Genomic DNA, 144,179 nt, shown 5'->3' with positions numbered 1-144,179 from the left:
AGCATCATCTTTTAGGACTTTGAATAGCTCAACTGGGATACCTTCATCTCCACTCGCTTTGTTATTAGTAATGCTTTCTAAGCCCATTTGACTTCACACTCCAGAATGTCTGGCTCAAGGTCAGCGATTTCACTGTCATCGAGATCCTTCTTGTATAATTCTTCTGTGTATTCTTGCCATCTCTTCCTGATCTCTTCTGCTTCTGTTAGGTCCCTACCATTTTTGTCCTTTATCATGGTCATATTTGCACAAAATATTCCCTTAATTTCTCCAATTTTCTTGAAGAGATCTCTTGTCCTACCCATTCTGTTATTTTCCTCTGTTGCTCTGCATTGTTCCTTCAGGAAGGACTCCTTATCTCTCCTTGCTGTTCTCTGAAAATCTGCATTCAGTTGGGTGAATTTTTCCTTTTCACCTTTGCATTTCGCTTTCCTTCTTTTCATCAGCTATTTGTAAAGCCTCATCAGACAGCCACTTTGCTTTCTTGCATTTCTTGCTGATTGCTGCCTTCTGTACAATGTCATGAACCTCTGTCCATAGTTCTTCAGGCACTCCGTCTATCAACTCTAGTTCCTTAAACCTATTCGTCACCTCCACTGTATATTCATAAGGGATGTGATCAAGGTCAAACTTGAATGGCCTAATGGTTTCCCCAGTTTTCTTCAGTTTAAGCCTGAATTTTGCCTGAATTTTACAATGAGTAGCTCATGATCTGAGCCACAGTCAGATCCAGGTCTTGTTTTTGCTGACTGTAAGGAGCTTCTCCATCTTTGATGCAGAGTATATAATCAATCTGATTTCTGTGTTGCCCATCAGGTGATGTCCATGTGTAGAGTCGCCTTTTAGGCTGTTGGAAGAGGGTGTTCGCTATGATCAGCTTGTTCTCTTGACAAAACTCCCTTTGCCCAGCTTCATTTTGTTCTCCAAGGCCAAATTTGCCAGTTGTTCCAGTTACCTTTTGACTTCCCATTTTGGCATTCCAGTCCCCTATGATGAGAAGGACATCTTTTTTTTGGTGTTAATTCTAGAAGGTGTTGTAGATCTTTATAGAACTGGTCCATTTCAGCGTCTTCTGCATCAGTGGTTGGGGCATAGACTTGGATTACTGTGATATTGAATGGTTTGCCTTGGATACGGACCGAGATCATTCTGTCATTTTTGAGATTGTATTCCATTACTGCCTTCTTCCTTCTCTTGTTAACTATAACTGGTTACCCAGTTCTTGTTCCTTTATTCCAGGCTATCACTCACAAAAGGGATTTCAGGTTTTCCTCACAGCACAGTAACCACTCTCTTGTTAACTATAAAGGCCACAGAACGTTGACACTAAGCAGGGTTAGTACTTGGGAGGGAGACCACCAAGTATTGCTCTGCAGTCAACGGCAGAAATGAAATGGAGAGGAGAAATGGAAGGGGGGATGGAAAAAGGGGAAGAATGAAGGAGGAGAAATGGAATGGGGGGTGAGAAAGAACAAAGAAGGAAAGAAATGGAACGAGAGGGGTGAAATGAAATGGGGGGGGGAAGAACGAAGGGGGAAAGAAATGGAACCAGGGGGAAGAAAGAACGAAGGGGTGAAGAAATGGAATGAGGAGGGGAAAGTAATGGAAGGAGGAGAGGAAATAAATGGAACAAAGGGGAAAGAAATAGAAAGAAAGGGGGAGAAAGGGGGAGAAATGAAATGGGGGGAGAAAGAACAAAGGAAAGATGAAGAAATGGAACAAGGGAAAAGAAAGAATGAAGGAAGAAGAAATGGAACAAAGGGGAAAGAGATTGAAAGGTGGGGGAAGAAAGGGGGAAAAGAAAGAAAAAGAAACTCTATTACTTACCACCACATGCTGTTACACAACACCTGAAGGACTCTGCATGAGGTAGCTTGGCCCCCCAACCGCAGCAGGTGACTTGGACGCCCAGATGCTGCTGCTGGAGCACAGCTGAGCCCCCTGAACATGGCAGGCAACCTGGGCGTCAGGAGGCTGCAGCTCGAGCATGCTTGGACCCCTCGCCCCTGACAGGTGAGCCGGGTGCTGGGAGACTGCAGCTTAAGCATGGCTGGGCCCCCTGACTGCAACAGGTGACTCAGGTGCCAGGAGGCCGCTGGTGGAGCATGGCTAGGCCCCCTGATCCTGACAGGTGACCCGGGCTCTGGGAGACTGCTGCTGGAGTGCAGCTGGGACCCCCGACTCTGACAGGCAACCCAGGTGCTGAGAGGCTGCTGCTAAAGTGCAGCTGGGACTCCCAACTTCAATAGGCGACCCAGGTGCCAGGAGGCTGCTGCTAGAGCGCAGCTGGGACCTCCAAATGCAGCAGGTGCTGGGAGGCCGCTGCTGGAGAATAGCTGGGGTACCTGACCCCGACAGGCAACTTGGGTGCCAGGAGGTCACAGCTGGAGCAAGGCTGGGTCCCCAGAAAATGGCAGGCAACTGGAGCCAGGGAGAAGCTGGAACACCAGGGGAGGCAGCCAGAACACTGCCAAGGCCAGCCGGAATGGCATTCCAGTTAAAAAAAAGCCCTGATTTTTACTACAACAATATACCCTCCTGATATATTTTAATTATTTAATTTTATTTAATTCTTCAAATAATTTCAAAATTATTTGAAGAATAATTTAAACATTATAAGAGAAAACATAATCAAGTCAAAGTTCACCCACCCCTTTCCACTATATTGGTAGATCTGGCCTCCAGAGAACAAGTCTGCTTGCCGAAGTCCACTGTGTTGGTAGACCTGGCCTCAGACCATCGCCCTGTGCTGTGCCTTAGAAAACATACCAGTACTTGGGGTGGGGGGACTTTTGCAGTCTCCTTTTTTGTGAAATATGATAACCAGCATTACAGGTCAAGTATAACAGAGGAGGAACAATCACTGTCACAACCCTGCTAAACTTAACAAACAGGAAATGTTTGTCATCAACCTGCCCAAACTATTTATTTATTCAACTATTCATATCCCACTTTCCCCTGTGACTCAAGGCAGCTTACAAATAATACTGAAAAGCATAATACAGGTGTGCAAAAGAAAAATCATCTTTCCCCAGCTCCGTTGTAGCCTATGGGGACCATATAGTCAATGGTCCCCATAGGCTATAATGGAGAATTGATCCAGGAGTATCTGGGGCTCTGGGGGGAGACTATTTTATGAGATAGAGGCACCAAATTTCCCCAAGTTTCAAAAAGATTGGACCAGGAGGTCCAATTCTATGGGCCCCAGAAGGAGGTGCTGCCATCCTCCACTGTTTCCGATGGAGAGGAAAATGTCTTCTGTGCTGAAACAGAAATTACCTGACTGCCTTTTAAAATCTTGTGCACCAGCGCCCCCTAGCAGTTAGAGGGAGCCATGCTTGCCAGTGTAGAGGTCTGGATCCTCTCATGAACTTCACATCCAAGGGGAGGAAAAACTTCCTCCTGGCTCTCAGGAGTTTTCTCTCTTTCATTTCCCATCTAACCAGATCATACCAGGTCAGAGGCTCTTCCTGGACATCTCTAGAATACTTCTTTGTGAAAACTTTCTATCCTTAATCCCTCCAAGTCTCTGTTCCTTGCTTGAAGAAGAGGAAGAGATTGACTCACCCATTATCTCTTCTGTTGGATCCATTCACAGATGTATGAAGGTGAGCTATCTGAAAAGCAATTGCAGAGACTTCCTCCCATGCCTGTTCTCTGCCCAGAGGGGAAAAAAACCTTTTCATACACACAGTGGAGGCTTGGCTCATCTCAAAGTGCTGAATTTAGGACAAATGAGGCCCTGTGCTAGTTAAGTTATGAGGCCCCTTACTTGGGTCCTGGTAGGCCCGGCATGTCTACACAGGCAGTCCTAAAGATATAATACCACTCACAAACCAATAAGTCAATATCATGAAAAAGTCCTGTTAGAAATAAAGTCCTCAATATCCATCATTCCTTGATGTGAATCCAGGGAGAGTAGCCATCAACGTAACAACAAGATAGTCCACAATACCGGTTTCGGTCATGCCTCTTTCAGTTGTAGACTTTTACACCAACCAATGCATCATGGCTTCCTAATATTAACAATTATTTGTAAACGGGGACTCCAGTACAAAGCTTAAACAGGTACCGCCTTCTGACATTCCTATTACTGGTAGCGTCCCTTGACTGGAGTCCCCGTTTACAGAGACGCTACCAGTAACAGGAATGTCAGTATCTGCATAACATTCCCTGGATGAGCTCCACCACCTATTTTTCTACAAAATTACCCCTGAGTGCAATGCTCGCGTCTTTGTTTTCTGATATTGTTGGAATTCATAGCTCATCTAAGCGGAGGTCCTGTTCAATTCACGTCACATGAACAGCGTGTTTTTACCCACTGATAGAATGTACCGTAAGCACAACTTTCCAACGCACATACATAACTCATTGTACACTGTTGTAATTGGGGTGATCTACTTGAATTTTTCAGATATAACAAATTTGTGTAGACCACAGGCAACAGGGCCGTGTGCTTAAGCACACCTAAGCACAATGGTAAATCCAGCACTACAAACCTCCCAGAAGAAAATGCATTTCTTTGCACTGGAGTTGGCAATTGCCCTACTGGAGTTGGCAGGGAGCAGAGGGACAACATTCCAGTGACCCTGTGGTCACACTGGAGGCTCATGAAGCCAGGCAAATAATGTAATTTGTTTTTATGTAGGCTTGAGCTGCATGTTGTGAGGGAGCCCCAAAGGGAAGTTTTGTTCATACCTAGGGCCATGGCTTTTTTTGAGCAGGAACACACAGGAACGCAGTTCCAGCTGGCTTGGTGTCAGAGGGAATGGCTTAATATGCAAATGAATTCCTGCTGGGCTTTTTCTACAAAAAGGCCCTGTGTGAAACAATGGTGATGTCAGGGGATGTGGACTAATATGGAAATGAGTCCCTACTGGGCTTTTTCTAGAAAAAAAACTGTCTAGGGCCTATGGTGGCTCTTGGCAACCTTAGAGTAGACGTCACCCCAATATTTTTGTATATTATCCTGAGCATCTAAATAATAAAGAAACTGACTAGGCAGGTTCATCAGCAGTTCATTTCCCTTTCTATGCATAAATATATTGCTGCTCTGATCCTCTAATGCCCTTTCCTACACCTTTTCTCTCATGTTTTGCTATGTTAATTGAAAAGGTAAACTCTTTGGGGCAGAGATTTGCATTAGTTGATTATGCAACATTATGGGTACTCAGTGATACTGTACCAATGACAGAATATTCACTGAAGTTGCACCAAAGAGTTTGTGTTAGTTGATACATGTATTTGCTTCTTTGACTATTTGCAATAATAAAATAATTAAAGTAAAGCAAGTCCCAATGGCTATGGAAGATATTGTCAACAATGAGCTAAATTTATTTAAAGTACCAAGTCTATTACTTTCATATTTCTTTTGTAACAGTGTTATCCAACACAGTATATTTAGGTACCATACTGAACACAGATGGAGGGTTTACTGACATCATGATGAGTTTTCTTCAGAGCCTCTGGGGACCTGATTTAATGCTCATTGAAGGCAAGTGGCATTTCTCCATCAGTTTCGCTGAATCATCAGAACTCTGGTTTGCAGGCATTATATCAGCTTTAGTACCACTCTGAGGCAATAGACCAGCCCTAGTAGGGTTGCTAACATATTTGGAGAACAATGTCCTGCCCCTTTAATAGAGGTTTAAAGTGTGGAAGTGGGCAGTTCCAGATTTTCATGGCATGGAGGTAAATAAAATTCCATTCTGCCTCTATTAAAGGGGTGGGGTATTTTTCTTCAGGCCTGTTGGCAACCCTAATCCCTGGAAATGCAGGTAGGCCACCAGGTGCTTGATAAACCTGTTTTTGTTGACTGCTTGTTCTCATTGATCGCCTGTTGCAGTGGTGAGGTTAGGGGAGAACCAGCGATAGTGCAAACTATGAAAAATATCTGCAGCATCTTCCAAACACACAGTCTAGCAAAATCTTTGCACACTTAAAGAGGAATGGTGCTTTTTAATATATATGTGGAGACATGCAAGAAAGAAAAGACTCAGAAGTTTAAATTGGACTATGCTGTAGATAATGAATACTCATGACTTACAATGAGGAAGAAACAAGCCCTGATCCAAACAGGCCAGTAATGAAGCAGAACAGCAATTCAACATATCAGATCTCAAATTAATCTGTTGTTCAATTACGCTTGCCTTAATATTCAAGGGGAAACTCCTCATTTATGTTTCTCTTCTCGACAAATATTGAAAATTCAAGAATATTGTTGATACTTCTTGTCTCTCCCAGGTGAGTCGACCAGACTGTGACCGGTGGTGGTGCTAGGGATGGTGTGCTGCGCAAGTAGGCACTCTGCAAGGCAGGCTCCCCAATCCCCATGGATGATGCAGTGAAGCAACTCCTTAGTGGCCTGCACCATCCTTTCCGCTTGGCCATTGGTGGCTGGGTGAAAAGGGGCTGACCTAATGTGTTTTACTAGGTTGCAGCCGCAAAAATCCTGGAACTCACTCAACATGAAGGCCATCCCATTGTCTGAGATGAACATGTCAGACAGAACTTGGGTAGCGAAAACCCTGCGGAGAGCCTGTAGTGTGGCCTGGGATGATGTCGATGCTACTGCAACTACCTTGAGCCAATTGAAGTAGGAGTCCACAATAATAAAGAATATTATTGGAAGGGCCTTGTGAAGTCTAGGTGCAGGCGGGACCAGCACTATTGGCCTGGGGCTCGAGGTGGGGGCCATGTGTCCTGGCATGGTTGGCATCTGGCTACCCAGGGTTCAATTGCCTCGTCAATCCCTGGCCACCATATGTAGCTGCGGGTCAGTGCCTTTATGTGCACAATCCCCGGATGGGTTTCATGCAGCATGGTGAGGACTTGCTGCCGCAGTACCGGGGGAACCACCACCTTGCTCCCCCACAACAAACATCCCTTATGTACAGACAGTTCATCCCAGCAGGATGCAAGAGCCGAAAATTCCGAACCCACTCAGCCCGTAAGCCATCCTCTCCACACCCAGTCCAAAATACGGGAGAGAATCTTGTCCTTTGCGGAACAATGAGCAATGTCCTTGGCGTGTAACAGATGGTCCAGAAGAGATTCCAACAACATGATCTGGTACACAGGGGCTGGATCTGGGTCCACCAACGGCAGCAGCAGGTGACTCAGGGCGTTGGCGTGGACCATTGCCTTCCCCGGGCAGTACTGAATTACATTTTGTTCTGTCAGTAACAGGTGGAGGGAGGGCTTTCCAGGCCTACTTTGGCCTTTAAAGGAGAACTGATTGGGCCCAGTTTTGACTACAATTATTAGCTCCAGGTTGGTGGGAAATTCCTGAAGATTTTGTGGTGGAGTCTATGGAAGCCAGAGTTTGGGGAGGGGACTCTAATGCCATAGAGTCCATCCTCCAAAGCAGTTTTTATCTCCAAGGGGAGACAGATCTGTTGTCTGGAGTTCAGCTGTGTGATCCCAGGAGGTCTTCAGACTCCACCTGGAGGTTGGCTACCCTAGGTCTGGCTGCTTGCTACTGTTCAGCAGCAGCCCCTCATGACAGCTAGTGTGACATGCTAGTTACTGCTTCAGAACAGTCACAGTCACTTCAGAACAGTCACTTTCAGCCTAACCTACCTCACAGAGTTGTTGTGCAGATCAAAAGGAGGAGAGGACAATTATGTAAGCTGCTTTGGTCCCCATTTTGGAGAAAGATTGCACTTTTCCTAGGTAGAGTCTGCAGGGAGGGGGGAGGAGACATAAAGCTGAACTCATGAGGCCTGATAAAGGTAGGTTGATAGCTGGCTGGAAAGGAGATTGGGCTGTCTACTCCGGGTTGGGAAATTCCTGAAAATTTGAGAGGTGGAGCCTGAAGAGGGTGGAGTTTGAGGAGGGATGGAACCTCAGACTGGTAAAATTCTATGGAGTCCACCCCCAAAACCAGCCATTTATTCCTGTAGAGCCAATTTCCAGGTGAAGGCTGGAGTTCACTCAGAATTACAGCTGCTATCCAGATGACAGAGATCAACTGCCCTGGAGAAAATGGCTGCTTTGCAGGATGGACTCTGTGTCCTTATACCCGGCTGAAGACACTTCCCTCCTGCTTTGGTCCACATTTCTGAGAAAGACTGTCCTTTTCCTAGGTAGAGGCTGCAGGGAGGGGGGGGAGATGGAAAGCTGAAGTCAGAACAATTGTCCTACAAAAAATGACTGCCTTGAGGCACATATTCTATGACAGGGGTGGTCAAATTTGCTTAGCATAAGAGCCACATAGAATAAATGTCAGATGTTTCAGAGTCACAAGACATGAGTGTCAGATGTTTGAGAGCTGCAAGGAAGGAAGGAAGCCAAATAGATGTGGGAGGGAGAGCTGGAAAGAAAGCAACTTTAACTACATTCTCCAAGCTACTAGCTGGCTTGGAGAAGTGATTTAAAGAGACAAATGCCTTCTTCAAGCAGGCCAACAGCGTGGTGGGGGCTTCAAAAGCTATACAACATGTGTGAAAGAGTCACATGTGGCTCCCAAGTCACAGTTTGGCCACCCTTGCTCTATGGTATACTATAACACAACCATTCCAGGCCAAAAAACACAGATCATGCCACAAGCTCATGCTGATGCTAAATGCCACAAGGCTGAATATGACAAGAAAAGGCGGCAATGATGCACTGCAAATAGAAGGAAGACTGAGCTTCAGCATCTGTGTGAACATTGTCATCCCGCACCTCCCATAATTATTTTTCCTTCTCTCCATTCTGGGCCTGTTTCAGGGCTTTGAGCCACTACAGACATGGGGACACACATACACATGCAGGGGGGAAGTGGGAAGCCAGTATCTGTTTCAATTGCAGAGTGGGGGGGGGAAGACAGCGAGGGTGGGTGGGGTGAGTGAATACCAAGGGTTGGGGGGGTGCAGAAGGCAGCAAGGGTGGAGACATGAATGAAGGCTAAGGGCTGGAAAGTGGGGGGAAAGACAGCAAAGGTGGAGGGTGAGTGAATGTCACAGGTGGAGTGAGTAGTGGAGTACCAAGAGTGTGGGGTTAGTTGAGAGGAAGAGGTACTTGGGAGTGGGTGGAAGTTGAAGGGGTGTGTGGAAGTTGGGGGGTGGGGGTGAGAAGACATCAAGGGTGGGGGGAGTGAATGCCTTCACTTGGGTGGGTGGGAAGACAGCAAGGGTGGGGGCACTCACCCAGAGCCTCTTTCTAGAGCCTGTTGTATTTTTCCTCACAATGAGCCTTATTCCTAGTATCTCAATATATCAATTATACAATATTTTTTTCATAGAAAATTCAGTAAAATTTATCCAATTTCAGTGTAATGATGGATTTGATTTTTTTTTTCAGTACAATAAAGTTCTTGCACAAAAAAAAATACAGTCCATAATTTTTTTCAAAATGCAAATATGGAATCAACAGAAGGATGTCTTGAAAACCACCTCAATAGAGCTTGCTAGCTTTCTGGTCCATTTCAAAGATCTTTTCGAGGAGGGGTTAATAATTGTCCTGGAAAGTCTTATTGTTCCAAGCCACTCAAAAAAGTTAACAATCTGTTCAAGGCTAATGGAGGGCTAGTGGAGGAGAGCCTGCTGAAGACTTCCTGTGAGTTTGGCATCTCTAAATAAATGAGAGGGCTGTTCTACCACCTCCTGAACCAAACAAACCACGAACCAGTTTGGGAAATCAAATGAACTATGAACCAACATGAACCACCAGTTCAAGCAATCAAACAAACCATGAACCAACGTGAACCACCATTTTCTGGGATCATGCTCATCCCTAATGTTGGGCAATGTTAATGATGCAATCTACATATCCTAAATCAATAGGTACCAGTCTAGATAATGTGTGGATGATCTGTTTGTCCATCTGTGAAACTACCTTTCTAACACCTAGATGAGAATGGATTTCTTTATTAAATGTGCTTCTTGGAGAATTATTATAAACATGGATTACTGTATATAAAGGGCACATAAAGGCTTGCTGAAATAGCCGTCTTTAAATTATTCTGTGTTAATAAAGAATGACGCTTCAGACAACTGAAAACAAATTGAGTAGGTATTCAAGGATGTGTTGTATGTTACTTTGGCAAATGCATGTTTGGAACCCTGTGAGACTGAGATGGCTGGGAGACACTGAGGGAAGAATCATGAAGAAAGAAGGAGGAGTGCTTCACTTCTTCATGCTTGCTGCTCCTCTTTCAAATCCTCATCTGTTTCCCCTCACCTCACCTCTGTGTGTTTCCATTTTTGGAATGTGGCTGAGGAAAATGAAGCAAATGGCCTGCAAAGCATTTCTGAAAGAGAATAATTCATCCAGCAAATGTCCCTCACTCTACATAGGCACTAGGAAAGAAACAGGGTTATAATTCCATGTCTCCCTTGTAACAACTAGATCTGCCCTTAAAAAACTTGATAAACTGTAAGTGCAGGTTAGCCTGAATATCTTGTTCTAGTCTTTTGAAATTTTATTTTTATTTATTTATTCATTTTAGTATATTTCTATTCTGCCCATTCCCCGTAGGGCTCAGGGCGGAGTACAACTTATGATAAACCAATAAAATACAATAAAAACATTTTATAAACAGACATCTCAACAGCACTCAGAAAATAAACCATAATCACATATTGCCCAGCCTGGCCATCTCACATCATGGCCGTCTTTCAGTTTCCAGATCAGTCTCAAGGGTAAGCCAGCGTACAGCGAGGTACAGTAGTCTAGTCTGGAAGTGACCATTGCATGGATTACTGTAGCCAGGTCCTGGGGGGATAGATATGGTGCTAGCTGACATGATATCCCATAGAGATGGCAGATATTATTCTGTTTATAGTACAGGTGACAGTGCTGGCAGGGGAGGCCATCCAGAGCAGGAATAGAGGCCCGCAGCCTCAACTAAAATCCTGGTAAAACAGCTCCATTTTACAGGCCCTACGGAAGGCTAATAAGCCAGGTAGGGCCCAGATTTCTGTAGGGAGCTGATTCCACCAGGTCGGGGCCAGGACTGGAAAAGCCCTGGCCATAGTTGAGGCAAGGCAGGCATCTCTTGGGCTGGGGACGGCCAACAGATGTTGGGAGGCCGAATGTAACGACCTCCCAGGCATATATGGAAGGAGACTGTCCTGCAGGTATGTTGGTCCCAGGCCACGTAAGGCTTTAAATGTTAAAACTAAAACCTTGAAGCAGATCCGGTACTCAATGGGCAGCCAGTGCAGACTGCGGAGCGCTGGCCAAATGTCCACCTGTAAAGGTGGTGCAGTCAGCAGGCGAGCCGCCGCATTTTGCACCCGTTGCAGTTTCCGGATCAGCCTCATGGGTAAGCCAGCGTACAGCGAGGTACGGTAGTCTAGTCTGGAAGTGACCATTACATGGATTACTGTAGCCAGGTCCTGGGGGATAGATATGGTGCTAGCTGACTGATCTACCGAAGATAACAAAAGGCAGACCTGGCAACCATCGTAATCCCATGGAAAGGGAGGCATCCAAGGTCACTCCCCAGCTCTTCACCTGTTGGGCTGGCACCAGTGTGGCACTGTCCAAAGCTGGGAGCTGAATGCCCATACCCACCCCACCCCGATTCAGGTACAGGACCTCCGTCTTAGCTGGATTCAGCTTCAGCTGGCTCTATTGTAACCACCCAGTCACAGCTCCCAATGCCTCAGACAACTGGTCAGGGACGGTGACTGGCTGGTCACTCATCAGCAGATAGAGCTTAAAGAGTATGATGACTTATCTTTGATGGTATCAGGCAATTAAGAAGCTGCTTACCAGTGGGAAAATGATGGACAAAGAGTTATAAAGTGGGCTGAAAAGATACTGATTTCTTAATCATTTATTGAAGAAGAAAAGAGATTAAAACAAGGTGTCCTAATTAAGCAAGTCTATGCAGCACAAACCATAAAGTGCAAGACCAGGGTCACAAGAAGACAGTTAAGTGATGACATGGGAGAACTGAAGATACTCAGAAAACAGCCCCTTCACTGACTGTAGAGAGGATCCTTAGGTTTCGTTGGCTGGTGTTGCCTTTTTAGTAATAGTACAGAGGAACTTTAAGATGAAAAGTAGGATAGCATTAGAATAGCAATGCATCTGTTATATTACAAATATTTGTGTCCTATTCTTCTTCCAAGAAGCCCAGAGTAGCTTATAGCCTTTTATCCTCAGAACAACACTTTCATATATCTCATAGGTGAGATAAATAGTAAGTGGTCATCATCACTCAATTACTTTCATATCTGAGTGGCACTGAACCCAGGTTTCACACAAACCAGCACTCTAGTCTATTTCATATGCCTTTACTTCAGGGCTTGAAAGCTGATTTTACAAGATTCTTGTAAAGCAGGAGAAAGGTTTGAGATTGGCTTCACTTACTATAAAACTCCTACATAGAAGCCACTGAGATTTGTGGAATAATGTATGTTGACCATACACACATACCTTTTGTGGAATGCACAGATGCTGTGAAGTTGCAGCCAATTACTTTCTGCTCTGCCTCTCCTTTGGCAAATCTGTTTTGATGTCATGGTGAACCTGTGTTGGCACAGGAAACTTGCCTCCTTTGATTGTCACTGGTTTAACTGCTGTGATGTCAGTGAGTGGCTGACTTTTTTCATTCTAGACAGCTGCTAGGATGTTATATTAAAATTATAATTTGAAAGCTTTTTTTAGAGAAAGCCCAGCAGGAACTCATTTGCATATTAGGCCACACCCCCTGACTTCACCATTGTTTCACACAGGGGGTTTTGTAGAAAAAGCCCAGCAGGAACTCATTTGCTTATTAAGCTACACCCTCTGATGCCAAGCCAGCCGGAACTGCGTTCCTGTGTCTTCCTGCTCAAAAAAAGCCCTGAGAATTTGTCACATTAAATCTCCACATTGATGCAAAAGGCTTTCCACTGACACCCTGAAGGTACCTATCAGCCTGAGCCATCTTGGAGCCTTTCATTAGAAAGGCACAGGTAACTGTTGCTTTGTTTCCTTTTAAAATAGAATTTTATCTGCCCGTATTGCAAGACAATCTGCTTTTCTTTGCTTCCCTTCTATATTTCCCTCATCTAGAACCCTACCTAGTGGCTTGCATGGACATATTGTGTATAGTAAAAATAAATTTCCTTTTTCATGCACAGGCATGCTATATGTGATCTTGGTTACACAAATTAACTGCCTGTCTTTTATACTGATCACTGGTGAAGACAGTTTCCTAGGATAGATTCACCAAAGCAGCCTTTCCCCCCACTGTATGTTATTCTTTTCAGAGACCTTCTTAGCTTTATAAACACACATTTAGACCTCTGACCATAGATTTAGCTTCTGTGTGAACACAGCTAGAGGTTATTATGAGGTTCTGAATACACACACACTTTTTGGAGCTAACATTTATGTAAGAGCCAAGCAACACTGAAGATCTGTGGTTAGATCCCCCAGTATACTTTTTGACAAGGCAGTCAGCTACACAGGCCAGTTCAGATTGGGGCCATCCACATCACTTCCCATGCTGCATTAAGCTTCAGCAAGAGAAGAAGACAGGGCTAACTTCAGCCCAAAGTTTCAATCAGAAAAACTGTACAGTCAGAAAAGAGTTAACTGCCTTGTTTGGTGCTGTTGCCCTGATCCACAGTGAGCCCATCACAGCAGTTTTTAAGGTTAATATGAGTATCAAGAATACAATAATGCAGGGGTGGCCAAGGGTAGCTCTCCAGATGTTTTTTGCCTACAACTCCCATCAGCCCCAGCCAGCATGGCCAATGGCTGGGGCTGATGGGAGTTGTAGACAAAAAACATCTGGAGAACTACCCTTGCAATAATGGATCACCAACATACAAACATATTGTTTGGATCTAAGCCCAAGTTCAGGCAATCGTTTTTCTTTGGCTCGGATTTATATGCTTGTCTGATCTAATTATATGTTGGCATCATTAGCCTGGGGAAATTCAACACACTACGTATGTAGGGTAACCATTCTTTTCCAAGGGAGCAACTTCTTTGTATATACTCACAGAAGACTTTCCACAGGTATGAAATTAATAGTTTGAAACCATTTGATCTATACCTCGAATAATGAACAATATGTGGACTTTTTTTTTTTTAACTGAAGATGGTTTATTGTGTAATATTTTCTTTTTGGTCATGACCCATTGTTTTAACAATGAACTTGATATTATAATTTTAATCAGTAATCTGCAGTATTGCAAAGTGCTCTGTGAACTATGCAAAGACCACATTAATTTATGAGAGCTATGGTTCCCTCAAAAGAGTTACAGCCAGTCTGTTAGAAAGGTGTTCCTGTTTTTCTTTCAAACATGTTTACCTTTTTGCAAGAAGTGGGAACCTAGCACCAGCAGAATGCTGCTAACCAAAATCCGAGTTGCTGTTGGAGTTTTAATTAGAAATTTAATAAGGGTGTGACTTAATTACCTCATGATCTTTATTACTGCCTACAGATGTACTCTCCCTCAGGCTGTCATCTTGTCAGATTTCAGAAGCTAAGCAGAGTTGGGCTACTACTTGAATAAAAAAAGACTGAAGGAAATCTTAATGCTGCAAGAGGGGATTCAATAGGTGGCATGTTTCCCAGACATGATTAGTTATATAGTTCTATGAAGTGGCCTTGCACAGTGCTGGAATCTGCTTGGCTGTAGCAGAATCCAGTTTGAGGTGGGTGAGACAGAAAGTTGAGATCTCAACTATTTGTGGCACTTCTCACAGGAGTTGGGGGAGGTGTAAGCCTGCAGTCTGGGCCAAATTCCACTAACCATTTTCAGTTCTTTTTGCCTAGTTAAAATTCTACTCAAATTCCAGCTGGATTCAGTTAGTCTTCTCTGCTTCCCAGCACTATTGTGTAATATAATATCAAGGTCTGTTTACACTATAGAACTTGGCATTTTTCATACTGGTTCAAACACCTGGAATCAGATAGAAAGTACTCTTGTCAGCAAAACTCTAAAATGGTGCTAACCTTTTCCAGACTTTCCTTCACTATTATTATTAACTGTATACTGGGGGGTGGGGCGTCGAGAAGGAAATGGTGGATGCCTAAACCTTTGGCTCTGCCTAATCTCCCTGATTCCCGCTAAAAAACGACACCTCTCCACAAAAATAACCCCCCAAAAACAGACTCATGAAAAAAGTAGACAACCTACCTTCTCCATTGAAGCAGCAGGCCCAAACCAGAGCGCGTTTAAACATGGAAAAAAGAACTTCGGGAGAACGAAACGCTGCAGCAGGGGGGGGGGGGGGGATGGTGGCAGAAAACGCAATGACGAAAGATGCTCCAGAACAGGCAATTACAGCCTCTACCTTTCAAAGTATGTTAAAGAAGGCCTTGAAGGACACTGAAAAAACAATTCTAGATAAAATGGACTATAAATTAAAAGAACTTATCCAGCCACTCTCAGATCATTAGCTGATCTCTCAACAGCTTTGAAAAAAACAGACCTCACTGCTGAAAATGCTATGAAACTGGGAACCCTGCTGCAGGCTGATAACCAAAAAATAAGAAAAGACGCCCAGACTTCGAAGGACAGAGTGTTACAATTGAAGACCCAAGGGAGACTCCAGAACCTTAAATTTAGAGGATTTGAAGAAAACCCTAATGAAGCCTCAGCACTTCTTCAAGACATGAGTGTTTGGCTGGCTACCATCCTCCACTTTAAAGAGGTCTTGTACCCTGCTTTGTTAAAGGCACATCGTATTGCCAATCCAAGCAAAGTCAATAGGCGTCAGCCCAGGAACATCTTAGTCTCATTCGCTGATAGAAGACAAGCAAAAATGGTGTTAACCAAAGCTAAGGAGCTAGGATATCTGGCTTTTCAGGATGTGAGGATTCAAATATACCTAGACTTACCTTCTGAAGCCTTAACCATTCATCAAAAGCTCAAATCAACAACAACTAGACTCCGTGAGGAACGTATTCCATATCGTTAGGTCATCACTGGCAAGATCATGGTTAACAGAAATGGAACTACTTTATATGCTCAGGATGAAGAATCTGGAACAAAAATGTTACAAACTCTGGGTCTGGATCTACCTATGGACATTGGCAAAAAATCAGCAAAAAGAAAGCTGTCGCTGCTGGACACACCAGAAAAGCAGCAAGAATAAGAGCTTTATTTGAATGCCAAGTGATGGACTACAAGGATGAGAATTAAGACTATTTGGTAAACAATATTGTGGAGAAGGAAAATAATGCTATTGTTTGAATGCATGCGGGCAGGAAGGGAGGGCAGGGGAGGAAGAGGGCTTTTGCTCCAAGTTAGTTGGTATGTTGCAGTGGTGTAACTGCGTGGGTCATAGAAAGGACCAGTAACTTTATTTGGTTTGAGTTCATTTTGTTAATCTTTATTTTTTAAAATTTTTGTTAGGGCTGGGGGTCTAAGGTTCATCTTAGTGTTAGCTTAATTACAATAGTTGGAGAGCTAGTGATATTCATGGGTGACAGATAAGGCACTACATTTAGTGCAATAGTGATAAATACCATAGACTTGAGGGAACACTTGGGATTTGAAACTAGATATAGCCAATAAATTTGGTGTGTATAACTCAGAATGCACCTGGTATGGTTGTGGAATGTGAGAGGGCTTAACAACCATATCCAAAAAAAGAGGATGACTAGCCATATCTTGAAAGTTAAGCCCCAAATCTTGCTACTGCAAAAGACACATCACAGAAATGAGTCCATTCCACTTCTAGCCTCTAATTGGTATTTGAAACAGTTTTCCTCGCCAGGTTCATCTAAAGCGAGGGGTACAGCTATTTTTAGCTATTAGCTAAAACAGTAAAATTTGAGTTGGAAGCAGAATGGAAGTACAAGCATGGAAGGTTCAATTTCATAAGAGGGAAACTGGATGGAAAAATATTAACAATTGGATCAGTATATGCTCCCAATAATAACCAATTGAAATTCCTCCAAGACATGCTATCTCAACTTCAGGCATTTAAGCAAGGAAAGCTTCTAATAGGGAGAGATTTCAATTATATAATAGACAAATACTGGGACGAATCCAAATTTGGAAAAATAGGAGTTAGACAAACTTGTTTTATATACTTGAAAAATATGGGCTCCATGATGTATTGAGGGTACAGCACAAAGGGGAAAGAGATTATACATACTACTCCCCGCGCCATAACACTTACACCCGCATAGATTTCTTTTTAACATCCTCACAATTATTGAAGAGCATACAAACTGCAGAGATAGAATGTAAAACATGGTCGGATCACTCTCCTATTTCATGCAAACTGGGAACTGACCCTGGAGAAAGGAGGTGAGCCATTGTAAGGCCAACCCCTGAATCCTAGCATTGGCAGGTCAGTAACTGATGATCTACCGTGTCGAACGGGGCCGACAGGTTCAATAACATCAGTACCTCCGAACCACCTCTATCCAGATGCCTCTGGAAGTCATCTGTGAGGGTGACCAAGACCGTCTCCATCCCATGACCCGACCGGAAGCCAGATTGAAAAGGGTTAAGCATGGAAGCGTCATCCAGAAAGTTCTGTAACTGCACTGCTACTGCCCTTTCAATAACATTACAAGATAATCGCGTATTGGCTCTGGAAGGGTTCGATCTCCAGGCAGGCTGGCACGCCAATCTTTGGTACATAGAAAAAAGCCAAAAGTATTTTAGAAGTCACTTGATCAGAAAGTCCCTCTATGAGGTCTGGTTGAAAATTAAGAGAAATGTATACGGTAATATTACACCCAGATGGGTCTCTCCCGAAGAGGCCTCAGTACAACCCCACTTACGGAACAAGATGAAGGTTATTAGATATATAGATCTGCTTGATGGAAAGAATAATCTGAGAAAGAAGGAGGATTTAGAAGTTCTGGGGATAAAACTGGACTGGTGGACAATGGCGCAAATAACAACCAAGTATAATAAAGATAAATTGCTTGGGTTCACCAAGGAAGATTTTAACTTTGATAGAATACTAACTATAGGACAAGATAAAGTGATTAAAAAAGTGTATAATTATATGCTACAAATGAAACTCCAGGATGAATTGGTCAAGGTATCCATGATAAAGTGGGCAAAAGATCTTAATAAAAATATAACTTTAGAACAATGGGAATTGTTTTGGAAGATCAACTACAAAATTCTTAAACCGACTAATCATAGGGAAAATGTTTTTAAGCTCTTCCACAGATGGCATATTACGCCCTTCCAACTCAACAAAATTAATCCATCTATCTCGCCGAAGTGTTGGAAGTGTGGCACAAAAAACGGTTCGTTCTTCCACTTATGGTGGTCATGCAAAATAGTGAAAAGATATTGGGTAGGTGTGCATAAGATGCTCTCTGAGATATTAAAGACAAACATTCAACTTAAAGCAGAACTAATATTACTCTCCTTTGTTAGAAATGAGATCCCACGGGTAGATGAATATATAGTAGTTTATATTTTGACGGCGGCGAGAATTCTGTTTGCCAAATTCTGGAAACAAAAGAGTCCTCCTCAGCAAGATGAATTAGTTTTGAAAATACTACAGGTTGCCGAATTGGATGTCTTAACTAATTTGAATAGAGGAATGTCAAAATGTGAAGCTTTAGAAAAATGGAAAAATTTTTATGATTGGTTGGAAAAAAAAAATGATGTAAGGTCTGTATTGATGTAAATATTTTTCTCTTGCTATCTGATTTACCTAAACAGGAGATGTTAACAAAGATTGGAGAAAATCCACAATCAACCCCTTCGGATATGAATTTAGACTGGGTAAAATGGGAAAGGATGTTTATAATTTGGTATATTGTTTATTTTTGTGTTCCATATCTGTTTCAATAAAGTCAAAAAAATGCTAAAAAAAAATAATAATAATAATTTTGCCCAAATAAGGCAAGTTTGACACCGGCCAATAGTTTGCCAATATGGCCAGGTCTAGTGATGGTTTCTTTAGAAAGGGACGGACTGCTGCATCCTTAAGAGGCTGGGGGAAGGTTCCTTCAAGTAGGGACCTGTTGACAATTTCCCTCAGAGGAACTCGTAGCTCTTCTCGGCCAGCTTTAATTAGCCAAGATGGGCACGGGTCCAGACTACAGGTGGTTGAGCACACAGTAGATAGTGTTCTGTCGACTTCCTCCAGGTTGAGTGGAGTGAAGTAATCCAAAATCTGACTAGAAGGGATGCACAGAGCCTTGAGTTCATTTACTGTTTCAATTGTGGCAGGGAGGTTGCGATGGAGTGACAAGAACTTATCTGTGAAAAAGCTCGCAAAAGCCTCACAGCTGATGTCCAATTCCCTAGCGTTTGGTTTACCCTGATTAAAGACCGAATTGTGCTAAACAATTATGCTGGGCATGAGTTCGCAGATGCAATCATGGCCATAAGATAGACTTTCTTAGCAGCCTTGACTGCTACCTCTTAGGTTCTCATATATGACCTATAAGCTGTTCTTGTCACTTCGTCATGGGCTTGCTGCCACTGCCTCTCTAGCTGTCTGAGCCTCTGTTTAATCAGCCGTAGCCCTGGAGTGTACCAGAGCACCAGCTTTGAACTGAGAAACACAGGGCGGCTGGGAGCGATCTCATCGATGGCTGTGGTGAGCCTGTTATGCCAGGTCTCCACTAGCTCATCTAGGGAATCGCCAGGGGGCCAAGGGTCCTACAGAGCCATCTGAAGCCTCATAGGGTCCATTTGGCTCTGTGGGTGAGCTAAAATACACTAATTGCCCAAACAGGTTCATTATCGCCTCCCCCCCCCAAAACTTGCTTTCCAAAACCCCAATTTTTTTAGTACGTTATCCCACATTGCTAATTGTTTCTTAGATACCCATTCTGGAAGTACCTGAAACAAATACATCATCTTAGGTATACAAATTTAAATTGCCCTTATCTTCCCTAGTATACTCAAGTATTTATTATTCCATTGATTTAATTTTTTGTATCTTCTTCCATATTATTTTATAATTTATCCCCATCAAATTCTTAACATTTCTTGTTATTATTACTCCAAAATATTTCAATTTCTTAATTCCTAGTTTCATACCTGTTAAATTTGCTATTTCTTTTTGTTCCTTTAAATCTATCTTGTTGAGCATTATTTCTGACTTCTTAATATTTACTCCCAAACCTGAACATGCTTTAAAGTCTTCTAAAATTATCACTAATTCTTTCATCACTTCTAGAGGATTCCCTAAGATCAATAATATATCGTCTGCAAATAAATTCAATTTAATTTACTCCTTTCCTACCTTATACCCTTGTATTCTAATACTATTTCTAATTCTGTCTGCCAAAGGTTCCAAAGCTATAACAAATATAATCGGGGATAAAGAACACATTTGCTCAACTGCTCTCTGTATCAATACTTCCCCAGTATGTCCATAATTTATTTTGCTCTCCCTTCTCTATAAATTTTTTTTATTGCATTCACAAAAGGTCCTTCAAAACCAAATTTATGTAACACTTGGAACAAGTATTCATGATTTAATGCATCAAATGCCTTATATACATCTAATTTCAAAAGTGCAATATTCTTATTATTATTTCCATGATATAAAGCATTTATCACATTTCTTATAGGGTGACCTATGTGCCTTCCTTTTACAAAACCATATTGATCTTCTCCTACTAGATTCGGTAATAGCATCTCCTATCTTTTTGTAAAACCTTTGCAAAAATTTTATAATCCTGATTTGCCAAAATTTATCGGTCTATATGAATTAGGATCCTCTGGATCTCTCTGTTGTTTTACAATTGTAATAATTTCTGTCCTCCTCCAAGAGTCCGGAGCTTTTTCTTAATTCAAAATTTTATTAAATAACATTTGTAATTCCAGAACGATCAAATTTCCCACCATTTTATATAATTCCATTGTAAATCCATCTAAACCTGGTGATTTCCCATTTTTAAAATTATTTATAACATTTACAATTTCTTGTGTATTATTCTCATTTAATTCTATCAACTCTTCTTTAACTTTATTCCTTATAACTTCATCAAATTATTTACTTTCCTCTGCTTTAAATAATCTTTGGTAATATTTAGCAAAAATCTCTCTTATCTGATTATTCTTAAAAAGCTTGTTTCCCTTTTCATTTTTCATACACCCTATCCTTTGCCTTTCCCTTCTTTTCTTCAAAGTAATTTGCCAACCTCTTTATTGTATTTGTATTACTTCTTTGATACTCATTTTTCACTAATAAATCTCTTTTCCACGTAGAGGTAAGTTCGTTTTTCATATTATTCAACCGTTTCTGAATTTGCCTTTCATATTTCTTTTGTAACTTCCTCTGAAGTTCTAACATCTCCTTCAACTTTTGCTCTCTTTTAATATTTATTTTCTTCTTAAACTGAATTTCTTTAGTAATACATATTCCCCTAATAACTGCCTTTGCAACATCCCAAATTATATCTTCATCTGCAGATTGCCTATTTTCCTTAAAATAATACTCCACCCCCTTTAATAACTCCTCCCTATCCTTCTGATGAAAGAATACTTTAGGATTGACTCTCCATTGTTTAACCTTCCTTTTCTCATTCAGTTCTACCTCTATGGTAATTGGTGTATGATCAGAAATCCATATCAGCTCTGTTTCCACCTTACTAATTTTCATATGATGAGGGGCAGTCCTGCATATATGAGGGTCCAAGGTCATTATTTATAGATTTCATTGTTACCATTGGAAATGTATATGTGGATTTGTCTGATGCTGATTTTTTCATGGTGTGGTATTGCTGTATTGTTAGTTCCTGATTATGGCTTCTCCAAGTCTTGCTGCCATGATCTTTTCTCTGAAGTTTTCTTTCTTTCTTTTTTTTTTGTATTTTGTGTGTGTGTGAATGCGTGTGCATGCCTGGAAGTCATGGGTGACTTCTAGTGACCCCTAGTGGGGCTCGGACATTCAGAGAGATGGCTTGTTATTGCCTGTTCCTGTGTCCCGACCCTGGTATTCCAAGAAGGTCTCCCATCCAAGTACTTGCCAAAGTCAGCCCTGCTTATCTTCTGAGATCTGATATGATTGGGCTTGCCTGGGCTATCCAGGTCAGGGCCTCTGAAGTTTTCTAAATAGTGTTACCTGTTGAATGCATGACTAAACATGTTATTGGCAGGACTTGCAGCGGACCTCTCCTCCTACCCCAAAGTATTTTACTTCATAAAATCTATATATCTAATACATATGTGTGGGCTGATCAGCAGATATTTAAATCTGCAGATTGGGGCCATATTGGCACTACATAGTTTTTCCTGCAAACTTGGGGGACTTCCTAGGTTTGCAGAGAAATCTGAAAATTTTAAAATATATATATTGGGGGTTTAAATCCCCCCAAATATATTTAATGTCTGCACATGCCCGCATACCCAATGAACTTACGGTACTTCCTACAGCTGCAACTGCGATGGTGGGGTTGACAGGAGCTGCAGTAGGCCCGACAGTAGAGGCTGGGCACTGCAGCAGGCTCACTGGAGTTGATGAGGAGTAGAGATGCACCAGGCTTTCCAGCAGTTACGCCATCGGGGGTGCATGTGTGTGTGTGGGAAAGAGTAGAGATGTAAAATTTCTGAAAATTTTGAAGCTCGGAACCCCCCCCCCCAGTTTTTCCCCATTTTTTTTCAGGAAAAAACAGAAATTTTCAGAAAAATCGGGGGAAAATGCTACATTAGCACTTCTTTTTTTCTTTTCCAGATTGAAAGTCATTCTGTTACCTTAGGAACATAAAATATGACTATGGACAATTTTACTTGGCCTGAAATAATCACAACTAGCATATTAAAAATATAGTGTATCCAAACAATTATTACGAACAGAATTTACTTTTTAAATAATATTTATTTGTAATTGTAACAAATGGGGCAACAATCTCCTGAACTATTTACTAGTTTATGTGGAACAGACAAAAAAACCTCAACTGTTGCCAGCAGTTTAGACATTAATGGCGGTATGTTGCGTAATTTTGAGGGGACAGCACATTTACACTGTTATACAAGCTGTAGACTCACTACTTTACATTGTAGCCAAGTATCATTTCTTCAGTGTTGTCACATGAAAATATATGCTTAAATATTTACAAAATGTGAAGGGGTGTACTCACTCACTCAACAAAACAATTTTTAAAAATCCAGAAGTAACAATTATTCATATCTCCATTCCACAGTATTAAATAAAAATAAAAACCCTCATCTCATAAAAAGAATTGAAGAGGAGGGAAGTGTATAGAAGGGAGTGTAGGACTATGTTGCAGTGAATGGGCATGACTAGGACTTTGTTGTCCTCGGTGCACAGAAATTAGAATAATCTGATCCCGTACATATTTTTAGAAATGATTTGAAAAATATTTAAACACCTTGTCTTAAAATATTTTATTTATCATATTAAACAAACCGTTCCATAATCATTTTTTTTCTTTTTTCAATTTTTCAGAAAACAACTACAAAAGGCTTCAGGAAAAAACGGGGGGGGGGGGGGGAGAAATGGGGTTTCCCCCAAAATTTTTCTGGTTTTTTTCCGGGCCTTCACATCTCTAGGTGAGAGACACAGTGGGTCAGGGAGCAGAGGCTAGACACAATGCTGGGCTCACTGGGGGGTGCTGGAGCTGTGCTAGGTTTGCCAGCTCTGAAAGTGATGGGGGGACAGGAGAAGTGGCCTATTCAGCAGTGGAGACAGGGAGCTGTGCTGGGCATGCTGGGGCTAGAGGATGTGGGGTGGGGGGAACTGAAGCTATGTCTGACTTGCTGGCAATGGAGGGGCAGGACCTAATGTGGGCTCCCTGGGAACAGCAGTAATGGTGTGTGGCCTAATATACAAAGGAGTTCCTGCTACAAAAAAAGCCCTGCCTAAAACACATTATGGTTGCACAAGTACACAGTGGATAAGTCAGTGGGAGGAGCAAGAATCACAATTCCCTCCCATTGAGACCCCAGCACTGCAGTTGGGTGGGGGAGAATGAGGAGGTGAGTGCTGCAGGAGCCACCACTGCCACCCATTTCCACCACAAGAAAATTGCAGGCAGGTGGGGAGAAAAAGGCAAGGAGGAGTGGGACCTGCCATTGTCCCGTACAGCTCCCTCACTCATGAGGCGCTGGTGTTGTAGGCAAGCAAGCTTGAAAGGAGGAGTGAAGGGGAGAGAACGAGTGGGAAGAGTAGCAGCATGTAAGGGTAGTCAGGTAAACAAGGCAGTTCCAGGGTGCCATGGCAACCCGCTGCCGAGAGTTCTTTGCAGGTCTCTATTTGTAGAATACTATATTTGGTAGAGGTTCATAGGAAACCAGTGCTAGAATTCTTGGACTGTGCACATATGTAGGCATCAACACAGATTTTAAAAAGGAACAGGCCTCTAGATAACAATCATTTGGGATTTTTATGGGCATGATTCAGTCGATGATTCCTGTGAAAACTCCTTGTTTTCTTCTTCCCTATCATATGTACATTTTAGGAAGATGAGGTAAAATGCTTAGATACCATATTATAACCCCCTCCCCTAGTAAACAGGACTTAATTTTGTTATATTTTTCTGCTGGTCATAGGTCAAACTCCAGCCTTCATGTGGTCTGCTGATGCACTTGGCTACTGTCATGTCAATTTCCAGATTAAACCATAATCACATGAAATATTTAAGGCTGCCTACAAAGATTGTCCTGAAATACCATTTACCTCAAAAGGTGCTGCCTCCCTTGTGTGTGTATGTGAGGGGGGAGAGCAGAAGAGAAGGTATTACATCTGTGATACAATAGCTCCAGTGTATTCCTGAACTCAGTTCAAGATGCTAGGACCTGTAAAACCCAATTGAAGAAGTGGAGATTGGATTTATACTCTGCCCTTCACTCAGAGCAGTTTACAATCTCCTTTCCCTTCCCCACAACAGACACCCTGTGAGCAATGTTCCCTCTTAGCTATAGTCTTGTGAGCAAAAATTCTACTTTGTGAGCTACTGGCATTAAAGATGTGAGCTATTGCATAAATTATTGTGCTCTGTAGTCATCCTTCCTGAGCTGAGACAAAAATGTGTGAGCTGGAGGCTAAAAATCGGTGAGCTAGCTCACATTAACTCATCTTAGAGGGAACACTGCCTGTGAGGTAGGTGGGTAGGTTCTCTCAGAGAACCACTCTTGAGAGAATTGTGACTGACCCAAGGTCACACCAGCAGCTGCATGTGGAGGAGTGGGGAATCAAACCTGGTTCTCCCAGATTAGAGTCTGCTACACCAAACTGGCTCTTCACTACACCAAAATGGTCTAGACCTGGAGTGCTTTAGGAAGTACATTCTTCCCTATGAACACTACCATCCTTTAAGAATTGCCAGTGAGTCTCTCCACTCATATCTTCTGTATGTGTAAGGTTAGCATCTGCTAGAAACAGGGCATTTTCAGTAGTCACCCTAATGTTTGGAATGCACACCCCTCCCTCCCTTTGGCCTTTCTTTTGGGGCCTGGTAAAACCACTGTTGTTTTACTGGGTTTTTGGAAATGAGGCTCCTGTTTACAGAGTGAAAATCCACCTACTGCTGTTTTTGACTGGTTTTAATGAGCTGTTTTTAATGACAATTTGCAATGCGATTGTTATGTGTATACAAAGTATGGTTGGGCAATGACATCTATTTCTCTCTTGTTAAAGAAGAATCAGTTAGGGACTTAGGACCTGCATTTGGTAGCAATTTTTATTCCATCTTCTCTATCTTCTATTTATGTAATTACTGCAGTTTTGGATATTGTGTCATATAGATGGTTGATCTTGTCTTCAGTTTTATTAAGTTAAGGTTTCAGCTTTTATTCTGGTGTGTGTGTGTGTCTTTCATTGAGGCTTAGCAGGGTTATCATTCTAGTGATTTAACACCACAGTTAAAATAATAACAGCTGTTGTTAGCAGCCTCAACTCCAGTGAGTTACTATCATTAACTATTTGACTGTGGATATAACAACGCATCATACATGTAAAACTACTACATGCTTGCATGACATTGTCCTCCCCTCTCCCACCCAAACACGTATTTACTGGCAGGCAGTTTGTTATTCTTACAAACCACTGCAAGAGATCTGTTCAGCGTTCTAGTCAACAGAGTCTGCGGCACACTAAGAAAATGCCTTTGGGAATTTTTATCTTGAGCTGACAGTTTTGAAGAGAAACTGACACCTTGTGGAGAATGAAGAGAACCTTTTCATACAAGAGGCTGGATTCCTCTTTTGCCCGTTCCTTGTCTCATTGTTTATATGATCGTTGCTTATGCATAAGAGAAAGTGGAAGAAAAATGCTGTTTTGTATGCATTTAAGCCTTGCATAGGAATGCCATGGACTGGACTGGACATCTTGCATTTCATTGTCTTTTGATCTCAGACTTCACAAATGCTTTTCTCTATGCCCAGCTGAGGACAACTGTCATGCATCTGATGAAGTAGACTCTAGTCTACAAAACATTATATGCCATAATAATTTGGCAATATTATTTATCATGACCTTGAGATGAACTGATAAGTCCAGCATTTTTTTCTGCTATTGGTTGGGGAGATGGCCTCATTAACCATGCTTCAGTTGCATTAGTCCTGTTCACGTGTCACAGTCAATGCACATATAGCCCAAATGTACAGGTGTACATCTGTTCGTAATAAAGAGCCAATTCATATTCAGTTTACAAGAAAAAACATGACTGGTACTTGGATCAATGTGAAGTTTAGATCACACATTCATCTGTACATGTGATGAATGTGACATGAGAATTACTGAATGCATCCATAAAGATAAAATCAAATGTTTAGTGTACACAGGTTGTACATTCACCACAACTTGTGAACAGGGCTATAGTCAACCAAACTACTAATCTGCCTGAGTGTACGAAAGAGAGGAGGAGGAAAAAAGATTCAGTTTGCAGGCTAACACAGAGTTGGCAGGCAATGAAAACACCAATGCATTACCTGGGCAACTGGGACATGTTGAAGAAGCCCTAAAATGAGATCAAAGAACAATATATGAGGTGCATGAATAGGCACAAAAAGGGAAACCACAAATACAAGTTCTTCTCCCAAGGTAGTTTTCACAGTGTGTGTGTGGGGGCTCACTGGGAGAAGAAGAAGATATTGGATTTATATCCCACCCTATACTCTGAATCTCAGAGCGGTTACAATCGCCTTTACCTCCCCACTCCCCTCACAACAGACACCCTGTGAGGTAGGTGGGGCTGAGAGAGTTCTTACAGCAGCTGCCCTTTCAAGGACAACTCCTATAAGAGCTAAGGCTGACCCAAGGCCATTCCAGCAGCTCCAAGTGGAGGAATGGGGAATCAAACCCAGTTCTCCTAGATAAGAGTCCACGCACTTAACCACTACACCAAACTGGCTCTCTATAGCTGCATTGCATGCAGGAGGTCCAAGTTCAATTGCAGGCATTTCCAGTTAAAAGGATCATGTAGGAAGTGTTGTGACAGACCTCTACTTGAGATCCTGGAGAGCTGCTGCCAAAGTAGATAATAATGGCCTTAATAGACTGATTGCCTGACTTAGTAGATCTAAGCTGTCACTGAGCTGTCACATTGTCACAATCACCCTGTTGTTGCTTCAGTTGTCAAAATTCCCCTTCAGAAAATAGCATGGTAGGCACAGGTAAAGATTTAAATAACTTTTGGTTTATTTGAACAGACTGGAAGGGAAGGCAATTGCTATGTATACAGGGTTTGGGGTTAGGAATATGTAGGCAGACAGTTAAAACAAAACACAGAACTGCATCTGAGACTGCTGACTTCCCAAGAGACAGTTTTACACATAAAGTTGTTTGACTTTCACTGAAGCTTTAGCTGATTTTGTAATGCTTAGACTTAGAGGTCGCTTGGCACAGATTTCGTTTTTAAACTCTACACTTTATAATCATACAGTTTTGAGATTGTACTGAGCATGTTCCCTTTGGTTAAGACTAAGGTCTTCTCTCTAGACCCCTTTTTTCTGGCAAGACCATTATTATCTCTTCTTTAAGATAACAGATGTAATTCGTTGTCTCTCAAGATAGTAACACTCATTTTTCCCCTAATATATGGAAAGAGGTATTTGTGAACCAGGGCAATTTTCAAGAAAATGAAATAGGAAACATTTTGTTTTCTCCTTGTGAGGTATCATCCACAATTCCTTAATGGAAAAAAAACCTTGGACACATTGATCCACATAAGGGTTTTTTGTGAGGTGCCCAAATCAGCTGCAGCCCTTCAACATATTTACTGACAAGTATGTGAGGTCAGGCCTGTAGCCATCAAAACAACCAGTTGAAGCAATTTTCTGCAGGTTTCCACTAGGTAAATGGACACAGTTCTTTGCACTGGTCTTGAAACTTTTCCACAAAAGCTCTAGAGAGGATTAGATTAAGAATAATGTGCAGTTTCAAAAAAATGGTGCAATTTGTACTGTCAAATGCAAAAATCATGTTATCTCCTATTTCATGTTTGACCAGAAGCATGAAGGCTAATAATAGCCAGCCGTTTTCTATATTTATGTTGAGGGGGGGGGGGGCGGAAATCAGGGAGTGTAAAGAACATTTTAGTATGAAATTGTTGTGTGGTTATGGAAACAGTGGCCACATTGGTTTAAGGTCAGCAAAAAGTCTCAAGAAAAATAGTAAAACCCCACACCTGTTGGATCCCACACACAGCTAAAAAACAGTCTGTATGCCTAGAATCATATGCCTGCAAGTAAAAGAAATAACTTCAGCATTCAGGAGATATACAAGCTTAACATGAGAATAAATAAATTAGGGTTGCCAGCCTCCAGGTGGGGCCTGGAGATAGACCGCTTTGACAACTGATCTCCAGCTGGCGAAGATCAGCTCCCCTGGAAAAAATGGCTGCTTTGAAGGGTGGACTTTATGGCATTGTTCCATGCTGAGGCCCCTCCTCTTCCCAAACCCTGCCCTCTCCCAGATCCACTTCCAAAATCTCCAGGTATTTTCCAGCATGGACATGGCAACCCTAGTAAAGCTCATGTTATCTGTATGTGTAATTTTATTTTTCTTAAGTTTGTTTTATTCTATTTGTATCCCACCGCCCCCACAAGCAGGTTCAGGGTAGGTTAGGTTTTCCAATCCCCTGGTCCCAGCAGGGGAACCTCTGGTTTTCCAAGCTCCACCCTGCCTCCAGCCAGCTGGATTAGGGGAAGCCCCACCTCCACAGCCACCATGTGCCTTTAGATCTCTGCAGGTTTAGAAGCCTGCAAACATCTTGTGTATTAAAATGTGTGTGTGTGCGCCTTAAATTTGAGCAAGAAGTAAAAGCTGCATTGGGAGGAGTCAACAGCAAGGCCACATGTGTGTGTGAGAGAGTGAGAGTGCAGTCCCTCTGCTTGCTTTCATATCAGATGTCTTTGTATAGGAACCAGAGCTAGTAATTGTGTATGTGTGTGTGTGTGAGAGAGAGAAACAATCTCTGTGCTTGTTTTGGATTTGTTTCAGACATTTTTGTAGAGTAACCTGTTTATGAGATGGAGGAAAACTCCATCTCTCTCTCTCTCTCTTTTCATTTGCCTGTGTTAGTCTGAAGAAGTTGGTTGGAAATATAGCAGCTCCTGTGCATAAAGCCCCCGTGAGATCACAAAACTGTATGCTGGCAAACTCTGTTTATTTTGGCTGCTTTGTTCACTTTCATTTACTGGAATTGCAGCTGCTGTTGGGGACAAGGAAATGAAGACTATTCAGAAGAATTGCACTGCTATATTTTTGTTTATTTAGGAAATGGGAAAGTCTCCTGGTTCTGCCCCCAAAGTCCTCAGGTACTTTCTGAGTTGGACTTGGCAACCCTAGGGTAGGTTCCACCATAAAATTCACAGTATTAACAAATTTACAAGTTAAAAATATCCAGGGCTTTATTTGAGCAGGAATGCACAGGAACACAGTTCCGGCTGGTTTGGTATTAGGGGGTTGTGGCCTAATATGCAAATGAGTTCCTGCTGGGCTTTTTCTACAAAAAATGCCCTGAATATATCTAAAAATAGCAAATCAACAAAGCAGCATAACATATGATTGATGCCTTAACAGACTACAACAAGTGTCAGTTGGGTCCCAGGCAGCCATTTAGATCTGATGTCACTGGAAGGGAGGCCAATAAAGTGGCCTCCCCTCCCACTGCCCCAACTAAAGGCCTGGTGGAAGAGTTCTGTCTTCCAGACCCTGCATAACTTTAGGAGGTCCCACTGGGCTCTGATCTCTAAAAGAAGCTCATTCCTCCAGTCCACCACCAGTCAAGGCAAGACGGATGTCCCTGGGGCCAGGTACCACCAGGAGGTGTTGATTAATGGATCATAGATTTCTGCAAGAGTCCTATGGGGAGATGCAGTTCCAAAGGTAAGTACCAGCACCCTGAAACAGGCCTGGCAGCCAGCACAGTTCCCACAGCACAGGGTGGATACATGTGTGCACAGACTACAAAGTCAACATCCGTGCTGCTGCCTTGTTTCAGTTGCAGTTTCTGGAAAAGAGTCACTAGGGTTGCCAATTCCCACTTGGGGACAGGGGATCCCCTGGTTTGGAGGTCCATCCCCTGTTTCAAGGTTATCAGAAAGTGTGTATGTGGTGAGAATGCACTCCATTATATCCTATGGAGACTAATCCCCATAGGGTATAATAGAGAACTGATCTGTGAGTATCTAGGGCTCGGGGGGGGGGGTGTTTTTTGAGGTAGAGGCACCATTTTTTTTTTGCATAGCATCTGGTGCCTCTCACCTCCCCCCCAAGTTTCAAAAAGATTGAACCAGGGAATCCAATTCTATGATCCCCTAACGTAGGTGCCCAGTGTCAGCTCTAGGGCGAATAATACCCTAGCCAGGTGCTCCTCCAGGCGTGCTCCGCTCGCCCCCCAGCCCACTCCATTAACCCCCCTGTCGCCACTCCGCCCGGCACGCTCCTCTCACCCCCCACCACCGGCGCTTCCCCTGGCGCACTCCACTTGCCCCCTACTGCCACTCTACCAACTTCTCCCAGCCTGCACCTGCGTGTTTCATTAAAAGACGGATGGAGGAGGTATCTCCCCCCTCCTTTTGCTCCCTCCATCTTTTAACAAAATGTACAGGCGCGGGCTGGGAGAAGCTGGTAGGGTGCAGTTTTAGTCGTGGAGAGCTTGGAGGGGGGTGAGTGAGTGGAGCGCGGCAGGGGGTGGCAGCAGGACAGAAAGAGCAGCAGGGGGCTGGCAGTGGCCACGGCAGTGGCAGGGGAGGCAAACTAGCTGTTTGTCTTGGGCACCAGAGGAGGGGAACCCAATTCGGTGCCCCTGGCCTCTCGGCACCCTAGGCAACCCCCTAGTTTGCCTAATGGGCAAGCCGGGCCTAAAGGTGCCCCCATCTGCCATTATTTCCAGTGGAAGGAAGGCATTTAAAAGGAATGTGATGGTCAGAACTCCCTTCAGAGTTCAATTGTGCTTGTCACAACCTTGCTCCTGGCTCCACCCCCAAAGTCCCCAGATATTTCCCGAGTCAGACCTGGCAACTCTATCAAGGGCAGCCCCACATAGACAGAGTTACAGTAATCCAGCCTGGAAGTGATCATTGCATGGGTTGCTGTAGCTAGGTCATGGGGGGGGGGGCGGGCAAGATATGGGACCAACTGCCTGATCTGCCTCAGATGAAAGAAGGAAGACCTGGCAGTGATGGTGACCTGGACCTCCATAGCGAGGCATCCAGTTACACCTCCAGGCTACTCACCTTCACTGTTGGCTCCAATGGTGTCCTTTTGAAGGGTGGAAGCCTGATTTTCAATCCCTGTCCCCCATGGCCCAGGTGCAGGATCGTCATCTTTGATGGATTCAGTTTCAGTCAACTATGTTGCAACCATCCAGTCATAGCCTGTAATGCCTTGTCCAGATTTTCTGGAGGGTCTCTGACTGGATCCCTGATTTGTAAGTTAGCAGCAAAACAAAAACAAAACAAAAAAACAGCTTCCTGAAGTTAATTAGAGCAGCAGGACTGGGAAAGCCCGAGTCAAATCTTCCTCTCATGTGGCTTCCTTGACTTAAAAAAAAATACAACCACAACTCTGACTGCTTTAAGTCCCAGTAAGGAAAAAAGACAGGTATAATATGAATATCTTCTTGTCCTTGTCAGGATTTAAAGGCACCACTTAAAATGTTAACCTCCACTTCCCCATGTGCTGCACCCCCAATTCATACCAGGTGGTCCCCTGGAATTACAATTGGTCTCAGACTACAGAGATCAATTGCCCTAGAAAAAACAGTTACTTGGGAGGGTAGACTCTGGTATTACACTTTGCTGAGGTCCCTCTCCAAACCCTGCCATTCAAGACTCTTGTCCCAAATCTGAGTATACATGCATATTACCAGAGTTCCTATTCATTTCTTTTAGCTTTGATCATTGCTTCCAGAGCTTTTTCTTTCTGGAAAAAGAGGTGCCAGAACTCTTCAGAGGGAAATGAAAGGAGAAACACATGGGATTCTTTGAAACAATATTATTTTCATATGCTACAGACTTACCTCTTCTTTAAAGCAGTTTCCAAACTTTAGATATGTCACCAACTTCCTCAGTTCTTTCTTGGGTCTTGCTTTTGATGCCTAACGCTGAGTGATGACCTTGAAGCAACTATGTTTTAACATACTTTGTTGGCTCAAAGACTGTCATGCTTTCCAGGTGCCCCTCATTAATTTTTTTGAGAGTTTTGTTTCCATGAAGAGGCAGATTAATCTCTCTGGGGAGTGAATCCTACAGTTTGGTGCTTTTCCCCCCCCTGTAGAAAAGCCCTGCTGGGAACTCATTTGCTTATTAGGCCACACCCCCTGACACCATTTATGATGGATGAAGGCCAATAAACTGAACCTTTATCTCGACAAGATAGAGGTGCTACTGGTGGCCAGCAGGACTGACTCAGTAACTGTGGGGTCTCCTGTTCTGGATGGAGTTTTGCTTATTAGGCCACACCCCCTGACTGCATTCCTGTGTGTTCTTGCTTTTTAAAAAGCCCTGGCTGTGACCAAGAAGTCCCTTTCTTGGGTTGCCACACCTCTTGTCTCAGACGACAGGAAGCACTCAAAACAGGAACCCTGAGTAGGCTCACATAGGAATAGGCAGTCCTTAAAGCATGCTAGTCCCACTCATATAGGACTTTAAAGGTCTATTCCAGCACTTTGACTTGGGCCCAGAAGCAAATTGGGAGCCAGAGCAGATGGAACAAGACTGGAGTTACATGTTCCCTATACCGCACTCAAGCCACCATTCTTGCTTGCAGCATCCTACACCAATTGTAGTTTCTGGACAATCCTCAAATGCAGCAGCACATAGAATGCATTGTTGTAATGTTACCAGAACCTGTGCCACTGTGGCAAGAGCTTCCCTGTCCAGAAAGGGTAACAGCTGATTTATCAGCCAAAGGCAGTGGAAAGAGCTCCTGGCTATTGCTGCCACCAGTGTATCCAACTGGAGACATGGCTGCTGCAGCAGCACTCCCAGATTAAAAACTTGCTCCTTTAAGGAAAATGCAACTCCATCCAGAACAGGAGACACCACAGTTACTGAGTCAGTCCTGCTGGCCACCGGTAGCACCTCTACCTTGTTGAGATAAAGGTTCAGTTTATTGGCCTTCATCCATCGTAAAACTACTTCCTGGCAACTGTTTAAAAGGTTTTCACAACCTCCCCAGGTCTCCAGTGAAAGTTTTGCCAGAAACCTTATGCACACATGCTGCTGCTTTATACTAAATCAGACCCTTGGTCCATCAAGATCAGTATTGCCTACTCAGACTGGCAGCTGTTCTCTAGGGACTCAGTTTGAGATCTGTCACAACATTTATCACTTGATAATTTTAGCTGGAGACAGTGGGGATTGAAATAGGACCTTCTGCATGCCAGGTAGATGCTCTGCTACAAAACCACAGCCACTCTCCGTTGAATGCAAACAGAAAAGAGCTGGTGTGCATTTCAGAGTCACATTTCTCCCCTTGCATATGCCACAAACACAAGGATCCCCAGTCCATGCAAAGGCCACTAACATAAATTTTATATATCACTGTTGTTATGTACTGAAGCTTGATGGCTAAGTTTGAAGCAATCATCCATTGCAGGCCAGGATTCTGATGCCTACATTCTGATTGGCTGCTCTCCTAGAATCATAGTAGGTGACTATTTCCACCGTATGTGAAGTGGGGAAGGAGAGGGAAATAGGCAGGCTTGCAAGCTCTTCTCCACCGCAGAGGTCACCCAGAAACCTAGAATGGGGAAAGAGAGTTAAAGAATTGAGGGAGAAAAATGAGCACATAGGGGAGGCAACCCATTGGCCACACTGCCAAGTCCAGTTGGACACCATTCAAAATTCCTGCCCTTCCTTGCTGGACAGACAGAGTGACCCAAATGCAGCCACCGCCAAAAAGGGCAACGAGATGGAAAGTGGTGAGGAAAGGAATATGAGAAGACAAGTATTGACTCACCTGGAGTATTGTGTTTAGTTATGGGCACCACATTTTAAGAAGGATATAGACAAGCTGGAACGGGTCCAGAGGAGGGCAATGAAGATGGTGAGGGGTCTGGAGACCAAGTCCTATGAAGAAAGGTTGAAGGAGCTGGGCATGCTTAGCCTGGAGAGAAGGCGGCTGAGAGATGATATGATCACCATCTTCAAGTACTTGAAGAACTGTCATATAAAGGATGGTGTGGAATTGTTTTCTGTGGCCCCAGAAGGTAGGACCAGAACCAATGGGTTGAAAATAAATCAAAAGAGTTTCCAGTTCAACATTAGAAAGAACTTCCTGACCGTTAGAGCTGTTCCTCAGTGGAACAGGCTTACTCGGGAGGTGGTGGGGTCTCCTTCCTTGGAGGTTTTTAAACAGAGGCTAGATGGCCATCTGACAGCAATGAAGATCCTGTGAGTTTAGGGGGAGGTATTTGTGAGTTTCTTGCATTGTGCAGGGGGGTTGGACTAGATGACCCAGGAGGTCTCTTCCAACTCTTATGATTCTAAGCGCCAGTGGTAGCCCTTGGCTCTGTGAGCAATTACGTTGATGGGACTGGAGGGAAAGTGACAGCCGCCCTCACCCCTCCTCTGTGAAGTGCACCGGGATAGCAAATGGCAAGCCCTGTACCATAACCGAGTTGGGCTGCCAAGCTCCCACCGAGGGCAGGGGATCCCCTGGCCTGGAGGGCCGCTACCCTGCTATTTCCCTCACTGGGAACTCAAAGCAAAGAAACACATGAACAAAATTATAAGCAAATAAACATCTGGGGGCTGGTCTTGGATCTGCTCACTCAGCTTACTCAGGCCCATAGAATCTAGCTGAAATGTCTATACCTTTGGCCATGTCCTTAAATACATATAATTGGGGGGGGGGGGGGTTGTAGCAGGAACTCCTTTGCATATTAGGTCACACACCCCTCAGTCCTCCAAGAGCTTACAGGGCCTACTGTAAGCTCCTGGAAGATTGGCTACATCAGGGGTGTGTGGCCTAATACGCAAAGGAGTTCCTGTGAAGCGCAAAAAAGCCCTGCATACAATAGAGGTAGGAGAAGAACTCAGCCCAGATTACACTCAATCCGTTAAGGTGTTCCCCAGTCTTCCCTCTACCACCCCCAAACTGTCATTGGCTTACTGAGAATATGCACTGTTCTCTTCCACAAAAGTTTTAGGCCCATGAGGTTTGTTCTATTTGCCCTGTAGGAGTTTCTACAGTTGTTGGCAGCCATTTGACATTCTCCAGAAGCCCCACGGGGCCCATCCCAGCTCTTGCGATAAACATCTGAAGAGACTTTCCTTCCCTCCAATCCCACACAAGTTGCAAGGGGTGTTGTGGTTAATGTCTCATAAGAGACATGCCAAGTCCCATGGGTATGTCTTCCATGTGGTCACCAAATTTCCTTTCCCCCACAGCTCCTGCATACTTTAAAATAATTAATCATCTTAGGCTGTGCTATAAACTGAGACCTGAGTTGTTTGAGATCCTAAAAATATTTGCATGGTTGTTTCATGATACAAAAGGAAACCTCCAGGGCTTTTTTTTGAGCAGGAATGCACAGGAATGCAGTTCCGGCTGGTTTGGTGTCAGGGGGTGTGGCCTAATATGCATTGAGTTCCTGCTGGGCTTTTTCTACAAAAACACCCTGTATGAAACAATGGTGGTTTCAGTAGTGTGGCTTAATATGCAAATGAGTTCCTGCTGGGCTTTTTCTACAAAAAAAACCCTGTATGAAACAATGGTGGTTTCAGTAGTGTGGCCTAATATGCAATGAGTTCCTGCTGGGCTTTTTCTACAAAAAAAAGCCCTGGATATCTCTTATTCTATGGTAAAGTGGTTTGGATTCAGAATGCATGGGCCCTGATTCCAAACCCACTTATAAGAAACTCAGTCATGCTTGAGTTTAGACAGAATGGAATAAAAAACTGCTGGGAAGGTAGTGAGTGGAGCTAAGAGGAAGCCCTGTGGATGGAAAAGACAGTCCTACCATCCCATCCCATCCCTACTCACACTGTTCACTCCCTACTCACACTGGGCTCAGATAAAGTCTAGCACTGATGTAAAGTGGACAAAAGCCAAGGAGGCTTTGTAGCGCTCAGATGACTTGACCCTCAACATTCTCTCTCTATTTTTCATCCTCACCATACCAGTTTGAAACCTGACAGTGAAGGGCTGGGATAGGAGTGCAAAGCAAGATGACATATCAGGAAAAGGGACCTTCCCCCACAATACAAATTGGCATGCCATTAACTAATTGAGCATATTCATTCATCTAGGTTTTCCCAAATCCATTGTAATTGTTTGCATGTTTTTGGATGTCCCCCAAACCTCTAATAAGGTTGTATTTCTAACATATCGGCTAAAAATATCTTTATCTAGGCTCCCGCAAACAATTCCAGATGCCTTTTGTAGGATGTCTTAACTATAGAATGGTACTATTCAACAGTGCTCTGGCTAAGGCAATGTGGTTCTTATTCACTATTTTTCTATACATCTGGAACATAATTTCTGAAGTGTTGGCTTCTAGTTACAAAGATGCAATCCCCATAATGCGAATATGCAGATCACACCCCACATTCAAAATTGTCTCACAAAATCTGCACTTGTGGAACTGGAACAATACAGTTTCCCCTATCTACCTATAAGCTTGTTTAAAAGACACGCTGCAGATGGATCTCCCCTTTCCACAATTTCAAACGGAACCTAGCTCTATAAATAACAAATGGTGGCAGCAGATAAATCTGTCACTTTCTCTACCCAGGAACAACACTGAGGAACCATGAGGAAGAGGAAATTCCATTCTCTCTCCTTTTTGACCCCCCTTCCTACACTGGGGCTACTTTCCCCAGTCTTTAAAGCTGTTACCTGCTTCTACCCCTTGCCCCTGCTTCTTCCCTAATGGCTTCTGCTACTGCTCCCCCACTCCCTTACTGGCCTCCCCACCCCCGGTCAGGTTGTTTGCTCTGTGTCAGTTTTCTTTTCCCCGTCCTGTTCAATTTCCTTCCATCTCTTCCTCTTCCTTACAAGCGGCCTCTTGCTTTATCCTTCTCTTCCCAACGCTTTCCTCCACCAGTATTTGTCTAAATCTCACCCAGTGCTTGGGAGAGGGTTCTTTGTTGTTTAGGGTTCTCTTGGCAGCCCAAAATAGTGGCTAAGATCTTGGGCATCAGTGTGTTGTGTTCATTGTGATGTCTGCACATTTTCTAATTCCCTCTGGCCCAATAATACACTTCTAAAATATTTTCCATTTTTGCATACCTGAGGTATGTTGGTGTGTATGTATGTCTTAAGTTAGTAGAAATCTCTGTGTTAACACTGGGTTGTCCTATGGAGTGGTTTTTACACCTGTACAGTGGTGCCACCTGTGGCTACTGGATATATAGATTTGGTTCAGTTAGCTCTCTCTCTTGTCATAAATGTTATTTCCTTATGTAAATGATGCTAATTAAGCTTTGTTAAACAGGAAGCCCCTCAAAATCGACCTGACATGTGTAAAAGTTGACCTACATAAACAGTACAATAATGGGAATTTAATAGTGCAGCCCAAGTGTGAGTGTGTTGGTGTGTGTGTGTCATATTTTAGTGCTAAAATTCCTGCAGTTAGGAAAACAAACGAATGAAAAAAATAGTACAACAGACAAAACACTGGGTAAGAATATCGTCCCGTGATGAGTTAGGGTTTTTTGGTTTTTTATTGAGAGGGGCTTAAGAAGCAGTATTCTCAACAAGTATTGTGATGTGCTAAAATCCATTCTTCCATCTCATTATGCAGCATGCGCAGATGCAACTTGATAGTGCTGTTGACAGTGCTGGGCTTTATCCAAGGAAATCTGGCTTTGAATTCCAATTTGCCCATGAAGTTCACTGATATACGTACTTTTGTGGCCCATCATGCCTGGGATGCGGCTCCAGCTGGGAACCTGTTCCCCAAGAAACATGTTATATTGAATTTTAATTGTAGTTTGTATTATAACTTAATGTTTGTGTGTCAGTTCAGGAACTTTGCTGAAAAGTGGGATAAAAAAATAAGAATTAATAAAAAAGATAAGCATTAATCAAGATTGGTCTTTGATAGTCTTCCAAGGCCTTAGTGCTTGATACACAACTCTCACTGCTGCTATGCCATGTATGGAACCCACTGTATTCCGTATAGACCAATTCTGAAGAGGTTGTAGCTCAAGAAAAAAACATAGGCTTAATATGCAGGAAGTACTTGGCTATACTTTCCCAAGTGAGTGCACAGGCAAAACCAAACACCCATCTGAAAAAAGTGCAAATGGAATGACATCTTTAAAACATAACTAAAGTCCTAAAATAGCTGATACGTGTGCCAAAGTTCTCATTTATATGTCATGGAAGCTTTAGAGTGCCTTTTGCATTGCTCAGCATCTTTCATCTCATCCAATTATACCTCTCTCCACCCTTTCATGTAGTTGACTATTAGCCGATGATTATTATTTTTCCATCAGACCCTTTCATCAGTCTTTTCTTGGTTTATCGCAACCAATAAGAGTGGTGAGGGTGGGAGACAGTCAAGAAGATGCTGTGTAGTTGAGACTTCTCTTGGTGTGTAACAAGGGCTAGTGGTTCTTGTAAAGTGCATATGCCTTTAGAAGCCAGAACTTTCCCCCATCAAAATGCTGATAGTGTAGATTCCAAATGAAAGCTGCTTGACTAGCTTTCAAAGGCACAGGAACCCTGCTAAACAAAAGCACAGCAACCCTAATAGGAACAGCCGACTTCTCACTGGTTGCTCTCACAGCAGCAAGTAGTGTACTGCAGGGGTGGCCAACGGTAGCTCTCCAGATGTTTTTGCCTACAACTTCCATCAGCTCCAGCCAATGGCCATGCTGGCTGGGGCTGATGGGAGTTGTAGGAAAAAATATCTGGAGAGCTACGGTTGGCCACCCCTGGTCTACTGGATACTAGGTGGAGACCATCCTTTCTGCTGTCTCTGTTAGTTTGCTGCCTGATTGCTTATGGAAAGATAAGAGGAAACATGGGGATAGTGGTACACAATGAGTAACCGCCACAACAGGCAATGCCAAGTTGACTAAATGCTCTCTGATAATTAGTTGAGAGAAGCTCCTGGCATTTGGGTGTTTTTTATAATACTCCAATTTTGGTCCAACTATGGACTCCAAGGCAGCTTGCAATAACATCAGTATAAATGCATAACAGCAAAAATAACGAATCAAAACTCCATACTAAACACTAACAATAAAATCAGAAGAGTAGAACAAAACATATTCCAAAAGACTAGCCTGATTTGATTGATAAACCCTTTTGGTGCAGCAGACTGAAACAGAAAGCCTACCTTTTCTTAACCTAAACCAAAAGCACATTTAAACCAAAGTTCTACAAAACCCAACAAAGTAAGGTGTCAGGCAGGTCTCACAGGGAGGCAGTTCTACATTTGGGTCTACCACTGAGAAGACCTTGTTCCTAACTCACATATCAGTCAAAACCTCTGAACATGAAGAAGAGCTTCTCAAGATAATGATCTCTACAATCTGGTACATTCATGACTTGAATGCTGCCTTACAACTATAAACCATCTAGGGCTTTAAAAGTATTTTTTTTAAAGCAAAAGTTCTTTCATTTGAACAGAGGAACAAATTGAAAGCCAGTGATTGGTTTAGCAGCAAGAATCTAATATCCTCAAACTGGCCTGTTGTGTTTGAATCAGAGGTTATTGAGCCAGTTTGACTTCTGATTAACTGTTCAAAGGCAGCTCTACACAGAGTAAGTTAAAAGAGTCTAGATCAGAAGCCATCAATGCATGGGTAACGGCAGACATGCCAGATTTCTCTGGAATGCACTTCCATTCAGCCAGATTCCATAGTGAGAATGCACTTGCCTGAGGAGTGTATATTTGGGAAGTCACCAGGCAGGGGTAGGGAATGTTGGCTCTCCGGATGTTTTTTTGCCTACAACTCCCATCAGCCCCAGCCATTGGCCATGCTGGCTGGGGCTGATGGGAGTTGTAGGCAAAAAACATCTAGAGAGCCAATGTTCCCTATGCCTGAATGTTAACATTAACATATCTCGCCCATCCACTCTAGGGAGCTATACTGGAATTCTGCCTCCATTCCTTGTTTGTTCAGCTGCCATGTCTTTGGTTCTCGTTCAGCAAGAAAGAGACTGAATCCTGAGTTTTTTAGTTAGCACCAGAAATCGGTGCAGTGGAAAGTATCAATGCTTTCTGTCTCCAGGGTGGATTTGTAGAAGCTTAGACAATAATGTGATGCCAGCACAGCTGGTGGTGGAGCCCAGTGAGTCAAAGGTTGGAGTCCACAGAAAATGTCCTCTTTAGCCCAATCCAGATTACAATTTGCAACACAGATAACTGAATAAAGGGAAGTCAAATGAGCCACAAATAGGTTATCTTCAATGTTCCCTGTAAGCTGAGCTAGTGTGAGCTAGCTCACAATCTTTTAACCTCCAGCTCACACATTTTTGTCTCAGCTGAGGAAAAATGGCCCTAGAGCCAACTAATTTATGCAGTAGCTCACAACTTTAATGCCAGTAGCTCACAAAGTAGAATTTTTGCTTGCAAGACTCCAAAGCTTAGAGGGAACATTGATTGTCTTACATATGCAGTTAACAGAGCATTTGTGTAACTATTCTCATGTCCTTCCAGCCTGCCATAAAGTTCTCATCAGTCCCTTGCCTTCTAAATGCTCTGATCCTTAGTCTACTGCCATACCTACATTACAGAACACGGAAGAAATCTGTTGGAAATATCATAAACACAGGCTCTTCATCCCTTTTTAAAAATTATGTTTTACGTGGGGAAAATGATAAATTGTGGCTATTTTGTGGCTGGCATGGGTGAAAAATAAACATCTGTGTGGACATTGGGATTTGGCTACTTGAAGAAATCTTTTTCCAGTTGATCTGTGAGAGTGCTTTGGAACATTTGGCCTGATACTAATGCAGAACTTCTGCTAACTGGCTTGATGGTTCATAAATACCTGCTTTGGGCTTTTCTGTATAAGAGTATATTTATTGCACAGTGGTGTCTGATTGACAGCCACCCACCAGCCAAGCTATCTTTATGTGACTCCCCATCTTCAGTTTCCTCTCCTTCCTTCCCCTGGCAGTCCCTGTGTAAGAAAATAGAGCTGTTGCATGGTACCAAGCTCTGGGCTGGGCCCAATGGGGAACCCATAAGGACTTGTGGGGGCACCTCCTTTTCTCCTGTATCCTCTTATCCTAGTGGTTCCCAACCTTTTCCGGATGGTGATCTACTCACCTAAATTTGCTTCAATGGTGACCCATCTGAGGCTGGCCCAAGCTTTTCTGGTACTGCAGGCAAACAATGACCATTCTGTTTTCTGCAGTGCCCAACCAGATGTTTTTGAGAAACCAATGAATATCGTACAAAGTGTACAGCTGTTCCCACTATGAACTCCAACTTCCTTCTCCTCTGCCAACTGGTCTAGCACCAGATTTTGAGGAGCTGTGCTGGGGGAGGGGTACTGGGTTGAAGAAATACACAAAGATGGTGGACGGCAGTAACAAGAATGGTAGCAAAGGGCTTGGTGCAGTACATCTTGCACAGCAGGTGCAGGGCAGTGAAGCGATGCAAGGGGCTGGGCAAGAGGAAGACTTGAAGAAGACTCAGCATGGGTTCTGTAAGGGAAGATCTTGCCTCACTAACCTGTTACATTTCTTTGAGGGGGTGAACAAACATGTGGACAAAGGAGACCCAATAGATGTTGTTTACCTTGACTTCCAGAAAGCTTTTGATAAAGTTCCTCATCAAAGGCTCCTTAGTAAGCTCGAGAGTCACGGAGTAAAAGGACAGGTACTCTTGTACTCTTGTGGATCAAAAACTGGCTAATTAATAGGAAGCAGAGAGTGAGTATAAATGGGCAGTCTTCGCAGTGGAGGTAAGCAGTGGGATGCCACAGGGCTCAGTACTGGGTTCCATGCTCTTTAACTTGTTCATTAATGATCTGGAGTTGGGAGTAAGCAGTGAAGTGGCCAGGTTTGCAGATGACACTAAATTGTTCAGGATGGTGAGAACCAGAGAGGATTGTGACGCACTCCAAAGGGATCTGTTGAGGCTGGGTGAGTGGGCGTCAATGTGGCAGATGAGGTTCAATGTGGCCAAGTGCAAAGTAATGCACATTGGGGCCAAAAATCCCAGCTACAAATACAAGTTGATGGGGGGTGAACTGGCAGAGACTGACCAAGAGAGAGATCTTGGGATCACGGTAGATAACTCACTGAAAATGTCAAGACAGTGTGCGATTGCAATAAATAAAGGCCAACGCCATGCTGGGAATTATTAGGAAAGGAATTGAAAACAAATCAGCCAGTATCATAATGCCCCTGTATAAATCGATGGTGCGGTCTCATTTGGAATACTGTGTACAATTCTGGTCACCACATCTCAAAAAGGATATTATAGCATTGGAAAAAGTGCAGAAAAGAGCAACTAGAATGATTAAAGGGTTGGAACACTTTCCCTATGAAGAAAGGTTAAAACGCTTGGGGCTCTTTAGCTTGGAGAAATGTCGACTGCGGGGTGACATGATAGAAGTTTACAAGATTATGCATGGGATGGAGAATGTAGAGAAAGAAGTACTTTTCTCCCTTTCTCACAATACAAGAACTCATGGGCATTCAATGAAATTGCTGAGCAGTCGGGTTAGAATGGATAAAAGGAGGTACTTCTTCACCCAAAGGGTGATTAACATGTGGAATTCACTGCTGCAGGAGGTGGTGGCGACTACAAGCATAGCCAGCTTCAAGAGGGGATTAGATAAAAATATGGAGCAGAGGTCCATCAGTGGCTATTAGCCACAGTGTGTATATATATATGTGTGTGTGTGTGTGTGTATGTGTATATATATAACTTTTTGGGCCACTGTGTGACACAGAGTGTTGGACTGGATGGGGCCATTGGCTTGATCCAACATGGCTTCTCTTTATGTTCTTATGTTAAGAGGTTGGACTGCAGAAGCACCAAGAAAGAGCCCATGCATGCACACACCTTTTTGTACCTTTCTCTTGTTTTCCCATGACATTCTAAAGAGCTCCCAACTACTTTCCAGCCTTCCTTTCTTTTATCTAGTACAGTGAAGTTACTAGTTGCCTGATTTTTCCCCCTCTTCCTTATTGCCACAAAGAAGGAAGGGAAGATGAGAATGTGAGAATCTGGTGAGGAAAGAAAGAAAGGGATGGCAAGAGCAGGAGCCATCATTAAGCTTGCAACTCACTTTCAGAGGCTTTGCAATCCACTGTTGGGTCCCAACCTGCAGGTTAGAAAATGCTGCCTTACTACACTGTTCATTCCTTCCTTCCTAATGGCTACATCCATTTTCTCACCTTTCCCTGCATCCTTCTGTCCTTCTCACCAACCACCACACTTTTTATTTGCTCCCCATCTTCACCTATGCTTATTATTTATTTCATTTATACCCTGCCTTTCTCCACAATGGGGATCTAAAGCAGATTACATAATTCTTCTCTTCTCCATGTTATCCTCGTAACAACCCCGGCAAATAGGTTAAGCTAAGAATGTGCAATTGGCCCAAGGTCACCCAGTGAACTTCCATAGCATAATGGGGATAGAAACCTGGCTCCCCCAGATCCTATTCTGAAACTCTAACTATACCACAGTAGCATCTTTGCAGTGTTGTTAAATAGTAGCAAGTAGCTCAGCCTGGGTGAGTAATGCAGGTTGAGTGGTATCAGGTCACCTGGTCAGTATGTATTTTCTTTATGTGTAGCTGACTCTGTTGATTAGCTTATCGCTAGCTGATCTATGATTGTAATTATATTAAATAAGTCACTAGATGGTGCTAGAACAGGGGTGGCCAGACTTGCTTAATGTAAGAGCCACACAGAATAAATGTCAGACATTTGAGAGCTGCAAGGCTTGAACAAATCGTACACACATGTTTTTGTTAAAACTCTTAATACTTTCTTTGCACAGAAATATAAAATACATATGAGTTCCAGCAGGAACTCATTTGCATATTAGGCCACACCTCCTGACATTAAGCCAGCCAGAACTGTGTTCCTGTGTGTTTCTGCTCAAAAAAAGCCCTCTGCATATGTATGCATTTTGCAACATGACTATGTTAGAAGGAGACTTTTTAAAAAACAAAAGCTGGGAATAAAAGTCCCCATAAAACCAGCATAGGGAAAGTTAGGGAATTTTGGGGGGGCACCAGTGGGAGAAGGAAACACACATGTACAATATAAATCAGTGATTACAGTAAATACAGCTTCTATAAGAGCTATGAAACTAAGTGGGAACCCTGTGCTGCCCTCTTTAATATCATCCCTCCTTCCAGTGGCTCCCTTAGCTCTTGTACTCTGTTTCCCTGCTCTAGGTCTCCAGGCAACCTCTGTGGTGGAGGAGAACTTGCAATTTCCATTTCATTTATGCATTTCATTATGCCCATTTTCCCTTCCTCACTTTGCAAATGGCAGAAATAGTCACCTATCTATGGGTCAGCACTCAGAGGCTGACTGAGGTCCCAATACAGAGCATGCTTACTTAAGAGTAAGCATGTATGAAGTTCCTCATCAACCTTCACGGGCCGTAAAATAAAGGTGAAAGAGCCACATGTGGCTCCCGAGTCACAATTTGGCCACCTCTGTGCTAGAAGCACATTACTGACAGTTTATCAGCAGCCAATAGCCACAAATTTCCTATACCCACTGATTCTGCTCCGCTTCAGTAAGTTCAGAAAAAGGGATGGCAAGAAGGAACAACCATGACTCATTAGGTGCTAGCCCTCTCTACTGTGCCTCTGTACCCTGCTGCAGGGTTTATGAGGGAAACCTATCCCTCTTCCCTGCCTATAATGCAGAAGCCTGAGCACAGTGCCACCTAGTGACACTTCTGGCAAATGTTAGATGTCTATCTTTCCTTGCATGTTTCCCTTCCCTCTAGTGCTTGGAGGAAGTTTTAAAATGTAGAAATTTTCTGTTCTACAGGTTCTCTTTTTGCAAACTACATACTTGTATCCTCTGAGCTATAACCTGTTGAGCAAAGAAGGAGTGTTGAGTGCTGGATATGGGATGGGCGATATTCAGGCATCATATTTTGAGGTATACCCCTTTCCCTGGTATCCTGTAAATGATTCCTTGTGTTTATACCCTCAGTCCTCTGACATGCATTACCTTAATGGGATAATACACTCCTTGTGTTCTGCAACATTTAGCTACGTTGTTAAGCTAGGATTCTACCTTCTGATATAGCAGAGTTGCATTTGTGAAAGTGAATTCAATTTATCCATTTCATTATGCATAATTTTTACAAATGTAATGCTTATGCCACTGGGAGCAGGACTAACTCAAGTGAGTACAGGATTCTGCTTCAGTTCTATTCTTCCCACCCCACCCCCCTCAGTTCTGCTCATTTCCCCCCTTTGTGCTTGCAAAAACCAGCCCCGTAGCTAGGGGCCGCAGGGGGAGGGGGCCATGGGGGAGGAGGCTGGTGACTGCTCCCGCCACCCCTCCTGCATAATTTGGACTCCACCGATCAGCTGATACCGTACTGTTGTTTTCCTCCAGAGGAGGGAAGGAAGCAGGCGGGCTCCTGAAACGATCACGCTCTAGGCACGGCGCCTCTGCCAGCACTCCCTGCCTGCCTGCCTGCCCGCCCGCGAAGAACAAGGAAACTGCTCTGCTTGCAAGGCGGCATGGAGAAGGTGTCCCTCCCCTCTGGCTCCCTCCTCCCGGGAGCAAGCGGGAAGGCAGCTCGTGCACCAAGTAGGTGCACGCTCAGCCTTCTCATTGGCAGCAGCTGCAGCAGCTGGGGTCTTGGGGGGTGGCGGTGGCTGCTCTTCCCTCCCCTGCAGACAGGTAGGAGGATGAGCGCGAGCAGCGTCACGCACCGCGGGTGTCTCTCGCTCTTTCAATAGCTGGCAAGTTCTTTCCCCTCCCTCCCATGACACCTTCCTCCGTAGCAAAGCTTCCCGTCACCTCCGCTTTCCTGCCCCCCCCCTCACGGAGCCAGCTGCCCTTACCTGAAGGTTGCCTGCCTGCATAGAACCGCCTGCTTGCCTTTACTCCAGCCACGCTAGGCAGACGTGCCTGCCCATGTGATTTAAATCACGCAGGACGGAGGCAGCAGCCTGAAGGAGAGGGGCCACCCAAAACTGTCAGGGGACCAGGCCCTGTGGGCCCGTGGTTAGCTATGGGCCTGGCAAAACCCCAAAATTGCAGGGGTTACACTGATGCAGTTCACTGCTAGTACAGTGGTATTGTTAAACTGGCATAAATCCACAATACTGGGATAATGCTTTGCTCTGCCAGTGTAAAGGGATTTAGCTGTGACTCCACTCTTGTTCAGGTTGGTCTAAGTATCCAGTTGACCACTATGTAGAGTCATAAGAGGAAATGTTAGTATAGACATTTGCCTGAGCATTTCCTTGAAGACTCAGTGGCATGACCAAGTTAAATAACTCTGGGTTACTAACCATTTGTCATAATGTATTGGTTAATGTACCATTAGTATTAGAAATACTAGGAGATCCCTGTTTAGGTCTCCATATTTATTTTGTACCTATTGCTACTTTAGTATGAAGCATCCTCTTTAGGAAAAGTCTAACTGAAATTTGCTTTGAACCTGAAGGTTCACAGAAGCCTTTGTGAACAAAAAGGCATGCTTCACAGCCAATTACTGTCTGATTAATATCCCTGATGGTTCAACCCAAATTGCACATCTCTTTCTTCCCTTCTGCATCCTGTGGATAATAATACTGAGTTGCTTTATAGAAGAAGAAGAAGATGATATTGGATTTATATCCCGCCCTCCACTCCGAAGAGTCTCAGAGCGGCTCACAATATCCTTTACCTTCCTCCCCCACAACAGAAACCCTGTGAGGTGGGTGGGGCTGGAGAGGGCTCTCACAGCAGCTGCCCTTTCAAGGACAACCTCTGCCAGAGCTATGGCTGACCCAAGGCCATGCCAGCAGGTGCAAGTGGAGGAGTGGGGAATCAAACCCGGTTCTCCCAGATAAGAGTCCGCACACTTAACCACTACACCAAACTTATAGGATTTTAGTATGATTTAATGAGACAATGTATGTTAATATATATATAATTAACACACACACAAACAAATATAATAACCCAGGAAAGAACCCCCCCCCATAAAAAAAAAAAAACTAGATTCCCACACTTTTAGGGGAATCAAAATAAGATTTGGAGTGAGAGATTAGATGATATATAGATAGATAGATAGATAGATAGATAGATAGATAGATAGATAGATAGATAGATAGATAGATAGATAGATAGATAACTTTCATAATATGCAGAGATGCCCATTTTCACTCCAAATCTTATTTTGGTTTCCATAAAAGAGAAAGGATAACTGAAGACAACAGACTTTAGCAACATGACATACTGAGTCAGCTGTGCCCGGCCCAAAAGCCAAATGCTGACATTGTAAGGGCTTTTCTGCAGAATACTGCAGTGCAAATTGCACTGCATTCATTCATAGGATTGTACTACCTTTGTATCCAAGTGTGTTTTTAACCACTACCTCTAAAGTGCTCCTAGGTCTTACCCTCTTGAAATGGGTGGCTGGTTTCAAATCTCCGTTCAGCCACAAGCCATAAAGGGCCAGTGCTGGCACTTGGGTGCCTAGTGCCCCAGGCAAGGTGCCCCCCAACTCCCCACCCCCCATCCCAAGTCTCCCTCTATCCACGGGCAAAACGCACCCCACACCTACAGTCCTCCCTCCCCCAGTCTCACCTTGCTGCCTTACCTGAGAGACAGTGAGGCAGAGCTCCCTTCAGTGCCACCAGTGGTTGCTATGCTGAGTGCCCCAGCCAGCAGCACATGGCATGACCTGGCTGCAGGGGCTGCGATCCAGACATCTAGGTCATAACCATGCTTGCTGCCTTCACCTCTGCCTCCCTCCAGCACATTTTAAAATGCACAGGAGGGAGCAGGTTGAAAGGTCTGCCAATCAGCTGATCAGCGGAGCCTTTAACTGCAGTGGGAAGGGCTTGCTGGCTCCCCCACTGCCAGGGGCACCCAATCTGGCACCCCCCCCCCCCACACAGGGCTGCACTATAGGCTACTGGCTAGGGTTGCCTAATGGCTGTTCCAGGACTGTGAAGGACTGTTAACCCTTAGACAATAGCCGTGATTCAACTTCTGGTACTTTGTGTCAGGTGTTTGTATATTGGCAGTTGACTTAGTTTTGAGGGATTCTCCCTCCTCTTCCCTAGGTTATTTTTTTTGTTTCATTTGTATTAGGAAAACACATCTGTGCCTGATTGTACTATTCATATTTTGAAGTGGGCAGAACAACAGGATCATGCCAAAATGGTTGCTCTCTCGCTGTTATACCAATGTGATTTACCTTCTCAACACTGAGAGCCTGCTTTTTTAAAATGACAGAACAGAACACTCATTTTAGCTACATAAATCTTTTTTTTTTTTTTTTAAGAAAAGCAAAACAAGACATCTCTGCTGTGTCAGGCAGAAAGGACAGAGGCAGGAAGGACTCATGTGGACCTGTGGGAAAGAGGATGGCTCAGCATCCCTCCATCCATTTTTCTGTCTTGGTAACCAGAACCATATGCCTCTCTTTAAAGTAGAACAATTTGAACTCAGTAGACACTGATTATGGCAGTGCCTCCACAAATGTCCATGTTTTCAAATGTTACAACTAAACTTAGTTTTGTCATGCTGACCTACAGCAAACTGAGCTGAATCTGCAGAATGCAGCATTCTGCTCTATGGTAAGGCCAGTTCTCCCACAATTTGGTATGAAAGCTGCATTTTACTTATCTTGGTGGATACTGTGTCTCTGATACTAATGAACACACTAAGCTACACAGACAGACTAATGATTGTCCTTTGCAATTAAGTGATTGTTCACCATTAAAGGATCCTTGTAACTGGTTTTCACAAATTATTTTGCTAAGTACTTGTCTGTCAGAAGAACAAATTTGAAAAGTACGGTAAATCTGTAGCAATAAAATGAAATTTTACAAACCAAAACTAACAAACCTTCTTGATTTCTGTCTTGGCATATACACCATTAATCATACTAAACTATTTTTCCTAAGCACCAAGAGGCTCTTTTCAGCTGAGGTTTTCTGGCTGCTGTGCTCATCAAGACTTAAAATGCTACTAATGAGCGCTAAGTAAACAGGAAAACCATCCAGGGTTTATTCCTGGGTAAGGAAGCTGACCTGGTATGCATTACCAAGACCTGACTGGAGGAGGTACATGGATTTAATTTGTATTAATTATGCCATTCTGGGTTCTCAATTCAGCTCAGTGAGGAGGGAGACGGAGCTGCTGTGGTTCATTGAAGATTCCATGCCCCTTTCCTTTTATTCCACCCAACAATCTCCTTAATTTTGAGTATTTTAACTTGGTTCTGCCTGAGTTGGTTTCAGATATTTATTCAGAACTCCAGAATTCTTGTTCTTGGGGAGCTTAATTGTCTACAAAAAATCCTCCTTGGCTTCTATGACCACTATGAAGTTATATCTGGCTCTGTTCACTTGGCAAGGCACACACTTGAATCTGGTCTTCTTACTTATTTAGACATTTACTAGTGGGGGACTTACAAGGTCTTGAAGTGGAGTCTCCTTTTTGCTTATATCCTTCCACTATTTCCTCTTTCCCTTCACTGGCAGGCTCCATAACCTTCCTCTTTTCCATGCACCAGCCAGCTTTCTTTCTGCTCCTGTCTTCAGCTTTCACACCTTCACTCCCCCAGCAGCCACTCCCCAGAAACATCTGGCCAAGTTGTATAGTGGCTGCCACTGCCAGGCCAGCAGTGGTAAGTCTCCAGTGGTTTCTTCCTAGCCTGTTGCCGCCAAATCCTCCTCCATCAGGGGCTGAGGAGGACAGGGTCTTTTCAGAAGTTTTTTTGCCCTCCAGAACCCCTCAATTTTCACATGGGTTTGCTTTACAGAAACCCAGGCTTGATGTGGTAGCCTAGCAGCCTCCAAAATGGTGACTGAGAAGTCAGTGGGCATCAGGGCCATAGCTAGGATTCCAAGTTTGGTTGGGCATACAGGAAGATTTGTTTAGGGGGGCCAGGCTATGGACACTGAAAATTCTACTTGGCAGTAAGTCTTCCCTGCAACTGCCCAGGGCTCCTCCCCGCCGACATGCATCTTTCACCACCCAAAGGTACCTGCAGGCATAGGTGTTAAATAACTCCACATCTTTGCTCCTCTGTTCCTGATGGGCTGCTAGGGGGGAGCCTGAGGCCAAGCACACCTTCCCGCTGCTGCCACCTGACCCAGTCACCCAGGGCTCAGCAGCAGCTCCAGAGCAGCAGCGGCACTACAAGTCCCATTGGAAGAATGAGTCGTGCCTGAGAACTGCCCGCTGTCTGGGGGACCAAGGGGGCAGAGGCCAGTGGGGAGGGTTGTGAGTCTGGGGAAGGGGGGGCTGGGAAATGGAAGGGTCATGGCTGTACAGTGCATGTGGAAAGTGGCAGTGTGTGTGAGAAAGCACTGGCCGTAAATGGTGGGGCCAGCCTATTTCTGCAGGGGTGAGGGTGGAGGGGCCTGCCCCCACCGGGGCCCCAATGTAGTTATGGGCTTGGTAGGCATCCTTTTCTTAAACCCACAGGGATTGTTTCTTCTATTTTGAGGAGCTTTAATTGCCCTTTTTCAGATTTGTTTTTCCGCCAACTTGGAACTTCCTTTAGGTTTGTAGAGAAATCCCCTCTACCTGTTTCTTCCTCCATTCTGTGGAAATATTGATCCATGCTCTAAGGCCCAGTTTGGAATTAGATACATGATACCATACTTTCCCCCCCAGTGGGACTCAAAGCAGCTTACGTCATTATTCCCTGCTCCACTATCTGCTTCTAACAATAACTCTGTCAGGTAGGCTGGACTGGAGCTGACCAGCCCATGGTCACCCAGCAAGCTTCCATGGAAAAGTGGAGATTTGTACCTGGATCTCCCAGGTCCCGATCAATATTCTAAGTGGTCAGCTGCACTGCCTCTTCTATGTTAGATGTGACCATGGACACCTACAGATGATCTTTCTAGAATTCCTTAGTCATGGCGCTTATATCAGGCTTCCAGAACTTCCTAATGTTCTTACTAACATGGCTCGTAGCCCTGTCATATTCCTAGTTGACTTGAAATATGGAAATCTCTCATACAGTCGAAATGATCCCTCCCGAAAACACTCTATCACTGCTCAATGCTGTCAGCAATCCAATGTGGCAGGGAGACCTGAATGCTGGCTAGGGAACAGGGTTATGAGTGGAAGACAGTGTACTATACTATTCTCTGATGGCTCTATTGATGGCTTTCAGTTTTGTCTGGTTTCTCCTCTGAAGTTTTAGGAGTAAGACTGTGCATGTGTCAATCTCTGCAAGATATAAACAAGCTGAGGAAGATTTGTCCTGAAAGAAAACTTCAGATCAACATAAAGGACAGAGAAAGAAAAAAATAGCTATATAAATTTATGTAGATCTACCATATGGATTTTCACTTCCCTTTAAAAAAGTGTCCAGTTAAATGTTTGTATCAGCCCTATAAAATATTCATTTGTTTAACAAACATTTCCATATTTGATTCTTGTTCTGACTATCCTCAGTGATGTCACTGATATGAGTAGGACAAGTAGAATAAATCTCATATCCTCTCCCTACCTGTCACTTCTAATTTGCCCCAATTTCCCAAAGAATATTTGTACTTCTCATTCCATGTCCTGGCCCACTTGCTCCATTTGTCCTGTTCATGCTATTTTGTTATGCCTCTGGAGAACAAATTGGTTGATTTTGCCAGGGCACATTTTGTAGCAGGAGCTCCTTTGCATATTAGGCCACGCATCCCTGATGTAGCCAATCCTCCAAGAGCTTAGAGAGCTCTTAGAACAGGGCCTACTGTAAGTTCTTGGAGGATTGGCTACATCAGGGGTGTGTGGTCTAATATGCAAAGGAACTCCTGCTACAATATGAGCCCTGGATTTTGCCATTGTAAATTCATCTCCTGATCTACCTGGCTAGCACTACTGTTACATCTCTTGTACCCATGTCAACTCTAGGAAATCTCTGCATTTTTTCACCACTTCTAATGTCCTACCAAGATCTGTGTCAAAACCTACTTGCACTCCACTCAAGAGTTTGGCCCCTCCTTCAATAATAAAATTGAAGGTATCCAATCTGATTTATCTCCTCCAATTTCTTTCAGTTCTGTCTTGCTAAATTTGCTTGATTCCCTTCCTCTTCCCACATCTCATGGGACCATCTGTTGATATTGGCCAAACCCTCCATCCAATCCCCAGCCTTTGGTTGCTATCTCCTCCACCATTCTCCCTGCCCTCCCTGTCACTCAAAACACCACACTATTTCCCCCAATCTTTTCTCTCTTTTGTCTTCACAGTCCTAGGTTTACTTCTGTTTACTTCTACAAACTTCACTTCCTCTCCTTTAACTTTGTTGACCCCCCGCAACCCAACCTATACCACTGCACTCCACTGAAAATGCCCTCACCAAAATCACTCTCTGCTCTGTCCTCATCCACCTTGTACCCTTTGCCATTGATACAGCTGATCGCCTCCCTCCTACCCAGCTCCCTTCATACCCTAAATTTCTGTCTGTATTTCATTCTTTTCACAGGGCAGGGTAAGCATAAACCCTTGTCTACACTCCTACTGAAATTAAACTTAAACACATGTACTGGAATGAATGCACCTTTTCTTCATTCCCCATGTTGTTTCTTTTGTAGAATATTTCAGATTCTAAGTTCCCCTGAGCAGAGACCTATATTCTTGTCATTTGTAGAGTGTCATGTACATCAACAACACTACATTACTGCTTATCTTATCCTTTATATAATAAAATCCTTTCTATAATAAAAGCCCTGTGATAGTGGCCAAATCTGGATCTCCCATTGGCTGTGAAGTGCACTCCATTAACAATTGCCTTGTCAACCTCCACTCAAGGTCTGTGGCATTCCCTTGGCTGAGGATTGAAGAACTGCTTTGCAGAGGAGAAAAAGGAAGCCTTCCCTCAATTGACTGATGGAGGGAGGAGGAGGGAAATTGCTACAGAAAGCCTTCTATCAATTGGCACTGCTTCACAGAGGAAATAAAGAAATCCTTCCCTCAATTGGCTGACGGAGGGAGGAGGGAAAACTGCCATAGAAAGCCTTCCCTTAATTGGCTGAAGGCTCCTCCCCTCCTCCTCTGAGGAGCCAGCCAGAGAGAGACAGACAAAAAAAAAGGGCATCCCTTGTCAGCACAACGTTTTATTCTAGGTACAAAGAGGGAAAGAGAGAGAGACACACACAGAGAGAATATGGGATCTGGTATTCAAGTCTGGGCCACTGGGGAAGCTGCCTTTGCTTTCCCTTAAGTGCCTGTTGGTAGCCAACCAAGCTCGGTTTTGTCAGTAAAAGGTGGGTGCGTGGGGAGGCCCTTTCCAGGTCTTTTTGGCCTTTGAAGAACTCATTGGGCCCAGTCCTGACTAAAATAATCAGCTTTAGGTTGGGAAATTCCTGGAGATTTTGAGGTGCAGTCTATGGAAGCCAGACTTTGGGAAAGGGAGAGGCCTCAGCTAAAAATTATGCCAAAGTCCGTCCTCCAAAGCAGTTATTTTCTCCAGGGGGAGAGATATCTGCTATCTGGAGTTCAGTTGTGATACCAGGAGATCTTAAGGCTCCACGTGGAGATTACCTGCTCTAGGCCTGGCAGCCCCCTCTGGGTGACTTGATGCTACCTCACTGGCATGACTTAACTAGGCCAGGCTGCTTACTCCTGTTCAGCAGTAGTCCCACTATGACAGCCAGTGTGACGTGGCAGTCAGTGCTTCAGAGCAGGGTCTGCCAGATTCAGGTTCTTGCTGTGAAAGCTGACTCGGGGATTTTGGACCAGTCACAGACTTTCAACCTAACCTACCCCACAGGGTTGTTGTGCAGATCAAAAGGGGAAGAGGAGAATGATGTCATTTGTTTTGGTCCACACTGTGAAGAAAGACCTTTTCCTAGGTAGAGGTTTTAGGGAGGGGGGAATGTGATGGAAAGCTGAAGTCAGAGGGGCAGATAAAGGTAGGTTGATGGTTGGTTGGGAAAAAGAGAGGGTTGCCAACTCCAGGTTAGGAAATTCCTGGAGATTTGAGGGGTGGAGTCTGGAGACAGTGGGATTTGAGGAAGAGTGGGAATTCGGACAGTTACAATGTCATAGACTGCACCCTCCAAACCAGTTATTTCTCCCTGGGAAGTCATTGTTACCAATCTTCACACGAGGCCTGGAGAATTAAAACTGTTCTCCGGATGGGAAAATATCAGTTCCCCTGGAGAAAATGGTAGACTCTGAGCCTTTATACCCTGCTGAGGTCAAAACCTTCCCCCCCACCATGATAGCCAGTGTGACATGGCAGCTGGCACTTCAGAGCAGGGTCTGCCAGACCCAGCTTCTTGCTGTGGAAGCTGACTGGGTGATTTCAGACCAGTCACAGACTTTCAGCCTAATCTGCCTCACAGGGTTGTGCTGATCAAAAGGAGAGGAGAATGATGTAAGCTGCTTTGGCCCCTACTGTGGAGAAGGACTGTCCTTTTCCTAAGCTGTGGCTGCAGAGAGGAGGGAGAAGATGGAAAGCAATCTACCCCATCTCTTTTGGCCCCATCACTTCTTTCTCAGTCTACCCCCCTTCTCTGATAATTTAGCCCACATTTCCCCATTTCCCTTTTCAACAGCTGTCTTCTTGACATACCTTGCCTCCCTCTTTCCTTCCCTTCCCTCCCTAGCCCCCCCCTACAAGGCCATGACACTCAACCACAGTAAATTTCTAGCGCCTACTGTATTTCTCCTCACAACAGGCCTTATTATTAGTTATTAATAAGATCCTGTATTGCTCATGCATGGGAAAGGGTGGGGAGGTAGTGAGAGAAATCCAGATTGCTTGACCATGCTCTCCATTGTTACATATATTGTAAAAATTCTGCCTACTCCAGCATGACCAGTGATAAACTACATAAACAAATGCTTGTCTTATATTTTTAAAAGTCTACAATCCTATCCAAACGGTTTCCATCTTTTTAACTGAAGCCAATGGAGACTAGTGTACCATCTGAGCATCTCTAACTCAAATACAGGGGAGTGGGATGGGGGGGAAGCATCATCAGCTGTCATCAGGAATGGGAGGAGCAGCAGCCAGGGAAATATAGGAAACAGCATGCTGTTTTCCAGAAGCTTTACTTTCTGTTTGGAGGTTGAATCCGCACATCACAGGAACAGCACAATAGCACAGCCTCTTGGTTCATCTCTGCAAGTGCAAGTGACTGAAAGTGAATCCAAAAAAAGTGGAAAAACAAACAGCCTTTTGCTAACAGGCAGACATGCATTAACAGCTGCAATAGGAGGTGCAGTTTAACTCCCATACTTTTATGCTGAGAAAAGGATATGAGCTGAGTCCTTTATTTGGCCCACTTTTTGCAAATGAGAGGAAGGAGGTCTTACTTCCTGCCCTGCTCTCCAAACTTTATGGAGGCCCAGGGTCCATTCCCCTTAATTCTGTTTTGTCACAGAGGGCATGATAATTTGCTGCTGATTCTCATTTGATCTGGCAAGTAAGTTTCAACAGACATACTACAAAACCATGCTTTAATTTTAACTGTGGTTGTTCTGTGAAACCAGGATTCAGCTTCTGCTCTTCCTTTGCTGTTTCAGCCTTTACTCTTCCAGCTGCAAAAACCTAGTTTGTGTCCCCATTCACACTGCAGGAAGCATGGTGTCAGTGAACAAGGAGGGTTTAAATTTGGACAAGCAGGGGACCTGCAGGGACATCTTATTTTTCCCCGTATCCCCTACCCTACTATTTCCTCTTTCCATTCTGTCCCTGTCAAGTCTTCCTAAATCAGAAGCCATAACAATGAAGGGAGATAAGAGCCTTTGCAGGGCTATTTTGGCATCTAAGTCTAGTCCTGTCCCCCCCCCCCCCCAAGTTTTGCTTTATAGAAACTCTAGTTTCTTTAATTTAGTTTCTCTAGTTAGTAGATAGCATCCTCCTTCTCCAGTTATGCAATTACTTAAAAGTGCAATATGCTTATAGCCACTAATTTTACTTAACAAGTCTTTTATTCCAAACCCTCTGAATCTCTCTTGAACAAACCTGTGTCTTTTCTTCACTGAGACAAACCCTTCAAGGGCAGAACATCTGTGTGACCATTTGTGTTCAACCACTGTATTCATTTGCATCTTTGGTAGCCAAAGATAATATGATGCTCCATACATATCTCTGCTATTTCTTGCTGAATTGATCCAGGAAATTTAAAAATACAAGAAGGTGGATCCACATGGATTTGCAGGGAAGCATTTCTTTTCTCCTCCCCTACTATTTCCTCTTTCCTTTCCCTGGAATCCCCCATAGCCTCTCTTTTCTTGCTTCCTTTTCCCCCATTCACCAATCAACCTACATCTACTTGCCTTCCTTCAGCTTTCCCTCCCCTGGCAGATCCTACCTGGGAAACTACAGCTCAGTTGCTAGGCCCAGTCATGTGCTGCACCCTATGTCCGTTCCCCACACAATCTCCTCTCTCCCTCCTCCCGGCAAGCTCCATAGCCTCACTTTTTTGCTGCTTCTTTCTTTCCCTCCATTCACTAAACAATCTATCTTTTGTCTCCTCCCCACCCCCCGCCAATGTTCAGCAACATTTATTTCATTTGCACCACACCTTTCTCCAGAATGAGGACCTAAAGCAGCTCACATCATTCCCCTCTCTTCCATTTTATTCTCACAACAGCCATGTGAAGTTAAGTTAGACTGACAATGTATAACTGCCCCAAGGACACCCTGTGAGTTTCCGGGTTTCTATGGTGGAGTGGTGATTTGAATGTGGGTCTCCCAGATTGTACTCTGAAACCATTATGTAACACTCATTTTTGTGGGGTGGCTGCTGTTGAACAGTAGCAAGCAGCAAGTACTAAGTGAGTCATGCAAGCTATGTGGTATCAAGTTGTCATGTAGTTGGTGCTGGGCCTGGTCCCAGTGAATCCAGTATTAAAGGCCAAAATAGCCCTGGAAAAGGCCCTGCCCTTTGCCAAGGCTTGAAGTCTGGCAATGCTACTGTAGTTGCCCAGCAACCCCCACAATAGCCACAGAAAGGGGAGCCATTTCTTAAAGCTATACTACATTCTATTACTGGGGATTTTAACCTTCTGCCTTTTTAAGGCTTCAGATTTTTCAGCAAATCTTGTGCTTTTCTCTGATTTGTAGCAAAATGTCCTGTCTGTTTCTGGCTGCAGTTCCTGGATTCAAGTATCCAGAGGTCTGGCCATTTTGAGAATTAGTCATCTTGATGGGGAAAGTCCCCTTCCCTCTCCCACCCCATACTCTTGTAAGAAAAAAAATCCACTACATATTTGCATATTTGAACTCAACTGATAAGCATTTGAATTATTTTTGAAAAAGAACAGCAAACATAAAGTTAAGCTAGTATTAAACAGTAAGAACACACAGTTTGGAAGAGAAAAGAGACACCTGTACTATACATTTCTTCAGGGGACAAATGGACACATTACAGAAAAATCCTAAGGCTTCAGTCTTCTACTGTGTGAAAATGGGACAGTGGGCATTGAGTGCATGTGTGGTGAGGTGTCCTTCTGATGACCAATGGTTAAGCCATTCCACAAAAATACTCTAAAGGGCCTAATCATGTTTTACAAAGTCCTCATGTTGCTCCTGGATCTACTCGGTTCCTGTTGACAGATATGCTTTGTGAGTTCTGTACTCAGAGATGAGAATGGAAAAGAAAACGGTGAATGAACCAAAGCAGAGCCACTGAGCTTTTAAATGCCCTTAGGGCCTCATTTATTTAGTGGATACAAAAATAAAATCATATGGAGGTGCATAAGCACCTCAGGGAAAAGCCACGATTAGGAAATAGCACAGCATTAACAGGGTCTAGTAAACAGTTGCATTTTCCTCCAAATAATCAGGTAGCTCAGGAAAACAAGACGGTTGCTTCATCAACATTATCCCCAACACAGAATAACAGAAATGCTTAGGAATTCTAGAGAGTTTTTTATCCAGAGGCTTCAAAACTTTATTATGTAAACAACCTTTTTTATAGGTTACATCTTGAGCCAACAGCTTCCCCATGGCTGATTTAGTGCTGTAGCAAGTAGCCAAGTGAAACGTACCATGACAAAGAGTGCCACTTGCATTTGATCTGCCTCTCCTTACGCTACTACCATAGTCCCTGTGCAACTTCCAGCATCAGGCATGCCGACACTGCAAAAACCCTATATCACTCCTTTCCCATCGTTTGTGGAATAAGAAAAGGGATAATGTTAACAGAGCCTGAGGAACTTGGCCTAGGAAGCCACATAGTCGTATATGAAGGCTGCTTGCGACATTAATGCCCCTTTCCAGCGGCAAATAAACTGGCACAACAGAAGTGATACTGAAGTTTCAGAAAGAATATATCAATGGCAACCTGTACTTGTTTTGAAAAATACTTTACAACAGAATACATGGCATTTCTCCTACATTGCACCAGAAGTAATTTGGAAGCACTTTCAGTTGGTCTTAGGAGGCAAAACAGGGAACTGAAAGACAAGCCACCATGAGCTTTCAAATCCTTCAGAAATATACATCCCTTTGTTACCCCCTATTGCTTTCACATTTCTGAGTCTGCATACATCCCATTGATTAAATAGTCCACTTGGGTGTAGTCTTTCTTCCTGTAGCTCTCATATGCCTGTATGGCAAATAAAACTACAACTGTTATGAAAAATAGGACTCCAAAAAGAAGTGCTATGATCAAACTGATATCTACCTGCTGATAGATACTTTCACTGCTTAGGCCTTGCTGGTCTTGGCTGTGTTGTACAGTTGCTGATTTGGACAACGTTGCTGAACTTGTAACAGTAAGCACTGACTGAGTGATATGAGTTAGTGTCATCACATGTTGGCTGGTAGTCTCTGTTTGCTGTGTAGCAATGGAGGTTTCAGTACCCTTTGTAGAGACTGTGAGAATTATCCTAACTGGATTAGATTTTGTCTGTTCTATCAAAGTTGTTTTATCATCTGACTTTGTTGTTGGTTTAATTGCTCCTGCAGTTGTCAGAGCTGTGCTGATCATTGTTGAATGGGGTCTCAGTGGTGGTGGACTGTGTGTTTCTGCAGCAGTTATTAAAGATGTGCTTGTAACTGCTGAATAAGGCCTTGATGTTGGTGGACTATGGGTTGCTTGAGATGCATTGGTAACTGCAGAATAGGTTCCCGTTGTCTGTGGACTATGGGTACTTGCTTTTGCAGTCAAGCTTGCTGGTGTTGAGTGACTTCTTTCAGAGGTAATTAGCACAGAAATGTTGGGAGAAGTAGTTGGGGATGGAGGAAGCACTGAATGTTTCACTGCTGTGGGTTCAGTACTTCTGGAAAGAAGTTCTACTGATGTCATTTTCTCAGTTGGTCCCAAAGTTAGATTCTTGTTACCTGTTCCTTTTGAGCCTGCCATACTCTCTACATTAAGAAAATATGTGGTAGATGATGCTTTATGAGGAGGGAGGCTGGAAACTGAAGAGATGACTGGAACTCCATTAGCTGATTTATTACTATTTTTGATGGTATTGTTATTAATTCCACTTAGAGTTGTTGTGTCCATTTTAAATCGAGAGGTGATAGCGGTAGTGTTTTTCAGAATCATTACAGTTGGGTTGACTCCACTGTTATCAGATATATTACTTAATTGTGTTAATGAAAGAGGCACTTTTGTATAATTTGCATTAAGGTTCTTATTAGTCTCCGTCTCTGATTTTTCTTTAGACTCTTCTGTGTTACTGGGCTGTGGGGTTATTCCAGTCTCTCTTCTTTTACGGATCATGAATTCTTAAACAACAACAAAAATCAAATATATTATAAGAACTAAAGAAGAGCCTTGCTGGATCAGACCAGAATCCTGTTTCACACAGTGGCCAACCAGTTCCCTTGGAGGGCCAACAAAAGACTACAGAGACCAAGGCCTTCCCTTACACTGATAATTAATGTGGCAATTCCCTTTAGTTTAGTCACCATGGCTAGACCAGGAATCTGTGTAATCCCCTTTTAAAGCCCATGATCTCTGCAGCCATCACTACATCCTCTGGAAGAGAATTCCACATTCTAATCAGTCACTGGGTAAAGAAGTATTTCCTTTTGTCTGCCCTGAATAATGATCAGGTATCAAAAAACTGGTAGTGGTACATGAGGAGCAATTTACGTTTATGGGACAACCCTTAATTTACTACAGTGATTGAAAGAAAAATTACACGGTCAAATTCTATTTAGAGCTAACATCCTGCGTACAGCATCTTTCCAAGAACATGATATTTCACATGGCTTTTGGTTGGTGATTCCATGGTCTCATATGCTCCAATGCCACTTGCAGTAAAGGAATCACACTGGCCACATAGATCTTTCAGGCTAGTTATATTCTACTCTTAGTTACAGATGGCAACAACTACACTATACAAAACAGGAGGACAGAGGCATTATTGCCACTGGAAAATTTAGTCAGAATCTAGTTTACAGCCTTAAAAGCAGAAGCTTTTGCTGCAAGTTCAGTCCACCAGATGTTTCATTCTTAACCCATCTAGCAATCCGAGGCTAAAGACTCTTAGTACAACCAAGGATGAACAACTAGCTCTTTGCAGCACATTGTTTGCCTTTCAAGCCCTATAAACTCTTAAACTAATTCATTTTCCTGCTAGCTCAGCTCTCTCTATTTTTGGGAGTATAGTTATTCACAAACCATCTTACAATCATAGACCTCTAGGATCCATTATCTCTCTACTAAAATCTCTGGAAATGTGTTGTAGCCCCCTTTAAAACATAACATCTGGAAAGTGAGTAGGAAAACAGAAGTTTACTGTCCAAATGAGGCCATTAAATTTTGCCAAGAGCCCTTCTTCAGAGTCCACATTACCTCCCATTAGTTCTTTGACATCCTGTGTTCTGGCATTCTGACACGCACTCAGTTGAGGACAGCGCAGGAGGACACAGCGGCTTTGATAAAGCACTGACCAGCAGGAGTGATTACCTAGAACACCACACAGGGAAGATAACCTTTCTCATTTTAACAAAAAATTAAGTTAATGCAGTATAATCTACAAAAAGTGAATTTTGCAAAATTAAAATAAGCACTCTTCTGTTTTAAATTTCAAGACATGATAGAAAGAGGTGATGTTGGGGTGCAGAGGAAATCCAATTAAAGGGACCTCAAACTCTGAGGCTGGCATTGACAACTGTCTGGGATCCAGGAGAATGGTTGCCTGTCAGAGTACAAAGCACTCACCTAAATGGCACTCGCAATTTGATTTGATTTATTAGATTTGTATCCCACTCTCTCTGTGGCCAGGCTCAGAGTGGGTCACATCATAATAATACATTCTAACATAATAAAACAATCTAAGACAAATACAATAAAGAAGAGAATGGATTTATACCCTGCCCTTAGAGTCTCAGAGCAGTTTATGATCTCCTTCCCCTCCCCCTCCCCACAAAAGACATCCTGTGAGGTGGGTGGGGCTGAGAGAGCTCTCCAAGAACTGCTCTTGAGAGGAACAGCTCTGAAAGAGTTATGACTGACCCAAGGTCATACCAGCAGGTGCAGTGGAGGAGTGCGGAATCAAACCCAGTTCTCCCAGATTAGAGGCAGTGAACTTAACCACTACACAAAACTGACTCTCTCCAGATACAATAAAATAGTATATTACTATATCATAAAATACATTATATTACAGACTAACAATATACTTAAAAGATGGTGTAAAACTCAGGGGGGAGTGGTGCATAATAGGAATGGGCCTGAAATGTCTTACGAACTGGGCTGGTTCACTGGTTTGGAAACTGCGATTTTGACAATCACACCGATTGTGAACCGTCACATTTTCTGCAGTTCAAAGGTCTCTTTAAATTTAAAGAGAACTAAAAGCCTTCCTTTTACTTGCTGAGGCATGCCGTGGCAGCAGCATGACTCAGCAAATGAAGGGAAGGCATGTAAGTTTCTTTTAAATTCCTTCCCTTCACTCCCTGAACCATGCCAATGTGGCAGCACACCTCAGCAAATGAAGGGAAGGATAAAGATACCTACATGCCCTCCTTTCACTCACTGAGGTGTACCACAGCAGCATGCCTCAGTGAGTGAAGGCATTTTAAAATGTCACCCCCTTGCAGAAGCTCCCCCCTCACTCAAGAACTAACAAAACATGAACAGGTTCAGGAAACTGAAAAGCTCAGGGTGGGGGGAGGTTCTTACGAACCACCACCACAAACCTCCATTTTCTTGTCATGTGCCTATCCCTAATGCATAATCTGTTTGGTTTAAATGCAGAGGAAGAAAGGGAAGAGAAAGGAGAAGTAGGCTGATCAAAGATGGAACCTGTCACTGTCCTCAACCACAGACCTGCCAGAACAACTCTGTTTTACAGGCTCTGCAAAATGGCATTAGGTCCTGCAGGGCCCAAATCTCCACGAAGCCTGAGTCAGGGCCGAAAAGATCCTGGCTCTGGTCAAGGACAGCCAGATGCTCTTTGGGCCAGGGATTGCCAGCAAATTTTGATCACTAGTATATAATACTCTCTGGGGGGTATACCAGGAGAGGTGTGCCAAAGGGTATCCTGGCCCCAAACCATTTAGGGCTTATGACATGGACAAAAAATGGCAAAGAGATGGAACTGGAACTCATGTCATGGGATGAAGAAAGGAAAAACTGGACATCTTTATCGTCAGGTTAGGGCTGGGTGATATGAAACACCGTTACTGAAAGGAATCAGGAATCCTAAGCAAAAACACCCCAGTTAATCCAAGTTACAGCAATGCAGACCTCAGCCAGGCAATGTAAAAAGCTGCAGTAGAAAAAAGCAAGCAGTCCTTCCGTGAATGCTTTTAAATTGAGGAATAGATGGGCCTTTGTAAGAGATTATTTAAAGCTATATTGTTGGGGGGGCTGGATTAAGTGACCCTTGAAACTCATTTCAAATTTGATTCTAAATACTTTCCAAGACCACAAGGCAAAAAAAGACACAAGAATGCAGAATGTCACCAGATGTAGACAAACCTGGTTTGGGGGCAATGCTGTTACAATTTCTATACTAGCAGCACGCACAAAGACTCTTCTGTGCCCACTGATAAAGCCAGTGCCTAGGAAACTGATCCTCTGTTTTAAGTTTAAAATAAAACAGTGAAGTTGTTATAGCTGTTGCTTATAGAAGTTATACTTATAAATGCCAAGAAAATGTAGATAGAACTCTCTTCTTCAATGGAAAACATCTAAAACAAGGTAGTCTTACCTGAAACTGTTGTGCCTCTACAAGCTTGCTTGCAATTTTTTTCGCTACTGAGTATGCTTATCCACGCTACTTGGGCCCCACTCTGTGTTAAGATGGAATCCCTGCTTTCAGATATGCATAAGGAAATCAGCAGGAAAAATACAATAGCTGTCCACATCTTGAGGGGCTTGCCTTGAAAGGAGGTAAACTCTTCCAGATGATGTCCTCCAGATTTACCAGCACTGTCAGTAAGCCCTTAAGTGACACATCTGCAAAAGTACAAAATTGCAACCTTACATTTTCTAAACATAAGCATGACATTTCAAACTTTTGCCTGTGCTAAAGTTCTCTTTCTATGGATCCCCAAATTGTAGTGACCTTTGCAACTATTTGCAGAGCTGTTATTCATAAGACAATATACCATGGATGACTCAGTCAAGTTTAAGTAAGAAGAAGATTCAGAATTTCTTCCAGTATCCTTATTAGAAGGGTCCAGTGAATGGTCTGAAGGCATAGACTAGGCATGAACCGGGGAAATGATAGTTCATTTCGTTTTGTGATTCGTTTGAATTCTGAACTGATCAGTGGTTCATTTGGTTCAGGAGTAAAACTCACCAGGAGTCTTCAGCAGGCTCTCCTTCACCTGCCCTCCAAGTTTGGCAAAGATTGGATTTGGAATATCTGAGTTATAGCCCCCCCAACAGGTGCCCCCAGGAAAGCTCAGCTTCAGCTCTCACTCTTCTCTCTTTGTGCTGCAAAATGGGAGCTCCATCACTGGCCCCCAGAGCTGCCAATTAAGCTATGGACAATTGCTTTTGGTGTTTCTAGGGCTCCCAGAAGTCCACCCCCAGCATTGACTAAGAGCTGACTGAATCAGCGCCAGGCTGTCTGAGAAAATGAACTGCAAAACCAAACCAAATAAATTGCCAAGGTCCAAACCAGTTTGGAACAAACCATGAATTGGCCCAAATCGTGCACAAATTGCAACTCATGCATGTTCAACTATATGAAGTTAAAGAAGTGAGGCCCAGAACTTAGCCTAGATAGGACACTGCTGAAAACTATAAGTAGTCTGCTTGAATTGCATGAAGGAAGTGCACAATAAATTATGTAATAAACTGTAGGTAGAGTCTGCTGCAAATTACATCATAAAATCTTCTAAATACAACTCAATTTCCTCCCATCCCTAGCTACATTGTTAGAATTACACAAATGTCTATATTTCCTCTCAAGTGGCAAATTATTCTATAGAGAGTAAAAAGAATAAAAAATACAGCAACGAATAGAAAACCACAGAGTTAACCGATGATATAGTGGCCTGGGACTTGGAAGCTCCATGCATGAATTGTTTATATTTATTGCTCAGTTACTTATGCATTTTGACTGTAGCTTGGTGTAGTGGTTAAGTGTGAGGACTCTTATCTGGGAGAAACAGGTTCGATTCCCCACTCCTCCACTTGCACCTGCTAGCATGGCCTTAGGTCAGCCATAGCTCTGGCAGAGGTTGTCCTTGAAAGGGCAGCTGCTGTAAGAGCCTTCTCCAGCCCAGCCCCACCCTCCTCACAGGGGGAGGAAGGTAAAGCAGATTGTGAACTGCTCTGAGACTCTTCAGAGTGGAGGGCGGGATATAAATCCAATATCATCATCATCTTCTTCTTCTAATTAGCCCTTCTTGGCAACATCTGCCCCACCCTCTACCTATACGTAATGGTTGGTGACTTCTGTTTCAATGTATGTGAAGAAATTTGCATGCATACAAAAGCTTATACCCAGAATAAAACTCTGTTGGTCTTAAAGGTGGCACTAGAAATCAAACTTTGCACAAAAGAACTGTAAATTCATGCTTTTTCCTCCCCCAAAAGACACAATGTGTCTTTCACAAAGTAGTCAGTATAGAGAGTACCTACTATAGAAACAGCAAAATAGTCACATTGATGAACAAATAGAATATCTGCCCTCGGAAGTTCCTATGGAATGTCAGTACTGAAAAAGTAGATACAGGACTATATACAGATTTGGCTCAACACTGCAGAATTTAACAGCAGCCCAGAATATTTCAAACACCTGTGTGGAATACAGGTTGTACCATCATTTCCAAAGATTACTGGCCTCTGCGTGCAGCACAACTTAGAAAGGCTTCTGGAATGATTCAATTATTTACATAGCATAAATTTATTTATTTATTTTATTTACATTATATTTATATCCCGCCCATTCCATACAGACTCAAGGCAGCTAACAGCATAAAAATAGCCCGGAAAAGCTTTCCAGCAATAATCTCTCAGTCATATGACTCCATTCTACAAATACTAGAAAACATCTGTCTGCTAATACGGGATTTCAGAAATAAATCGTTAACTACTTTTTCCCCAGTCGACAGAGAAACAGCTCATGTCCTGGGGAAAGGCTGAGAATGTGTTTCCATGAGAGCCCTGTTCACAAGTTACAATGAATGCACATAAAACCTGTACACAACTATACACTTAATTTTTAAAAATACACACATTGTATAATTCTTATGTTATGTCCAGTTAAGTTTATTTGGTTTATATCCTGCTCTCCCCACCAAAGTGGGCTCAGAGCAGCTTACAGATCATTTATGATAATAGCCATGTTATGTTCAGTGTACACTTGTGACACAAACTTCACATTTATATAGTGACTGATTCTCAATTTCAATTGCAAAATGACTGTACACTTGCTGGTTCTTAAAAACTAATATATGTATGTGCATGCAGGTGATGTAAAGTCACCATGAGGTTATCGAAGCAAAATAGCCATATACAATATGTTGGCAAAAAGCAGGCCTTTTTTCCCCTAGAAAAAGCCCAGCAGGAACTCATTTGCATATTAGGCCACAACCCCTGATGCCAAGCCAGCTGGAACTGCATTGCTGTGCGTTCCTGCTCAAAAAAAGCCCTGGCGCATACCCAGCTGTTAAATCTATATGTGGTAGAAGGAACATTCATTCCAAATACTGGAGATTAATTTGCCTTTCAAAAGCAGACTACTTACACATTTGGGAAATGGATCCTATGATGACAGCACCATCTCCCTGCTTCGTCCAGCTGGGTTTAAACGGAAGATCTCAGAGAGGCAGAGTGAGAAAGGAAAGGAAAGGTCCCCTGTGCAAGCACCAGCCGTTTCCGACTCTGGGGTGACGTTGCTTTCACAACGTTTTCATGGCAGACTTTTTACGGGGTGGTTTGCCCATGGCAATGGCAAGAGTGAGAAAACACAGCATTAAATGACTAAGAATGTAGTAGTGAATATTTATCTATTTGTTTGAAACAGGCCTTTGGCCACAACAGAACTCCATGAGCATTGAGCTGGATGGAATCCCAGTTCCAAGGCTTGGGAGCCTATAAATGATATTTTGTTTGCAAACATCTGAGTGGAACATAAGAAGCTACAGACACCTGAGTAAGGATAGAGTCCCCCTCCATTTAACATCAGTGGTATCGTTAACACATCAAGGACTGAACTGGGCTTTTTTCCCTTTATACCTTTCCTTGCAGCATGCAATTTGGCCAAGCTGTTTACAGGATGGGAACCTGTATGCTTTGTCGGCCTCACCATATGACAAACCTGCTCTCCAAGTCTACTTACTAATGTCTGGATTGGGCAGGTGATGTAAAGTTGGGCTGTTGTAACCAAAATATTACAAAGAAAATTCCAGAGGAAGGTAGAAAAGGAAATAACTTTTAGCTGTTAAACATACTATCAATCTAGATGTTCAAACAGTACACAAGGTCCCTAAGGAAATAAGGCAATATTGTTTCAATTGTTTGAAATTAATATAATCTAGGATTTTGTTTAGTCATCAGATCTCTCTCTCTCCCAACTGTTTGAGGATAGGGAATCTAAAATATTCTTAGTTATCTCTACTGAGGATCATAAGACAAGGCTTAATATTTAAGGAATTATTTGTGAAACCTGTTAGAAGAGAACTGGGACACAGTTTTATATGGCCTGTATAACTATCAGTATAGTTCTGTTTGTTTGATGGATGGACATATAACCTGAAACAATATGTATTTGTTTACATAAAATGGACAATTTTAAAAATCTGTTTATTTGATAATATTTGGAAAAAATTACATTGGTGCTGATATGCAGGATCAGAAACTGCATAGGTTTTTTGCTCCTTCTCACTATGATTTTGTTATATCCTCCACCTTCTAAGTAAACTTAGCTGCTTTTCCTCAGTGCTTGCTAACACACAAAAGGGCTGATTAGAATCAATTGACTGTTAGCACATCTGACTTTGGAATTCCAAGCACACACATAACAAGTATCCGTAAATTAATCAGCATTACTACTTGGTCATGTAAAGTAAACACTTCTAGTCATACTGGTAGGACAATCAAAGTGGAAATTGTTTCTGCTAAATACCTTTACCACCCACCACATTACTGGTGAAAAACAGTTTGGTCATGCTGTTGCCAAGGCCCCCATTTCTACATCCAGAGGTGATAGAGGTACCATATATTATAGTTGATGTGTTGTTTGTAGTTTTGTACACCATGGGATGTATTCTAATACTCCAGGTAACAAGGTCTGGGACCTCCCTTCAACTTAAATGGTTCTTCTGCAGGAGGAAAAGTCATTTAAATTTGAAGGAAGGCTGCACCTCTCCTTCTGAAGTTACAATTCAAAGGCAGAACCCATCATCTGGTGAATTTATAAAGATACTCTCTTTCAAACAATGTTGCTTTTCAATTTTCTCCACAGTTGAAGGGGCTGGCACACATCAGGTACCAATTCACCCACAATTGTCTTTTTCTTCAAGATTACTGAATCCGCTTCCCTTATTTCCCCAAATGCCACTTTTTCGGGCACACCTAGACATTTTCTATACACGGTTTACTACCACAAAAAGTAGTCATTTTTCACAAAACAGAAATATATCTCAAGATCATACTTGACATAATATCTTGAGTCTCAGCTTCCTTATTAACAGTTGGTACTATCACACTCTGATAGACATTATTCACTCAGCATTGAGAATTCAAGCAATTTCCCTCCCAGTTTCTTTATCCTGTCCCTCTCTGCTGTACTGATTTGTGGCTTGTATCTAATGTAACTGTAGTACAGATTAAGGATGGGTATAAACCACGAAAGCAGTGGTTTGTTTCGAGGTTCATTGAGTCATGTTGGATTTGTGTTTTTTTTTTATTTCCTGACCTGTTTTGTGGTTTATTTGGTTTGGGAAGTTGTAGAATGCTCCCTCAGTGGGCTAGAGATGCCAACCTTTCAGCAAACTCTTCAGCAGACCCTCCTCTACTTGCTCTCCAAGTTTGGTGTGAATTGAATTTCGGGGGGCCAAGCTACAGCCCCCTAAAGCAAATGCTCCCCGTAAACTGCTCTCCTAGGAGTATATAGATCCAAGTGGGCAGCCGTGTTGGTCTGAAGCAATAAAACAAACCAGTAGACAAGTTGCACCTTTAAGACCAACTAAGTTTTATTCATATGCTGTAAGCAGACTTCATCAGACAAAATTGGAATGGCAAGCAGCAGTTCTTAATATAAGTGGGCAGTGAGTTGGTATGTAGAATCATTAAAAGAATCACAAATTGGGTCTGTGTTTGTTAGTTAATGGTGTTAGCTGGGCTGAAAAAACATTGGAGGGTGATAAAAAGCAGATTGATGTTGTAGGTGTGAAGTGCCATAAATCTGGGTAACATTCTGGCTTTGTTAGTTTTGGGTTTAAATAGAGGGCATAGTTACTCAAGAGGTTATAACATCATTATAGTTTGCCATTAGAAATTCCAATTTGTGATTCTTTTAATCTGCTAAAAACATTCCCATGGTTCTACATACCCACTCACTGCTCACTTATATTAAGAACTGCTGCTTGCCATTCCAATTTTGTCTGATGAAGTCTGCTTAGACCATACGAAACATTCTGAATAAAACTTAGTTAGTCTTAAAGGTGCAACTTGTCTGGTTTCTCCTAGGAGTATGTCAAGCTAGGGAAAGAAAGGGAAGCAGCCCTGATCAGTTTTGCTCCCATCTGATCAGCTGTCAGGTTTCTGGCTAGCTGATCAGGGGGAATAAAACTGACTTGAAGTTGCAGGGCAGCTTTTTTTGACCAAGAAATTGACCACAAGCAGCAAGGGGCTGGGGAATCATGCCATGATGTCTGGAAAAATGAACCAAATATAAACCAAACAATGTGCCAAGAACAAAAGCTGATTTGTTTTCCTGTTCAGGTATGACATGATCAAACAAACCAGTTCAAAATGAACCATGAATTGGCCCATTTTGAGCATCAATTGCAATTCATGGTTTGGTTTGTCCCCATGCCTAGTACTGTCCAGTACTATCAAGTGTGAACTCACTGTGGCATTAAGTGCAAAGGTGATCAGTGGCATCATTCATGTCATTATTAGAGTATTATGCATACTCTAGGGACTACTTAATTCACAAAGGAGAGGCCTAACAAACCAACTGCTCCTCCTAGAGCATGCCTCAGAATCCTCTACAATGAACTTTCTTTCCATAACAGATATTCAGATGTTTCTTAGAAAATGGTTTGTGTGGGCTTCCTGAAGTCAAGTTTGAGAAACAGTTCGGAAAATGTCAGTACATTGTATCTTAGAAAGTACAAGGAAAATTGAAAGTTGGGAAAATGTCAGTACATTATATCCTAGAAAGTACAAGGAAAATTGAAAGGCACATTAAGTTGGAAACACAGGACCCTGACTGACAGGCTCCACATTAAGGGACACATGAACAAAGCACACAAACAAGAAAGTGAAACACTATCAAAGGGAATAATGTCCTGGGTATATGCGTAAATCCTATGGGATCTTTGCTTATGTTAGCCACAAACACATGCATGTATTTGTCAGACTTTGCAAATGTCAAACTTTAACTTTATTCAAAATAACACACACAGCCAATTTATTGCCAACATACTCCAGAAGCTGCTATGGTAGACTGCACTGCTCTTTGAAGGGTTCCCTATGAAAAATGAGTAGGCAGCTGTTTCATTTATAAAATGTCACTTGGTTTGAATATCTAAAAATCCAGTTTAAATATTTTTTAAAAAAGAAAAATGAACCATCAAACACCAACCGCATCAAAACTGGGACTGGACAATAAAATCTGTCAATGAAAACACCTCCAAGGAATAAAACCATGCCTCCAACTGATGGTTGCTTTTCACAGCCTAATGATGACTGAAAGGCACAAGCGAAAATTATAAATGTACAATCTCTGCATGGTAAATAAAGAGCCCCCCCACACATATATTGCTACAGATTAATAAAACTTTACTAAGCTTTAATTCACATACTTTATTTCCCAAGTGGCCCCTATGTGTGAACTCTCCACTGAATCCCAAAAGATCAAAGGGAGAAGGGCAAGGCAGTCTCCCTCCAATGCACTTTTTTACTTTTCTGAAAGGCAAAGCTTGCCAGCTACACAACAGTGTGGCAACATCAAGCTGCCAATATTTGGGCATACATAAAACTGGACTCTGCCCCATGGCACAAAGTGGTAAAGCTGCAGTACTGCTCTGCTCACGACCTGAGTTCGATCCCAGTGGAAGCTGGGTTCAGGTAGCCAGCCCAAGGTTGACTCAGCCTTCCATCCTTCTGAGATCGGTAAAATGAGTACCCAGCTTGCTGAGGGGAAAGTGTAGATGACTAGGGAAGGCAATGAAAAACCACCCCATAAAAAGTCTGCCGTGAAAATGTCATGATGCAATGTCACCCCAGAGTTGGAAACGACTGGTACTTCCACAGGGGACTACCTTTACCATTATCTTTCAAAACTGGACTATCATGCAAATATGATAGTCATCATCACATTTATACTGCTTGTTTCTAAAAATTATATATAGGATCTTTCCTGGCCTGTATAGCCCAGAGCAGTCTGATCTCATCAGATCTCAGAAGCCAAGCAGGGTCAACCCTGGTTATTATTCAGATGGAAGACCACCAAGAAATACCAGGGTCACTAAGGAATACCAGGGTCACTGCGCAGAGGCAGGCAATGGTAAACCACTTCTGAACATCTCCCGTTTTGAACATCTTACATTGGGGATACCAGAAGTTGATGGCAAACAAACAAATTAAAAATGTGAACCTTAACCTGCTTGCTGGAAGGTCATTTTTGCAGTAAGACTTTTCATCAAAGGCTGATCTATTACCATCTGCTGTGCCTCCATTTCCATTTCTTGCAGTTCCATTTCTGCTGTTGCTCTCTCTCTCTCTTTTTGACATTGTAAGCCACTCTGAGTCTACACTAAGCAAATAAAAGTATCTTAAAAGTGCTTAAACCAACTGACACCTCTGTGCAGCTCTCGCAATGCGAACAATGCACCACATCTACATAAGAACATAAGAGAAGTCATGTTGGATCAGGCCAATGGCCCATCCAGTCCAACACTCTGTGACACACAGTGATCAATACACACACACACTGTGGCTAATAGCCACTGATGGACCTCTGCTCCATATTTCTATCTAACCCCCTCTTGAAGCTGGCTATGCTTGTAGCCACCAACACCTCCTGTGGCAGTGAATTCCACATGTTAATCAACCTTTGGCTGAAGAAGTACTTCCTTCTATCCGTTTTAACCTGACTGCTCAGCAATTTCATCGAATGCCCACGAGTTCTTGTATTGTGAGAAAGGGAGAAAAGTACTTCTTTCTCTACTTTCTCCATCCCATGCATAATCTTGTAAACCTCTGTCATGTCACCCCGCAGTCGACGTTTCTCCAAGCTAAAGAGCCCCAAGCGTTTTAACCTTTCTTCATAGGGAAAGTGTTCCTTTAATCATTCTAGTTGCCCTTTTCTGCACTTTTTTCAATGCTATAATATCCTTTTTTGAGGTGCAGTGACCAGAACTGCACACAGTACTCCAAATGAGACCGCACCATTGATTTATACAGGGGCATTATGATACTGGCTGATTTGTTTTCACTTCCCTTCCTAATAATTCCCAGCATGGCGTTGGCCTTTTTTATTGCAATCGCACACTGTCTTGACATTTTCAGTGAGTTATCTACAACGACCCCAAGATCTCTCTCTTAGTCAGTCTCTGCCAGTTCACAACCCATCAACTTGTATTTGTAGCTGGGATTCTTGGTCCCAATGTGCATTACTTGCAGCTGATAACATATACCACACCAAAGTCCTGTCTTGCTTCAGAAACTTTCCATTTGTAATCCTACCAGAAAGGTATCTGGTGCCCTTTTAATTGCATATCCCCAAATCTTTGACACCTCTTGTTGAATCATTTGCCAAAATTGTCTCGCTTTTTCACATGTCCACCACATATGGTAAAAAGAGCCTTAAGGTTTTTACATTTCCAACACTGATCAGGTGCCTGCTTGTTCATTTTTGCTAACTTCTTAGGTGTCATATACCTGTATTGCATTTTCAAACACTTTTCTTTTATATTATTACATGTCGATATTTTCATAGAGTTCTTCCATAGGTGTTCCCATGTCTCCATTGAAATTTCTTTATTCATATTTATTGCCCATTTAATCATTTGAGATTTTACTACTTCATCTTCTGTTGACCATTTCAATAACAATTTATACATCTTTGCAATCAACTTTTTGTCTTCCCCTAATAGCACTTTTTCCATTTCTGTCTGATCTTGCCTTATATCTGCAGTCCTGATATCTTTATCCACTAAACTTTTAATTTATAGCATCTGGAACCAATTAAATTTGTCTTGCAGCTCTTCCTCCGCTTTTAATTCTACTTTGCCACCCTTAATTTTTAGCAATTGTTTGTATGTAACCCATTTGTCTTCCTGTGGGTCAGAAATCCATTTTATAACTTCCATTGGTAAAATCCACAGTGGTTTCCTCTCATCACCATATTTAAAATATTTTTTCCAAGTATTCAACAAACTTCTTATAAAGTGATGCCAAAAGAAACCATCCATCTTCTCCTTCCCATAATACAAATATGCATGCCAACCAAATAGATTTCCATGACCTTCTAATGCCAATAACTTCTGGTTGGATAAGGTTATCCAGTCCTTGAGCCATACTAAACATACTGCTTCATGATATAATCTAAGATCCGGCAGTTGAAAACCTCCTCGTTCTTTCGCATCAATTAGTATTTTCCTTTTGATTCTTGTTTTTTTTCCCGCCCATACAAATTCAGAAATCTTTTTTTGCCATCTATTGAATTGTTTAACATCTTTCACAATTGGAATTGTTTGGAAGAGGAACAACATTCTTGGTAAGACATTCATTTTCACGGCAGCTATCCTGCCCAAAAGAGACAAGTTCAGTTTATTCCATTTCAACATATCAGCTTCAATTTTATGCCAAAGTTTATCATAGTTATTTTTAAACAGATCTATATTTTTCATTGTGATCTCTACATCCAAATATCTTACTTTCGAGGTGACTTCACATCCAGTTGCATTTTGAAGTTCTTTGGGGATGCCACCACCCCAGCCCCAAACAGATGCACTATAGTTATCTTGTTCCACATGAAAGCCTGCAATTGACACATATTTATGAAATTACAAAAAAAAGCGAGAAACTACTGCATGGCTATGCATTATTGAAATGAGCTAGATTCCTAAAACTACATAAGAGAACCCATGTTGGATCAGTTCAATAGCCTATCCAATCCAACACATAGTGGTACAGTGGTCAAAACTTGGATGCCATCAGGAGGTCCACCAGTGGGGTCAGAACTCCAGAAGCCCTCCCACTGTTGTCTCCCCCTCCCCCTCGCACCAAGAATACAGAGCATCACTGCCCCAGGCATAGTTTGATCTATACCAGAGATGTCAAACATATGGCCCACGGGCCAGAACCGGTCCTCCAAGGTCTTTAATCTGGCACTTGGGTAGTGTGCTCCCCTCCCATGGTTAAAGATTTACTGCCAATTATTATTGGAGTCAGCAATAAGATCAGCAGCTCCATGTGAATGGCTTTTTCCTGATGGCTGTGATCAGTTCGTCCTCTTCACAGCAAATCCCACCCCTTCATTACTTGGGTCCGCCTCCCCCTCGCCTTGCTACTGCGGGTCTCTGAGTGTGCAAAGCCAAGTTTGAGTCCAGTGGCATTTAAAATGGATAAAGTTTTCTTTAAGGTATGAGCTGGGTCTGTTTCCTTCCTTCCTTCCTCCACTCCCACCCCCCGGTATCTGTGTTTGCAAAGAAAAGTTTGCGTCCAGTGGCACTTAACACCAACAAAGTTTTCTTCAAGCCAGAAGCTGGGTCTGTTTCCTTCTTTCCTCTCCGCCCCCCACCCCCTATGTCTCTTGTGTTTGCAAATAAAGGTTTGAGTCCAGTGGCACTTAAGACCCGCAAAGTTTTCTTCAAGGTATGAGCTTCCCTGTGCCTTGTTACTCTGTGTGTGTTTGTGTGTTCTGTTGGGCTTGTTATGCTATGGTTCTCCTAGGTGCAAGTGCATGCAAGTGTGTCTGCCTCTCCCTCCTCCTAGCCTTGTTACTGAGCATCTGTGTGCAAAGCAAGCCAGTGAGATGGACATTAGGCTGAGAGTGTTTGTCCAGACCAAGATCACTCAGCACATTTCATTTCATTTTATAGACTGGGGATTTTGAACCTAAGCCTCCCAAACAGTAGGCTCATACTGACCACTAAACATGGCTGTCTCTCTATTATTGCACTGCCTCTTAGAAGTTGTAATTATTTTTCTGAGGAAGACTATAGTTTTGTAGACACACACCCCAGTTTAGTTTTGTAGACTCCCCACTCCAGGCAGCATAGGGGCATCAGCAGCAACATATTGCAAAAGTGTTAATGTTTTAAGGATGTTTGTATTTTAAGTTAAAAAGGGTGTGTGTGAGGGGAAGTAACTGTGAATTGTGCGGGGGGTTGAACTAGATGACCCTGGAGGCCCCTTCCAATTCTATGATTCTATATTATGTTTGTATTTTTTATGAAGTTTATATATCTGCTACCTGGCATTACATTTTATGACACACATGGCCTGGCTCGACAACATCTCATTTATGTCAGATCAGGCCCACAAAACAAATGAGTTTGACACCCCCGATACACCTTATGGCTAATAGCCACTGATGGACCTCTGCTCCATGTTTATCCATTCTCCTCTTGAAGCTGTCTATAATAATGTCTTAATGATGTCTTTATCCCATGTAAACCTCTCAGTTGTCACCCTCAATGGTCATTTCTCCAAGCTAAAAAGGCCTAACCTCTTTCATAAGGAAAGTATTCCATCCCCTTAATAACGTTAGTTTTCTGCACCTTTTCCAATGCTGTTTTTTCAACTCTACACAGTATTCCAATGGCCACACCATAGATTTATATAGGGGCATTATGATATTGCCTGATTTGTTTTCAATCCCCTTCCTAATAATCTCCAGCATAGTATTGGCCATTTTTATTGCAGTCACACACTGAGTTGACATCGTCAGTGAGTTATCTACCATGACTCCAAGACTCCTGGTCAGTTACTGCCAGTTTGGATCCCATCAATGTATATTTATAATTAGGATTTTTGGCTCCAATCTTCATTATTTTATACTAACCTTCGTTGAACCTCATTTGCCATGTTGACGCCCACTCGCCCACCCTCGACAGATCTCTCTGGAGTACTTCACTGTTCTCCCTTGTCTCACTGCCCTGAAGAACTTCATGTCATCCGCAAACTTAGCCAGTTCACTGCTTACTCCCAACTCCAAATCATTAATGAACAAGTTAAAAAGCACTGGACCTAGTACTGAACCTTGGGGGACCCCACAGCTTACCACCTTCCATTGTTAAAACTGCTCATTTATACTGTTTTGTTAATAAACTAGTTTTTAATCCACATGAGGACATATCCTCTTATCCCATGACTGCTGAGTTTCCTTAAGAGCCTTTTATGAAGAACTTTATCAAAAGCTTTCTGAAAGTCTTAAATAAACAAAAAAATCTACTGGATCACCCTTGTCCACATTTTTGTTCACTCCCTCAAAGAACTCTAAAAGGTTAGTGAGACAAGATCTTTCCTTACAGAATCCATGATGATTTTTCCTTAACAGCTTTTGTTATTATTTATTACTTGAGATTTCTATCCCGCCCTCTCCGCAAGTGGACTTAGGGTGGCTAACAGTCAGTTCAAACATCTACAAATACAGTTTAAAAATTAGAAAATACAACTAAAAACATTTTATGTTAATCAGTGTATCTAGTAATTCTGTCTTTAATAATGGATTACATCAACTTACCAGATACCAATGTTAGACTGATCAGCCTGTAATTTCCAGATATCCTCTAGAACCTTTCTGAAAGATGGGGGTTACATTAGCTACCTTCCAGTCCTCGGGAATGGAGGCAAGTTTTAATTATAACTTGCATATTTTTTCAGGAGATCCACAAGTTCACATTTAAGTTATTTAGAACTCTTTTATATATGCCTGGTGATTTGTCGGTTTTTAACTTCTTCATCAGTCATAGGACCTCCTCTCTTGTCACCTCAATCCAACTCACATCTTTTGACACTCCTCCTGAAACTGGCGGTTCTGGAATGGACAGACACATCCACCTTCCACAGTGAAGACAGAGGCAAAAAAATGCATCTAGGTTCCCTGCCATTTCTCTATCATCTTTTAGTAATCCTTCCCCTCCGCCCCCCTCGGGTCATCCAAGGGCCTCACTGCCTTCCTGGCTGGTTTCCTGCTTCTAATGTATTTGAAGAAATTTTTATTGTTGGTCATTATACTTTTTTGCAATATGTTCCTCATGGTCCCTCTTTTCGCCTGTCTGATCACCAGCTTGTATTTTATTTGCCAAAGCCTGTGCTTCCTTTTATTTAGCTCACTCGGACTAGCCTTCCACCATTAAAGGAATCCTTCTTACCTCTCCTTACCTTTCCTATCAGTTTCCTCTTCACAAGCCCCCTCATTTGAAATGTTACCCCTTCTAAAGTTAAATGTGGTTGTGTTGTGTTTTGGGGCAGCTACCTCTTTACATAAATGCTAAACTTAACAGAATTATGGTCACTGTTAGCAACTGGTGCTATCACATTTATATCTCTTACCAGGTCTTGAGCATTACTTAAGGACCAAGTCCAGGATTGCCTCTCCCCTGGCAGGTTCTGTGACCATCTGCTCCATGGCAGAGTCACGGAGAGTATCTAGAAACTCAATCTTTTTTCCCTGACTTACCCTCCAACTGTTCCCTCCCTATCTTTCCAATGTAATTTATATTCAGGGATCATTGTATCCGACTGATTATCCTCACCCCACCAAGTTTCTGATATGCCTGCACTTGTCTACATTTTCCTCTGATACTAAGCACTGCAGATACCCCATTTTAGCTCAGACACTTTGAACATTTGCATATAAACATCTATAATTTCCCAGGCATGTTAAGACTGGCATCTTCCTCCTGTGTCCTGTAGACTTTGTCAGGCAGTCAATATTATCACTCTCTCAGTTCCAGTCCTAATCCATTCCCTCTAGAACAATAACAGCTACCCCTTCATCTCTTAGAGAAGAGCCATCCTGAATTAGAGACCTCTTCTTTCAGGGTAAATTGGAACAGATAGCCACGAAAAGCCTCTGGCCCTTTATTTGAAGGGAAAACTTTGAGTTGAGTTTCCTGAAGGACTTTTCTATAGAGCCTTCTAATAGTGGGAAGTGGTGAAAGGATCTCATTTGTTAGTGTGGTACAGCGTTTCCCAACCTTTTCGATGTAGTGGTACCCTTGACCTCGCTCTTCATATCTCACGGTACCTTTGAGGAAAACACCCATTTTTAAAAAAGATTTAGTTTCTAGTTACGTGAGAGACATATTAGTTTATTGCAGTTAAGTTTGTTTATTCATTAATGATGTGAAAATGAATGTAATTTAAATTAAGACAGACTAGTGTGATACTTTAAAATTCTTCAAAGCACACAACAGACGCAAGTCTCAACAGTAATGTTAAGAAACTGTTCTGAAGGCAATTTATAAATGTCCACCAAACTTCAACACAACAATTTTCAGTGTCAGAGAACTGATGCTAGCCTGGAATGCGCAACTTGTGAATGTAAGCTTTTGTATGCTAAAAGCACACTTCATCAGATAACAGGATGGGTTCATTCAAATATGACTGGCAGCGGAAGAAAGCACATTTTTAACTGAATGCTTCTTCTAGCCAGTGTAGTCTTTACATTCAAAATTCCAATGTGAGTTCTTAAAATCAATATAAGTAGCATGTAGGAAAAAACAGGTTAACAGTGCAATCCTAAATGGAATTTCATCCTTCTAAATTCATCAATGTCAGTGGGTTTAGGTGTGACTCTGCTTAACACAGTATGGTTAGCCCTTGACTGGGTGCACTACAACTTTGCAGCCATTCATCCAAGAGTGGCTACTCCAAAATAAGCCTAATTAGAAAACATGTCTAAATAATCTATGCTAGTCATTCAGATCATTAAAAGTAAATGGGAGCTGAGGAGGTGACCTGCCTGGGAGAGGGTCCATTTTGCAACAGTTCAGCACCCACCATTTTAGGTGCCTCAGAGAAGAGAGGCAGAGCTCTTGCCGTCGCCAAGGCCGCCGCACACATGGTGCCCACTCTCTGCCTCACCTCCCCATCCCCTCAACCCACTTATCTCCCAGTAGTCCCAGCTCTGTACACTTGCCTTGCCTCACTGCCTCCTGCTCCCTCTGTACAAGTGGAATCATGCACACCAGCCTCAAGAGCCCTGGCCCCCAAGGCCCACCCAGCCAACTTCCCCCCCGCACGCCCTCCTCATGGCACGGCATGTCACTGCTGCTTACCAGTCTGCTGTCAACTCAATACTAGGGCCAGCTGTCAGTCCGAGGGACGGAGGAGGAGGAAAGCAGCTGGGTGATCTGCCTGGGGGCTCGGCAAAAAAAGGGCAGAGGTGTTTGGCATCAGTAGCAGTAGCAGCAGGCGACACGTGCTGCTCTGCTTGCTGCTGATCGGCACAGCGTGCGCAAAAAGGAGGACACCAAGGAGGTGGGGCCAGGCAGAGCCTCCCTGCGTGGCATACAGCAGTGCTGCCAGCCTTCTGTGCATGCATTTTTTGGAGTTACCCTGCACCTGGCCAGCCTGGTTGGAGGGAGGTGGTGGTGGTGTTGAATGCCATCGCAGTACATCTACATCTCACGGTACCCCTAGGAAGTGTTCGGGGTACCCAGGGTACCACAGTATCCTAGTTGGGAATCACTGGTGTGGTGGAACAAATCCAGAAAGGTTGATTAATTGCAGTTCTGAGACAGCTGTATACATTTCCAGTTTCCTAAATGGACGAAGAGGTGGCTGCAAGGGCTGTTTCACCACATAGTTCAGACACAGATTCATCATCTCAGAAGGACCTATGCCCAAGTGAGTAGCTTCTTATCTTACAAATCAGATGTTCATCACCACTTTGATTACACTCATACCACCCCTTCACTAAAATATCCTCTAATTTTTCTCTCACAGAGCACACACAGCTGTGTGACCACATAAACAAATGCCACTTTTATTCTTCAGTTATCTGGCAACAAAGTGCTTTAGTAGATGCAATGCAGAGCTCACTATACAAGGGAACCAGTCAACAGAAACACAATGAACCATTTAGACATAGTAAGGCTGTTGCCTAAAGGATGCTAGCATAATCATAGCCTGCAACTACTTCTGAGAGCCACTTTGAAAGAATATCAGTTTTCATTAAGATGATGGCTTAGATTCCTTGACATGCCAGCAAAATTACACTCAAGCTGATGTTCTTGTATGTCCTTCCCCCCAACAATCTGAAACATTCAAAAAGCTGGCACAACCTATAGGAATAAAAAGCTACGTGTGTTGGGTATGTGTGTATGTCTTGTAGCTGCAGCAAGGAAGTGGAAATAAACAGGCACTACTCTTGCACCAAGGGAATTTCTTCATGTTAGAAGTTATCACTGATGAAATAGCAACAGGAGGGAGTTTTCATCTGGTTCACTAGTTTCACTGTAATGTTGCTGTAGGCCACATTATTATTATTATTATTATTATTATTATTATTATTATTATTATTATTATTATTATTATTTATTATTATTTTACCTCTGGAAGTATTAAAACCCTCTGGCATCAACATGCAGAGATCCTAAGGGCTGCTGGGGGCAAGGGGAGGGCAGGAAATAATCTCACCACTGGGATTCTTGCAATCAGATTTCATAGGATATCAGCCAAAACTTCCAGTTTTGCTCTAATGAAAAAACTATAAGAGTCATGTGATGCTACATTCTGTATATATACAAATGTGCTTACATAAATTAAATTACTTTATTCGGTATCTTGCAATCCTCTTACTTGGGTGCTAGTCTTACGCATAACAGTTACTACCAAAAGGAGGAAGAAGTCAGAATTTTCATGACCATTTTCCATCAGCTTCCAGAGACACCAACTCCTTTCAGTGACTTATTTGATATCTCAGGAGAATGTCCTTATATCTTAATTAAAAACAGCTGAAGTTCACTTTGGAGTTCCACAGAATTCTTTTGTTACCAAGCGAGGTCGGGGATATGTGTATCTCAGACACGTACCTGTGTGTGGCCTATTTTTCCAGAGATCAAATCCTCATTAAACCCATCTTGTGCTTGAAAGCAACTGCTCCCCCACTCTAGTCCTTCACTTCTTTGTCCAAGGAGCTGCTGGCTTAGATTTTTACCACTGATCATACCCCAGAGCGATAAATCATGCTTTGGATTTCTAAGTGATGAAGTACTACTACAAAGTTGGAAGGAATTCTGAGAACCCAGACAGAACTGAGTAGCAGAAGCAAAGCTTATTTCTGGGGGAATGCCACAAACATCATGGTAGAGGAATTAACAAATTTAACCTAAAGTCTCAAAGCAGGACATACAAGGGTCTGACTCTTGGTCCTGGGCAGCAACAGCAATCTAACAGGGAACAAAAGGAGAGTGACATGTTGCATGTATGCCAAATGGGAGTCTGCAGTTCACAAAACATGAATGCTTTTCATTAGGCAAAATATTCACTTTGGAGATGTCCATCCATAAGGTGGCAGTTCAGAATCAACAAAAAGTTTGAAACTGAGGCTGCTTCTAGAAGCCGAGGGGGATTTCAAGGGCCAAATTCAAAGCTGGGCAAAGGCAGGCAACAGAATAAAGAGGAATAGATTCTGAGTAAGGTAAGCGGACATGATAATAATGGTGTTACAGATTGATATGAGGACAAGTTACAACTGATGAGATTTGGAGTTCTTCTTGAATGAATCAGGAATTGTTCTTTGATGATCCAAGTGACATTTCTGAGCGAGGCTTGTCCTTCCCAATATGTTCCAGAGGCTATCTATTCAGGATAACTTATTCAGGTACAGCCCTGCTTCCTTGCTTTAATCTCTGCCTTTTTGTTTTGGGCTACTTTTCTTGACTATGTGGAGCAGTGTAGGTCTCAGGTACCAAGATGGAGGGGGACAGGGACAGAACAAAGGCAGTACCGTTTTCTTCAAACCAAGAAGCCTGAAAGCTAGCTCACTGTGTTGTGATTTTTAGCTGGTCCTATTCAACATATCAAGACATGGTTACTGTTAGAATTCTTTTTTACTAGGCTAATGCAGTCACTTGATTTTTTTGATAACTCTTTTTTTTTTGCAAATATGTACAATGTACTGCTTATATCTGGTTTAATAGTTTCACACATAGTGCACATTTTAAAGGGGCAAGCATCTCTCACATTTAATTCTGCCAGACTTACATAATGCAGGATCTCAATTCAATTAAGTGATAGAATTAGATGTATGGTAAAGGCAACTAACAAGAACTCTAGTCTAGAGGCTTTGGTACAGGCTTTGTCTCAGAAACTGCACATTGTAAAAATATCACAGGAACAGGATATTGCAATGGAAGAAGAGCTACTGTCAAGCATCGATATTTCAAAATAATTAAGCTTTTGTTTTAAATCAAAGACTTGTTTTATTGAAACTCCATAACTTGTTCCAAGGACAGAAACCTTGGAAGTAATGCTGGATACAAAGCTGAATAGTATCTTATAGATTACTTCAAAAGGCAGGGTTACAGAAAACTTCAAAAGAATAACATAAAGATGCAAATAGGGTTGAAGGTTCAAAGGCTACTCGCTACCATCTCTTTTATGACTAAGGAATGTTCACATCTCCATTTCTCACACATTCTCTGCTAGTTGATAAGACATGGCTGTGTGAATCTGAGGGAGAGGAACTTTACACCACTTAATACAAGGTTACTCTAAATAACCTGGGAAGAGAGGGATTTATTATGCAGCCACCGGGGGGAAGGGAGAGAAAGGGGGGGTGAGAAGAAAGGTATGGAAGAATTCAGCAGTTAGAAATAGCATGCTTGACATACTGTCCCCCCCCCTATGATTTTCTTCGGGGTTTGGTAGGGTGAGAGTTATAAAACTTTTTTATTAAGTCCGGTGCTTTGACTTGCGAGCCCTTGATCCATTCGTTGTGGGCTGGTGAAAAATGCTTCCATCGAATCAGAAAATACAAAACCCCTTGTTTAAGCTTGGCATCTAATATTTAACTTCATGGTGACTGACCCCCAATTGGGATAGGTTGTGGAGCTTGAGGTCGAGAGTGCCAAGACGTAGCTCCAGGATCTCGTTGGAGTAGTCTGCAATGAAAAATAGGATGTATTTTACTAAACATTTTGGGTAATTCAAGTTCCACTGTCACTTTGTTAATCACTCCTTTGATACGAAAAGGTCCCAGGAACTTGTATGCCAATTTCTTCGAAGGTTGAGGTAATGGTAAGTTCTTGGTAGACAAAAAGACGGTTTCCCCCACCTTAAAATCCCAAGCCGGGGCATGGCTTTAGTCATAATGTTTTTTGTATGTCTCTTTGGATAAATCCAGGTTTTCCTGGATAACCTTCCAAACTTTCCCTAATTTACCCCACCATTGTTCAAAAGAAGAAGGCACTTCTGATGTTACTCCCCCTGGCAATAGCGGGAATGGTTTTCCTTCGTACCCATTCACTACTAAGAACTGAGAGGTCTTTGTAGAGCTATGCACACTGTTATTGTATCCATATTCTGCGAATGGCAAGAGTTCTACCCAGTTTGACTGCTGGTAGTTCACAAAACATCTTAAATATTGTTCTAATAACGCGTATGCCCTCTCCGTCTGTCCGTCTGTTTGAGGGTGATAAGCTGAACGTTCTATCCCAATCAAATTACAAAACTCTCGCCAGAAGTTGGCAATGAATTGTGGGCCCCGGTCACTAATTACCTTGTCCAGGAATGAGTGTAGTTTAACCACGTGTTGAAAGAACAACTGGGCTAACTTTTTAGCCGTGGGGACTTGAGTGCAAGGGATGAAATGAGCTTGTTTGGAAAACGTGTCCACTCTTACTAGAATTACCATTTTCCCTTGCGACATAGGTTGCTCCACAATAAAATCCTTTGAGATTACTGACCACGGTTGGGTAGCTGTCTCTAAAGGTTACAATAGTCGGGGGTGGTGGTGGTTCATTGGCTTCCTCCTCACTGAACACTCAGTTTAAGTCTCTATATTCCTTAGGGATCGACTGTACTTCCTCAATGGTTAAGCACAGTTTCTCGTTTCTAGGGGGTGGGTGGTCCCCAATCTCTGCTCCAATGGTGATGTTCACACCTTTTATCGGTAAAGTCTATGATTTGTTTCCTCTGCTTTATATTGGGCTCATGTTTGGCCAGCCAGCCCACCCTTAGTACAATGTCAAAAGAAGAAGAGGGGGCTCTCACAAATATTTCTGTAACCCAACGGTTTTCTATTCCCACTGGTACTTCTTGGGTTTGCTCGGTGCAGGGTTCCCCTCTCATTATAGTTCCATCCATCTGTTCAAACTGTATCGGGTGAGGTAAAGGGCTCTTATGGAGTCCCAAGGCTTCCACCAATTTGGGTGTAATTATGTCTCAAGTATATCCTGAGTCGAGCACTGCTCTAGCATGAATGAATCTCTTTAGTTTGGGGTTTAACAAAGTCAAAGGGACGAAAAATAAAGTTCCAGTTATTCTCACCCTTAGTGGTGCCATAGGTTCTGTGACCTGCTGCTCGGCACCTTTCAGTGCAGGTTGTCCCCGTTTCCCACCAGCTCGTCATCCCAGGACATTTCATTCAGCTCATCGATGATGATGGTTTCTTCTCCCAAAGAGGTTGTGGCGGCGGTGTTCCCTTTCACCGATTCTTTTGATCGACTTTCAGACTTTATTCGGTCAGCGTTGGAGAGTGGCTGGCTTCGTCGCTCCCCCAGCAGTATTGACCTTTTTCCCATCCGGTTTTGTCTCCAACTGAGACTCACCTCCCCCCTTACCCCCTTGCTGCTGTTGCCATTGTAGGGCCACTCGTTTCATGTTAGTTTCAACCTCTCCGGCTAGTTGTACCCACCCCACCAGCGTGGTGGGGCGTGCTTGCTGCAGTGCCTGATCCAGCACACTCGCGCTCAGGCCCCTCTGGAACTGCTCTATCTTCATTAGTTCGTTCCACCCACGGATTTTGGCCATGTTAGCTCGGAACTCGGTAGCGTACTCCCGCACGGACTTGGATCCCTGCTGTAGGTCTCGTAGGGTGGTGAGGGCCCTAGTTTCTTGTAGGGGGTCCTCATATTGGGTTAACAGGGGCTGGAGGAAAGCGGCCACTGTGTCCAACTCAGGGCTCCGGGTCTCGTACAGGCTTACATACCATCGTTTTGCAGCCCCCTTGAGTTTCGACCCCAGGTAATCCACTCTGCTGAATTCATCAGGGAAGGTGTTTCCCCAGTAGTGCATGAAGCTGTTGGCTTGAATGTAGAAGTATTCCACCTCTTCTGGATCTCCGTCAAAGGTGGCATCCAGTTCTCTCCCTCTCCCATAATCCAGAGGGATGAGGGGCAGCAGAGGTAGCGGTGCAACTGGCTGCCACACCGGAGGAGGTATTTGCCCTCCTCTTGGATCTGTTGGCTGCAGTGCTCTCTCTAGTTGCCTTTTCATCTCTTGCACCATGAAAGTAGCATTGGCTTGTATCTCATCTCTCAGGCATTTGGCCATCTCAGCCATCTTGTCTCTCAGCATCTGGAAGAGCCCCCTATCATCAGAATCGGTTCCCTCTTCCTCCTCGTCCGGGCATGGCTGATCTGGGTCACCTCCATCCTCCTCCTCCTCATCGGGTCTCGGTTCATCTTGACCACCTTCTCTCCCGGATCTCAAACCATCCTGGTTGCTCTCTTCTCCCACTCTCGCCTGCAGGGATGGTAGTGCCAGGATCGCTTCTCGCTGAGCCGGTGCCTCGTCCATCAGGGTGGTAGAGGTTCTGGGCACCCACACTTTAGGAGTGATAAAGAGTTGTTGGATATGTAGGGGAGACCCTCTCCCTGTGACTCGAGGCGCGTTGATAAAGTGCCACGGCGGGGTTCGCACACTGGCGCCTTCCCCGCTAGGCTCACCTCTTAGCCTATCCGGAGTGGTAGGGAATCTGCCATTGTCTGGAGTTCTTTCCGCCATACGGTTAGAAAGTTGCCAGTTCAGTTAAATTCCCAAGTAAGATTACTTCCAAAATGTCAAGCATTGATATTTCGAAATAAGCTTTCGTTTTAAATCAAAGACTTGTTTTATTGAAACTCCATGATTTGTTCCAAGGACAGAAACCTTGGAAGTAATGCTGGATACAAAGCTGAATAGTATCTTATAGACTACTTCAAAAGGCAGGGTTACAGATAACTTCAAAAGAATAACATAAAGATGCAAATGGGACTGAAGCTTCAAAGGCTACTCGCTACTATCTCTTTTATGACTAAGGAATGTTCACATCTCCATTTCTCACACATTCTCTGCTAGTTGATAAGACATGGCTGTGTGAATCTGGGGGAGAGGCTCTTAATACAAGGTTACTATAAACATCCTGGGAAGAGAGGGATTTATTATGCAGTCATCGGGGGGGGAAGGGAGAGAAAGAGGGGGTGAGAGAAGAAAGGTATGGAAGAATTCAGCAGTTAGAAATAGCATGCTTGTCAGCTACTCTGTAATCAAACAGTCTAGATTACAGGCCTTCCTGCAAAAGTCGTATATCTTCAGCAACGTATATATGCATTTCTATGCTTGTATACTTGAAGTTACTACAAAGCAGAAAAATTAAAATTCATACTGAAAGTTCTGAAGATCCAACTAGCATTAGAAAGGAAAGTAAATGTTTAAATACGTGATTAAATGTCAGGCAGAAACACAGCGACCAAAGCTAAGTACTTATTTCAGAATAGCAGCTTCTTTCAAAGGTGATAGCAACACAATGAAAACAAAAATCCAGAAGATTAGCTTTTCACAAGTTTTGCAAAGGAAAATAGAGCAACATGACTCTATCCCATGCTAAGGTGCAACAACGTGTATATTAGTTGGCATTAAGGAGAAGTTATCTGTTCTAATTCACTTTTGCTTTAATGTTTAGCTACAGGTATGTTGAATTAGTCTCCAGCTATTAAAATTAGACCTAGAATTAAAATCAGAATTAGAACTCGAAGTGAGTAGTGGCTCAGTTTGCACCAAATTATTCAGGACAGTGAAAACCAAGTACGACTGCAAAAAGCTCCAGGAGGATCTCTAGAAATTGATTGAGTGGGGCAGATGACACCCCTGCACCACCTCAAAATTTCTGGCTACAGGCCTGGTAAGGTGATATACATTAGGAAATAAAGTTCCAACTTCAAGTACAGCCTAATGGAGGGTTGAACTTACAGAAACTCAGAGGGGAAAAGATCTTGGGTTCATAGCAGATAGCTCAATTAAAGTGTCAACCCAGAGTGCTGCAGTGGTGAAAATGAGAAAAGGAACTGAAAACAAAATTGCCAATATTATAATACTCCTGTGAACACTGTGTACAGTTCTGGTCAGTTGCATCTCAAAAAGGATATTGCAAAGCTGAAAAAAGTACAGAAGAGTAAAAAGTACATCAAGTACATCAATGACTAGGGGGAAAAGCTGTGACTTTTCAGTTTAGGAAAGAGATGACCACAGGGGAGATACAACAGATGTTTATAAAATTATGCACGAGGTGGAGAGAATTGACAAAAATAACTTTTTATCCCTGTCCCAAAAACTAGAATTCAAGGGCATCCAATAAAGCTGATGGGCAGTAGATTCAGGATGGACAAAAGGAAATACTTCTTTACACAGTGAGTGATTGAAATGTTGAATTCTTTGCCAGAGGATGTAGCGATGGCCACAGGCACAGACAACTTAAAAGGGAATTAAGACAGATTCATGGGAGAGAGGTCTTATCAGTGGCTACTAGCCCTGGTGACAGAAGGTAACCCCCATGTCCAGAGGCACTAACCCTTTGATTACCATAGCCAGGAGGCTACATCAAGGGAAAGCCTATATGCCCTGCTGTTGGACTTCCAGAGGAACTGGTTGACCACTGTGTAAGATAGCATGCTGGACTAGATGGACTGCTGGTCTGATCCAGAAGGGCTTTTCTTATGTTCTTAGAATAAATGCACTCACAGATTCTGAAAGGAGACTTCATATCCAAAAGGTTAACAAAATGAGAACCTAATTAATGATGCACTTTGGCTGTTACCATTATTTTAAAAGTACTATTTGCACACATAAAGCTGGTGTGGTGCAGCAGTCAGAATGCTGGGCTACAGGTGGAGAGACATGGTTTTGAGCCTGCTGTGACTTGACTCTCCATAACATTCACTGGTAAATTCTGGGCTAGTCACATTTTCCCACTCTAACCTACTTCACAGGATGGTTGTGAAAATACAATGGGGAAGGAGGGACTCCCTGAGCTCTTTGGAGAAATGGCATTAGACTTAAACAAGCCATGTGTCTGTGCCTATCCCATCTAAAAAGATGTGCCATAGTTCAAACCATCACATTCTAACAACCCCAACCAACCTATTCTACTATTGACATTGATAAAGCCCATTGAAATAACTGGTATGCTTCAGTTTGACTGTTTAATAAAAGTGATGTATACAGACAATAATTGCGCCTATTTTTTTTCTGTTGACCCCCTACATACTAATGGAAACAGCACACACTATGGATAGCAGACCTCCTTGGCTGATGCAGGTGGCCAACTACCAGTAGTATAGGAAAGAAGGTGACCTTTGAAATGTCAGCACTAAAAGGATCAGATCAGTATCATTTAGACCTTACAAGGCAACAGAGGCTGTGAAGCCACAGTGCTGGGAGTGCAGCCCAAGCATATTACTCCCCAACACCATGTCAGTTTGGAAGCTGAGAAGTTGCTGGACATCACTGCCAATCCTGAAGATGGCAGCACTGCATATTTCAGTCCAAAGAAAATCAACAGAGTCCCCTTTGGTAGTATAAGCTGCTGACTCCAACTAAACAGCTTGTTGCTCCAGGAAGAAGTCAAGCGGGGCCTAGTTCCTGCTAGCAGGTCATCAATGCTGACAGTGCCAAGATCATTCACCCACACTAAATAGCCAAGAAAAAAGGATCTCTACATACTTCCTCATAGTACTGCAAGTTACCTGAATTTCTTTTCTCTCTGCTGATGGCACAGTACCTGAAGATGTGTGTGACACATCCTCAGGTCATCTGTAAGTACTGAAGGTTCCTGAGCAGCAGAAAGCTGAAGAAACATTCAGGACAGAAAAAGAACAGCCCTTGTTCCTTCCTGAGCACAATAGATACAACAAGAAAATGCCATCAATATGCTTCTTTTTGGAGCTTCTGACGAGCAGTAGCTCTGCTGTCATGTGAATACTCCTATGCATGCAGAAGATAGCCACTCATCCTGTATGCAGCAGCAGAAGAACCACATGGTCTTCTGACTTCTCATTATGCTCTTAATTTAGAATGGTAATCTACTTTGAACCACAAGAGAAAGGTGGGGTGTATTTTAATAAATTAATACTAACAACAAAAAAATAGCATATAACAACAAGTGAGACACTTTCCCAAAGTAAGGCAGAAATAAAGAACAGGTCCTTGGCCCCTTTCAGACATCTTGTGCAATCCATTTAGGTAGTCTGTTGCTAATGAATTTTATTTACTTTTTCATGCAAAGCTGTTTGCATATGGTTAGCAAAGTGTGGTTGAGCCATTCTTGAGGTAATCTGCTTTCTTCCATTTTCACCTTTTCCTCGTGTTTCTGAATCGCTATAGCACGCTGTTTAAAATGTCTGCAGCACTTCCAATAGCACTGCACTTCCTCTCCTGCCCTTCTTCATTGTATGATCCTCCTCAAACTTTTAAAAAATGTTCAGAGTTTTTGCAATCTGCTGTTGTAGTAGTGGCCATCTCAATGTATTTCAACAGGGCCAAGGCATCTCAATAGTGCCATTGTAGCACTAAAGTGCCATACTGGTCTAATGCTATAGCACACAATTTAGAATGTTTAAAAAGAGTGAGAAAGATTGCATGGCAAAAAAAGGCAGAGAAAAAAAGCACTGTTTGAAATGGCCAGATCACTTCAGAGATGGATCATTAACATAATGATAATCACGTTATCAGATGAAAACTTTGTCCCTGTATTGCTTTACTTGGAACCAGACCAACAATGGATAACATCTGGTTTAGAATGGTAATGTGCAAGGGGTTATTATCTCTAGAGCATAATAACTTCACCTCCAATTATATTCCCTCAACATCCCTAACTGTACCTTGCCCAAACCTACTCAAGGAACCTTAACTGGACATAGATTTGAACATGAAACTCCTTACACCCAAACTCAACATGGCAAGGCACACCAAATTTGAAGTTTAGGAACTTTTCATGTACACCTGAAAACACCTCATGAATACAACCAACATATTTAACAGACATACATGTATATATACACACATGTATATAGAATTAGCTGTGGCTCCCTGTTACAGATAGCCCCCATCAGATTTATGTTCATATGTGATAGTCCTTAACATGGGCTATTTTACCCTCCACTGCAGGCCTTCCCAACTAATCCTTCCCTGTTGAGAACATTTGTCGTCTCTCTAACCAAGCAGCAATTCCATCTGCAGCTCTTTCATTTTTTACCATCTTGGTAAAGTCTGTGTATACTTCAGAGAAGTGTGATATGTGGGATGGATAGAATAGACTTAACACACACAAATCTTACCACATCAGCATTTGTAAAAATATTCCCGCTTGTGAAAGGAACTATTGGTCCTGCAACAGAAAAACAAAGATCACAAGTCAGCCTTGCAAAAGCTATATTCTGAAAGCTTTCCATTGCTGCAGTACAAAATTTTTAAAAGGGTGTGTGTGTCACATTTTTTCAGCACAGTTAGAATGATACACTGAAGTCATTTTTACAAAAAGTGATCAACTATATTTGTAATGGACACTTTGTAATAGAGATGTGAAGTCCCGGAAAAAAACCAGAAAAATTCAGAAAACAAACGAACTGGACATATATTTGAACATGAAACTCCTCACACTCAAACTCAACATGGCAAGCCACACCAAATTTTTTCCATTTTTATTAGTTTATTAGTTTATGTGGAACAGACAAAAAAACCTCCACAAAAAAAACTTAGGTTTTTTCCCATTCTTTCCTGAAGCCTTTCTTTTTCGGAAAAATTGAAAAAAAGAAAAAAATTGATTATGGAACGTTTCATTTTAACATGATGAATAAAATATTTTAAGACAAGGTGTTCAAATATTTTCCAAATCATTTCTAAAAAAAATATGTATGGTATCAGATTATTCTAATTTCTGTGCACTGAGGACAAGCAAGTCCTAGGTCATGCCCATTCATTGAAACTTAGTCCTACACTCCCTTCTATGCACTTCTCCCCTCTTCAATTCTTTTTATGAGAATGAGTTTTTTATTTTTATTTAATACTGTGGAGAGGAAATATGAATAATTGTTACTTCTGGATTTTTAAAAGTTGTTTTGTGGAGGTTTTTTTGTCTGTTCCACATAAACTAATAAGCAGTTCAGGAGATTGTTGCTCCATTTGTTACAAATAAATATTATTTAAAAAGTAAATTCTGTTCATAATAATTGTTTGGATACCCTATATTTTAATATGCTAGTTGTGATTATTTCATGCCAAGTAAAATTATCCATAGTCATATTTTATGTTCCTAAAGTAACAGAATGGCTTTCAATCTGGAAAAGAAAAAAGAACTGCTAATGTAGTATTTTTTTCAATTTTTCCCACAAATTCCGGTGTTTTCCAGGAAAAAACCTAGGAGTTTTTCTGAGCTTCAAAATTTCCAGAAATTTTACATCTCTAGTTACTTTAAAGGTGTAATACCTTCTCTATCTCCAAGGAGTTTCATACAGGTTTGTGGGGGGATGGCATTTATCCATTATATCAAAAGACAACAAGTTATACAGGATTGCCTACCTATACTTCCCCAACCATTCAATATTGCAGGTATAGAATTCTGAAGCATAAAGCATGTGAGAGAAGTGGTATTTCGAAGTATATAACCATTGCTCAAAGTTGTACCTTCTCAATACCTTCCTGCATATTCTGGCTAGTACCATTTAGACCTTAGTGCTTTTCAGTAGAAGGTAGGTTTGCCAATCCCCAGGTCCCAGCAGGGGTTCTTCCGCTTTCTCAGGCTCCTTCCCGCCCCCAGTCAGCTGGCCGGCTGGGGGAAGCCCCGCCCCCACAGCCACCATGTGACTTTCCACCTCCGGAGGCTTCAGTCTCCGATTGGAAAGGCTTCCTCTTGGAATGGTGTGTCAATGTTACTTTGAAGAAGTTGGCAGCAACTCGTGAGTAGAGATGCCAATCCCTCGCTTCAGAGTCGCCAGAAACCACTGTAGGGGCGGAGGAGAGAAAATGTTTACTGGGCATTATTCCCTATGTGGAGATCGATTCTCATAGGGTATAATGGGGAATTGATCTGGAGGTATCAGGGGATCTGGAGGGCTGTTTTTTGAGGTAGAGGCATCACATTTTCAGTATAGCATCTAGTGCCTCTCTCCAAAAGTTTCAAAAAGATTGGACCAGGGGGTCCAATTCTATGAGCCCCAAAAGAAGGTGCCCCTATCCTTCATTATTTCCTATGGAAGGAAGGCATTTAAAAAGGTGTGCTGTCCCTTTAAATGTGATGGCCAGAACTCCCTTGGAGTTCAATTATGCTTGTCACACCCTTGCTCCTGGCTCCACACCAATGCCTCCTGGCTCCACCCCCAAAGTCCCCAGATATTTCTTGAATTGGGCTTGGCAACTCTAGTAGAAGGCCTTGCAGAAGTATTCACTGACCCTTAGTCTATAAGAGCACAAGGTGAAAGTTCTCAAAACCACCTGTTTCATAGAGCTGCCCGAGATGACAAACTCAGCATCTGAGGAAACAAAACAAGCAACAGCCTCTGGTTTAGATGATCAGAGCAGGTTATGCAGCCAAGAAATCCAGCAGTTCCTTGGGCAGCACAATTACAAGTGTTCCAACACTCTGAAGAGGCTTACTTTGCTCTTGGCTGGTAACATGAGATGAGGTAACAGGCACGGCTTATGTCTACCATCCCCACTCAAACCCATGCTACTGGCTGAGCCCTAAGTGTCCTGGGCAGCCCAGCAGAGACTTGGTTTTTTCCTAGCCACACAAGAAGAGATAGGCAGGCAGGAAGCACCTCTGTTTGCCGCCTAACCCCAATACTGCAATAAGCCAGGGCTGAAGCAAGTCTCATAGTGTTGCTTGGGACACAAAAATATCTTGAACCAGTTCATTCCTGTCTTTCTGTGCCTTGTTGCTTTTCCCACCCCTTTCCAGGCAAGTTCACTTCCAGTATAGACCTAAGCTCAAATGCTTCGTAACAATGGAATGCAGCAAGGAACAGCAAGGGAGTCAGGTCCCCTAACTTGCACATCTCATTTTATGTTAGTATAATAGACAGCTCCCTCTCCAGCTGCTTCACAAAATAGCACATACTCTATCTAAGGACAATATTTGAAGCATGTTGTAAGCTACTGAAATTACCCACTTTGAAAGCACCCTTTTAAGCCTCTTTCATAGAGACAGGAACAGCACTCCTACTGCAGGGCAACACAGTACAACCCAAATTGCAAGATTGCCCTACACTTCATGCCGTTTGTTGAGTATGCCAGCTTCAAAGCTGTCTCTCGGTGTTCCTTTTAAAGGCCTGCTGAATTATAATTATTATTTGTTGTTAGAGGGCTTTTAACATCCTTCCTGAATACTCCTAAAATGACTGGATAGCTTTTGCTGTGGCCAACTGCATTAAGGCTAATTTGCTATAGTTACAACTACAGCTTCATACGTTTGAAAGCATCCCACTGCACAGGCAAGTAGCTGGGTGAATTTTTAAATAAGACATGTTAGAAATTCCTTCCTTTTATTGTACCAAACCAAAAGAGCCAATGAAAATTGTAACTTTTCTTATATTGAGCATTCTGCATTTAAGGACTGGGTATGCTTTTAACGCACATTAGACTTCAACATTCCATGTATCTCATGTGGTTCTTCCCCATGCTGGTCACTAGACATTCAGGAAGGGAGTCTGAAGAACTGAGACAAACTGATGTGATGAAAGATTAAGTTTCAGAACTACTGGGCAAATTAAAAACCAGTCAGAGGGCACACAACTAAGGATTCTTAAAGAAATCAAATATGAAACTGTTGATCGACTAACCAGTATACTTGTCATCTGTACCAGAGGACTGGAGGATAGTAATTCCACAAATTTTTAAAAATGGGTCCAGAAGGGTCAGTTAGTCTAATGTCTATCCCAGGTTATTAATAAACACTAATCAAAGATAGAATTATTAGGTACATAGAGGAACAAAGTCTGTTGAGGGAAAATCAGCAAGGCTTCTACAAAGGAAAGTCCTGCCTCGCCAATTTTTGGGAGTTCTTGAGAAAGTGAACAAGCATGTAGATAATGTTGACACAGTAGATGTTATATACTCGGACTTCCAAAAGCCTTTTTATATAGTACCTCAGAAGGGCTCCTGCATAAGTTTTTCAATCAGTGGATATGACAACAGGTTCTCTTATAGACTAAAAATTGGCTCAACAAATGGAAGCTGAGGGTGGGAATAAATGCACTGTTCTTTCAGTGAAGGTAAATGAGCAGTGGGGTTCCACAAAGATCAGTAGTGGGGTCCAGGGCTGGGTTCAGGGCATCTGGCACCCAAGGTGAGGCCCTGCTCCTCCACCTTTCCTCCCCCCACTCTCACAACCGATGAGGGCAAGCACCACAGCAGCTCCTGTGCCTCAGAGTGCATGTACTCCCCAGCCACCATCACTCAGCCTCCTGGATGCTTCCGGAAGCTTCCAGACCCAAGAGGCAGTGAAATGGTGGCCAGATTGTTTGTGCACTCTGAAGCGCAGGAGCCATGCCATTCTCACCTATTCCCCTTGCCAAGAAGGCAAGGGTGGGGGAAGGCCCAAATCAGCACCCCCCCCCCCAAGAGCCATGCCCTAGTGGACAGGCTGGCCATGGTGGGGTCCATTCTATTTAATGTGTTCATAACTGATCTGGAAGTGGGAGTGAACAGTGTAGGAGTCCAGTTTGCAGATAATAAAAAATTATTCAGGATGGTGAAAACCAAAGCCAACTGTGAAGAGCTCCATGAGAATCACTCTAAATTGGACAACAACATGGCAAAAGAAGTTCAGTGTTTGCGATGTGGTCTGAAATTGTTGAAACAGAGGGTCATTATTTATTTATTTATCTATCTTATACTCCACCCTACCCCACAAGTGGGCTCAGGGCATCTGACAACATAGTAAAATCACAATAAAACCAATAAAATCCAACAATTTAAATAATTTAATAAAGACAATACTAAAATAGTAATATTTTAATACTAAAATAAGACAACACTAAAATACTAATGACCCAAATCTCCTTCTGTATTTTACAGGCAGTGGCAAGTAGCCTGAATCATAATAAGTTTTTTTGTCAGATGGTGATGGTACCCTGTTGTACAGCAGTGCCCTATAAGTAGTAAGCAGCACCTGGGCACTGGACAAGAACCAGAAAGCAGGAGAAGCCAAGATGGTTCAACACCTGCTGCCTCACCCAAAGGCCTGGTGGAACAGTTCCATCTTACAGGTCTGCAGAATTGTTATAGCACTTGCAGGGCCCTGATCTCAAGTGGAAGCATGTTCCATGAGGCCAAGGCCAGGTCCAGAAAGGTCCTGGCCCTGACTGAGGCTAAGTGGACATCTCTCAGGCTGGGGATTACCATGAGATGTTGGTCTACAGAATGCAAGACTCTCTGGGGCACATATGGAGAGAGGCAGTCCCACAGATATGCTGGTCCCAGGCCAGATAGGGTTTTAAAAGTCAGCACCAGGATCTTTAACCAGATTCAGTACTCTATTGGCAGTCAGTGCAGTTGGCTGAGCACCAGCTAAATGTGTACCCACAGAGGAGTCACAGTCAGCAGGTGCACCACCGCATTCTGCACTAGCAGCAGTTTTCAGATAAGGTTCAAGGGTAGCCCTGTGTAAAGTGAGTTACAGTAATCCAGCCTGGAAGTGACCATTGCATGGATCACTGTAGCTAACTCCTGGATGGTGAGATAGGGAAACAGTTGCCTGATGAGGCAGAAATGGTAAAAAGCCAATCTGGCAACTGAGGTGATCTGGGCCTTCACAGAAAGTGAGATATCCAGGATCATCCGTAGACTCTTCAGCCTTGGTGCTGGTACCAACAGCAACCCACCAAGCATTGGGAGCTGGATGCCCAATCCCACATCTCCATGACTCAGACACAGGACCTCTGTCTTTGTTGTATTTAATTTCAGTTGACTCTGCTGTAGCCACCCAGCCATGGCTCTTAATGCCATCCAAAATATCTGGGGTGAAGTTCAGCCGGCCACCCATCAATAGCTAAAGCTGGGTGTCATCAGCATGCTGATAGCAACTCAACCCCAAACCAGGGGGAGCATATAGATGTTAAATAATATTGAAGAGAGGACTGAACCCTGAAGCACACTGCATTTGAGTGAGTATCATGGGGATATCCTCTCCCTGAGCACCATCCTCTGTCTCTGATCCTGGAGAAAGGAGGAAAGCCACTGAAAAGCAGTCCTCGCATCCCTATGTCAGTGAGGCAGTGGGTCAACAGCTCATAGTTGACCGTGCTGAATGCTGCTGTCAGATCTAACAGCAACAACAGCACTGACCCGCCTCAATCGAAGTGTCTCTGGAGGTCATCTGTGCTGGGGATTATCAATGTGCAGCTGCAGTACAAAAGGGAAACTCCGTGCTGGGGATTATCAGGAAAGTGACTGAAAATAAAAATGCAAACATTATAATGCCCCTTTACAGATCTATGCTGAAGTCTTATTTGGAATACAGTGTGCATTTTTGGACACCATATCTCAAAAAGGCCTTTGAAGAGCTGGAAGGAGTACAGAATAGGGTAACCATAGAATCATAGAGTTGGAGGGGACCTCCAGGGTCATCTAGTCCAATCCCCTGCACAATGCAGGAAATTCACAAATACCTCCCCCTAACTTCACAGGATCCACATTGCTGTCAGATGGCCATCTAGCCTCTGTTTAAAAACCTTCAAGGAAGGTGACCCCACCCCCTCCTGAGGAAGTCTGTCCGACTGCTCTAACGATAACAAAGTTCTTTCTGATGTTTATCTGAAAACTTTTGTTTTAATTTCAACCCGTTGGTTCTGGTCTGACTTTCTGGGGCAACAGAAAACAATTCTGCACCATCCTCTATATGACAGCCCTTCAAGTACTTGATGATGGTGATCATATCACCTCTCAGTCACCTCCTCTCCAGGCTAAATATACCCAGCTCCCTCAACCTTTCTTCATAGTGCTTGTCTCCAGTCCCATCATCATCTTCATCACCCTCCTCTGGACCCGCTCCAGCTTGCTTATATCCTTCTTAAAATGTGGTGCCCAAAACTGAACACAATACTCCAGGTGAGGTCTTACCAGAGCAGAGTAAAGCGATACCATCACATCACGTGATCTGGACACTATACTTCTGTTGATACAGTCCAAAATTGCATTTGCCTTTTTAGCCACCACATCATACTGTCGACTCATGTTCAGTGTATGGTCCACTAAGACCCCTAGATCCTTTTCACACATACTACTGCCAAGACAAGTCTCTCTCATCCTATAACTATGCATTGGATTTTTCCTACCTAAATGCAGAACTTTACATTTATCCCTGTTAAAATTCATTTTATTAGTTATCAAGATGATTAAGGGGTCTTCTGTGGAGACTGAAGAATTCCTTGTGATGAAAGACTGAAGAATTTGGGACATCACAGTTTACCCTGGGGTGGAGGGTGGGGGGAAGAGAGAGGTTTATACAATTATGCATACGGCACAGAGAGTGAATGGAGAACTATTTGCTCCTTCTCCTGTAATAGTAGAACTCAAGCGCACACAATGAAGTTGATGAGCAGTAGATTCAGAATGCACAAAATCACTTGATGAGTGGTTAAAATGACAGAGTACGTAGAATTGGTCACAAGCACAGATGACCTTAAAAGGGGATTAGGCAGATTCATGTAGAATAGGCCTTTCAGCCATGGTGACTAAAGTGGACTTCCACAATCCCAAAGTAGTAAATTTCTGAATACCAGAGCTGTGAGGCAACATCACAGGAAGACCTTGGCCTCTATGCCCTCTCATGGACCCTCCATAGCAAACAGATCTGAAGCAGAAGGGCTGTTCTTATGTTCTTTCTGATCTCTAATCAAACACATTATATGCACATGGCAAGTACAGAACCTGGGCAGACTGTAGTTTGTTCTCCAGTGCTCATGCTTGGCATGTCAACAGTTTTTCCACATGAACGCACTGAGCACATAGCATGGAACACTGCTAAGCAGACAGTTTAAATGTGCTGTATAATAAAAACAAAGTTCTTGGCTAAAAGACTTAAATGTTAGAATAAGAGTGAACAATGAAACAGATCTCCCATGTTAGCTCCTCAGATCTCCTGACATTATTTATGTTATGCATTGCAGCTATGAGAACACCATAAACTGGGCTAGAGTCATGGTTCTGGGAAAGTGGGGTAAGCTGTTCCTCTCCTCATTACTATTTCCCTGATCTCTCCCCATTCTCTGGAAGTACTGTATTCACCCCAAAGACAGACAACCCTGAATATGAGTTTGGCAGGGGTGGGTGGGTTATGTTATGTTATACACAAAAAAATTATTATTGTATATAACTAACCTGTGAATCTAAGATTCTCCTGCATACAAGTTTTTCTTCCTGGTGGTACACTTGTAAAAACCCTGAATCTTCCTCTTGGGTAAATACAGTATTTGCTCTGTTGGGGAAAACACACAAATTTTGCTTCTTTTTAAACATTTTGTTTGTAGACTGTGTCACAAAAAGAAGGCTCGGGTTCAAATAGTAGACTTCAAAATTAAAGAAGAACTACAACTGAGGAAAAGACCTGAAGGTATAAATAGACATGTCGGCATTCCCAGGTCCAACCTGGAAATGTCACCGCCATTATGTACACTTAATGTGGGTAGTTTAAAAATGCTGCGAGCCCCCTTCCCCACAGCTGTTTCAGCACTTGAAAAGGAATATGGGAGGAGAAAGTGCTCGGCCATACTGCAAGCAGCATTTTTAGGTCACCTGCGTTAAGCTCTAAAATTATGGCAGCATCCCAAGTCAGACCCCAGGAGGCACTGTTATATCTAGCTGTGCTCTCAGAAGAAGAGGAAGACCTAGAAAAGCTATTTTCTTATTGGCTAAAAGCGGTTTGGAAATTAAAGAAGATTGGTTATTGTTTGGCTGGCTTGTGGTTGGTTGGGGAGGCAAACAGAAGGTCTGACTGGTGGGAAGTTCAAAGAAATTCTATGATTGTCAAGACAGAGAAGTGCAGTAAAAAAGTTGGAAAAAAGATCTGGAAAAGAAATTAGCTGATGAAAAACTATATGGCTTATATATTCATTTATTCACTTATTTGTACTTTGCCCTCTTACCTACTGGGAGCCAATGGATGAGTTGGCACAGATTACTCTTGCCAATAATTGGAGCCCATTGACTTTTAAGGTGCAGGAAGAGTTGTTGAGGCTTGGCTGTTGCTTTCACCTGCCCACCAGTGGCCCACTAGGAAGTTTCCCCCATAAACTAAATAGATGGTCTTGCTCCTGTTCAAAATGCTGTAAGGTAGGTTAGGATGAAAGTATCTGACTGGCCCAATGTCATCAAGCAGATTTCTATGGCAGAGTGAGAACTGGAACTTGGGTCTCCCAGATCTGACACTCTAAACTGCCCTGGCTCTCAAATGTATCCGAGATATTAAAGAATGCATATAGGATTTCTACATTGGAATATAGAATTCTTAGTGACAACAATTATAGTTTAAATTTAGAGATGAATTTCTTCTTTGTTTTCCTTTATTAGGTTTTTTTGTAAGTTAAAATCTGTATAATTATTTAAATCACCAGTATTACACTGAATCAATTTCTATGCCCAAGAAATCAGTGACTTCAGTTTAACATACTAAATAATTGATTCTGAAAGTATGCTTGAGATAAGGAAGAAAAAAAAATGTCGAAGAAGTGGAAGCTGCTATGGACAAACCACTTGAGCTGCTCCAGAATAAAGTCAAAGAAGGAACAGAGTTAATTGTTCATGTTTAGAAAGCTGTATTTTTAAAAAATGCTAATTTCTCTTTTTCATAACAACTTGCTTTTGCAGTTAGCGTAAGTATCACACCTGCGGATCAAGACATCTGTTACATACAAACGTTGGCTTTTTTAAAGCTTCGTTGTTTTATATTCTTGAGTATTAGTTAACTGGGCCCACATCTCACTTTCTACCTGTAAGTGGGTAGTTCCAATGGCAGCTAGGAAAGAGAGAATTTAATAATTTCCTCCCTCTCACTGCAGACACCTACAATGCACTCAGTGTTGTTCCTAGGGTGGGGAATGCCCCCTCCAAGGACAAATTTTCACAAAGTGCAGGAGGCTACAGCAGAAAGGAGAAGACACAGAAATTCTAATCTGTGAGCAAACCTCCTCTTGCGAGGTGAGCAAACCTAATTATTTAACACTTTTGCTTACGGAACTTTATAGCAAAGACAGACTTAACAATGATTGTTGATTGTTCAAAAGAAAAAGGCTTCATACATTGCTAGGAATTATTATCCTAGCACTGCATTATAATGTGTGTATCACAGTACAGAAATACCTTGGCTTCTGCAAAGCAGGCTCACAGATACAAACACCAGATGTGTGGAGGAGGATAGAGACTATTTTGAATAGAAGGGCAGGAAAAATTGTTTCATAGACATTGTTCAGGAAAAAGAAAGCTCTGTTACTTGAGGGAATGCTCTTTCACGCTGGTAAATAATTCTGGTCATTGGTCTCATCCCAGAAAAAGAAGTAGTAGTAGTTTTGCATGAGGCGATATGACTCTACCTTGGAACCAAATGTGCCAATACAACAAAATTTTCAACACATTAAGAGCTTGCATTTGGCTTCCAAGTAACATTTGCCTTTTCCCACAAGCACATACACACCCTGACATGGTTCACCTGTAACAAGTCATAGTCTGACATTAGGGGAACAAGACTCATGGGATATTTAGGCTGATGAAGGACATGATTGCTCTCTAAGGATTCGAAAAGCTGTCACTTAGAGGAAGGCAGAGAGTGTTCCTGTTGGCAGCAGAGAATAGGGCTCACAATGATGGGTTTAAATTATGGGTGGAATGGTACTTGGTGGATATTAGCAAATACATTTACAGTAAGAGTAGTTCGGTAGTGGAACGAGCTGCCTAGGGAGGTGGTGAGCTCCCCCTCACTGTCAGCCTTCAAGTTGTGGCTGGATGAACACTTGTCAGGAATGTTTAGGCTGATCCTGCATTGGATGGGGATTGGACTAGATATTATTATTATTATTAGTTTATTTATATTCTGCCCATCCCCCCGCTTGGGGGCTCAGATAGCCTGTATGGCCCCTTCAAACCCTATGATTCTAACTCTCCCCTTCAAACCAGAATTTGGAAAGAGGAGAACAAACTATATTTTTGTGGTTCAAATGTAACCACAAACTATCATTACACATCAAAGCAGAAGTTTTTCATCAAGTCATGTGCAAAGGGAAGACAGAAAGAGTACACAAGACGGGGGATCCCTCTACCTCAGCCTTGTAATGTTAAACCACAGTTCTTTTTGTGCTAGTTTGTCTGCTTAAAATTGTCCCAAAGTTGATGATCAGATTGCAAACAATGCCCTTTAAATACACAAATCTTTCTACTAAGGCTGTCATCCCATTAAAGTAAAACTTTGTTAATTGGCCTTTAGAATTTTAAGCTGCTTCCACACAGAGGTTTTACTCCAACACCCCCCCACCACCATTTGTAGCAATAATGTCAAGTAACTGTTAATGTGCATTTCCCCCAGTTCTGCTGCAGTTTCCCAAGCCTGCACAATACTATTCTTTCCCGAAAGATCATACTCAAAGAGGCTTTGGTAAGAGTGGAAGAAAGGTATGAATTTCTACACCTCTTCACCCACATTCAGCACCAATCATGGCAGCTATCCCCAGGCCCATAGCCATGGAGGGCCCAGGGGGCACGGCCCCTCCACCCAACCCCCTTGGACCTTTATGGCCCCTCCTTTCCCCGGCCCCTGCTCTCCCCGCCGCCACTTTTCTCCCCGTGGCTCTTGCGGCCCTGCCCCCCTCCGTGTGGCACCTCTGACTCCCTCCCTCCCACCCAGCCACCCACCAAGTGAAAGAGTAAAGAGCAGGCTCCTGGGGCTCTTGCAAGGCACCCCCCGCCGATCATGTGATCGGCTGGAAAAGCCGCACTGAAGCTGGTAGTTCCTACGCCGGCTTCCCGGCACGATTAGCAAGTTCAGTGCTGGCCACTCCATTGCTGAACTTGCTGATCACAACAGAAAGCTGGTGTAGATACTGCCAGCTTTGGAGCGGCTTTTCCAGCCGATCATGTGATCAGCAGGAGGAGCACCATGCAAGTGCCCCAGGAGCTCACACTTTACTCTTTTGCCTGGTGGGTGAGTGGGTGGCTGGGTGGGAGGAAGGGGGAAGTGCCGCATGGAGGGGGGCTGGGGGTGCCAGAGCCACGGGGGGTGGGAGTGGCAGCGGAGAGAGTGGGGGCTGCCAGAGGGGGGACCTTCCATCCAAAAACTTTTTCCATGGGCCCCCCCAACCAGAATTTTCTGGCTACAGGCCTGGCTATCCCCCCTCTCCAATAACTGGCGGTGTTTTTACTTTCATTTTACAAAGTTTTTATTTTACAAAGTTAGCACAAAGCCCATTGGTGGCAAAGGGAGAGAAATGGTGGATGCAAAGAGAAAAGCATGGAGCATATCCCGTGAGAAGGTTCAATCTCTGTTGCTGCTGCAAATTCCTGCAACAGAAATTCTGAAGCTAAAAGTACACTGTGACTGTATCCAGATGTTAGAAATGTGTCTAGTCAGCATGGTGTAATGTTCAGAATGTTAGTCTAGGATCTGGGAGACCCAGATTCAAAACCCCATTCTGTAATGGAATCTTGTTGGGTAACCTTATGCCAGTCACACTCTCAGCTTAACCTACCTCACAGTGTTGTTTTAATGATAATATGGAAGAGGGAAGAATGTTTGCAAGTCACTTTGGATCCCCACTGGGGAGAAAAGTTGGGCATAAATGAAGTAAACAAATAAGAATTTATTTGGAATATGAATGAGACTCACATATGTGGGCTTATGAGATCCATCTCCCTTTGCAGGCAGAGAGATGATCCAAAAGCTTCTCCATTTCAGAAGCTTTCAGTCCTACTCCAGTTTATTGCTATGCCTGAACTTGGGTATCTTAACCAATAGGGGAGGTTGGTCTTTCCTGGTAACTAGAATTCCAAACTACATTTTAATCCTGGTTTAGATTCTTGGTTACTGTAAAGTTGTCTAGGGTGAATGCTTCATTATCACTTTCGGCCAAAGCCTTGCTGCAGTAGGATATGAAGCCACAATGTGTATAATAGGACTGAAGTATTTCTGCAGTTTGTGCTACATTCCTAGCAGATGCCTATTGATTTTTTTAAAAATCTTAACTTTTTAAAAAGTGTAATCCTTTAAAAAAAAAAAAACTAAGATGTTCAAGTTTGGTGCAGCCTAAGAAGCACAAACCTTGAGAAGTAATATTAATTACAACTACTTTTTCTGATGCAGGGCTATTTTAAGGATTACCAAGGTATCCAGCTTGCTGGGGATAAAGTGTAGATGACTGGGGAAGGCAATGGCAAACCACCCCATAAAAAGTCTGCCAAAAAAACGTAATGATGTGACATCACCCTATGGGTCGGTAACAACTCAGTGCTTACACGGGAGATTAGCATTACCATTTTAAGGTAGCATATATAACACACTTTGTACATTTGATTGCTCCGTAGCCTACATAAATGTTAATTATTTAACAGTTTACTATTTCACACCAAATTAAAATTGTTTGAGGTCCTGGCACCCTTTAAGCATCTTCTTTAAAAGCAAATTTCACTGATGTTAAATAGAAACAAATTTCCCAAATAGAAGGCTGGATCCAACCAACTTTTCCACCAGTGAAAATAGGAGGTAGTGCCTGCAGACTACCAAAAAGGCTACACCAGGAATCCTTGGGCCTTCATAGATATAAGTCCGGTGGGATGGGGGCTATAATAACAAAGGGCATATGACAAACTTGAGCACCAGCCAACCATTTTACAGGCAATGCGGACGTTACCATGATTTAAGATACTGGTAATGTAAGAACATTTAGAACATAATGCACATTTTCATGCTACCTGCCCCACTCTTCCATGGTTGTTTCAGGCATACGGTTCTGTGCTATCCATAGTTAACATTAAACAGAACCCCTTTTCATTGGGGTTCACTAGACCACATGACACCCTCAGTTCAAACTCCCATTACAAGGATACCCCAGCTTACTAGACCATAGGGATGGGCACGAACTGAACCATGAATCATGATTCGTGCTAAAAATGGCTGATTTGTGGTTCATTCTGAACTAGTTCATCTGATCCCACCTGAACACAAAAATGAACCAGCCTTTTTTTCTTGGTATGTCGTCTGGTTCGTGTTTGGTTTGTTTTTCCAGACAGCCTGGCATGATTTCCCAGTCCCCTGCCTTCTGGTCAGTTTCCAGTGAAACTGACTAGACACCACAGCTCTATTTCCCCACCCCCTGCAGCTTCTAGTCAGTTTTCAGTGAAACTGACTAGAAGATGCAGCTCCTCTTTACTTAACCCCCTGTGGCTTCTAGTCAGTTTCACTGAAAGCTGACCAGAAGGCAGGGGGCTGGGGAGAGTGGAGCTGCCACTACTAATCTCTTTCACTCCCCTCCAAGCTTCCTTTCCTTTCCTTTCCCCAGCTTGACATACTCCTAAGAGAGCAGTTTACTGGGGCACCTACTTTGGGAGGCTGTAGCTCAGCCCCACCCCCCAATCCAATTTGCAGCAAACTTGGAGAGCAGGTAGAAGAGAGTCCGTTGAAGAGTTTGCTGCAAGTCTGGTATCTCTAGCTCACTTGGGGGCCATTCTACACCTTCCCAAACCAAATGAACCAATGAATCATGAATCATTTGGGAAACTGAAAAAAACAAGAACGAAACCAAACTACTGAACTGGGCAACCCAACGAACCATGAAATGAACCACCATTTTCACATTCCATGCCCATCCCTAGACCATATGCTATATTGTGATTAAAGAAGACCATGCACAGGAATAAAATAATCCACATAAGAGAAGTAGCACTTTAATTAGTGACACACTTAGCTGCCTATCCAATAATATTACTACAGCACTACACCTGTAGGTCCAGAAATCCAGAAGCCATTTTTACATTTACAAGGGATTACTGCAAAACTTCAGTATCAGAGCACTGTCAACACAATGTAAATATCCAAACTCCCCACCCCTAAACACATATACACTCAGCTGACAATTTGGAATTTACCTGTCAAAAGGCCTATAGGAGTGTAGTACCAATTTGCAGAGAAACTGAATTTTGAAAAACGTGATTATATTATAAGACCAAGGAAATATATGGCAAAAATCTAATGAAGATTACATTTTTCAGTTTAAGAGGCCTTTAAGCCATTTAAATAACCAGAATTCAGGACTGAATGCAATTTATTCAAGGATTCCACAGAGATGAAAATATGTCATAGGCCTTAAAAGGAATGTAGTAAGCAGCTGCAAGAAGATATGTAACCTTTCCTCTTTACTACATGCAACTCTGAGCTAAATACTGTCTGTAGCAAAATGGTAATATTTGTGTCCCACCCATCCTTTGTAAAAGTTCAGAATGGCGATTTTTCAGCACCCCCCATGAATTACAGTAAGTGGAGCAATAATTAGCCCAAGACAGCTTTATAGTTAAGCAGGAAGTTGAAATTAAGTTCCCATGTCCAAGGCTAATACTTCAGTCGTTGTCCTTCATGCATCACTTGATGTGCAGTGTGCCCAACAGGAATGGGAGGTTCTTCCTTTACCTGCTTCTTCTCCAACACATGCTTCCCAACTGAGAGCAATGTACATGAGGAGCTACATCTTGTAAGTTATACATTCTTCTTTGGAGTACCACACACTGTGTCACAACCCACAAGAAGAAGATATTGGATTTATATCCCGCCCTCCACTCCGAAGAGTCTCAGAGCGGCTCACAATCTCCTTTACCTTCCTTCCCCACAACAGACACCCTGTGAGGTGGGTGGGGCTGGAGAGGGCTCTCACAGCAGCTGCCCTTTCAAGGACAACCTCTGCCAGAGCTAAGGCTGACCCAAGGCCAAGCTAGCAGGTGCAAGTGGAGGAATGGGGAATCAGACCCGGTTCTCCCAGATAAGAGTCCGCACACTTAACCACTACACCAAACTGGCTCTTGTAGCCAAGCCACATGCTACAAGAAAATGCATGCCACTAGTAACAAGTAAGAACATGATTTTCAATGTCTGAAGACATTCCGAATTCTTTGAAGTCTGAAATGAAGTGTGAATATAGACAAATTAAGTCTATTAATCTTTTAACAAGGAAAAGTTTGTACACCCTAATATAACTTTAGAAACATGCCATTTTGTGAACTGAACCAATAAATAATATAGATGTGCGTGCCTCTCATTTAGAACAGGATACACTCGCTTTAAAAACTCCTGAATCTAATACACACTTTAGGGGGTTTAGACAATTTCAAAGGAAAGTGATATAATTAAAAAGGGAGGGAGGCTCAAAATCCCAACAAACACCCTTAGCTTGAAAGTGCTTAAGAAAGTAACATGCATTCATCTGAGATTAACCTGTATCCCCCTCGCCCCCCACACTCACTGAACCAGGCCAATATATTTGCAGTTATGTTTCAGGAATGCCTCCAACCACAACATAAAGATTTCAAGAGATAAAGAGTCCCTTAGTAAGCCATTCTTAAGGCTAATTGTCCTCACTATTCAAAGTTCTTCTTAAATTAAAGCTATGACATTGAAAGAGAGCCAAAAAGCACTGAGTACAATCTCCTGTAATATACCAGTACTGCATCCTACAGATCAATTCATGTAAGTCATGCCTAAAAGTATTACTGTGTCTGGCAGAAAGATAGCTGCTGAATGAACATCTCCAGATGACTCAAAAGTAAGCAAGCCAAGCCACATGCTACAAGAAAAGAAAAGCTGATCCACTGCATTGAAAAATGCTGGATGGCAGTCAGGTTTGGTGGGTGGGTAATATAAGTGAAGTAGCCTAGAGGCAGATAGGCAGATTTCAAGTTGGGAAGCAGATAGTAATTCCGCCTTATCAGATAAAGAGACTAACATGGATAATTCCAGGGCTATTTTTGTAGCAGGAACTCCTTTGCATATTAGGCCACACCCCGATGTAGCCAATCCTCCTGGAGCTTACAGTAGGCCCTGAACTAAGAGCCCTGTAAGTTCTTGGAGGATTGGCTACATAAGGGTGTTTGCCCTAATATGCAAAGGAGTTCCTGCTACAAAAAAAGCCCTGGATAATTCCATTCTTTCCTGTTTCTATAAGGGCCACTTTACATGTCAAAAGCAGGCTTCCTTGCCATAATTTTCAGTCTGAATTCCAGATGTACACAACTTAGAATGGTTCATACAGATCCACACAGACATGAGCAATTCTGATCTGACCTCAGTCATATGCACATCCCATGCAGAAATGGAGTATGTGACTATCCAATCACAGACGGGGCCAGCAGCATCCATAGCCTTTTCCAACTATCACAATCATAGGAACAACTACTGCCTGTATGTACAATTCCTAAGAACATCTTGGACTACTCGTGCACAGGTGAACTATTTGGGGGTTCAATAGCAAGTACAGACCATAGCATTCTATTTAATGGATTGATCCACTTCAGGAAATTTTTCAGTGCCACAAGGCCAACCAAATGCTAGGCAACTGGAGATTGGCTTTGAGGCTTTTGCGATGTATTTCGCTAATCAAGGTGTGTCACTCCACCAGGACCTCCCAATCACTGTTGATACAGCAAAGGTTTCTTGTCTGCCTTCATTTCCCACACTGGACAACTTCAGCTGGCTCTCTCAGGAAGAAGCTGACAGGGTCCTGGTAGCTGTCAGGCCAATCACTTGCCTCCTTGACCCATGCCCATCCTGGGTGATCAAGGCCTGCAGGGTTTTCAGGTTCCAGTGGGAGATATCATCAATCTGCCTTTCCCTTCCCAGCAGGGTTAAAGGAGGCAGTGGTTTGCCCACCGTTAAAAAACCAACTCTCGACCCAATGGTCCTGGCCAACTACCGCCCAGTTTCAAATATTCCATTTTTGGGTAAGGTAATGGAGAGGGTGGTATCCAAGCAGCTCCAGGTTTTCTTGGATGACACATCTATCCTTGATCCCTTCCAAACCTGTGCTCATGAAAATAGCTCATATGACCAATGTCCCCTACAATACTTTGAACCCAAACTTTATTTATTTTATTTTACTTATATCCCACCCTCCCCGCCAAACCAGGCTCAGGGTGGCTCACAGTATGAAACCACAACAAACAATTTAAACTGTACATATTATTAAATTATGCATTCAATAATTAAAACAGTCAAAATAATTTGGTGCTAGTCTCTTTGATGTCATATAATTTCAATGGCGACAGTATTTCTTCAATTTCCCCACGATACAGGCTTAGTGTCAGTTGAAAGCCAGCCGGAAGAGAGCGGTCTTACAGGCCTTGCGGAACTGGCCAAGGTCCTGCAAGGCCCACACTTCCTCTCGTAGTTGATTCCACCAGTGTGGGGCTGCAATTGAGAAGGCCCTCTCTCTAGTGGTCTTTAATTTGGCCTCCTTTGGCCCAGGGATTGTTAGTAGATTTTGAGATCCAGATCTAAGTACCCTCTGGGGAACGTGTGGGGAGAGACGGTCCCTAAAGTAGGCAGGTCCTAGGCCATACAGGGCTTTAAAGCAAGGGTGTCAAATTCATTTGTTACAAGGGCCGGATCTGACATAAATGGGACTTTGTGGGGCCACGCCATTTGTATCATAAAATATAATGCCAGGCAGTGGAGATATAAACTTTATAAAGGATACAGAGAAACACAATTAAAGATATTATTTTTTACTAAAATACAAACACGCTTAAAACTCTTGCGATGTTTTGTTTAAAATGGAAAGGTGGGAGAATACTAGGATTTAGCAATGCGATTTTAAAAATAAAATATCAAGAAAAAGCACAAAGATCATAGCAGGAACTAAAAATATAAACCAAAACTATAAAATGCTTAGGAAGACATGAAATGGCTGGGCACTGCAAGCTTCTCCCCTTGCCCCCAGGTCTACTCAGACTGGCAATGGCTCGTCGGTGTAATATTTCCCTTTGGCTGTGGGTTCCCAGTTTAGAATACTCACTAGGCACCAGTTCTAAAGTCCATTTAGCAGAGAAATGAGGGCTCAAAGCATCAACCCTTTATTTGCAAGATCACACAACAAGGAACAGCTTCTAACTGGCCAGATAAATGCTGAAAAGTGGGGGGCGTTGGCTGCTTAGATGGTAGATGCAGAATAGTGGAGCTCCCGTCGCACTGAACCCTACCCGCCAAAAATCGCCTTCTTGACCACTCAGATCATGTCCCAGACGGTACAAAAAGCTGGAACAAGAGTTCGACCGGACTCGCCCAAAAAATCGACACTAAAAGCCTATCTTACCTCAGAAAATGCACCGAAAAAATCTACGCAACAAGCAGGCCCTCGGCAAAACATGGCCGCCGAAGCAGACAAAATGGAATTCAATTCATCCTCACCATCTAAACCAGGCATGTCAGACATTCTTACCTCCTTTAAAAATGAACTGTTGACTGAAATTGCCCAGATTCACCAAATGTTAAAGCCCATGTGAGAACAGCTTACCTCGATCCAGGCATCCCTCCAAAAGGTGTCTGAGACAGCGGACGCAGCCCTTGAAAATAGCATCACAAATCAAGAAAATATACAAGCACTCCAAGGGCACGAAGACTGGGCCACTGAAAAAATTCTACAGCTGGAGCAAAAAATTCGTGAAAAAGCTATCAAATTTCATGGATTCGAAGAATCTGTGGAAGGCAACACTACCCTCACATCATTTGTCTCATCCTGGCTGGCCACAACTCTGAAACTAGATGAAGGAGTTGCGCCATTAATTCTGAAAACATACTGGATTGGCCCGGTGCAGCAAGCAACAAGAAGAGGTCCACGTGACATCATGGCCGAATTCGCAGACTACCGCACACACAACACTATCTTGCAAGAAGCCAGAATAAAAAATGGACTAATGTGTAACTCCTCAAAAATACTGGCATTCCCAGACCTGCCCCCAGAACTCCTCCAACTTCAACGCACACTAAAACCGATCACCGCAGTACTTATTGAAGCAAACATCAAATACAAGTGGCTCTCATCGGGGAAACTGTCTGTCAGATACAACTCCAAGATTTTATTTGCAACAGATCTGGACTCAGGTTATGATCTCTTACAAGCACTTCAACTAGACGTTCCAGAAGAAAGATCTCATAAATCGATCAAAAGGAAGCTGGACATGTCTCTTCCCTGCTGGAGCAGAATTAATCCGCACAAATGGGAACCGATCGCAAGAAGGACAGAAAGGGTGAAACCTAAACACAGCATTTACATTTTCTTTCCTTTCAATGGCGTTCAACTGCTTAAAAGTTAAACTTATGTTTATCGGTGGGTGGGCAAAGGGAACGGGAATTCTCTACTACAGTCCCGAATAATGGCATGTGTTTTTACATTGTTACTATTGCTTGTTTTGCTTACATGCCGTCTTCATTATGAGACGGAAGTCTCCTCCCAGATCTTTACAGACTGGGACTGCCTTGGTTCTATTTAGATGTTTTCAGTTTCTTATGCTTTTTTTTGAGAATGCCTCCTTTGGTGGTGTGTGGAAGCACCATCACTTAGTTTATTGCGTGACAGTTCTACTCGTTTGGGGTGGGTTGGGAGGGGGGGAGGTTTTACGTTATGGTTGTTCCCGTTGGGGGTGGGGGAAGGGGGGAGGAGGGAGTTACATTGTTTATCTTTAGCATTACTAAGGTAGCTTTTGAAGCGAGTTTTTTATATTTAGGTCATGTGTCAACTGTACCACACAGTACAGCACAAAGCATAATCCTCCTGACTTTTTTTGCTTTCAAAAAATCCTTTATACATTATTCTTTTAATCGTAAAAACCAAAAGCATCAACCTCAATCTACAGCGCAACTTAGCAAACCAGCCATTTCTTTTGAAATTCAAGGAGCCAGACCCTTTCAGGTAAACCATCTTACCTCTCATAAACCAGATGGCTGACACTTGACACCTCATCACAGCTAACTGTAGGGGTCTCAACAACCCTATCAAACGGAAGCGCTTTGAGGCAGCCATTTCAAAATTACACGCTGACATAATCTGCCTTCAGGAGATTCACCTAAAATCACCCACGCACACTATCTTTAAATCCAAAAGGCAAGAGGAGTAGCTGTCATAATCTCCAACAACTGCTCTTTCTCACTCCTGGATGCCTACGATCCAAGGGGTCGGTATATATTCATTAAAGGAAAATAAGCGGCCAAATGACTACAATGACACCAATCTACGCCCCAAACAACCAGCAGATACCATTCTTGGAAGAGGTTTTTACCCACCTAACATCTAAGGCAAGAGGAGTAGCTGTCATAATCTCCAACAACTGCTCTTTCTCACTCCTGGATGCCTACGATCCAAGGGGTATATATTCATTAAAGGAAAATAAGCGGCCAAATGACTACAATGACACCAATCTACGCCCCAAACGACCAGCAGATACCATTCTTGGAAGAGGTTTTTACCCACCTAACAACTTTTGCAAAATCTAGCATCCTAATTGACCAAACCTTAGATAGATCGAACCCAAAGGCAACCAAACATAGAAAGGAAACCTCCATGCCACATACAAAACTTTATTTTCTTTTGGAAAATTTAGCTTTTTTGACATTTGGAGATAAGAGATTACTTGTACTTTTCACCCCGCTTTCAACTACACACTAGGATAGAATTTCTTTTAGGCTCACCTGATTTAATAACCAAAGTATTGACGTCCAAAATAGGCTCTAAAATATACTCTGATCATGCTTGGGTCAGTTCAAAAATTCGCTGGTCTGATACTATTAAAACATCTAGGCACTGGACCCTGAACACAGCCCTCCTATCTCAGAATTTAATTAAAAATGAAATTGAAAAAGCTATTTTGCATTACTTCCATGACAATGACAAGGACGACATCTCAAATGCCACACTCTGGGATGCAATGAAGCCCGTGGTATGAGGCCATTTTATTTCAACAGCATCCCATTTTAATAAGCAGCATAACCTTTAAAAAGCACAAATTCTGTCCAAATTAAAGGACCTAGAAGCTCTCCACAAACAGAAGTGTTGCCCAAAAGTTTTACAACAACTTAATACACAATGCAAGGCCCTGGAAGCCCTGGAATTGGCTGAAATCAAGGACTCTTACAAATCTATATTTAAGCACTTAATTCGAAATCCACACTCCATTCGCACTTTAGCCCAAATAGTTGATCGAAAGGCACCTCTTAAACCTATTAAATTAATTCAAGATAATCATGGCAATCATTTTACAAATAACTCACAAATTCTTAATCAATTTTTAAAATGTTATAATTCATTATACAAATCAAATCAATTCAACAGTGATTCAATTAATTAATTCATACAATCAATTAAAAACCTCCCCTGTCATAATACCTCTCACAGAAATCAACTTGATGCCCCCATTTCTGAGCAAGACATACTAAATGCCATCAAACGGTTAAAAAATGGCAAATCTCCAAGATCTGATGGCCTGCCTAGCAAACTTTATAAGGCTTTTTCCCATATCTTTTCCAAATACCTTATGAGGGCTTGCAATGACGTTCTTAACAAAGGTAAACTCCCAAACTCCTGGGCAGAGTCAACAAAAATAGTCATCCCCAAACCTGACCGTGACCCAGCAGATGTAAAGGCCTACAGGCCAATAAGCCTTCTGAATGTAGACTTCAAGATATTCTCCTCCATCCTCACACACAGAACAAATCTCTTTATATCCAGTTATATCCATAAACACCAGGCGGGGTTCATCCCAGGAAGAAACATCACGGACAACATCCGCAAAACCCTAAATATAATCAATCATTGTCGCACGCAAAAAGTTGTATCAGCCCTCTTATCACTAGACCTAGAAAAGGCCTTCAACTCTATTTGCTATTTAATTCATCTTCTAACAGCAATGGGCTTTGGCGAAAAATTTATTACAGCAATAAAATCAATCTATGATTCCCCCAGAGTTAAACTCAAAGTAAATGGCATTTTCTCAGAAAACTTCTACCCTACCAGAGGCACCCGTCAGGGGTGCCCTCTTCCCCCCTCCCTCTTATTTAATATTGCTATAGAACCATTGGCCTTACTACTGCATTCGCACACCAATATTACTGGAGTCACCATCTGAAATTCATACTTTAAAATGTCTATGTTCGCAGACGATGTAGTCCTTTATCTCACTAATCCTTTGGAGTCAATGAAACATATTAAACCACTTATAAACAGATTTAGCCAAATATCAGGGCTTCACTTAAATGATGCAAAATCAGAACTGTCTCCGGTATTTCTTCACCATCCAACGAAACAAGCAATCAGATCACAATTTAATTATAAATGGATCACAAAAACTTGACGATACCTAGGTCTTCAGGTTCCTCTACAACTGGAAGATCTATGCTCAGTTAATTTAACTCCCACAATGTCAGCAGTAAACACAAAACTAAAGTCATGGAGTAAACTTCATCTATCATGGCAGGAAAAACTAGACCTTATCCGTTCATTTATACTCCCTAAGTTTCTGTTTTTATTTAGAGCTTTACCTTTAGAGGTTCCAAGAAAAGAACTCACACAATGCCACAAGATACTTTTAAAATTATTTTGGAATACTAAACATCCAAGAATTAGTTAGAGGACACTGTGCAAAGTTCCACAAGATGGAGGTTATGGATTCCCTGAACTGACATTATATCACGACGCAACCCACTTAGCCTCACTTGTAAAAATTCTAAACTCAAACCCTCTTCCTGACTGGGCAATAATTGAAGGGTCTGTGGTAAACCAGCCTCTTCAGAACACTATTTGGAACACAGCAAAATCGAGACCAAAATCAACTTTGTTGAACCCATTCTTAACCAGCACTTTAAAGATATGGGATAGATATAGAAAAAATATTGCACCGGACACATCTCCCCTATCCACATTCCTTGATCAACATTGGTTCATGCCAGCTTATCATAATACAAATTTCAAACCATGGCACAACAGTAATCTTGCCCGTCTCAATGACATTTCCAAACAAGGGAAAATATGTGACAAACAAACTCTGGAGAAAAAAGGCAAATTCAAAATACCGTGGTACCAATACCTACAACTAAGTCACCTACTCTCATCCCAGTCCTTTGCAAAGAGACTGTCCCTCCCCCTGACCCTATTTGAATCCTATCTGAAAACTCCACATCTAGAGAAACGGAATATAATATCAATTTTATATAAATGCCTCCTACAAGCAGTTGACACAAGTGAACCAAACTACATTAAGCGCTGGTCTAGAGAGCTAAAAATCAGTATACCCCTTCATCACTGGCAAAGCCTCTGGGGCTCTAAGCTTTTTAAATCTTCAAACTCGAAAATAAGAACTCAGCTCTATAAAACCCTTGCAAGGTGGTATCTAACCCCAATACAATCATACCATATGCGTTTCCTCCCCAGTCCAATGTGTTGGAAAGGATGCAACACACAGGGCACTTACCTCCACTGCTGGTGGACCTGTCCCCAGGTCCACCAGTTCTGGAAATCTATACAACTATTCATACATAAAGTTCTAAATATATGTCTCCCCTTAATGCCGGAACTTTTCCTCTTAAACCTTTGGACCCTTAAAAAATGTAAACCCTCTAAACAACACCTTTTGGAGTATTTCACTGCAGCTGCCAGACTGGTAATTGCTTCCTCTTGGAAATCATCTGCACCATTAACAATTGCAAACTGGCTCCTCATGCTACAGGAATTTTGCATTTTGGATAAGCTTTCTGATGTTTCTTTTAACCCTGCATCCACATTTTCTAGCTCTAAGTTTGAAACTATCTGGTTTCCCTTCCTAGAATGTCTGGCTCAATATAACGAATATACCACATTTCTTGATGCAGTTGACATTATATATTGAAAATATGGCATAAGTTTTATAAGCTGTTATTGCTACCTACTCTAATACCTATTGTACTATGTATTAACGAACTGAACATACTGTTAAGCTAACCACTGACTTACCTTTCTGTAACTTACCTGCTATTGACAAGCTGTATTGCCAATCTTTCAATAAAGATTTGGAAAAGTTTAAAAAAAAATGCTGAAAAGTGAAACTGAGCGCCACTCCATTAAAGTACAATGAAGCACAGACAAAGCTAAAAGGAATACATAGAATGGATTTTCCATTAAAATCTCTGTGCCCAGAAAGACCAGTGCTCCATTCTGCATTTTATTTGCAGCTTTGCACACCCAGAATTGCTTCCTGCTTCAGCCTTCAAAGACAAGGAAAAAGGAGCTGGGAACTTCAGTAGCGCTGGAGCTTCAAAGGGTAAAGACAGGTGGGGGAAGAAAAGAGCCCTGATTAAAGTCCTGGACGGACCAGTTCTGGCCCATAGGCTGGACATTTGACACCCCTGTTTTAAAGCAAGCAGCTGGAGTTGCAGCAAATGCCTGTTAAGTCCTAACAGAAAACAGATAACTCAGACCTCAATTTCGGTGCACTGATCACTGAACGGACTGGAACACCAAATACTGCAGATGCACAGTGACTCCATCCCAACCTCTCTCCCCTGATAGTCAGGTGCAAGAAGGAAAAAGACCAGAAGCATATAAGATAAAGCAGAGCCAGTTTGGTGTAGTGGTTAAATGTGAGGACTCTTATCTGGGAGAACCCGGTTTGATTCCCCACTCCTCCACCTGCAGCTGCTGGAATGGCCTTGGTTTAGCCATAGCTATTGCATGAGTTGTCCTTAAAAGGGCAGTTTCTGTGAGAGCCCTCTCAGCCCTACCCATCACACAGGGTGTTTGTTGTGGAGGGAGAAGATATCGAAGATTGTAAGTCGCTCTGAGTCTCTGATTCAGAGAGAAGGGTGGGGTATAAATCTACAGTCTTCTTCACAATAAGAATGAATAGAATTAATTCAAAATTATCTCGGTATAAACAAACATTTGTTAGTCTCTAAGGTACTATAGGATTCTTCTCTTTGAACCCATCAAATATATTATCTTCTGTAAGCAGACTGATTTGCTGTGGATTGCCATGTATGATGCTCTTTTTAAAATGAATTTTAACGTGAAAGAAGATGCTGGGGGACAATGCAAAATCACCAGAAATCTTTCATGAGATTTCTTTAAGACATTCACAAAGACATACATTTTTGTTAAAAGCCAAACTGGTCTGGTCTCTTAAACCTGCTGAAACAATGGAGAACCCTTTTAGCAACTTCTCTCTCCATCTCAATCCACAGCCACCTTTCATAAGAACATCAAAAGAGCCCTGCTGACTCAGTCCATCTAGTCCAGCATCTTGTCTCACACAGTGGCTAACAAGTTACTCTGGGTGGCCAACAACAGGGCATAGATGCCAAGACCTTCCCCTGATGTTGCCTCCTGGCTCTGGGATTCAGAGGCTCGGTGCCTTTGAACATGGAGGTTCCCCTCAACCACCATGGCTTGTAGCCCCTGATAGATCTATCCTCCATGAATTTATCTAATCTCTTCTTAAAGCTGTTTATTCCTGTAGCCAAAACTATGTCCTCTTGCAGCAAATTCCACATTTTAAAAACTTTCTTTGATTATTCAAGAAGTGCTTATTTATGGTCCACCTTTCTTACTAGGACGGAAGCTGGATTACACAGTGTGAGTCAATACAATTAACAAGATGGCAGGGATATTGAATTTATTTGTTATGAAGGCCAGATCTGACATAAATGAGACCTTGTCAGGCTGGGCCATGTCAGGCCATGTGGATACCTATTTAAGATTAGATAACAGAGATATACATTTTATAAAGCACACAAACACAGTTAAAGATTTTTTTTTAAAAAAAAACTTAAAACAAAACATGCTTAAAACATTAGTACTAGTTGGTCCTAACGGTGCTTTCTTTGTATTTCTCCCATGGGATCCATGGAACTGGACAAAGGAAGATCTGGCTCTTTCCTTCCTTTCCTAGGGAACCAGGAAGGGGAGGAGTCTCAGCCAATAGAAGGAAGAGAGGCTTGGCTCAATAGCTCTGCTGTGTGATTGAGAGAGCCTGGCAAAGAATGCTCTGCCTCCCCCCCTTCCTCCCCAAGGAAGGATCCTCAGCCAATGGAGAAAATAGAGGTTTTGCTCTGTAGCTCCTGTGCAATTGGGCAAGCCTTGCAAAGCAAGCTGTTATGCAGAAGGAAGCAAGCAAGAAGGAAAAGGAAGCAAATTGCTCGGGGGCCTGTTAGGAGCCCTCCAGGGGCCTGATTTTGCTCCCGGGCTGCATGTTTGACACCCCTGGGACAGAACATTAAATAAACAAAGGAACAGGATTAGGGTTGTACAACCATCCGGAAATAAAAAAACAGACATAAAGCAAAGCATAACTCTTAACATAACAACTAAATGATGCAAAATCACATAGCAGAATCCTACTTATAGCAAATTATGCACAGTAGTTAGATCCAGGTGGGCAGCCGTGTTGGTCTGAAGCAGTAGAACAAAGTAGAAGTCCAATAGCACCTTCAAGACCAACGAAGTTTTATTCAGAATGTATGCTTTCATATGCGTGCATACTTCATCAGATAATGGGATGGGGTACAGAGAGCAGAGCTACTTATAGCTGGTGGGCAGTGGTTAAGAATGTACCACTTTGCCTTCTTACCGACTGCTCACCAGCTACAATAGTACCTCATTTTCAGCAGACTTTGTAGGATGGTGGAAGACAGGAGGGCCTGGCATGATTTTGTCCATGGGGTTGCAAAGAGTTGGAATCGATTGTGCAACTGAACAACAACAAACTGTACCCCATTCCATTGCCTGACGAAGTATGCATGCATATGAAAGTTTACATTCTGAATAAAACTTTGTTAGTCTTAAAGGTGCTACTGGACTCCTACTTTGTTATACACAGTAGTACAGACCACAGTCCCCAAAATCTTATCCAAGTAACTGTGAATAATTTTGTACAGAGCTATCCAATTGCCAGCATAGAAAAGCCTTCATTAATAATTCAGTTTTGCACAATTTGCAGAAACCCAGAAAAAGGGAGCCTTGATGAACCAGGATGGTATAGGGGTTAAGAGTTACAGACTAATATTTGAGAGATCTAGGTTCAAATCCCCACTCATGCCATGGAAGCTTGCTGGTTGACATGGGCCAGTCATATTCTTTCAGTCAAATCTACCTCATGGGGTTATTGTGAAGATAAAATGGAGGAAAAGAAAACTATGTAAGACGCTTTGCGTCACCACTAGGGATAAAGGGGGTAAACATGAAATAAATGAATTCCCAACTTCTCAGGCAGGTTGTTTTTTTTTGGGGGGGGGGGCACAATGGAGAAGGCACGTGTATGGGCAGTTGTTGATTCTGCCCATTTGCAGGTTGGTACCGGCAGAAGGCCCTGCTCAGATGAGTGAATCTGTCAAGGTGAAGCATAAGGGCAGAGATGGTCTTTCAGATATGAGGGTCTAAGGCCATGAAGGGCATTGTATGCATAGCCAGTGAAGTCAGTTCAAAATCATAGTAACAGATATGCTTGCTCTATCTAGCTCCCAACTAGAGCCAAGCCATGGTGTTCTGAACCAATTGGAGTTTCCAATTGGATGTGTGTGTCACTGTACAGTGTTCTGAACCAATTGGATGTGTGTGTCAATGTGCAGTGCTATACTGAGGTCTAGTTTCAGTGTTACCATTGTGGGGATCCAGGTAGCCAGATCAGCCACTCTTTTTTTAAAAAGCCTACCGGGCAAGAAAAATAAATCCCCAGCAATATTCAGACTTTTGATTTGAATGATACGTTGTGAGGCACCGCAAGAATGCTCACTCAAAAACTCCCTGAACATCTCTATGCAAATAATTCCAACCTACAGGCCCACCAGCTTTCCAAAATACTTTTGTAAGTAACTGTAAGGAAGCAGAAAAGAGGACGCTCGCACCTCGGAAATCCTTTATGGCGCTGGAGCAAAGGAGACAGCGGCGGTCCCCAACCCACCTTGGGCTCCACCCTCTGCCAACGCAAGAACCGAACAGGGCAAATTCCAGGTACAGTTCCATCCCTCACAAGCTGAAAAGGCAAAGGGTGGCCAGCATACTAGGGTAGTCGCGGGGCGGGAGGAGCTGACATTTCAGAACCACACCAAGCGCTAGCCCTGAAGATACCCGGACCCTCACCAAAGCAGCATCGCTCATGAAGCGCACTCCAAGAGGGCTTCGGAAACACGTCGCGGGAGAAGGGGGAAAAAACCTTCCCCCGACAAAATGAAACTTAGCAAACTGCCGCCGCATCCGCTGACCCACTTCACTTTTCCTTCCAAGCGGGCAGCCAACCCACCGCAGGCTGCGAGCCCAAGGAATCACAACGTTCACACCGCCCCCGCCCCGCTAAAAGAAGAAAGCTTGGTTACCCGCCCCGAGGCAGCTGCATCCCGCCGGGCCCGCTCCGAGTGCAGCTGCCGAAGCCAATGGGAGAAGAGATAGCCCCCACCGCAGCAGACCCGCCACATGCCTCAGTAGAACTCCGCCCCCAACTCGCTTGGCCCCGCCTATGGGCGCTGAAGCCACACCCGTGAACGCTTTCGGTATTTGCACAGGCGAAGAGGAGACACGCCCGACTAGCGGCCACTCTTGTCTTCCGCCACGCCCTTGCTTGGTACGTCATCACTTAAGAGACCGGAAGGTACCAGAAGAGGGCATGGTATTTGGAACAGAAGTCTTGTTTCTCTATCGCCCATTCCGTCGTCGCGTCACATGACGTAAGGGATTCGGGTTACTAGCCGTTCATAGACAGAAGGGAAGGCCGGTTGCAGCAGTTAATTCTTTTTTCTGCCACGTCCACTATATCGCTTGCTTTTTAGGCCTGTCGAAGGCGTGTGTTAGGCCGGGGTTTGGGCTGGTATTTATGTATTCTTATTCCTTTTAGCCTTATCTAGTTTCCCCAGCCAATACAGCACAGCAACAATAGGGTTTCAAAATCGCAGGTCTCTCGCTTTTTTGCCTGCCCTTGTCCCCGCTCAGAGATACCCCCCTCTTCTTTGCTCTTAGCCACTCTCCCTCTCATATAGGGTGGCCAATCCCCAGGTGGGAGCAGGGGATCCCCGGGTTTGGAGGCCCTCCCCCCGCTTCAGGGTCGTCAGAAAGCGGCGGGAGGGGAGGGAAATGTCTGATGGGAACTCATGATTCTCTATGGAGATTTATTTCCATAGAAAATCTTGGACCAGGGGGTCCGATTCTATGAGCCCCCAAAGAAGGTGCCGCTATCCATTATTTCCTATGGAAAAAAGGCATTGAAAAGGTATGCCGTCCCTTTAAATGTGATGGCCAGAACTCCCTTTGGTGTTCAGTTATGCTTGTCAGAGCCTTGATCTTGGCTCCACCCCCAAAGTCCCCAGATATTTCTTGAATTGGACTTGGCAACCCTACTCTCATATGAATCTAAAAAAGAATTATAAGAATGTCCGTTGGGGAAAACCTGGGCCTGGCTTGAAGTGACAAAGCTCCAAAGGGGAGTGATGGGTGGAATCAGTGCTCTGGGACAAGAGTGACAGTTCCACAATGGAATAATGGTCTTTGGGAGTAACATGTGTTCTTGGGATGGAATGACACCCCCTGGGAGTAGCATAAATTTCATCCCACCATGTTTCAGTAAGTGTCATCCCACCATGTTTCAGTAAGGCCTATTATGGCATAGTCTCCTTCCTGTATTAGGACTTCCAGTTCCTCCTGTTCGTTTCCCATACTCTATACATTAGTGTAGAGACATCAGACCCCATGTTTCGGGCAATCTGAGGGTTTAGTTTCAGTACATAGCTGCAAGTTAACATTACCTAGTGTATGTGCCACTCTTCGCAAATCTTTAGTGTTTTTATCCACAGTTTCTGGCATCATATGAGGCTTTGAATTATTGTCCCGCTTCCCCATACAATTTAGTTTACAGCCCTCCATATTAGGTTAGCAAGGCTGTTACCAAACACACTTTTTCTTACCATCTAAGGGGCGAACCATCTCCCGATAGAAGACCATCTTAAAAGCGTAAGTATTCTTTCTTGTCCTAAGCCATGGCCTTCAACATGAAGAACTGACGAGAACATAACTTGTGCTCCCAGCTCCTTCATCTTCTGACCCAGAGCCACATAGTCTTTTCTAATATGTTCAGGGCAGTATCATTCGTTCCCACATGGATCAGCAAGAAAGGATAATAATCCTTGGGCTTGATAAATCTTCCAATCTTTTCTGTTACATCCTGGATTTGTGCACCTGGCAGACAGCAGACCTCTCAGGATGACAAGTCGATCGGCACGCTTTGGGCTCCACCCCTCTGAGTAAGAAGTCTCCAATTACCACCACTCTCCTCTTCCTGTATTGGGGAGCGGAAGCTCCAGGCTTCTTATCCACAGGATCCTGAGAAACTTTCTTCAAGTTTCGCAGAGGCTGGGGAAGTAGCCCTCGTTCCATTGGTTCAGAATCAGTTACTGTGGGGAGATCCTGGAACCTATTGCTGATCAGCAGAGGTTCAGAACATCTGATTTTCCTGCTCCAGGTTATATTTTTCCATGAACCCTCCTCCTGTGTTGGGTTCTCTTCCAATTGCTGAGATACCACTTCCTCTTCTTCCTCTTGTCCTTTCAAGAGCACCTTGTGGGTTCTGTCAAGAAAATCCTCACCTTCCTTTATACACCGCAGTGTGGACAATCATGCCTCCAGTCCCCGTATCTTCTCCTCCAGTAGGGCTACTAACTTACACTTGCTGCAAGTGTAATTGCTGCTACTCTCAGGTAGAAATACAAACATCCCACAGTCTTTAAACGTCACTGCCTCAGCTCCATCACCAACCATGCTACTGCAATCCATTTCAAAATTCTCTTTATTTTGACTTCCCTGCAAATTCCACTACCAACTGCCACTTGAGACTACTCGTGAGGAACTACCCACCTTCCTACAGAACCCCCAGGCCAAGAGCCCTTTGGCTTGTGCCAAAGGCTCGCACCTCTGGCAAGGAGGAGCCTTGCAATTTAATGCCTTTACATACATTATTGCACCATTCTGGAAGCATCGTATCATCTCAGAAAGAACAGGTCCAAGTACACAGCTGGATATATTTAAGAGGCAGGACATTTTGGATAACTGTACAAATGTGCTGTCACTTAAATTGCAGCAGCTGGTTATCCAGTTTCATGATTGCCAGTGATCTAGGTAACAGGTTACCTAGAACACTGGCAATCATGAAACTGGATAACCAGTTCATAACACTTATTCAGTAATTATGAAGCACACCAAATGTGTCATGAACTCAGAATCTTTTTCTTTTAGCATATGCAGTAATGTTATAACGTTGTAACAATGTAAAGAAAGAAATCACGCTGGGAACTATAGGGGGAGAGAATGAAGAAACATCATGTGTGCATTACATCAAAACCTACCCACAAAAAAAAAAGGAAAGGAACTTCATGGACAAGTAATTGCACAGAGAAGGCTACATGAAAACTTGCAGCCCATTTTGTCCCAACATTATAAAGTTGCCATATTATAATGAAAAAACATATGTAATGCAGTAAAAATTAAACTTTAAAAAACTAGGAGATTGCTCAGGGGACAACCTGAGGGGGAGCAGGAGGGAGGGTGAACACACAACACTGACAACACAAAAGGGCAGCAGGAAACAAAATTAGAAATTGGGAATTCTTCACTAGAAAAATGTAAGTTAAGATCTGAAGAGGAAAAAAATTGTAAAAATAGTTGATTTGGGAAACACAGTAATCGGGCACTAAATTTGGATCTACTCCTGATGAGGCAAAAAGTTTTGCAGAAAGATTTACAAACTTTGATTATTTAAGAACATCAATACAGAGGTTTGCACTTGTGTGGAAATGGTCTCAATTCCTTTGCTGTTGTTTCTATCTCTTACTTTTAACACCCTACAGCAGGGGTGGCTAGCGGTAGCTCTCCAGATGTTTTTTGCCTGCAACTCCCATCAGCCCCAGCCATTGGCCATGCTGGCTGGGGCTGATGGGAGTTGTAGGCAAAAAACATCTGGAGAGCTAGTTGGCCACCCCTGCCCTACGGTTTTTGTCCTTTTCACCACCACCATTCCCAACTGGCCTGGAGTTGGATGGTTCTTTTCATTATGTGATGAATTAACTCTGCCTCAAAATCAAGAAAATAAATATTTGAGTTAATTCACGTTATTTATTCTGGCACAGAGACTCTTACATACTCAAGTGAGATCAGCTGAGTTGCACAGGCTGTTAACCAGTTTACTTACAGCCCAAAGGACCCAGTAATACTTTATATGAAAAATTATAGAGCTCAACTTCTCCAGCATGGTTCTACTGAAACCAGTAGGATTCAGTCAACTGAAATCCAAGTGACTCCTTGGTAGGGTACACAAATTAGCTCAATTGGCATACTTGTGCATACATTGGTGATGGAAAGAATTTACTCTGCCCACATCCTCCCATTTTAAGCCTTCACCTTTGAAAATACAGCACATCTGTACTTTAAGGCTTTTTTTGCTTGTATTTCCATTAATTGCTTCCACCTGGAACAGTCCCTTTTTTACCTGGATTGGTTCTTCAAAAAGACCTAAAGTCAGCCTGCCAGGTCTTTTCCTCATTCACTCTTAGTATTAGGGTTGCCCAGTCTTTCTTCAGAGACAGTGGTTGTATCTTAAACATTCCAAGGCACCAAAACAAGATGCAGCTGCTGTGCTTTCTGCCATGGTCCTTCACATGTCCATTCAGTATCCTTCCTTACCTGCTCTGAGGAAAAATTTCTTGCTGGCCAGGAGAGAGAGGGTTGATGGAAGAAAGCACAAGAACTTCTCAGTGTCTCAGATCACCTGAAGGCATAAGACACCATCTCCTGATGCAAACCAGTCAAATACATTCAATACTGTATCTTCCCGGTCCAGTAAGAGAAAGCAGGACAAGCTTGAATCCAGCTACACCCAAGCCCCATTCAAGCTTTATGCCCATCCTGCAAATAAACACTGGGTCTATACTTTTAAAAATTGTCCATTAGGCAGATGGTCAACAGGTACAGCTTTTCCATGCATGAAGAAGTGGAAAACACTGAACCTGTCAGAGCACCAAATCAATGGTGGGGAAAGTAAAGAATTTTTTCATATACAACTTCTGAAGTCACAACAGTACTATGATAGGCATAACTGCACAACTGGGCAACTATTCTAGAAACAAGAGCTCTTTTCCATGTGTATTTGCAATCTTGTAATTCTATGTGCACCAGGCGCTACTGGACTCCAACTTTGTTCTGGTGCTTCGGACCAGCACAGCTGCCCACCAGGATCTATGCTCACCAGTGTTTTTACAAATGCACCTGCAGATGTCGTTTACTCTGCTGTGCTGTTAATGAAACTAGCATTAGTGAAAAGTTCTATCCTTCGTGCCTGGTGATCTGGTTGTTTCTTTTATTTACTGAAGAGAAACCTTGTCTGGGACTGCAGCCAATACTGGCTTCATTCTTTAGTGGTGAATGCCTGCACACAATGATGAACATGGTAGCTAAACCACAAAAAGTGCTTCAGAATTGTAGGGAGCCTGCCTCCAGAGTGCCCAGGCATGCTACTTGCATTAGAAATTAGACAAGACAAAGGGAATCAACATAAACTCTCCTCTTCCTGGGGAGATTAACCATGTTGAGATAAGGTAGGCTGTGTATACATGGGTGGGAAAGACTATCAATATAACCTAGAATCCTTTGTTCCTCTTAAAATTGACAGACGGATAAGGACAGGCATTCCTGTTTTATATTTTAAAAATCGTGCTTGAATTTCTAGTTGCTTTCTAGTGTTTCTCTTAATGCTGTACATATTAGGCTTCTTTACCTAACTATGTTTCACATGGCCACCTAACAACATCTAACAACAACTGTGACCAACACTGCTTGAAAATATGTATCAAACAAGTACTCCTGTTAGCAAGCTGGGATGACTTATGACTCCCTACTGAGTACCATGAAGGAAATTGCTATATTAATTGGTTCCTTCCTGGTTATCCTAGTTGCCTCTATGCACCAGATTGCTTTGAACACCACAAGTAATTCATACATAGGATTGTGGGCAGTGATATGAAGTGCAGTTTGTGTGTTCTTTGCAATGGCATCAGTGTCTGTACTGGGAAAAGGGAGCCAACTGATGAGGCAATAGAGTCCTGGCAACCAATGCGTGAAGCAGTAGTCTGGTGACTCTCTTCTTTATCCAGTGTGTTCAAGAATTGTCCATATGACTGGGGAGGGAAGATTGTACAAATAAGGTGAACATATGATGCTGCCTTTTCAGACCTTTGGTCCATTCAGCTCAACATTAGTTACTTTGACTGGCAACAGCTCTCCAAAATCTCAGGTGCAGGAAAGTCTCTCCCACCGCTAGGTAGGTACCCAAGATGGCAAGGGTGAACGTGGGGCCTTGTTTCTGCTATGGAAGTATGGCATTACTGCAATGTCCTAGACTATGGAAAATGCTATCCTTTCCCACATATTGCTGCAGTGATTGTCACTTTGTTACCATATGTTTGGGTTCAGTTCTGGGGGAAACATAGTGAAGGCAATAAATATGTCTAAATTGGAGATTTATGTATCCTTAATTGTGGAAAACTGAGAAAAACCCAAGCAAATGGTAACCAAGTAAACTAAGCTTGTTATTCTTGAATCTGTTAAGCATCTTTATTATATTGCTTGCTAATTTACTTCTCACCCTTTACCTATATGTATGGACTGATAATTTCTATTTCATTGAATCTGAAGAAGTGTGCATGCACACGAAAGCTTATGCCTTGAATAAAACTTGTTGGTCTTAAAAGTGCCACTGGACTTACACTTTATGTTGTTGCTTCAGACCAACACAGCTGCCCACCTGAATCAATCCAAATCAAGTGAGTTCAACTGAGGAGGCAAGCCCGTCCAGGTTTAAAAGAATCTAATACTGAGAGTGAAACTTGTGATTCCTTACTCTCTAGATTAATTGCAAGCCAATATGTTTATTCAAGAGTGTTTATCAGAGCAAAAGTGTTTATCTGCTGTGGGAGTGTGGGCGTGCAGACAAGTTGATGTCACTTTTGGTACCACATTAACTTCCTTTTGTACATAAGAGAGTGGAAGAAGAGAAAAGGAATCCAGAGGCACAAGAGTCAACGTCCTAGGAGGGATGTTCATTGTCCGCCTCACTCAGTGGAATTGTTGGCTTCCCTTCTCTTATTCAGAGACCAGTTTCCCACTCACCTTACGCTGCTCTCACATTCCTTTTCTCAGCGGGGCTTCCTTCTGACTTCACACTATCTGCCCTGGGGCTGCAGCTAGTGTCCATGTTTTTGTGCAGCAAACAGAAACTGGTTTTTAGTGGTTTCTGTTTGCTGCATGAAAAAGCCGATGCTAGCTGCAGCCCCAGGGCAGATGGTGTGAAACCAGAAGGAAGCGCTGCTGAGAAGAGGAATGTGAGAGTAGAGTAAGGTGAGTGGGAAATCAGGCAGAGACTCCTTCACTACACACTTTAGAGGACGTACCTAACCATAGAAGCAAACTAGGCAGTAACCTGGGGTGAAAAAACTCCTGTGATACCTGCCTCAGTGTTTGTGTCACAGAAATATTTGATCAACAATTGGTCATTTTTCAATTGGATTACCTCCTTTTTTTTTTTACTTCTTATACACAGCATGCCACACAATTACATAGCTGAGACCAAGCATGACACGGTGAGGCAAAGCCACACCTGTGCTTGCTAAAGTAAGCAAAACATACCGGATGCTGAAGAAGAGATCTTAAAACTATTGTCTGAGAGATTCCCCCCGCCCCAATCTCCACTCCTATAAATATATAGCCTGAAATCTTGCACAATATATTAATGTTATTTTGGTGGTCTTAATAGAGTTCATTGCATGGCCTTTGTTTTTGAACTAGTGGCTACCTTTTTCTTTTTGCCAATGCAACTATCTACCTTTGTTTCATTTGGCCTCAGCTATGTCTTCTAGAGAGGGATGCTGCCTGTATTAACTTATCATTTATGTTCTGTTTAAAACTGCAGATTCTCAAGGCAACTTTTAATATTTAAATATACAGTGTGCATATTTATTATTTTTATTTATTTATTTAACTTGATGAATTGCGCCATTCCGGCCAGTACCAGGCTCTGGGTGATATGCAACATAAAAACAAAATACATCTATCAATACCAATAAAATCAGTTACATTAAAAAGAAATTATAAACCCTGATGGCATCTTGTTTAAAGTGCTATTGTTCAATTTCAGTTTCTTGCCATTACATTGGGGGTGGGGGGATCCCCTCAAATGGGGGTGGGGTGAAGAAGGTGCCACCATGGCAACCATCACTGTCCTTATGCAAAGACTTGGCAGAACATCTTTGCCTTACAGGCCCTGCAGAACTGTAAAAGGTCCTGCACGGCCCTGACGTCTTCTGGCAGAGCTTGTTTCTTAGTTCCTTTTTCTCAACTAGTTTATACTTGCTGTTGCCACTGTCAATTCCTCAGTTTTAGTAACGTGTCACAATGTCATACCTTTGGTAACCCTGGGTCACATCAAACACAGGTCTCATTATCTGTCCAGTAAAACAAGGTTTTCTTGTTTATTTCTTGCAACAAATGCTGCATTGCCTTTGTGTTGTCCCACACCAAGGCCAATAATAACTGGAAAGCATTGAGCTTAGGCACTAAAAGTCAAACTAGATATTACAGCATCCACTGGTCTAACCAGGGACAAAGCTGTCATTTTAGAGCTGAACTTGAGTCATTTAAAAATGCTGAGGGAGGGCTCATTGGTAGAGCCTCTGCTTAGCATGCAGAAGCTCCCAGGTTCAATCTCCAGCATCTCCAGTTAAAAGGACCAGGCAGTAGGTGATGAGAACTACCTCTGCCCTGAGACCCTGGAGAGCTGCTGCCAATCTGAATAGACAAGACTGACTTGGATGGACCAAAGGTCTGATGCAGTATAAAGCAGCTTCATGTGTTCACAAGGAGCTGTTCTTGATTGGGCCTGCAGCATTCTCTCCCCTCCCACATACTTTTTCAAGTGCTAAAACAGGCCCCTTGTGGACATTTCAGCTTGAAAAGGTAGGGATGGAGACAAGCTCCAGCTGTGCCAAAGGCGTCTGGAGTCTGTAATAATGTTATAACCAAAGTCCTATTTTTCTTGCAATCCTTCCCAAATGCGGGATGGTTTTAAATTTGTACCATTGCTTTCAGATTTGTCCTGATCTGTGCCCTTGTATTGTTGGTGCTTGGGTGTTGTCCTTTAGGGCAGTGGCCCCCAACCTTTTTGGCACCAGGGACCAGTTTCATGGAAGACAATTTTTCCATGGACTGGTGAGGGAGACAGTGCTGGGGGTTTTGCCACTCCATGCTGCTCCTGCCCACACCACACTCCTGCACCCCCATGGGGATCTTTAAATGGGGGGAGACTGGGGCTGTTTCTGCCTCCCCCTCCCATTTAAAGATCCCTGCCAATCAGCTGATCAGTGGAGGTCTATAAATGAGGGGTAGGCTAAGGTCACAGCAGTGCTGCCCCATTTGCCAACCCAGGACCCTCGTGGAAAAAAGAGGCAGTGTGGCCTGCAAGGGGCAGGCAACCTTGGAGCAAGGCCATGCCACCTCTTTAGTCCTGGGCTGCACGGACCGGTGGATGGGGACCCCTGCTTTAAGGTACCTATGAGAACTTTGTGAGAAGACACTGTCAACCCCTTTTTTCTTCTTTGTCTTTTTTATCTTTCCTTCCCCACCCATCGTATTCCTCCCGTAGTCTTTGCAGCCCTACCTTTCCCTTCCTTTCCATTATTTTGCTCCCCCTCCCCCATTGCTTTCCCTGGAGGTCTCTGCCCTTTCTCCCCTCAATGGTACAACTTTCCCTTCCTTTCTCTACCTTGCTCTATTTGCCTTATCTGCTCTCCCCCCTCCAGTTTCACCTTTTTCTATCCCACACTTTTATATACTTTTTCTATTCTCCCACATCTTGTTTTCCTTGCCTTTTTTCCTTATTGGTTGCATACAGGACCCTGCTGGCCCTCGACAGTGCTGGGCTTTTATGCTCACTGAACTGAATATTTTTTTCTTTTCAGAACAGACTGTGTGGGTGTGGTTTGTTGGAGCCTGATTTAGTATTTTGCTCCTTTGCCCTGTGTTCTGTGGGTTTCATTGGCAACTTGTGATCCTGTTGCTTCTGACCTTTCCAGCTCTCCAGTGGAAGTTGCCCAGCATTTGTATGCTGGTGGATCGCTCAGATTGATGGAGCTAGTGGCTGTTGTATTGCATACAGGCTAACTTTGGGCAAGAACAATGAACATTTGATTGGTTTTTCTGTGGTTTTGTCTTGACTGTCTTTCTGGCCAGTATAATTTTATTTTTTTTAACTCAGTTAAACTATGTTGGACCTTGTGTATGTTTTTTTCCTATTATTTCATTATTTTATGCCATTAAAGGTTTTTGACTTGACTTGATTCCACCTTGTTCTTTTGGTTATGATGCTGTTTGTTAGAGTTCTGTGAAAGCCTGGGGGTAGATAAAACTGTGGCATTAGCACAGTGTTGTCTTCATGTGTGTTTACTCAGAAGTAACTCTCACAGAATTCAACAGAAGAAGAAGAAGAAGAAGAAGAAGAAGAAGAAGAAGAAGAAGAAGAAGAAGAAGAAGAAGAAGAAGAAGAAGAAATTGGATTTATATCCCGCCCTCCACTCTGAAGAGTCTCAGAGCGGCTCACAATCTCCTTTACCTTCCTCCCCCACAACAGACACCCTGTGAGGTGGGTGGGGCTGGAGAGGGCTCTCACAGCAGCTGCCCTTTCAAGGACAACCTCTGCCAGAGCTATGGCTGACCCAAGGCCATTCCAGCAGGTGCAAGTGGAGGAGTGGGGAATCAGACCTGGTTCTCCCAGATAAGAGTCCACACACTTAACCACTACACCAAACTTCCTCTCAGGTAAGTGTGCATAGAATTTGTACTACCTTTGATAGAGCCAGGGCTTTTTTTGTAGAAAAAGCCCAGCAGGAACTCATTTGCATATTAGGCCACCCCTCTGATGGCACCATTGTTTCACACAGGGCTTTTTTGTAGAAAAAGCCCAGCAGGAACTCATTTGCATATTAGGCCACACCCCCTTACACCAAGCCAGCTGGAACTGCGTTCCTGCTAAGAAGAAAGAAGAAAGCCCTGATTAGAGCTGTTTGGAATGTCATGAGCAGAGACACCTTCTGCTGGAAGCCAGATTTTATTAGGTTCAATCAGTCCTGGATCAGAATTTTTTTTAAAAAGATTATTTTGTGGAGAACAATACTGATGACATCTAGTGGTTAAAGTACAGAAATGTCCAAAGCTCAGAAATGTCCAAAGCATTAAGTGCAGATATTTGCAGGGAAGGCAACATAAAGATGAAAACAAAGAATTTTTGAAAGGAATGTTCACAGCATGTCTCAGTTGCAGGGTGATTGTGGCTGAACCATCAGTTCTGTACTCCCCCCCCCCCCCATCTTTCAGGTATGCTACCTTCCTTTCATTTTTTATGAGGGGAACACTGGTGCATAACCTTATACATATTTGTGTCCTTGAGGGAGGTTAATAAACCAACCTTCTGCATGGCAGTATGGCTTTGCACCAAGCCCACAGAGCCATTTTCCCCCAAGAGTTCAACCCTGGAGAGGAAAGATATCTTTGGACTGAACCCAGTAAATCAGTTCGAGAGCAGTCTGAATGTTTTGCATCTGTCTTCAGCTAGAGCCTCGGACTAAGGAAGGGTGATAGAAAGCATCCAAACTCTGCCAGTAAAAATACTATCCTACAATCATTTTTTTCCCCTTGTAATATATATTCAGCTCTCTTTTGTAGTAGACAGTCCATATATTCCTTTCCTCAAAGTCAGTTTCACTATGGGTGTTTTTACATTCAGTTTGATCCAGAGTTTTAGAGTCTTCAAATCGCCTGCCACCGTTCTGCTTTAATTATTTCCCTTTTACATTTGTGAATTTACTCTGCTCATTCTGTGTAGCCAAAGTTCTATATTACTTTCAATTGGGGGGGGGGGTGTCTCTGATCAGAGGGCAGCCGGAATACCAGTGCTTAGTTAAATGTATATGATTGCTTGGAAATCGTGTCAACACTGCAAAAACAATACAAATTTAAATTACAAGATGAGGCAAGCAATGATATGTAAAAATTTCAAGTGCTGTCAGTTCTCATGCAAATTACTGCACTTTGTGGCTTTTGGAGGAGACTTTTAAAATGCATGAAAACTTCTACAATACAAGTTTTAAACGCCTGTAGAGAAATGACCGGATCAAAACTAGTTTCGAGAAAAACATTGTAGATGCAGCGCCAGAACCCACCTCACCTAAACAAATATAGATGCTCCGGGCAGCAATAATGCAAATCAGTTGTGAGAATGTTAGGTAATGTAAAAGGTGAGTTCCTAATGCAGTGATAGTGAGTCACAAACTGTCAGTGTAAAAACACCCTATCACTACTCTGCCTTTGATAGCTGAGTTTCAGAAGGTAGCCATGTTGGCCTGTGGCAGAATAGCTAGACCAGAGTCTAGTAGTACCTTAGAGAACAAGAGTTTTTTGATATAATTATTAATTAATTATTTCATTTGTACCTCACCTTTCACCCAGTGAGGACCCAAAGTGGCTTACATTATTTTATCATCAGAACAATCATGTGAGGTTGGTTAAGAACATAAGAGAAGCCATGTTGGATCATGCCAATGGCCCATCCAGTCCAACACTCTGTGTCACACAGTGGCCAAAAAAATTATATATATATACATATATATATATATATATATATATATACACACTGTGGCTAATAGCCACTGATGGACCTCTGCTCCATATTTTTATCTAACCCCCTCTTGAAGCTGGCTATGCTTGTAGCCGCCACCACCTCCTGTGGCAGTGAATTCCACATGTTAATCACCCTTTGGGTGAAGAAGTACTTCCTTTTCTCAGTTTTAACCCAACTGCTCAGCAATTTCATCAAATACCCACGAGTTCTTGTATTGTGAGAAAGAGAGAAAAGTACTTCTTTCTCTACTTTCTCCATCCCATGCATAATCTTGTAAACCTCTATCATGTCACTCCGCAGTCAACGTTTCTCCAAGCTAAAAAGCCCCAAGCGTTTTAACCTTTCTTCATAGGGAAAGTGTTCCAAACCTTTTCTAGTTGCCCTTTTCTGCACTTTTTCCAATGCTATAATATCCTTTTTGAGGTGTGGTGACCTGAATTGTACACAGTATTCCAAATGAGACCGCACCATCGATTTATACAGGGGCATTATGATACTGGCTGATTTGTTTTCAATTTTCTTCCTAATAATTCCCAGCATGGTGTTGGCCTTTTTTATTGAAATTGCACACTGTCTCGACATTTTCAGTGAGTTATCCACCACGACCCCAATATCTCTCTCTTGGTCAGTCTCTGCCAGTTCACACCCCATCAACTTGTATTTGTAGCTGGGATTTTTAGCCCCAATGTGCATTACTTTGCACTTGGCCACATTGAACCTCATCTGCCACATTGACACCCACTCACCCAGCCTCAACAGATCCCTTTGGAGTGCCTCACAGTCCTCTCTGGTTCTCATTACCCTGAACAATTTAGTGTCATCTGCAAACTTGGCCATTTCACTGCTTAATCCCAACTCCAAATCATTTATGAACAAGTTAAAGAGCATGGGACCCAGTGCTGAGCCCTGCGGCACCCCACTGCTTACTGTCCTCCACTGCAAAGACTGCCCATTTATACTCACTCTCTGCTTCCTATTAATTAGCCAGTTTTTGATCCACAAGAGGACCTGTCCTTTTACAGTTTAGGCTGACAGAGTTTGACTGGAACAAGGTCACCCAGTGAGCTTCCATGGCATGAGTCAGAATTCAAACCTGGGTCTTCCAGATACTAGTCTGACATTTTTAATCATTATAACCACACTGGGTTTCATAAGTTTTGAGAGTCAAAGCTGCCTTTGTCAGATAGCTGAGGTTATTCATAGTCACAGTATTCACAATAATGAATTCTTTTGTGTTTAGGATTCAGAGGCAATAGCCTCATCTTTTGTGCTTCGGTTTCCCCTCCTGCCTTTTACAAGCCAATTTAAAATAAGGCCTCTCAAACAGGAAATTAGATAGCCACTTTGCAGCTTTTGAAGCAGTTTTTATAATTATGAATGTGGATGAATATAGGAGTTTCGCAAACATATTGTGCATGCATTGTGTTTGGAAAGTTTCAGTGTGGCATTAGTAGTGTTCCATCGATGCTCTAGTTTTCCTGCACCTTCCTTATTTCCATTTTTGTTTCTTCCCCTCTCCTTCCTGCATGCTTTCTAAGAGGCCAAGAGCTCACAAACTGTCAGGATCAGGGCCTTCAGAGACTACTACCCAGACTTTTTGTAATACATGCACAGCAATTGCTCTTTTTGCTGTGGCAGGTCCCTGGAATGCCAAGGTTGTGCTCACCTGCAGCCAATGGACAACTGTTGCAGGGCAAAAGCTATTATTCTCTCAGATTGCACAGTTGATTTAAATGTGATTGCTACAGCATGCAGCTACCAAATTGCCGTCATAGGTGTCTGTTAAATTTTGACTATGGACTAATGATGAGGGACATGAGTCTTCCCAGCTCATAGTTCACTGTGAACATTTTAAAAATGAAGCTCCTAGCTCATCAATTAAGGTGAAACTGCTAGATGAACAGAAAGAGGCTGGTTTGCAGCACCTGGGCTCTAAACATGAGCGACAGAGGAATTCAGAACGAGAGAAGACTCATAAAGTACAAAGGGGATATATAATGGTGTTTATAATGCCTCTGCAGAAAGTTGGATAGCTTCAGAAACCATTTCCTCAAAAGAACAACCCCCCACATTGGTGTTCTTAAATAATCAAACAATGCAAAAGCGTCCACACAACATTGCTTCCCCAGAAGTAGATCCCAGTGTTGTGCCCCCTTACCCCATGTTTTCTGAATCCACCTTTTCAGTGATTTTTCCCCCTTTGGATATTCTCTCACAGTTTTTCAGTGAGCAATTCTCATATTCCAATGTATTTTCCTGCCATATCACCATTTTGTGTTGTCAGTGATGCATGTTTACCTTGTCTAGCACCATACTGCCCTACCCAGGTTGTCACAGAGACATCCACTATTTAAAACCTCCGATCATATTGCTTGCCTTACAACATAGTGTTTCCCATCACAATACAGCCATGTTATAACATCATGACAAAACGGGCTGTACTGACATGATTGCTTGTTGTGTTGAGGTCACAATTTTTCAAGGAGCAGTTGAGTAATGGATCTGGGTGACATACAACTGCCTGTCTACAAAGTTTCTCTCCTTTGCTTTCCATTCATAAATTCGCTTTATGTTTTGTTGTGGGTGGGTTATGCCATCTCACACTTGTGTTGCTTTTGTACCCCCTCCCTCCCTTTCTGTCCTCCTATAGCTCTCCATGGTGTAATTACTCATCCATGAAGTTCCTTTCATTTAATTTGCGGGTGGGTGGGTAGGTTTTGATGCCACATGCTTGTGTTGTTTCTTCATTCTCCCCCTTCCCTTCTCTTCCCCTATAGCTCTCAGTGTGCTTTCTCCTTTTACAATGATATATGATGTTATAACATCACTGCATTTGCAGGAGAGGAGGTTCTGTCATTGCTGAAGTATGTGATGACATATTTAGCATGCTTCATAATTACTGAATAACAGTGTTATGAATTGGTGTATCCCGTTTGACAAGCACCAGCCATTTTCCTAGTTGGCAGCTCAGGAGGAGTATTTGAAATGGTGGTAGGGTTGCCAAGTCCAATTAAAGAAAAATCTGGGGACTTTGGGGGTGGAGCCAGGAGACTTTGGGGGTGGAGCCAGGAGACATTGGGGTGGAGCCAAGAACAAGGATGTGACAAGCATAACTGAACTCCAAGGGAGTTCTTGCCATCACATTTAAAGAGACAGCACACCTTTTAAAATGCCTTTCTTCCATAGGAAATAATTAAGGATAGGGGCACCATATTTTGGGGCTCATAGAATTGGACCCTCTGGTCCAATCGTTTTGAAACTTGGGGGGTATTTTGGGGAGAGGCACTAGATGCTATACTAAAACTTTGGTGCCTCTACCTCAAAAAATAGCCCCCCCAGAGCCCCCAATACCCACGGATCAATTTCCTATTATTCCTTATGGGAATCATTCTCCATAGGGAATAATAGAGTGCCTAGTAGACATTTCCCCCCCACACGCTTTCTAAAGGGGGGGGAGGGCCTCCAAACTAGGGAATCCCCTGCCCCCTCCCTCTCACACACACACACACTTACCAGATCTTCCTCCGGACAACTCTACTTCCTGTGAAAACGAAAGCAAAAGAAAGGGAGGGGTCATTCTCAGAAGCCCTTTCTGCTTCCTGCTTCCTGCCCAGCCTTAAAGGGGCAGACATTTTGCAAATGGCTCAGGAGCTCTACAACATGAAGCCTAAAGGTATGTTCTCCCCCCCCCTCCACCCCCACCCCCGCTTCCAGAGTTTTGAAGAGCGGGAGATGAGGCTGCGAACCCAGAAGTTTCCCGCCAGAGCGGGAGGTTTGGGAAGCCTAAATGGTGGTAACCTGGCAGGCTCAAACCCGCTCTTTCTTTACAGTCTTGTAGTGCTTTTAGTTTCATTCTTGGCTTTTTCTTCTGGCAATTGTATTATAGAGCCTCGGTGCTGACATGGCTGAGAGATTGGGCTTTATTACAGGATAGAAGGCAGCTGTCTTTGGAGGGCCATGAACTTACCCAGGGTTGGCATGCGTATTTGTGGTATCAAAGACCAGTGCCGAATTAAACCCTATGGAGGCCCCTAGGCAGTCAAAATCTTGGGGGGCCCTCACAAATTATCTCTGAGTCTGAGCACTCACCCCACCACCCACGGCTCCCACTGCAGCCTGCAGGCACCTTTACTAAGATGCAGGGGTGCGGAAGAGAGAGGCAAACTTGGCAACAATGCCAGCAGCAGCCGCGCCATGCAAGCTGGGCAAAGAGCAGCTCTGTTGCTGGCTGCGCGTGCACTGGGGGGGGCTGCAAGTAGGGGGGGAAATGGAGGGAGCCAACCCGGGGCCTCTAAAGGTGTGGGGGCCCGTAGGCCAGTGCCTACTTGGCCTAATTGTTAATCTGGCTCTGTCAAAGACTAGAAGGACATTCTTATTTTAAAAAACATTGGCTATAGAAATCTCTTTATCATACATGGGTATGGTTAAAACAGAAAATCTACAAAAGAATTCCAAGATGGGTGTCCCCTGCTGAAGCATTTACGCCACCAAATCTTATAAAACCAAATCAATGTTATGGATATGAGGAGATATTGGAACAAGATAATCAGTTGAAAACCAAGGAAAAGTTAGAGAGTAAGAATATTAATATGAGCTGGTAGCTCAGAATGCAAATAGAGTCTAGATATGTTAAAGATAAGACAACAGGATTTCATACTGAGCAGTATCCATTTGATAAAATCTTTCTGGGTCCTCAGGAAAAATTGGTCTAGAAAATATACTCTTATCTATTACAGATGAAGATGCAAGATGATATTGTGAAGGATTGTATGGTACAATAGGCTAAGAACATTGGGCGCACTATTATGTTAGATGAATGGGAGACCCTATGGAAATCTAATATTAAACTAACCAAATCAGTATCTTTTAAAGAAAATTTGTATAAGATGTTTTATAGGTGGTATGTAACTCCTCAAAAACTTTCTAAAATGTATTCTGATATGTCTAACAAATGCTGGAAATGTACAAAACAGGTGGGGTCATTTTATCATATGTGGTGGACTTGTGAGAAGGCGAAAGATTACTGGAAGATGGTGCATGATCTATTGCAAAAATGTTGAAGATACAGATTCCACTTAAACCAGAACTGTTCTTGTTGAACATGTATCCCAGTGACTATATAAAAGGGAAAAGACATTTAATGACACATATTAATACTGCAGCAAGGATTTTGTTTGCTCAGAAGTGGAAGCTTCAAGAGCTACCTATGAAACAGGAAGTTTCATTACTGGCAAAGTACATGACAACACAGCTGCACAAACCCTTTTCAAAGGAAGTGAGAAACACATGGGAGGGTTGGATCTGAATTCAAGAAAAATTTCCCGCAATAAATGCCCTTTTGTGGAAGAGATGCTGCAAAGTCAGATAATTAGCTGCGGATTCAGTTCCCTGGGAACCAGTGGCAACACTGAAATTGCCCTGAGCCTGCCTTGGCGGTGAGGGCGAGATATAAATAAAAATTTATTATTATTATTATTATTATTGCCTCCTATCCAGGACATTAACCTTTCTGTATCAGTTAAAGTAAAGCCTCTAAACTCATGTTAGATATTGCAGTGGAATAAAGGCTGACATATGGAGCCACAAATCTTCTCTTTCTTTCATGTCATCCTCTTATTGTCAAATTGAGAGAAATATCTAGCATGTTAAAGAGTTTTGGGATTTTTTCAAAGAACATAAACAATAAATGTTTTGCCCCACAGCAAATGTGGCCCCACTGATGGACCTCCTGATGGCACCTGGGTTTTTTGGCCACTGTGTGACACAGAGTGTTGGACTGGATGGGCCGTTGGCCTGATCCAACATGGCTTCTCTTATGTTCTTATGTGACACAGAGTGTTGGACTGGATGGGCCGTTGGCCTGATCCAACATGGCTTCTCTTATGTTCTTATGTGACACAGAGTGTTGGACTGGATGGGCCGTTGGCCTGATCCAACATGGCTTCTCTTATGTTCTTATGTGACACAGAGTGTTGGACTGGATGGGCCGTTGGCCTGATCCAACATGGCTTCTCTTATGTTCTTACACCTGGCTAAATTATGTCTCCTGAAAATTCTGAAATCTTGCAAGAGAATAAAGGTGCAGAGACTGCAGATGACAATTCTAAGGCTTGACAAGATGTGCAGCTTTTTTACTTCTTGCCTATTTTTTCTCCAACACCCTGACAAATTTGACAAATAAACGCAATTTTCTTTCTTTTCTTATTTAGAACAAATGTGGAAATGCTACAGCTGAGGAGTTTGGTTAAAGTCACTGTCTGTTTACTGAAAGCAGCCAACAGGGGAAAGGTGTGTAGCATATGCATGTATGTGTATATAAAGGGATTTCAGGTGCCATTGTGAAAGCCAGGATTTCCTTCTCCTAAAATGAAAAACAACAAATAAGGATCTATTGAGATTGGGTGGAAGAACACAAATTCTCTTTAAAGATATGTTCACCCCAGTAATTTCAGGACATATAGATGAAACTGCGGCTTCTACTACTTTTTTACTAGGTCACCCAATTCTAGGGAGAAATGTTGAAAGGCAGCTGATAGACATATTGAGAAACGGTTGTAAGCCCTGTGCAGTTTTCTGTATGGGGAGTTTACTGTTTGTAAGACAAGATGAAGAAAATTTACTGACTAAAGTAAGATGTCAGCTTAGTACCACAGCTTGGTGGTAGAACATCATGTGTTCATGTGTACCATAAAAAAAACCCCTGATGATCAAAACATGTCAACTTCTGATCCAAGTGCAATTCAACTATATAAAGGAGACAGACATACTGATTTCTAAGAAAGTTTTCCAGAGTAACAGGATGTAGGCTTGCACCACATAAGGAAAGGTACAAATAAATATTTTTAAAGGCCTGAATATAATGAACAAACAAGCAGTAAAGACAAGAAGGAGTGAGCTAAATAAAAGGGAGTACAGGCTTTGGCAAATAAAATGCAAATCGATGATCACACAGGCAAAAAAGGGACTATGAGGAACATATTGCAAAAAACATAAAGACCAATGATAAAAAAATCTTCAAGTACATTAGTAGTATGAAACCAGCCAGGGAGGCCATGAGACCCTTGGATGACCAAGGGGTAAAAGAATTACTAAAGGATGATAGGGAAATGACAAAGAAGTTGAATGCTTTTTTTGCCTTTGTTTTCACTGTTCACTGCCCACTCCAGAACCACTGATTTTGGGAGGGGTGTTGAAAGGCCTGAGTTTTATTGAGGTGATGAGAGAGGAGGTCCTATAATGGATAGACAAATTAAAAATTTAGGAATTGGATGAACAAATGGAGCAGAGATCCATCAGTAGCTATTAGCTGTAAGGTATAGATGGAACACTATGTTTGAGGCAGTGATACTTCTGTATTCTTGGTATCTGGAGGGGTATGGTGAGAGGGCTTCTGGAGTTCTGGCCCCGCTGGTGAACTTCCTCATGACACCTGTGTTTCGGCTACTGTATGACATAGAAAGTTGGACTGGAATGACTATTGGTCTGATCCAGCACAGCTTCTCTTATGTTATTATGTTCTTATGTAGCAGCTGCTTTCCCAAAGTTCTAGCTTCCCCCACCACCACCACCACCACAATGCCTCCAGGTCAAGTCTACTAGATACAGTCCTTATTTTCTAAACATACGTGAAAGGTAAAGAACTTTTAAAATATGAGGGCTTGGCTGCTTACCTATATCCACTTAGGCAGGTTTTATTGGGAATTAGATTCAAACATTTTGCTAGCATGTCCTATATATTAAGATTCTGAAAATATTAGGTAGTGAGCTCTCGAAATGGGAGCACATACGGCCGGGGCTGCGCGAACTGCACTGGCTGCCAATTACCTACCGAGTCCAGTACAAAGTGTTGGTTATTACCTTTAAAGCCCTATATGGCCGAGGACCAGCCTACCTAAGGGACCGTCTCTCCCCATATGAACCCCAGAGGGCACTGAGGTCAGTGGGTAAAAACAAAATGACCATCCCTGGGCCGAGAGAGGTCAAACTCCAAAACACCAGAACACAGGCCTTTTCAGCCGCGGCTCCCGCATTGTGGAACCAGCTTCCGGAGGAAGTGCGGGCCCTGCGGAACCTTGACCAGTTCCGCAGGGCCTGCAAGACCACCCTTTTCAGACAAGCCTACACTGATATCAACTGCTGAGTTGCTTGGAATAAAGAGCCGCCATCCATAATACGATTATGGAACCATTTAAACTGGCAGAACCAGCGCCAAAATAATTTTATTGCTGCCAGATACATTTAATGCAATTTGAATTATGTATTTAATTTAATTGACTGGTTTTTATGTTTAAAAATTTTAATTGTTAAATTTAATGTTTTATCTATCTATGTTAATTGTTTTAAATGTTGTTAGCCGCCCTGAGCCGCCTAGGCGGGGAGGGCGGGATAGAAATAAAATTTATTATTATTATTATATTATTGTTGATTTCTGTTTAAAACAAGGATACCAATTCTCGCTCTCTCATTATCATATACCCTTTTCCTTTTGTTTGAGATCTCTGAGGGCCATTTCACACATTATGTTTCAGCAAACTTGGGTTTGACACCATATACATATTCTTTGGACATCCCCCAGCCAATCATGTCTTCCTGACATCAAGCATACCAGTACATTACATTACTTTTCAATCACATTTCTTGCTTTTACATATGTTTAGGTCTACATTTAGATAATTGTACAGGGCACCTGGAAACTGTACTGTGTGAAATGCCTCTCTAACCAATATGGAAAATACATATGGGTATGCTAAATATATACTTTGAGAGATCATCAGACACATACCAACAGTTTAAGCTTAAGGGAAAGGAAAGGAAAGGAAAGGAAAGGAAAGGAAAGGAAAGGAAAGGTCCCCTGTGCAAGCACCAGTCGTTTCCGACTCTGGGGTGATGTTGCTTTCACAACGTTTTCACGGCAGACTTTTTACGTGGTGGTTTGCCATTGCCATCCCCAGTCATCTACACTTTCCCCCCCAGCAAGCTGGCTATTCATTTTACCGACCTCGGGAGGATGGAAGGCTGCGTCAACCTCGAGCTGGCTACCTGAAAACCCAGCTTCCACCGGGGATCAAACTCAGGTCGTGAGCAGAGCTTAGGACTTTAGTACTACAGCTTTAACATTCTGCACCACGGGGCTCTTTCCTTCAGCTTAAGGGACTTGATTGCTTATCTGACTAGAATATTTCTTTTAGAAATTATTTCAGATTTTTTGTTATAAATCAGCCTTTCTCTCCCTCCCTCTCTCTCTCTCTCTCTCTCACACACACACACAACTCCTGAACAAAGTTTGAGCCCAGTGGCATCTTTAAGACCAACAAAGGGGTTGCTGTCGGGAAGGGCCACTTAGAATTAAGTGCTGGGTGATTATAGCTGTCACTGATGTGTTGCTAGAACAACCAGCCAGCAGAGGGAGCAAAAATGACAGTTTCCTACAAGCCGTGTGGTTGTTGTCTGCCTCATCATAGGGTTCACGAAGACATAAATCTCTTAATGACTTTTAAGATCACAGATGTCCTGGGACTGTTTTGAAAGCATATGTGTTGCAATGTACAGGGTGCTTTACATGGCAAGCATGTTTGTAATGTGCAGAGTAGGTATTTGAATAGCTTGAAATTAGAAGCAAGACAGGACAATGAATTACATTCTGGGCTTTTTTCCTGGGGGAATGTGGTGGAATGGAGTTCTGGAACCTCTTAATAGAAACAAAATCCTTTAAAAAACATTTAAAAGTTCATGAGGGGTGCCTGTGTGTTTCTCCTTCCTATCTTGAGAGTTCTGGCACCTTTTTCCAGAAAAAAGAAGAAACTGTCTTCTGAAAAACAGCAAGGAAGTAAACTATCAGCAGCCTTGTTTATTTGTTTTACCACCTGATTAAAAAAAACCCTTCTAAATGAGGGGCCAAACAACTCCTGATGAGGTCATAATAGGATTGCCAGGCCTGACTCAGGAAATATAGTTCTGGCCATCACATTTAAAAGGACTGCATTCCTTTTAAATGCCTTCCCTTCTTTGGAAATAATGGTGGATGGGGGTACCTTCTTTTGGGGCTCATAGAATTGGACTTTTGCGGGGGGGTGGGGGGATGAGGCAACAGATGCTATGCTGAAAATTCGGTGCCTCTACCTAAAAAAAAACAGCTGCCCAGAGCTATAGGTGCCCACTGACTCTCCATTATAACCTATGAGAACCAGTCTGAATAATATAATCAAGTGCCCAGTTGACATTCAACGCCCCCCCCACTTTCTGATAACCCTGAAGCGAGGGGAGGGCTCCAAACCAGGAGATCTCCTGCCCCCCAACTGGGGATTAGCAACCCTAGCTACTGAAAAGGTCTTCTTCCTAGTGGATGCCAGCCTGGTTGTGGAAGAACAGGTGTGTCCTATTTTATTTATTCATTCACAGATGACCTTGCTTTTTCACAAAACACAGGGCAGGTTTTTGGGAAGGATGCTCTGTATGACTTGAAGTGAGGGTCAGCTTTCCAGTGCATTCCAAGCACAATCCAAGGTGTTGCTCTAATGTGATGTTTTCTGCACATGGCCAGACTTGTATAGTATTCCTGTTGCTGCTGCTCCTACATCACAGTGGCAATAGGGCTTTCTACATGACTGCTTACTCCATTGTTTCCCTACCCTGGTCCCCTGGAAACAGCTATTCTATCCCATACCACCTGGACCTTTTTAGTTTTTGTTAAATTGTAGAATTGTCAATTTACAGTTGGGGCAAGGGATCCTCTGGTTTGGAGGCCCTCCCCCAAGGGTTATCAGAAAATGGGGGTAGTGTTGCCAATCCCCAGTTGAGGGCAAGGGATCCCCTGGTTTGGAGGCCCTCCCCCCACTTCAGGATCATCAGAAAGCAGGGGGGGGAGAGGAGGGAAATGTCTGCTGGGCACTCCATTAGTTCCTATGGAGACCAAGTCCCAAAGGGCATAATGGAAAATTGATCTGTCGGTATCTGGGGGCTCTGGAAAACTGTTTTTTGAGTAAAGGCACCAAATTTTCAGCATAGCATCCAGTACCTCTCCTCAAAATACCCGCCAAGTTTCAAAAAGATTGGACCAGGGGGTGCAATTTAGTTAGCCCCAAAAGAAGGTGTCCCAATCTTTCATTATTTCCAATGAAGGGAAGGCATTTAAAAGGTGTGCAGTCCCTTTAAATGTAGGGTGGCCAGACCGTCCCGGTCTCCCGGGACTTTCCCGGTTCTGGCCACCAATTCCCGGCTCCCGGGCTGCCTATACCGGGACCATTACAAAGTCCCGGTATAGCCAGCGGGGAGCCGGCGGGCCGCGCGGGCGGGCGGGGAAGGCGGGGAGTGAGGCAGCCAGCGTCCCTGCGCGTGCGCACAGCGGTGTGCGCACGCGCAGGGACGCTGGCTACCTCACTCCCCGCCTTCCCCGCCCGCGCGCGGGGTCCGGAGAGGCCGGCGCTGGTCCCTGGAGGCCTCCAGAGGCCAGCGCCGGCAGCGGAGAGGGCGGCGCTGGTCCCTGGAGGCCTCCAGAGGCCAGCGCCAACAGCGTGGAGAGGCCGGCGCTGGTCCCTGGAGGCCTCCAGAGGCCAGCGGAGGCATCGTGGAGAGGCCGGCGCTGGTCCCTGGAGGCCTCCAGAGGCCAGCGGAGGCTTCGTGGAGAGGCCGGCGCTGGTCCCTGGAGGCCTCCAGAGACCAGCGGAGGCATCGTGGAGAGGCCTGCGCTGGTCCCTGGAGGCCTCCAGAGACCAGCGGAGGCAGCGTGGAGAGGCCAGCGCTGGTCCCTGGAGGCCTCCAGAGACCAGCGCCGGCCTCTCCGGCCTCCGCAGCCGCCGCCAGCCCCGCCAGCAGCCCGGAGGAGAGGCCGCCACCGCCCTGGATCCAGGTAAGCCAAAAGTGGGGGGGGGGGCGGCTGGGGCGGCTGGCGGGGGGGGGCGGCTGGCCTTCCTTCTTTCCTTCCCTCCCTCCTTCCTCCCTCCCTCCTTCCTTTCTTCCTTCCCTCCCTCCTCCCTTCCCTCCTTCCCTCCCTCCTCCCTCCTCCCTTCCTTCCCTCCCTCCCTCCCTCCCTTCCTTCCTTCCTTCCCTCCCTCCCCCTCCCTTCCTTCCTTCCCTCCCTCCCTCCTCCCTCCCTTCCCTCCCTCCCTTCCTTCCTTTCTTCCTTCCTTTCTTCCTTCCTTCCTTCCCTCCCTCCCTTCCTTCCTTCCCTCCCTCCCTCCCTCCCTCCCTCCTCCCTTCCTGACTGAATGGGCCACTGGCCTGATCCAACAGGGCTTCTCTTATGTTCTTATGTGACACAGTGTGTTGGACTGGATGGGCCACTGGCCTGATCCA

At 43.0% G+C, this 144,179-nt stretch overlaps 1 protein-coding gene across 3 annotated transcripts; it reads right to left on the bottom strand.

Moving 5' to 3' along the window:
• Positions 1–58,031: 58,031 nt before the first annotated feature.
• C21H11orf24 (chromosome 21 C11orf24 homolog) lies at positions 58,032–119,629 on the bottom strand. 3 transcript variants are annotated; one of them, XM_060262120.1, is made up of 5 exons: positions 119,506–119,615; positions 90,500–90,549; positions 63,523–63,770; positions 61,158–61,271; positions 58,032–60,082 (listed from the first exon to the last, which is right to left on the bottom strand). In XM_060262120.1, the coding sequence occupies exons 3-5, from the start codon at positions 63,677–63,679 to the stop codon at positions 58,872–58,874; spliced, it is 1,482 nt and encodes a 493-aa protein (XP_060118103.1). In that variant the 5' UTR covers positions 63,680–63,770; positions 90,500–90,549; positions 119,506–119,615; the 3' UTR covers positions 58,032–58,871. The 3 variants fall into 3 exon arrangements, with proteins under 3 accessions (XP_060118103.1, XP_060118102.1, XP_060118104.1); XM_060262119.1 differs by lacking the exon at positions 90,500–90,549 and having other exon boundaries at positions 119,506–119,629; XM_060262121.1 differs by lacking the exons at positions 90,500–90,549; positions 119,506–119,615 and adding an exon at positions 103,027–103,048.
• Between the last annotated feature and the right edge of the window lie 24,550 nt (positions 119,630–144,179).

Source organism: Heteronotia binoei, chromosome 21, assembly GCF_032191835.1.
Source record: "Heteronotia binoei isolate CCM8104 ecotype False Entrance Well chromosome 21, APGP_CSIRO_Hbin_v1, whole genome shotgun sequence".
Lineage (NCBI taxonomy): Eukaryota > Metazoa > Chordata > Lepidosauria > Squamata > Gekkonidae > Heteronotia > Heteronotia binoei.
The sequence above is the reverse complement of the archived record's forward strand: the minus strand, read 5'-3'. Positions and strand labels throughout refer to the sequence as shown.

What these genes read in the sequence shown, in the direction of transcription:
- C21H11orf24 (XM_060262119.1), bottom strand. Translation starts at nt 63,679, where the DNA reads ATGTGGACAGCTATTGTATTTTTCCTGCTGATTTCCTTATGCATATCT. An exon ending in TAGAGGCACAACAGTTTCAG is followed by an intron (nt 61,272 to 63,522) that starts GTAAGACTACCT and finishes GTGGTGTTCTAG; the next exon opens with GTAATCACTCCTGCTGGTCA. An exon ending in TGTCAAAGAACTAATGGGAG is followed by an intron (nt 60,083 to 61,157) that starts GTAATGTGGACT and finishes TTGTTGTTTAAG; the next exon opens with AATTCATGATCCGTAAAAGA.